The sequence below is a fragment of the Phialemonium atrogriseum genome, assembly GCF_030411735.1.
Source record: "Phialemonium atrogriseum strain 8032-3 unplaced genomic scaffold QBC33scaffold_41, whole genome shotgun sequence".
Classification (NCBI taxonomy): domain Eukaryota; kingdom Fungi; phylum Ascomycota; class Sordariomycetes; order Cephalothecales; family Cephalothecaceae; genus Phialemonium; species Phialemonium atrogriseum.
The window spans coordinates 3,133-131,836 of NW_026848178.1; the positions used below are offsets into that span (position 1 = coordinate 3,133).

Below are 128,704 nucleotides of genomic sequence, written 5' to 3' on the forward strand. Positions count from 1 at the left end.
ATATCTAACCTAGTCTTTGCTATAGTTGTCTTTTATCTGCCTTTACTTAATTGCTGGCACTAACTTGAAATTATTGCCTTTTACTATTAACAGCTTGCTTAATTTGGCTCTTACTTTCCTAACCATCTTGTGCAATATATCTGCCAAATCGTTTGTCTTAATCTTTATCTGCTGGTATGTAATTTGATTTCTAACCTAATCAACTGTCTCTGCTGCTAGCATTGTAAACTAGACTTGCATTTTATATGTGCGTGAATTGAATATCTAATCTATTAGGCCTGGCTTAGACTTGTCTGACATGACTGTTATAAACTGCTTAACCTTTAGCTAGGTGATTTTAAACAACCTAGTTGCTGCTTTTTGCACCTTCTTTGCACTTATTGTCTTCTCTAATGCTGCTATCTTGTCTTGCTGCTTAACTACTAATTAATATATAACTAACATTTGCGCTATCTTAATAACTGCCAAATACTTTAGCGTATAATCTTTTGGCTTGTACTAACTGTTGTCATTGCGCAATCTTAACACTGCTAACCTGCTAATTAATGCGTTTTTGTATAGCATGTGCTTGTATTGATAGTTGAAAAATGCAACTATTGCATTTAAATACAATTAGTTTGCCTAGTCTTTACGCTTTTGCTGCTTTACCTTATCTAATGGCATTATGCTTTCTACTTGCATATGCTTTTCTACTGCCTTGCAAAACTTGTCAAACAAATTACCTTGCTTTTTAGTAAATGCATATAGCAGCTAGTTTCTATTATCCTATTCCTATGTTTGCTGCATGTAACATAACAACTTGCAGTATATCTTTTTGTAATCTGCCTATGTATTCTTTTTTATCTGCTTGTCAAATGGCTTTTTTTGCTTGACGTGTACTTTCTTTTTGTTAATCTTGAATAATATTGCATGCTTGCGCTGCTTTACTACTGCCTCTCTTGCTTGCTTTATCACCTGCTTTATGCTTTCTTATATCTGCTGCAATATTACCTTGTCTTTGCCAATTGGCTTAACTATGCTGTGCAACTAGGCTGGGTTTAAACCTTTTAAATGCGTTAGCTAACTAATGCAGTCTAACTACTTGTTTGGCTTGGCTTTTTTGTTGCCTGCCTTAATCAACTGCCTTTTTGACTTGAATTGCGCTGTCTAGGTTGCATAGATTTGTGTTAGCTGCTTTTCCAATGTCTTTGCACCTACCTTTGCTACTATTGCTAGCTTGCTGCTTTGGCTAACTTTAAACTACCTGCTTGCTATATGCGACTGGAAAAACTGCTAGCAATGCATGCCTGTTGTCTATAGCACTGCCTACTCCTGTTTTGCCTTTTTTACCACATTGCTGCCCTTGACTTATCTGCTTTTCTATCTATGCTTTTTCCTACAATAATCTCTTATTTACTATTTGCCTTGCGTAACAAACCTGCATTTGTTGCATTGCAATCTGTTAGACTTAGGCAGCGCAATGAATAGGATTAGGTTAACTATTGGTAGCAGGAATTGAAATGTCTGCAACTTATCCTAGTTTTGCACAATACCTTTCAATCTCTTTACTGCCTTTACGACTTTTGCTTGCTGCCTTGCATTTATATAATTATGCTTTTTGCATAAATAGGTCTTGGCTTTACCTGCATAACATTTAACCTTGCATTTCGTGCAAATAATAAATAGGTATTTGGGCAAGCGGTTAAATAGCTCTATAATTTCTTGCTAATCTAACAATGTCTTAATGCTTTAAACTATTCTACTTAACCTTGCAATCTCAACCTCTTTCTACTTTTTTGTTTACTTTTATTATGCTACCTTTGCATTAAATAGCTGCTTTGACTAGTTGTTGGTTTTTAACTCTAGTCTGTTGCAATCTTGCTTTAACCTATCCTAACCCTAACGCTTACAATTCTAATATAGCTCTACCTTTTTGCACCTGCTGCTTGGGAAACTAAAAGTTTTATAGCTAGATTCTTTTCAATTTGCTAATTAAAAGTATACTACTTTTGTTTATTTTGGCTAAGAAAAAGTCTTTAGCAGCTACTTTCCTTTTTTTTACAGCAGCTACCTCTTGTCTTTAATTGTAGGTTTGCAATTTGTATAGCGTTTTCTTTAGATAGCTACTACATAGCTTAGCTGTATTTAGGGGTAGGCTTTGACTAACCTATGCTAGCGCATAGGCTAGGTTACAGGCTACTAAGGCTACTTTAAGCTTTGCCTTTACTGTCTATTTACAGCTAGTAGAAACTATCCTTTCTACTCTACCAAGCCTTACGCATCAATTAAAGTCTAATCTTGTAGCAGGCTAGAGGTAGGTTGACATGACAGAAGAGAAGTAAGCTGCCTTAAAGAATTAAAATCTTTAGTAAAGGCTTATGTGACTTGCAAGGTAGATAACTGCTTAGACTTTCTCTTTTTGTGATTCAGTCTGATTTCCTCTGCTTGCAAGAAGCTTATTGTCTAATTCTTGCTTTCCTAGTTTTTATAGAAGTGGCTTGCCTTTCCTAGATATCTAATTAGAGGCTTTAAGTTTTTTGCAATAGCCTATCCTTACAATTCTAGGTCCTTAACAAATACCAAGATGCTTTTCAAGCTTCTTACGCTAAAGAATATAAACCATAGCAATATTATCACTGCTCTAGCCTAAACGCAGACTTTTGCATTATTACTAATCATAGGTTTTTTCTTTACCGCTTTTTAAACTAGAGAGTCTTTCTTTTTAGGTTTCTCTTTTAGGCAATTCTTTCCTGTCTTAACATTCTAGTGCCTTTTTGCGCATACATTAGCCTTCTTAGCAACCAACTAATCAGTTTGTACTAGCTAGTTTTTAGGCTTTAGGATAGGTTGTCTAGTCTAGGCCTTACTAGCCTTTAGCTTTTCTAATCCTCTTATTATAGCTCTTAGCTTTAATCTTTGTCCTTTCTCTCTTTCTAATCCTAGCACTTGTCTAATTATACTCTCTTTCTCAACATGCTACTCTTTTTAGCCAATTAGGTAACTCTAGGTTTATATCATCTTATCCTGTAATCTTCTAGAAAAGGAAAGGGAAAAGGGAAAAGGGTTTCAACGCTACTTTAGCATAATTAGAAGTCTTCTTTGCTTAACGCTTGGTTGCCTTAGCAACACAGAAAGCTAATTGCTTTGCGAAATAAAAAAGCTACTGCTTCTAGAGCATCTTTGTATTCAGTTTGTGACAAAAGAAAGGAGTGTACTGACTAGGAGCCTTCAAGGTTAAGCAGGTGCCCTAGCTTTTCTTATAGTTGCGCAGTCTAATTAGACTGCAGCCTTCTAGTAGGCTTTTTAAATCAATCCTAGATTGCCCTCCAAATATAAAGAGGAAAGACACAAAACTACCTACCTATCTACCTCTCAACATAGTATACTGCTGCTAAAGCATAGGCCTTAACAGCAGTAGCTACGTGATTAGCTAGCAGGCAGATAGAATCGTGCTTCTTTCTTACCTCTAGCGCATGTGACTAGTCAAGTAACCCTAATCAGCCCCAATACATCTTGCGGTAGTGCCTAAATCTAGTCGTGTAAGTAAGGTAGGAAAACGCTAGCAGCGTAATCTATTGAATTGAAAGCGTAAGGAAGGAATAGAATGCAGTAAATCAAGTATTATTGCGTAGAAAGCTTGGAAATAACTAAGGTGTAAAGAGTGCCGCTTGTAAATCTGTGTAAGTCTGCGTAATTGATGATGATCTTACAATTTGAGGCCCTAATCGCGCTCTTATATGGAAGCGCAGAAAATCTGGTCTAAAGCTGACTTATCCTAGCCTGAAGCAGCCTATGCCTTTTCCATTCACCACGTCAATAGTCTTGCAAGCCTTGACACTATTCATATGCCTTTGATAAATATTAACTTAGGCTTTTAAAGTATAACAACTTTATGTAAAAAGTAACGCGCCTTAGTGTTAATTAGTATACTTTTACACATAAGAAGTAAAGTGCCTTTATATTAATAAGCAACCTACCTTGCATAAAAAGTAAAGCATTTTAGTGCTAATTAGCATATTGCGCTAATTAGCATACTGCGCCGATTAGCATAACTATTAACGCGTAAGAAGTAAGGTGCCTTGGTACAAATTAGCATATTGCGCTGATTAGCAAACTGCGCCACTTGTAGCAAGTTGCGGCAAGGTGTGGCAATGCGGCGCAGCAGTGGGTGTAGCTTTGCAACCTGGCAGTGAGGCGCTTTACTTTCAATTGAATCATCTGTGCCGATTCGCATCAATTGAGGTGTGGCTTTGCAACCTAGCGCCTTCCTCTGTGTGTACAAGCCGACTACCCCGCAATTAGCTAACCATTTGAAGCACGGTGAGTAGGGGCTAATCCCCGCAGCAACTCTGCAGGCTAGTAGTCTCTGCGCTACGTCATTTCTCGGTCATCCAGTCGCATCCGACGGACTTTACTTTGGTTCTAACTCGGAAATAAGATCAAAGCTAGTTAAATCTCACAACTATCATTTTCATTCAATACGATAGAAACACATCAATTATTGACGCAACCAAGGCTGCCCTTTACAAAGACCTTGGCTACCAAGCTCTTGGATATGGCTTGGAGAGCATCAGCAAGAATTATCACCACACCCTTGAGATATAGCCCCTCTCAGCAGGCTCAGCCCTTTCTCCGCTTCTCACAATCCTATTCTTCAACGGAATTAACCATGAAGAAAGACTGGAGTTCAGAGCAATACCTTAAATTCAATGCTGAGCGCACCCGCCCGGCCCGAGACCTTCTCTCACAAGTCCAGTTACACTCCCCAAGACGGGTTGTCGACCTAGGATGCGGACCTGGCAACTCCACCGAAGTGCTTGTAGAGCGCTTTCCAGAGGCCGAAGTCTTAGGGGTGGATTCGTCGCCTGACATGATAGCAAAGGCGAAATCCACGCTCCCGCAACTCGAGTTCCTGCTGCAAGATCTGGTCACATACAAGCCAACCGAGGCCGTGGATTTGTTCTTCTGCAACGCCGTGTTGCAGTGGCTCCCACCTGTTCAGAGAATCAGCATCACGACGACTTTAATCCAGTCACAACCCCCAGGCGGCGTATTCGCATTCCAAGTCCCGGATAACCTAGCCGAGCCATCCCATACCTCGATGAGAGCTGTTGCGGAAAGGGAACCGTTCGCCGGACTCCTCCGCGAGCACCAGCCTGTGCGCAGCCAGATCGAAACGCCACAGCAACTGTACGACCAGCTGGGCCCCTACTGTTCCAGCATCAACGTTTGGCAGACGCGGTACCAGCACGTACTCGACAGTCACGAGGAAATTGCCGAGTGGGTCAAGGGCACTGGGTTGCGGCCGTTTGTTGACCCGCTGCCGGAGCGCGAGAGACGGGCTTTCCTTGATCAGTATCTCGGAGAGCTGAAGGCGGTGTATCCCTTGTCGTCTGATGGTAAGGTGCTGTTCCCGTTTCCGCGCCTCTTTGTTGTTGCAGTGCGAAAATGATTCTCGCTGGGTACGCTGGGTATCGTCTTTGTCTTTTTTGTGGTTCTTTACGCTCGACAGAGCTAGCTAGTGATACTGCTGTTGCCTTTAGCTCCGGCGGAGAAAGCAATTTTGAAATGGCTTTTCAGCTGGAGTGCATCAGGTTTATGTCCATAGTCGATAATCTAGAGCAAAGGTCACCACCCGCAAACGAACTATGTGCGACCAAGACGCAAGGTTAAAAGTTCAGAATGTGATTCCGTGTGATTAATTATCCTGTATTTTGCACCACGATAGTTGCTTTCATAGGCAAGCTCATTAATCGCCACGGGGATCTAGAGACCAAGCGGCAATGATTCATGCAAGTACTAACAATCGGCGCCTCATTAAGCTGGCAAAACAGGAGAATTAAAAATAGGTCGAAAGCACATAAAGACAATGCGCGCAGATGATTAAGCACGCGTCATTGACATGCACCAGATAATGCTTGGTCAACTTTCTTCTAAGCCGCACCAGCTCTGGCTCCTGTCTCTCCCAATGATATTACCTACTCTAGGTTTTGCAAGGAATTACCAATTGCATCTATCAATCACAAACCAGTGACTATCATACAAATACATGCCATAGTAATATCTATCACTAATTTAAGTTTGGAAGCACTGGTTGATAATATTCTCAAATGCATCTTAGCATAATTGCTGAGGCATCCTAGGCCTTTGATACTTAAAGTGGCAGCTGCTACTATTGCGCCTATACTTGCATATCTGCCTCCAATTCCCCTGCCTTACACGCAAGGTGCAGAATGTTAATTTGCATCCACTAAAGCATTTACCGCCATCCCCACAACGATACTGTCTGGCGGCACTCAGTCGAATGGCAGTAGCGTAATAGCAAGTCTGTGATTGTAATATCGTGTATCAATAGCGTCACGGAATGCAGGTATTGCAATTGCGGTAACAAGAGACGATACTAAGTTTAATCAACGGCTAGGTCTTGCCACTATTGGAGATCCTGCGCAGGATCTTCGTTGCAGTCACATGAGTGTCGTCTTCTTCTTCCAAACGCCTTATCGCTACTCCACAGTATCCATATTGTTATTGTCACGCCTTTAATTGTTGCCTTCTCTAGAATTGATTCAGTCGTCGCAGCTCTGATCGCTACCTTCCGTGGAATTATCGTGAGGCTAGCGCAGGGGGTCTTGGAGATTATACCACTTCAATAGCGCAAGGATGTGGCAAAGCACGACTCGTCTCTCTTTGCGTGACTGCGCGTTGAACTATCTTGTGCTCTCATATAAACAAACACCTCCATCTCTCTGTCATTGATGATTTCCATTCAGACCATCTTGTCGACAGAGACGACGCATCCGACAAATTCCTCTGCCGTCGAGATAACAGAGCGCTGGAGGAGACAAAAATTATACGCATACTACAAGGAACAAATAACGAGATGGATCGCTTCCTCAGGCCTGTCCTGTCTCTTTTCATGCTCATCGTCATTGACATTACTAATTGATAAGTACTGGGTTGGTGAAGACGACCCAGGGATTGCAGTTGTCAAGCTGATGAAACTATCTCACTCTACCTGCTTTCTCTCACGCTCAGTGTACCCTCTCATGCTCTCCCCTAGTAAACAAGCTGCTCGCGCAAATGGGACCTAGGAAAATCCATCTGCCAACTGCATAAGCTCGCATTCAATTTGCATCAGTAATTAATATGAAACAAGAGGTGTTCCGGGAGGGGAACCCAGCACACATCTAAGGCTAGCACCCTAGTTAGTAGAGATGGCCGCTTCTAGCCGAAAAGCGAGGCGGGGTCATGAAACCCCCTCAGAAACGTCAAACCTTATAAGGAACTCTTGAAAAAAGAGAACACCTTTGCTAGTTACTAGTCATCCCGACACGATAAATTTGACGAGCATATAGTAATTCACTCTCAGTGAAAAAAGGGAACTTCCGATCATGCCTACTGCTTCGCCATCAATCACTTACGATGTCGTCATCGTCGGCGGCGGCCACAACGGACTTACCGCTGCGGCCTACGTCGCTAAAGCGGGCCGATCAGTTGTCGTACTCGAGCGGCTAGAGTCTACGGGAGGGGCTGCCGTAAGCGCCGTCGCGTTTGACGGGCTCGATGCCCGGCTGTCGCGCTACTCGTACCTGGTCAGTCTTATGCCCAGGAAGATCATCGACGATCTCGGCCTCGACCTCGAGCTCGTGCGTCGGCGCTACTCCTCGTACACGCCAGTCCCAGGACACCCCGACGGCGCAGGACTGCTCATCGACCGTCTCGACGAGGCCGCAACGGGTGCGTCCTTCGAGCGCATCAACGCCGCGCGCGACATTGGCGCATTCCAGTCTTTGTACCGCGATACTACCCGGGTAGCGCAGGCGCTATGGCCGACCGTCACGGAGCCGCTTCTCAAGCGCAGCGAGGCCAAATCCCGGCTCGGGGACGACAAACTCTGGGAGAGCATCTTTGAGCGCCCGATTGGCGAGTTCATCGAGGACCGCCTGTCGGACGACCTCGTGCGCGGGGTTGCCGTCACCGACGCCTTAATCGGAACATTCACTACTGCCCACGACGATGCGCTCCACCAGAACCGCTGCTTCCTATATCATATCATTGGTGGCGGCACTGGCGACTGGGACGTGCCTGTCGGCGGCATGGGCAACGTGACCCGCCAGCTCGCCGACGCGGCACGCGCTGCTGGGGCCTGCATCGTCACCGGGGCCGAGGTGACCTCGATCGAGCCCGACGGGACTGTCTGCTATACGAATGCCGACGGACAGCATACTGTCATCGGTGGCCATGTGCTCGCTAACGTCGCGCCATTTGTGCTCCATCGGCTGCTCGGAAAGTTCGACTCCTACTCCGACTCCGACTCCGACTCCGAGTCCCGGCCCGCACCTATACGACCGGAAGGCAGCCAAGTCAAAGTCAACCTGCTTCTGTCGCGTCTACCCAAGCTCCGCGATAGCTCCATCTCTCCCGAGGCCGCGTTCGGCGGAACTTTTCACATCAACGAGCAGTACAGCCAGCTCGCAAAGGCCTACGATGAAGCGCTGCAGGGTCGGATCCCCGAGGTCCTGCCTTGCGAGATCTACTGCCACTCTCTGACCGATCCGTCTATCCTCGGACATGAGCTCGCAGCATCCGGGGCGCACACCATCACCGTCTTTGGTCTGCATGTCCCCGACCGTCTCATCTCGGCCGACAACAACGACGAGCAGCGCGCGCGCCTCCAGCAGGCCGTCATCGACTCTCTGAACTCGGTCCTCGCCGAGCCCATCGAGGACGTGCTGATGACGGACACCGAGGGCCGTCCCTGCATCGAGACCAAGACAACGCTCGACATTGAGCGAGCGCTCAACATGCCCGGCGGTAACATCTTCCACGGACCGCTGTCGTGGCCCTTTGCCGAGGACGACGCCGCGCTTGACACACCGGCGCAGCGCTGGGGCGTGGCTACCGAGCACGGGGAACGTATTCTGCTCTGCGGCTCTGGTGCGGTGCGTGGCGGTGGGGTGAGCGGTATTGCTGGGCATAATGCTGCTATGGCTGTGCTAGAGGCAACTACTCGGTCTTGAGTTACGATTTGCACGCGAAGTAGGCGGCCTTGCAGCTTTTAGGGGCGTTGGAATATCTTGCTGGAAATGGAACAGCTTAGATACATATTACGTACGAATCTTCCGTTGAGCACCTCACGGCATCCGTGACATTCAAGTTTGTGCCATGGATTCCATCAGCCTAGTTCGATGCACATTTCAATGCTAGACACAATTTACCAACTGTTCTGTTCCAGCATCATTTCCCAAGGGACTCCTCGCCACACCCGAGAAAGTAACCGTGAAACTAACCAAGGTTCCTCCTCCACACCTTCAGAGGCATCGGACCCGGCATGAGATTCAAAGCCTCATATCTCTCCTGCTCCCACTCCGGATATGGTAGTGCAAACTCATACCTATGCACCACGCTGGCCAGAAGAACAGTTTGCTCCAGATAGCTTATATTCCGTCCAATGCACCCCCTCGCCCCCGCGCTGAAGCTGATAAAGTACGGCTGGAGGTCCTTCCCCTTGTCGCCCAGCCACCTCTCGGGCACGTACGCCTCGGCGTCGTCAAACACGGCGGGATCCCGGTGCGCCACGTACGCCGATATGGACACGGTCGTATTCCCCGGGATGAAGTCCCCCAGGATCACGGCCCCCTCGGGCGGCGTCTTCCGCGGCAGCCCAAACGTCGTCGGCGGCGACACGCGCAGCGACTCGTCCAGGCAGGCCCGCAGGTACGGCAGGTGCTTGACCTTGTCGTAGGGGGCGACGGTCTCGGCGGGGTCCAGGGCGGCATCGACCTCGGCGCGCAGGCGGGCCATGCACGTCGGGTTCTTGAGGAGCCAATACATGACGTTGTTCATGGCGATGGCCGTCGTGTCAGAGCCGGCGTTCATCATGATAGACACCTCGGCCACGATCTCGCCCCATTCCAGGCCGTGCGGGTTGCCGTCGCGGTCCTCCATCAGGCACTGGAAGAAGTCGGACAGCTTCTCGCCAGCCTCGTAGCGCCGGAGGCGGTTAGTAGCGCGGCGGTAGACGAGGTCGTTCCAGCCGTTGTTGAGGTCCCAGAAGCGCCGGAAGGTCGGCGACAGCAGGCTACTCAGCCTCTTGTTGAAGTTGTACCACTCCCCGGTCCACACAATCACCGACTGGGCCTTTGCAGTCGCGTGCAGGCAGGCGCGGTGGTTGGCTTTGTACACGGTGCCGTCCATTCGCTCGGCCTCGGCCAGATCGTGCCCCTGGTCCAGGAAGCCGAGGCGCTCACTGAGGCCAATGTCTGCGATGGCGTCCAGCGTGAAGAAATTGGTCCAGGCTCGGTAGTCGAAGGTTGTTGTCGGGTCGGCCGAGTCCGGACCGGCAGAGCCGTCAAGGGGGGGTGGTTTAATACAGGCGCGGTCGGCAGCGCGGATGAATCGCTCCGTCTTGTCTGCCACCTTGTATTCCCAGTTCTCGAGATTCTTGAGCGCGTATGCGGCGGAGAGGATCTTGCGCTTGCGGGCATGCTCGGCCCTGTCCACCACGTCGGCGAGATGGAAATGGGTCCCGGACAGGGTCTCGTATAACTCGCCCTTCAGGCATTTCGTTCCATGGCCGTAGATGTCCTTGATGGCGCCGACGGTGCCGTATGAGAGCGAATTCGGCCCCGTGCGAATGACAGGGTGGAGCTTGTGTATTTCGAACAGTGTCTTGGACCGAAACCCTTTCAGTGCCTCTCGGACGAAGACAAGATTCGTGATGCCAGCGAGAGGATGAAGGCAGGGATACCGCCGTAGGCCTTTGGGGTCGCGAAAATAGTCGACAACGGGAATAAGGACCAAGTATGTGACAAGAAAAGCAGTAGTTGCGAGGATTACAAGTAGCGCATACATGTTGGACTGTACGGCTTGTGAGAGAGGAAAATATGCCGCACTTGATGTTCAATTGCTGATGGAAGTGAAATCGCTGGGAGAAAGCCGCCTATTAATTAGATAAGGGGGTCCCGGGAGGGGCGGAGTTGGAGGATAAAAAAGGAACATGCATGGGAGCCAGTTAACCAATTAGTAAGTACTTGCGAAACAAATGAAGTAAATGGAAGAGAGAGCGAGAGGGCATGCAACTCCGCTGCTCTCAGATAGTTGCCATCAATGACTGAAAATTGACATTTCAAGTTGACATATTAGGCAGGAAGTACAGGATTCCCGTATTTAGTTAGATGCTTAGCTAGGGCAACATGAAAGTCTTAGGTGGGTAAAAATTCCAAGATCCAGGGCCCGCGATCGTGCTCGATTAGGCAAGTTTCCCCTTTCGGCCCTCACTCCTATTGGTGGACTGAAGTGGGTAATATTCGCCGCCTAGAATGCGCTGGGCGGGGTTCCTGACGACCAACTCTACACTAGTCGATATTTGGCGCCATGCAACTTGCCTAGTCTAGATGCATCACGACAATGGATCTGCGTCTTCATTCTCGTTGTGGCCTCAGGCAGGCAATCCGCTCCAACTCAGCCATATGAAGTATGAAGGCACGCAAGACCCGGGTTCCTGGGCGACGCAAGGTTGAATGGATCATGAGGTGAGAAAGCGTTTCCGATACCACAGCTTAATAATTATCTCATGTCTCGGATGGACGTCTCAGAGCTTGCACGCCTCGCGGCCCCGGCCTCGATGGCCGATGTTGTTGCCCTCGCCGCAGTGGGACTGGGTTTGGCAACTCACTTGCTCAGAGGCATTGCTTGGGACAAACCCGACCCGTACCATGGAGTCTGGTTCGAGCGGCCGCAGCTGCGAGATGCCGGGGCTGCTCCCCGTCAAAAAGCAACGCGGAACATCGCGCAAAGGCTCGCTGAATTTGTACGCTATTCCCTACTCGGAGCATTTGTCCTCCTCAGCACCTCTTTCCCCTTCCCCGCTAACTTTGTACCCCGCAGAACAAGGACATCGTCATCTTCTGGGGCTCGCAGTCCGGCACGGCAGAGGCGTTCGCCAACAGGTTGGCTCGCGAGTGCCACTTACGCTTCGGCCAGGCCGTCCTGACGGCCGACCTGTCTGATTACGACGTCGACACGATTACGCTTATCCCGGAGTCGAAGCTGGCCATATTTATGCTTTCAACCTTTGGGGAGGGCGACCCGAGCGACAACGCTACTGCCCTGTGGGAATGGCTGCGGAACGATGCCTCGGAAGTGCGCCTGCAGAACCTGCGATACGTCGCGTTTGGCCTCGGCAATAGCAACTACAAGCACTACAACCGAGTCGTGGACGTTGTTGTTGAGGCACTCGATAACGCTGGGGCCCGTCGGCTGATGCCCATAGGCAGGGCGGATGACGCGAATGGCGGCACAGAGGAGGCTTTCATTGCCTGGAAAGACGAGCTCCATTCCTTCCTCGTGGAGAAGCTCGGATTCCAACAGCGTCGCGTCCCATACGAGCCGAGTTTTGCAGTTGTCGAGGACACCTCGCTTTCGCCAATTGATCTACACCATGGCGAACCCGTCAGTCGGCGAAGTGGGATCGCCAAGGCTAGAAACGCATATTCGCCTGTTAAATCCTTGGCCATACAGGAGGTTCGCCACATTGGTGATTCCTCCGAGGCTAGCTGCCTTCACATAGAGCTGGACCTGGTTGAACACCCAGAGCTGCGCTACCAGACCGGCGATCACCTTGCCATCTATCCAATCAACCCGGACGAGGAAATGCAGCTCATCATGGAAGCCGTCGGAATCAGAGCGCGAGCAGATACGCCGCTGCTGATCACTCCCTTGGAGGAGGCAACAAAGGCCACAATCCCCAGTCCGACAACCGCTTTGGCTCTCTTCCGGCATTACCTCGAGATCTGCGCCCCTGTGTCTCGGGATACCATCCGTGAGTTGGCGAACTTCGCGCCCTCCCAAAAGGCCAAGGACTTCCTGAAGTCGCTTGGGGAGGACAAGGAAGCGTATGCATCCTACACTGCCAAAACCCACGTCACCATCGGCCGCCTGCTTTCGCTCGCGGCTCCCAACATAGTCTGGAAGGACCTACCACTCTCCTACCTCGTCGAAACCATCCCGCCCCTCCAGCCACGCTACTACTCCGTGTCATCCTCGAGTTCCGCCACCCCGCGCCGAGCCTCCCTCACCGTCGCCGTAGACAAGACCCAGCTACCCGGCGACCCGTCCAAGGAAATCCCCGGTCTGACGACTCACTACCTCCTCGCCCTCGCCGATTCCATCAACGGCACCACCACCACAAGACAATCCCTGCCCTCCGCCGACAGCCATCGAGTCTTCGCCCACATCCGCAGATCACCCTTCAAGCTCCCATCGCTAGCCAGCAAACCCGTCATCATGATAGCCGCGGGCACGGGCATCGCGCCCTTCCGCGCCTTCGTGCAGGAGCGAGCACGCCTCCGGGCAGTTTCGGGCAAGCCCGTCGGCCGCATGGTGCTGTTCTTCGGGTGTCGCCGCCCCGACGACGGATACCTATACCGCGAGGAGCTGGCGCGCGCGGCGGAGGATGGGATGTTGGAGGTTGTCGTGGCGTTTTCGCGGTCGGGGAGGGGGATGTATGTGCAGGACTGCGTGGCGGAGAAGGGGGAGGAGGTGTGTGGGTTGCTTGGGGAGGGGGCAAATATGTATATTTGCGGGCGGGCGGCGATGGCGAGGGAGGTTGGGAGGGTGGTAGAAGGGTTGATGGGGCGGGTGAATGGGTGGAGTGATGAGGAGGTGCAGAGTTGGAGCCAGTTTGCTAAGAAGCGGAATCAGTGGCTAGAGGATGTCTGGGGATAGGATTCGGTAAACCTGCTAGGACGTCAATTTATCGAATCGTTTTCTTGTTCGCGAGGGGCATTTACAATGTTGTCACGGTGCCCAACAGGTCATACATTGATAAGGAGGTTTTAGGTTGATAATACCGAATTTCAGTCTAATAAATTCCGAGACCTAGGGTTACTTTCTTGTTCCACTTTTTCAACGCTCTACTTGCGACGACGTCGACGCCTGCGATCTGGTGTTCAGCATGTCCGCGATAGACATGCCGGAATGGCTTTCTTCCCAACCCCAAGCCTCCCGCAATCCTACCTGCCTTTGTCATAGGTTAGCCCACCATATCTTCGCACGAGGCGAAGCAGATCTTACGCAGAGCGAGTGGGCCAGCCCATCTGTTTGTCCGTCTTCTCGAGAATCCCGCACAAGGCTTCTTGCTCATGTCGTTCTGTGAAGCGATCGCCTGCCATGGTTATGGCTATGCATGCATTGCTGCCGGATGCCGCCCTATATCAGTAAAAGCACACTCCGCAAGAGTCAAATAAGTGTGCGCGGTAGACTAACACGTAAGCCGGAGCGGTGCGAGGGTTAGACTGTCAACGAAACCCCTGACATGTCAGCACAGTTATCAACCTGCGGTGGGAATGGAGGGGGGGGATCTGGACCTCAGCGATCCCACAGATGACGCGGACCGTCTTCTTGATTTCGTCGTTCATCGTTCTGAACGCCGAGACTTGCCCGGGCCCGAGTTTAGGTATCTCTGGGTTGTGGGCTATGAGGAGGATCCGAGCGAGATGATAATGCTGGAGACCAGTCACCACAGCATCGCTGAGATAGATCTCAGTCGGGAAAATACCATTCGATTCTGGTTCGCTGGCCCATGTGGGCTGGAAGTACCAAGGCTTTTCTCTCCACCATCGATCCTGGTACTCCCGCAGCTCCTTCCAGGCACCGACGCTCCATTCCTCGGAGCCGTAGCAATACCGCAGGCAGTTGGCACAGTGGATGATGATACCGTTCGCGAAGCCGGAGCCATTGTCGTCGGGCTGGATGAGCTTTCCAATGTCCCTGAGCACAAAGTTGGCATGCACGGGGCGCGAGTGCACGAACGCCATGTAGATCTCCTGCCGGAGGGCGACCCAGAACGCGGCCAGGCGCAGCCCGCTGAAGTCGCTCAGCGTCTTCTCCTGGGCCGCCAGGAACACGCGCGTGCCCATGAGGTGGAACTCGGGGCCGGGCGGGGCGACGGGCACGTCCAGCTCCTCGGTGTAGCGAAGGAGAACGATCGCCGTGAGCAGGTTCTCGTCCACGACAGCCGCCGAGCTGGAGAGCGCGGGAATCAGGAGCCGGAGGCAGTCTTGGTGGTACCGGTCCACGACGAGGCCGTCGAAGTCGCCGATCCTGCTCAGGCGCTTAGCCGAGGCTGCTAGCATGGCGTGGAGGAGCAGCGGGCAGGTGGCTGCGCGCTGCGGCACAACCGTGGCAAAGTGTCGCCGGTCTTGGTCGCATAGATCGAGGAGTGGCGCCACGTTTTCGACGTAGTACCGGAGTAGAAACGCCTGTTGGTAGTCCTGGAGTGGCCACTGCGGCGTGTCGAGGTAGATTGATGATCCCGGTCGGTCCGCAGCATGGCGAGGGCTTGTTGCTAACCCGTCGCTATGCAGTTGGATAAAGCTATCTTCGCATGGGAGGCCGAAAAGCACATCCTGGCCTTGCAGAGCTTGGTCTAGCCCTAACCCAAAAGTGTTTGCCGTATCGACACTTCCTGGGCTGAAAATCAGATTGAGCGGTTGCTCCGGCAAGGACGATACATCAGTCCCGGGAGAGGACAGAGCGGCCCCGGAAGTCGAGTCCGGGCTCAAGGCTATCGCATCGCCTAGCTGTCCCACCACCACACTCCTGTCTTCAGTCGTGGGAGCGTTGTCCGGGCCTGATGAAGCAAGCTGTGATGTCTGAGAAGGTGCAGATGGAGAGGGGGACGTGTCGACAGCGGTGCATGAACGTGGGGACGGCAGCTGCCTCCTTGGATAGGCGCTAATACTGACTGTGGCGTTGTCCTCGCCATCACCTGCAGTAGCAAAGCTGCCGGCCCCGGAATCGTTGATGTTGTTAACAATCACCTGCGTCTCGTCGACAAAACTCAAGCTTCGGCTAACCTCCACCCACGGCTGGTTGCGCGCAAAGGTATAGTCTCGCCTAGCGGATTCTGACGCCCTTCTCGGTCGAACGCTGTGACACCACGACGCGACTTTAGCACACGCACTCGACTCGAGTCGGGTAACCTAGGATCGAGGACCAACCTCGGGTTCAGCGTGTGCCGGAAGCGCACGCTATGGCCCCGCACGCACTCAATGCCACCCCTGCGACAGCTAGAACACGACGGTCGGCGGTTATCGCCTAGTTTCGTCAATATTGGATGGTGATCAATCGGCCCGTTCGGGGAGCCACTGCCTGGAACTCACATTTCTGGTGCCTGGCACGATATCAAGTCAGACGACGATGGAATCTGCGCCCCTCTCGTAGAGGTGTCATGGACGTGGACTCGTGGACTTACCTTGCTTTGCAAGCCTAGTGTGTAGCTGTCAGGCCAAAGTTGCTTCATTCGGAAGGGGGAATGGGGACTGGAAACCCACGTTGCAAGGGTTAAAAGGTCTCTGGATTGGTAAGCCCGCGCTGGCGGACGCCTCCTGCATAGCATAGCACCTCTTACGGTTTCATGTAACAAGAGACCGATTGATCTGGTAGCAGTCCGGGAACCGACTGCGATGATGGCTGGGGGTGGAGCCACTATGGGGATGATGAAGCGAGTGACAATAACGGCGGCGGCGACGATTACCTATCTGGCATCAGGTAAAATGAGCAAGAAGCGGGATTTTATTTTAAAGGCGATCAAGAACGGAAAGTCCATGAAAATTGCCTGACGGGGGAGATTGCCGCCTTCAAGCTTGGAAGATAAGGTCGGCCGGGCCATCGGCAATTGCCCCAGTCCCCGCATCATGCAGATCACCACCCCCTCACTTGCCCCCTGCACGCTAGCATAGGCGATGGGAAATAGGGACCCACCCAAACGGTTGTAAAAAAAATCCCTCGCACGAGTTACCTTACTGACTAGTAGATTAAAAGTATTCAATAATAATTTCTAGTGGCCTTCTCTATATGGTTATTAAGGAGTGACCTGGTTGGGTTAGTACGCTGGGTAACTTTTGCGAGGCTTTTTGGTACCACCGCTTGCCGCCGTGCCCAATCCCCGCATCCGACCCGAACTCGTTCCGGGGAAGTCTGGGGTAACGTGAATCCACTGCCATGTCGGATCCGGTCGACCTTTCCACATCCGGTTTAGAAGGGCTTAGTGCCGAGGAATCCCCCCCCCTTCCCCGTGAAAAGCATTATCCCCCTCGCTGCCATTGGCTGTTACAGGCTTGGATCCTCTTTGCGGCCTTCCATCCCCTTGCCATTCTCAATTGGAATCATCCCACATTCCTTAACCCTTGGGTGCCTCCAGACAACTATCACGGACAACGTCATCTCAGGGTCGTGGTCGGATTCTATCTATAATGCGCATATCTCCCCCGGGGAAATGCCGCCTGCCACGTTTCTCACAGCCGCTCAGTCGTCGACTTCATTTTCACTTCACCCCTACCTTATCCACCACAGAAAGAGATATCAAGCTTGACTTTAGCTCATCGCAGCGAGTCTAGCCCAGGTCCAGCATACAATGGCTGTGGACGATCTAAAGAGCGAATCTCGACACCTCGAGAATTCCCTCAGCAATGCTTCCCTCGACCAGCAAACAGTGCTCGAAGACTTGGATGCAATCGAGCAGACCAAGACGGGAAAGTTTCCGTGGCTGATCTCGGCCACCGCAGCCATCGGCGGTATGCTCTTCGGCTACGACACGGGCATCATCTCGGCGGTCCTGATCTACATCGACGATGACCTCGGCCACATGCTGAGCTCGTCCGAGAAGGAGCTCATCACGTCCATCACCTCGGGCGCGGCCTTCTTCGGAGCCATCTTTGCCGGCGCCACCGCCGACCGCTACGGACGCAAGATCGCCATCTACGTGGGCTGCGTGCTCTTCACCGTCGGCGCGATCCTGCAGGCCGCCGCCTTCTCCCTAGCGCAGATGACGGTCGGTCGCCTCGTCGTCGGCTTCGGCGTCGGGTCCGCTGCCATGATTGTTCCCATGTAAGCACAAGACCGACCATGATCCCCCACCGACGCTACGCTGCACACGTCGTTTATTTTGACAAGAGTGCTTGCTGACCTGCCACTCACTCAATCACAGGTACATTGCCGAGGTGTCACCGGCCAAGTACCGCGGCCGCATGATCGGTCTCGACAATATGTCTATCACGGGCGGCCAGCTCCTGAGCTACGGTATCGGGGCCGCGTTCGCCTACGTGCCCGGGGGGTGGAGGTACATGGTGGGCGGCGGCGCTCTCCCCGCGCTGCTCCTCGCGGCGCTGCTCCCCTTCTGCCCCGAGTCCCCGCGGCAGCTGATCTACCACAACCGGCCCGACGAGGCGGCCGCGGTGATCCGGCGCATCTTCCCGCACGGCACGGAGCAGCAGGTCGCCGGCAAGGTGGCGCACATGACCATGCACGTCGAGGACGCCAAGAACACGAACCGCGGCAAGTCGCAGTGGTGGGTGCTCAAGCAGCTGTACGTCGTCCCGGCAAACCTGCGGGCCCTCCTGTCGGCCTGCGGCCTGATGGCCATCTCCCAGCTCGGCGGCTTCAACTCGCTCATGTACTACTCGCCGACGCTCTTCGCGCTCGTGGGCTTCTCCAACCCCGTCGCTGTCGGTACCGTCATTGCGGGGGCAAACTTCCTCTTCACCTGGGTCAACCTCATGCTCGTCGACCGGCTCGGGCGCAGGCGCATCCTCCTGTGCACCGTGCCGTTCATGGCGCTGTTCCTCGTCATCGCGGCCATCGCGTTCCACTGGATTCCCGTGCAGCACGACCTGTCGCTGCAGCAGGGCGCCAAGATCGGGTGGCCGGCCATCCTGGTGCTGGTCAGCATGGTCGTGTACGTGGCCTCCTACTCGTCGGGCATCGGCAACACGGCGTGGCTTAGCAGCGAATTCTTCCCCATGGAGGTGCGCGCCATGGGCACCATGATGCTCACCATGACGTGCTGGGGCTCCAACGTTATTGTTGCGTCGACGTTCTTGACTCAGATGGAGAACACGACCCCGTCGGGCGCATTTGGCTTCTACGCGGCTATCTGCGCCTTTGGCTGGGTGGCCATATACTTGTGTTACCCTGAGGTCAAGGGCATGACGTTGGAGGACATCCGGGAGGTGTTCAACCACGGGTTTGGTGTTAAAAAGGCCAGGGAGATTCAGAGGCGGAGGAAGGAAGTCGCTGTGCACTACGCTGTCGACAAAGTGTGAAGTTGGCTACGGGGCAAGGGTGTTTCAGTATTTCAGTGCGTGGTAGCTCTGTGGAGTGTGAGTGTGCGAGTGTTATTAGATATGTAGATGGAACTAGGTGTTGTAAACATCCCTGTGGAATTATTTCGTCAATCCATTTATCTACCATATGGTGCACTGGCTTCTCCAACAGGTGCATGTTCGTGTATATTATTGAGTACATTTCCTTGCATAGTTAATCCGTAGATTGTAAGCTAATCAGGCAACAGCCCCTCACTATCTACATTCCCAAGATTCTACATGCAGTTGATGCAGAGCATGCTTGAGGCATAGGCCCTTAGGACCGCATTCTGAAAACGCCAAACGTCTCACTGTGATACTGTTGGGATATCCTATGGCGAGACTAGAGGCGAAATCGAGGGGGGATGGTATGATAAGCATTAATTACCCGTTTGAGATGTTCACGCTACTAGCGCATGTACTGTAGTGTACATACATACATCCCCTGGTGGGGCGCGATGCAACGGCGCCCCTATCGACTTTACGTGCGGGCAACATATCCTCATTTGGGCTATGCGCGGGGAGGCATTGTACCCCCAGATTCGGTGCCCCTGCAGCTCTCCCTTACACAGTAGTTATGCGGGGAGAGCCCATTTTAGTGCCAAAAGTAGGCCTAACCTGGGTTAGCCAGATAACGGAAATCTCCGTCTACCTATATTATATAATTGGTCATAGCTCCACTCCCACCAGGCGAGACTTACCTCGTTGAGCCGCCAGACTTGCCTTTCTTAGCGATCTCCACTTCTTCCCCACCATGTCCCGCCACGCGAGTCACATGAAGCCTCTGCAGAGACCGCGCTTATCTCTCAGCAGTACCAATTCGATTGTCACTGGTTAATTCGGAAGGTTTTGCGGCGGGGCCTGGAGTTCTTTCTACGTGTCCGACTCCGCTGAACGTGGGACACCGCTTCTTGTGTGCAACTCCTATCTCGCAGCCGTCGACGCAATCCGCTGGCCCCAATATTATGTACAAGTATAAGACCTGGAAGTTTGGGGGCTCGGGACCTGGCCCCAGACCCAGTAAGGTCTCTCTCTCACTACGTCTCTTGGAGCTCTAATTACCAGACTATTGGCTCTTGTGTCCCACGCAGCGTCGTAACCGGTCTTTGCCACCCCCATCCCCCCTGCCAGTTTACGTCAGTCTCAAAGCTACCTACCCACTGTCACCATGGCTCCACAAAAACTCAAGATCGCCTGTGCCGGCCTCGGACGCATGGGCGCTCGCCATGCCTTGAATCTCCTCAGCCGAACTCCCCGTGCCGAGCTCGTGGCAACGTTCACGCCAGACGCAAAGGAGGTGGACTGGGCTCGTCGCGAGCTTGAGCCGTCGGGCGTCACCATCTACACCAACTATGACGAGATGCTCAAGCACCCAGGACTGCAGGCCGTCCTCATTGCCACCGTGACGACGGCACACGCCGAGGAGGCCATCAAGGCCATCAATGCCGACAAGCATGTGCTGTGCGAGAAGCCGCTGAGCACGAGTGTGGAAGTTGTATGTTCAGCTCCTATTTATGTCACCTCATCCCTCAAGTTTCCGTCCATCTCCACATCACCAACATGTAGTCATTCCGAAATATGTTATTATTCCGTTCCCAAGGCTGACCCGCCCAACAGTCCCAATCCGTCGTCGACGCCGCCAACAGGAAGCCCCACCTCAAAGTCATGTGCGGCTTCTCCCGGCGCTTCGACGCCTCATACAGGGACGCGCACGACCGCATGGAAGCCGGTTCCATCGGGCGCCCCTCGGTGTTCCGGTCGCAGACGTGCGACCGGCTGGACAAGACAGGATTCTTCGTGGCGTACGCCGAGTTCAGCGGCGGCATCTTCGTCGACTGCAACATCCACGACATCGACCTGGCGCTGTGGTTTCTGGGGCAGGACTCGGTGGTCAAAAGCGTCGCCGCCGCGGGGGTGTGCGCCGTGCAGCCCGAGCTGCGCCGGCACGCCGACGTGGACAACGGCGTGGGCGTCGTCGAGTTCTGGGGCGGCAAGCTTGCCTATTTCTACTCGTCGCGCATGATGGCTGCTGGGCAGCACGATATGACGGAGATCGTCGGCACCGAGGGGAAGTTGGTTGTCAATGGCAACCCGACTGGGTCGCTGGTGGAGATGCATGAGCCGACGGGTGTGCGTCGCGAGATCCCGCATGACTACTGGGGTCGCTTCCAGGACGCCTTTGTCACCGAGGCCAACGAGTTTACTGCCGCGTGCCTGGATGGAACTAAGCTGCCGCTCAAGTTGTCGGGCGCTGTGCAGGCCGTCCAGATCGGCCGTGCCTTGCAGGAGAGCTTGAACTCGGGTCAGAAGATCTACTTCGATGAGACTGGGCGCCGTATTGAGCAGGCCAGATTGTAGAGCTAACAAGGCTCCCATGGGTGGATTCAGGCATTTAGGGTTACTGTAATTAGTATCAAGTTGGTGGCCTAGAGGCTCAATAGTACTAGTACTAATGAAATATCAATACGTCCTGTCTGTCTCAATGCTGCTGCCTCTTACTATCTGCCTCTGTAGTGACACTCGGCGTCAAGGGAGCAAGACATCATAGGGGAATGACAGTCACTGATTCAGCCGCGCTGGGGCATGGAGGGTCGTCCCAAATTGGTGTATGCTGGTTTAAGAGTGAGGCCCAAGCTACTTACAGTGATATGGCAGGGGATATCGCTTGTGAGTCGGATGAGGTACTGCATTGATCTCGCAAGATAGAGGCTCCGAGGAAGAGGTGGATTGTATGTGTGTAAGGGCGGAAAGAACATATGCGACTATGTAGATTTGCCGAGGCATACAATCCCAATTCCCGTCATGGCATCTGCCCCAAACATCTACCACTTGATTCGCTTCTCCGGGAAGAACTCGTCAATCAGTTCCAGGTAGTATGGCTACGTCGGAGAGAATCAGGTCAGCTTGGTCCTCGACCGCGGTGCACGCCAGGGACAGGTGAGTTTCACGACGTACCTTCAATTCCTCGACAGACGGCGCATCGTCGCTCTTGCTGTACAAGTCATAGGGGTTGAATGACTTCACAGCCTTTAGCATGGCGTGGTCCCTCTCCGCCATCAACTCCCGATAAGCACCCTCTTTGTGCCATGGATAAAACGAATGATAGCGGATCATGGCCAGAGCCTCTGGCGGCAGAGTCGATTGATCCTTCACCACGTGGTACAGATATTCGTCGTGTCCCCAGCTAAGCATGACATTGTCCAGGCCGCAGCCAGGCGAGTAGATGCCAAACTTGGTGCTATACACAGGATCCTTGGAGTCGGGGTTGCCCTTAAACGTGTCGGGGTAGATGATGCGCTCATCAAACGCACACCCGACCGGAAACGTATCCCCAACCACGTCCCACTGGCCATGGGCGCCGTAGAAGTACATCAGCTTCCCCAGGTCGTGGATCAGCCCCGTGAGTTGCATCCACCTGGGCTGCCCGTCCCTCCTCATGGCCTCGGCCGTCTGCAGCAGGTGCTGGATCTGGCTGAGCTCCGTATCCGGGTCGCTCTCGTCGATGAGCGTGTTCAGCTTCTCAATGGCCTCCCAGATGGACATCTCCTCGCCCTCGCGCGACGCCGAGTGGAATCGCACCCGCGCGCCGAGGTTGAACGCCACCGTCTGCTTCTCGTGCTGCTCCTGGTAGAAGGCCTTGACCCGGTCGCATGCCTCTTCGTACTGCCGGAATGATGTCTTGTCCTTCTCCGAGTCGAACCTGGGTGGGTTTTCGGGAACCAAGCCGCCGGCTTCGAGGGACTGCTCGAGTGTTGCCGCCGCCTTGGCTTTGAGGATGTTGACGGCGTCGAGGGCGTCCGAGGTGGCCTCAAGGGCGGCGCCGTTCTTCTCGTCGTCGGCGTAGGTGGCAATGGGTGCCATTTTGGGCTTCTGGATATGGCGATGGTAGCCTCTGGGAACTCTAATCAAAACAATTGTCTACTGAGGGGATTCACAAGAGGATATCAGAAGGGTGGAAACGGTTAATTGAGCCTTGGTAACGCCTCGAATCTTTTTCTTCTTTAAATACAGACAGTAAATGACCTACATCGCGTCGCGTCAGGCGTCCATCTTGGAAGCTGTATTGTCTACGGGAATACTTACCGGATTGGGTCGCGGATCTGCCCGGGGGGTTTTGGACGGCGGTTGGTGCATTAGCTAGTCTTGGGATAAATGGGCGAATATTGCCTTGTCTAGCGACGGAGCTATCTATCCCATGACGCCATAGGGTTCAGAAACCCTCGGATTGCCGCTCTTGGAGTAGACTATTCTCCCAGAAGAGTAAATGTCGGCCTGTCTTTTCGTGGTGACGCATTACAAGGACTTTGCAAGCTTGGGCTGCGAGATCCGAGGAAATGGGTTATTCTACACCGCATGCGCCCTGGTACTTGGTGCTTGTTAAAATTACCTAGATGGGTGCTATGTTGGTGGCGTTAGGCGACAAGGCAAAACGATAGACACCTATCGGCTTTACGTGGGCAACGTATCCTCATTTGGGTTACATATTGAGGCGTTCTAAACGGGAAAGAAAGTATGGAATCCCCGCCGGGGAATTGTCAAGTACCCCAGATTCCGTTCCTCGGTTATGCAGGAGAAGCCCATTTTACTAGGCTTAACTACATTGGTCTTGGGCCAGATGATCACGTGAGTACCCACTGATACTTCATCGCACTGTTCATTTGTCTGTACCTAGATCCACCCATAATTGATAACCCCCCACCTTTATGTACTGTACTGTGTAGAAGCAGATAAGGACATGTTCCGACATAGGGGCGGGGGAAAAGCGAAATCCCGGTTGTGGCGGGCGAAGTCGCCACGGCGGCTAGTCCTTAGCCGATCCTGGGAAAGAACTATCCCGCAACCTTCAACATCGCGACGATGCTAGATTACGGCAATTATGGGTATTGCGGGGAATTTTAAAGCCTGTGACATTTAATACATGATTTATTATTGCACCGATAGATCTTAGTTGCTCTGATGGGCGCTGTGCTGCTCTTTGAAGTGATCATCTTGGCAACACAGGAACCCAGTATCCACACCAAACAACTAGTAACAGTTAATTGTGCTCAAGCCGTGGTACCAAAAGCCAGGATGGGTTCTTTAACCGACAGCAAAATCACCATAGCCGTCATCGGGTTCGGCATCATCGGCCCACGGCACGCCGACGCGATCCTGCAGAACGACAACCTCGCCCTCGTCGCCATCGTCGACCCCATCCCCCAGCCAGCAGCCTCGAAATACAGCGCAGCCTTCTACCAGTCCATAGACGACCTCCTCGCGTCCCCGCACAAGCCCGACGCAGCCATCGTGTGCACCCCGAACCACACGCATGCCGCAGCCGCCAAGGAGCTCGCAGACGCGGGCGTCCACATGATCATCGAGAAGCCCTTCTCCACCTCCGCGCAGAGCGGCAGGGAGTTAGCAGCGCATTTGGAAGGGGCGCGCGTGAGGGCGGGTGTAAGGACACTGGTGGGCCACCATCGCCGGTTCAACCCGTATGCCGTGGCGACGGCCGAGGCGATAGGATCGGGGTCGCTGGGGAGGATCGTCGGCGTGAACGGGCTGTGGGGTGTTCTCAAACCGATGTCGTATTATGACGCCGAGTGGCGGAGGACGAAGGCCGGCGGGCCTGTCCTGATCAACCTCGTCCACGACGTGGACCTGCTGCATTCCTTCCTCGGCCCCATTGTCCGGGTCCATGCTGAGAAGACGCCTTCGCGGCGGGGTTTTGAGTCCGAGGAGGGCGCGGCCATCATATTCAGGTTCAAGACTGGCGCCGTTGGCACGTTCTTCCTCTGCGATAACGTCGCGACGCCGTTCGGCTGGGAGTTTGGCACTGGGGAAGATCCGCGGTTCCCACTTAGTAGGCAGGACTGCTATCGCATATTCGGGACGGATGCTACGCTGAGTGTTCCGGATATGACGAGGTGGTCGTACGATGGCTGTGCGGTCAAGAGCTGGGAAGGGGAGATGACGTCGCAACGGCTGGAGGTGGACGCTGGGGTGGCGTTTGAGCGGCAGCTGGCGCACTTTGTGGGAGTCATCCGAGACCGGGAGGAGCCAAGGTGCACGCCGGAGGCGGGGTTGGCGGCCCTGATTGTTTGTGAGGCCGTAAAGAAGTCGCTAGAGACAGAAGCGCCTGTAGATATTGAACCATATAGTTTGTAAGCAGGTAATCTCAATCACAGAGTCACTCAACTATTTACAAACAAGTATCGCTAAACAGAACTCCACGATGAATGCTGCTTCCTGGTATGCATAAATGTACAACTTTCCGTTGTGCCGACCTCTTGATCCCCCATTAAGTCTTTTCTGTCCTATCTTTAGTTAGGCATGTCGTTGAGCCGAAGAGATCCGTCGAAAAGGTGTATGGGAACCGCGGTCAGCGGTCATCATGACACACCGGAACGCGGAGGGTCAAGACCAAGCTTGCCATACAGCTCCTTCATTCTAAGCTGTATCAAGTCGGCTGTCTCTGGATCGAGTTCCGACTGGTAGTGCTGCAACACGGCGATGCACATCCGGATATACGGGCTCTCCCGACCGGTGAAGAGCTTGAACTGCGCGGCGGCCTGCTCGGGCAGCAGCAGCAGTCCGTCGACCGTTACCCAGCCCCTGTGGGCTTCGCGGCGCATTTGGCGGATCAGCGGGCTTAGCAGGGGTTCATAACAGGTCTGTGTGAACGCGTGTATGTATTAGCGCACAATATTCAGAAGTGCTGGTTGGGACTCGAGACTTGCATCAATCACAACTCCGCCATTGGGGCTCTTGATCCACTGCGGCGGTATAGTGATACCGGGCTGCGTGCCGTGGATCTCGACGGGGGCGCGAATGCAGCAGACGACCATAGTCGGCTGGGCGTAGCCCTGAGGCCACGGGTGGTCCAGCGACTCAATGACGTGCACCCGTGCTGATCCTACCGACGCCCTCTTGGAGAGGTTCAGCGTGTCGGCGCCGGACTCGTCTGGCACGCCGTTCTGGCCGACAGTCTGGCTGTTGTAATGGTCGGCTAGGGTGTATGCGTTGACGGTTGTGCGGTTGGTCAGGAAAATATGGCGCACTCCGAGTTGCATCATGGCGTATACCGCCGCCCTGGCCATGCCGCCGGCTCCCATGACGAGACCGGTTGTCCTAGAGCTGATAGCGTTGACCGGCGAGAGCCTCTTGGCTATGCATCTGTATATGCCGATCCAATCCGTGTTCTCTCCGTAGAGACCCTTGACGGGACCAGATCTGTTTCTCTGCCGCCAGAACCCGAGCGGGGGAGTGCTGCGCCCTTCCCACTTGCATCTGATGGGGATGAGCGTGTTGACTGCGCCGATCATCCTAGCGTGGTGGGATATGTATCGCGTGTAGGGGAGTACCGACACCTTGTGTCCCTGCGCGATACTGGCGCCGCCGAAGCTATCGTCCGCAATTAAGTCCTCTACTTCTCGAATGGACGCCATGCTCCTGGGCACGAATGTGTGTGGTAGGCCTAGATGTCTAAAGGCCGTCTCGTACATCGGCGGGGATAGACTGGAGGATACGTCGGTCCCGATGATGTATAGATGCATCTTGTTCAGGACAAATGAAGCATAGAGCGCTGTCTGTATATCTTTGAGTGTTAAGAATGAAGCTTGGTTCGACGGGACCGGTCTGCCTCCTGACATGAGGGGCAAAGAGGGAGAGACAGGAGTGAATATCGGATTGAAGCAGCAGGACGTTCGACCCTGAAGCCCAGTATTGTAGGCGATTAGCTCAGGGTGGAGGTACCCAGAAGTTCGGACGTTGTGGGCAAATTGCCGGGCGCCGAGATTGTCCGCCTCTGACTCGGCAACTTGAGTAAGGCGAACAATCCGGCAGCCGAGCGACCTTGCCCGAATATACTTGACCATACGGTCCGCACGGGACCATCCGTCGGGACGAAGAGAAGGGTCGTGATAATGTCCCATGATCTGCGTTGGCCCCCGGGACGCCACGATTTTCCTGATGAAGCTATCATCGCAGGACAGGTCGACCGTGAGGTAGTCCGAGCAGAGACGCAGGCCGTGGCAGAGGAGATCCAGATATATGGCTTCCTGGGTTCCATCGTGCACCGATTCCGGTTCCGGCGAGTGTCTCAGAGGCTCCGGTTTCACAACGTGGTACAGGATCGGCCCCGTAAAGATGCGGCGGACGGCGGTAAAGCCACGGCTGACAATCTCAAAGATGTCAGAAGTGGGGGAAGATCTAGCCCAGTTGTCATCGGCCAGGCTGATTCTGATTTCCACAGCATCAGCCCCATCACACAGCATACCCTCCAGATTTTTAGCATTTTGCAGCTCGGAGGGCGTCAGTGAGAGAGCGCAGGTGAACGGCGTTTGCACTGGGAGGGGATAGTCCTGTTCCATCCCACTGAGAAAACCACGGCGTGGAGTCATCAAAGCGGACCCGAGAAAGCGCAGGAAATCTTGTTCGACACGCTTCAATCTGAGGAAAGAGGATCCAAAGCTGTATGCCGCCGTGGAATCGCTGACGCCGTGGCTGGGAGACTTGCGAGTTATATCGGCTGAGTCCTCGAAGAGATTATAGTACTCGTAGTTGGAGCACGACTGGCTGATCCGATAGCTGGTGTTCCTGGAGCCCTGGAATGCGTCAGCCTCCGGCGGTGGGCTAGTGCCGTTCTCGAGGTTGCCGGCGATGTGGATGACCGGGTGAGATTGCGCAAATTTCCTAATCAGGCGCTGAGAACCCGGGTACGCCACGCAGGTCGTCGGGACGATGATGATATGACCCTTGTCGCTCACCAGCAGCAGCTCTTGGAGGAGCGCCAACTCGCGAGACCTGCACTCGACGGTTCCGTGATCCGCCTCAAAGTCCCGTCTTCGGAGGCCGGTGCGCTGTTGGAAAAAGGCACAAAAGTCGATAAGGCGTCGGCCGAGCGCAGCACAGGCGATCACGGCCAAGGTCGACTTGCCTGTCCTTGCTTCCCCGACAATGACAATCGAGGCCCTGGGATCGAATCTCTCCAGAGTTGGGACGGGGAGATCGAAGTTGGGCGGGCTCCCCATCCCGGTGGTGCTGCCCAGACTCGAGACAGATTCGCACAATATTTCAACCATGGTGTCTCCAAACACGACATCGAGGATTGGCTGGCGTATAGAGCGTCAGTGGCCTAGCTGGCTATAGAACGGGGACAGCAAGAAAAGAGTTCAGATGGTGGTCATGCGATTTCCTTGGAACCAACCGTGGGTCAGACAGCCTAGCCTAGCGCTAAAAAGTATTAAAAAGACGGCGGGAAAAGTCAGAACCCACAATATTTCCGGTTACAAGCACTGGGGGGTGAGAAACCAAAACCTCGCTAAATGAGCACATTTCTGTGCTAGTGTCAAATCTCCCCCGCACGAGGTCCCCAGGCCAGGAACCAGTGGGGGTGACATCACAGCTGGGCCAGCCCAATTTTCCAGCGCTGAGAAACTCTCCCTGCGTCGACAGCCTCACCAGCAGCCATGAGTGACGATGTCGATGCGTCAAGAACCGGCGACGAGTCCCCGCCCCAACTCGGCTCGTCGGCCAAGCGAAAGCGCACTAGCCGAGCCTGCGATCAATGCCGCGGCCGAAAGCACAAATGTGACGGACGGCAACCGACTTGTACACCGTGCTCCATGTCGGACTCGCCATGCAACTACGGTTTAGGCATTAAGAAGCGTGGTCTTCCGACGGGATACGTGCGGTCTCTAGAGCTGTTGTGGGCACTCGTGTTCGCCGTCGTCCCGAACGGAGAAAAGATTGTGTCCGACCTCCTGGCCGACCTTGAGTTCGCTCTCGATTCCGGGGGAAAATTGACATTGGTCAGCAAGTTGGTTGGCGACCCAGAAACTCTGAGGCAGACGTGGGTGAAGAGCCGCATGCAAATAGAGCTGGAACGCCGTTTATCGAGACTGGAGGCGAGTGTCGATGCCAACCCGAATGTCGTGAACAGCTCTGGGGTGGAGAATTCTGCCCTCGATCTGTCTCGGTTTGGTGTCGCCCGGTTCGATCCCATTCGGCGGAGCTCGCCAGACCAAAGTATTCAAGACCCCGAGTCTTCCATGTTGCCTGGTAGGTACCGTCATCCAATATAAGGAACGTAATTTTAACTTTCTCACCACTAAATAGAAATAGCCCCTCGTAATACAACGTCGAATAAGGGGCAACCATTGTCAGAGAACATACAACCACTCGCATTTCCGCCGTATGCTCAGCGCCTCCTCGAAATATATTTTTCCTACACCAACTGCTGGCTGCCCATTGTTGAAAAGCACAAAATGTTCGAGGTTCTTTACTCCTCTCCGAGATCCCTTGCCACCAGCAAGGGGGATGAATGCACACTTTGGGCCATTCTTGCATACTCATCTCTTCAAGAAGCACGAGGACACGTCGATGCCGCACCGATAGACGGGCGGGATGGCGAAGGCACTCACCTGACGCCTCGTCGGATGTACGACCAGGCCAAGAGGTCAATGCCGGACGAGGAGGAGAGTCCAGAACTTGGCCATGGGAAGGCGTTTCTCATACTTGGCCTATATCAGATGTATCGAGGGGCCTTGTCCGCTGCCTGGCGGCTCGTCGGCCGCTCGGTTAGGGCCTCCCTTGAGTTACAAAGGCGACCGCCTATTCCGACAAGCGACACAGACGAAAACCAAACCCGCACTCTCCTTGGCTGCTTCGTGCTTGATACAATCGTGTCAAGCCATCTGGACAAGCCACCCCACCTGAGAAGCACAGATATCCGGCATTTGCCAACACTCGCAGAGACCGGCCCAAACGAGTGGGAGCCCTGGGCTCCGCCGCACAGTCAATGGCTGAACCCCGTGCCCGGTCCACCGGAGCCCATGCGAGGAGTCAGCACATTCAACCTCTTCGTCGACATAATTCGCATTCTAAACGACGTCATGTGGGAGCCAGTGGTGGGATCACCAGACCAGGCTGCCGCAAAACATCTGGCGTCTCTGAGTCATTGGTCCGATCACCTCCCGCACCACTGTGCTCTCCCATGGCTTTTGGATCCGGGTCATTCAGCCGTTCCGACCAGGCTTTCCCCTCAGCTTGTGAACCTTCATCTTGCTTTCAAGACCACATTAGTTCTATTGAGGAAACAACACACCTCACCGACAACACACTGGATGCCCTTCGATCAACGCTTCCCTGGACCTAAGCGTCATTTGATTCTCCGCCTTCTCTCAATCTACGACGAGAAATTTGGCAATCCCGTCACTCCCCCCATCTTCGCCAGCTACAAATCTTTAAGCGACAAGGAAAATGGTTACATACCGTCGGGCTTGAACGCCGAACTCGAAACCCCGGATTCGCACCGAGTAGCACGCCTCCGATTCGGGAGACCTACGCTGGACCCTGCTGTCGACAGCTCGACGGAAGACGCCATGTCAGCAACCCCGGGCGACAGTATTGCAGCTTCACATTCCGAACAGACGTTTCCATTCGGTCTCTCAGAGGGTGTGTCAAGTCTTCTTCTACAGCTTGTCGCAAAAATGCTAAAAGGTTTCAGGCTCTTACGCGGTACCAACAGACATGAGCAGGAGTCAGCATCAACTCTCACTAGAACATGTAGATTTCGGACATGCCGGGGAAGCCTCACACGAGCACCCCGGTGTCATTACGATGGGTGGATTTCCTCTGCCTGATAATAACTTTATTGGGGAGCTGGGCTCCCTGGACGGCATAGAATGGTGAGTCCTAGTTCCAGCGGTTGTTTTATTCGTGAACGTACGGAATTACATAGCACTAACGGTTGGTATAGGGATGCCCAATCATCCGAGTTCATGCAGAATCTGGGCTTCACCGGCTTGATCCCGGACCTTTCTCGTCCCATGGACGCTCCATGAATTATCGCCACGGCGATGAACTCACGGTTTCGCGTAAGAGACGTTACTAAAGAGAGTAAACGCTTCGTACATACCTAGACTTGGTGCCGTAGACTTTGAAGTTTGTACATAATAGTATTGTATCCGGGTTCGGACAAGGTCTGTAAGAGATAGATTACCCCTTCACCGGGACAAGAGCAGAGTTTCCGGGGATTCCTTTTAGACACACCAGAGACAAGATATCATGATCTCAGTACTCAATGGGCCGTGTAGCGATAATCATCTCCATTACCTACCTAGCGCCTGTCTCACGGGTATTAGGACATATGAGCTCCCTAACCGTCTCGATCGGCAGCTCGTCCAATGTCCTCCCCGTCAAGAGGACAACCTGGGCCAGAGCCTGATAGAAGAAGGCCTCATTTCCATACACCACCCCCCACCCTTCCTTGCGCGCCGACACAATCAATGCCGTCTCCAGTCTCGGATGATAACACATGTCGAGCAACACACCCTTAGTCGTCGACCTCCGCAAGAAACACGCGACAATATCCCTAGCCCTGATCTCGTCCTCCGACAGAGGTGCCACATCAGGCACCGTGCCAACAATAACCGTCGCCGGCGGAAGACCTTGCGCCTGCTCGACGGTCCTCACATGCACGCACCGGTCCGCCAGACCCGCCAGTCTGAAATCCCCAATCACGTCCTCGACCTCGCCCGCATCGCGATTCACCAAATACACCTCGCTCGCACCCATCAAGCTGAGCATGGCATACACGGCAGCCCTGCACGCGCCACCGCCTCCTAGCACAACGGCAGGTTTTCCCCTGACTGTGTCCGGGTAGTTATTCAGGATGGCGTCTCGGACACCGATACAGTCCGTGTTGGTGCCTACGTATGTCCTCTTCCCCGTGGTCGGGTCGTCGCGGATGAAGACGGTGTTGATGGCGCGGATGGTTTTGCCGGCGTCGGTGAGCTCGTCGACGTGGTCTATGAAGGTCACCTTGTGGGGCATGGTGATGGATGCGCCGGCGAAGGAGGGGTCGTGCATCCGTGGGAGGAGGTCCCTTGGGTTGGGAGTGTCGAGGAGATGGAATTTCCAGGGGAGGTTGAGGGAGGTGTAGATGGTGTTGTGGAAGCGTGGAGAGAGGGAGTGGGAGATGTGGTGGCCGAGTAAATAGAGGTGGCGGGTGTCGCCGTGGACATCTGTTGTTTCAGCACTGGCCATATCGTCGACGAGATGATGTGCGCTGAGAACCAAGGTCGGTGTCACGAAAGATGCTGGTCGTGTCGTTTCATGAAATGGCATGGGAAATGGCATGGGATCCACGTGACTGCTGAAGAGCATGCCAGATATAATCTAGGTGGATGGGACGTTCGGGATTAATGGGGGGGCCAGCTACAATTCCCATATGCATATTACGTACAAGTCTTGCGTTGAACACCCCACGGCGTGCGTGAAAGCGCCGCTAATATTAAAAGGAATGGAGGGAATGGCGCTAGAGCGCTAAAACACAAAGCCGCGGGATTGAGCTTAGCCGTGGAATTGAGCTTCGCCGCTAGGTGGGGCTGTGGACATACGCTAGGTAGACTATCTTCGTTAGCTTGAGCGATCGAATCTTGGAAGCGTGAGAGGTTATCCATTCCTATTTCGCAGTGTCGAATAACACAGTCGCTAATTACGAAGTCGCCAAATCTCCGGTATCGTTCCGCCCGGTTGTCATTGCCCAGCCCGTTTGACCCCGATATCTACGCATGGCTCCTCCGAGATTCGAGAGAACTAAACCTGTCCTTACTGCACGAAGCCGAAAGACTGGCGCCATCCTTCTTTGTTTACACGGCATCTCGTCTCGATATTAGCATCTCCATCGCAATTCTACAGTCCCAGATATGAGACTTCGTTCGTCCGTTGCCACCGTGTCTCTGGGACGTTCATCCGCCGGGCACACACTCTTCCAGAAGCTCCAACAAGCCGCGAGGTACTCGTTCGAAGGCATCGAGATCTTTGACGAATGCCTCGAATATCATGCCCGGGCTCTTCCCGGAGGTCTGACCGAGGCCAATCTTCTCACGGCCGCAAAACAAACCAGGGCAGAATGCGACAGACTCGGTCTGGACATAGTCTGTCTCCAGCCTTTCAAGCACGCTGATGGTCTCACCTCCGCCGACGAGCGCAAAAAGGTCGTTCAGAAACTTCGATTCTGGTTCAGGATCGCCAAGATACTGGGGACCGACATCATCCAAATACCGACGAACTTCCAAGAACATGGAACGACAGGCGACTTGGACAGAATCACGGCTGACCTAGTCGAGTTTGCTAGGCTCGCAGCCAAGGAAACCCCCGTCATAAGAATTGCCTACGAAGGCGTCTCCTGGGGCAAGCACATCGACACATGGGAGGGCACATGGGAGATCGTGAAGAGGGTCAACATGCCCAATTTAGGGCTCTGCCTGGACACGTTCCACATCGCCAGCAGAGTCTGGGCAGACCCGACTTCCCCAACCGGGAGAAACCCCAGGGGTGACCAAGCCTTGGCGGCTACGTTGGCGAAGATGGCGAGGGAACTAGACGTCGACAAGATATTTTACATCCAAGTCGGCGATGCCGAGATGCTCGATTCTCCGCTAATACCGGGGAATCCGCTCTATATCCCCGGCCAGCCCGAGAGGATGACCTGGTCGCGGAACGCTCGGCTTTTCCCCTTTGAGACCGACAAAGGTGCTTACCTGCCCATACCGATCATTCTCGACGTCATCATCAACGTCCTTGGTTATCGGGGGTGGGCTAGCCTCGAATCTTTCAGTGCGGAGCTGTTTGTGGAAGATGAGTCGTTGCCAGAACGGTACGCCGAGCGGGGCCAGCGAGCGTGGGATATTTTGCAGCAGCTGTATAATTAGATGAGAGAATACGCACGGTCTGGATAGATCTTTTTACGCCATAGAGCAACGTTAGACTAATCTACACATGTTGTTGACAAAACCGGTTTGATGCGAGAGGTTCTATCTAATAATCCCCACTAAAGTAAAAGAAAAAAAAAACAGGGCCAATACCCTGGCTACTAACGCGGTAAAAGTATCTACTAATAATTTACCTAGTAATTTGGCGCATATGGTGTTAAAGAGTGACGTATGCTAGTTGGTGGACGGGGTAACCCTTGCACCTTTCTTTCTATTACCAAACCACTTGGCAGGTAATTAGTAGCCAGTCTAGCTCAAGTTTGGCTCGCCGAAAAGATGTGTCTCGAGGACCCACCTAGCAGGGACACCGTCGTGAAATTTCACACCCGCGGAATTTGATATTACCGCGGCGTGCCTTGTCGGCAGACGTCTGAGCCGACCAGAAGTCACTAACCTTCTGGTGGCAAGGTTTCCATGTTTCCACAGTGGAGAATCCATTCCCCATGGGCTAGCGCACTTAGTCAATGGCGTTTGTCTTCAGGATGTGGACCCGCGGCTTTTTCCAACACCAGCACCCTCTCCTCCAACATGGAGGACATGGCTAGTCTCCAAGCAGAAAACCTCTCCAGGGCCGTCTGCATATGAAGAGGATGATCGCCTTCAGGCCGAGACACTTGAAAGGCTGGCTAGGCGAACCTCAAAACAAACAAGGAAATCCTTTGTTGTTTCCACGTCCGCGAGTGAACTTTAGCAGTCGAGCATAATGGGTTGGAAACTCAAAGACGACGGGGATACACCGCGCGAGGTTTACAACTGGAAGTTATACGCCGCATCCATCTGCGCAGGCTTCGGCGGATCTCTCTTCGGGTAATTGCCCCAAATCTTTCCTTCTTCCCAATACTCAGACCAGGAACAAAGATGCACAAGCTGACTCGAACCACCACCGTAAAGTTACGACAATGCCTTCCTCGGCGGCACACTCGCCCTGCCCGCGTTCCGGGACCAATTCGGCCTGACCAACCTACCGACCAAGGACCTCGACGCCCTCTCCAGCAATATTGTCATCACCTTCCAGGCCGGCTGCTTCATCGCCTGCTTCTTTGCCCTCCCCTGCGCCGAGATCTGGGGGCGGCGCCTCACGCTCGTAGCCGCCTCGCTAATCTTCATCATTGGCGCCGCCATCCAGCTAGTCGGCTCCATCGACACCATGTACGCAGGCCGCTTCCTGACAGGCCTTGGCGTCGGGCCCCTGACCTCCGTGGTACCCCTGTACGTCTCCGAGATCGCCCCGCCCATGCTCCGCGGCCGGTGCATCGGCCTCTTCGAGATCGCCTACCAGCTCGGCGGCCTGCTAGGCTTCTGGATAAGCTACGGCGTCAACCTACACGTCCCGGCCTCCAACCCCATGCAGTGGCGCGTCCCCGTGGCCATCCAGCTACCCCTGATCGGCGTATTCCTTCTGGGCTGCGTCTTCCTGCCCGAGTCGCCCCGCCTTCTCGTCAAGAAGGGCCGCCTCGACAGCGCCCTGGCCATCCTGGCTCGCCTCCGCGGCCTCGACCCTGCGCACGGGTACGTGCAGCGCGAGTTCGCCAACATCCAGGCCGAGGTGCAGCTGGAGCGGTCGGCGATGGGGGTCAGTTCCGACGACTCGCGGTGGACGGTGGTGCGGAAGCTGGCGCGGGACTGCGTCCAGCGGGACATCCTGTACCGCATCTCCATTGGCTGCGTGACGCAGTTCATCGCGCAGATGTCGGGCATCAACGGCATCAACTACTACTCGCCCACCATCTTCAAGTCGCTGGGCATCGTCGGCACCAGCACGGGCCTCTTCGCCACGGGCATCTACGGCGTCGTCAAATCCGTCACCGCCGTGGTGGCCCTGTTCTTCCTGGTCGACCGCCTGGGCCGCAAGACGCTGCTGCTAATCGGCTGCGGCATCATGACTTTCTCGCTGCTGTTCGTCGGCGTGTACATCAAGGTCGCTGGGCCCACAGCCGACGGGAGTGCCGACCGGCAAATCAGTGGTGGCGGCATCGCGGCCTGCGCCTTCATCTACCTATACGTGGTGGGGTACGTGTCCTCCTTCGCCGGCATCCCCTGGATTCTGTCCAGCGAGGCCGTGCCGCTCAACGTGCGCGCCACCAGCGCCACCCTCGGCGCCTCGGTGCAGTGGTTGATGAACTTGGTCATCACCAAGGCGACGCCATTCATGATCTCGAGCATTGGCTGGGGCACTTTCGTCTTCTTCGCCGCCTGGGTCGTCGTTGGAGCTGCGTATGTCTGGTTCTTCGTCCCGGAGACGAAGGGCGTGCCTCTCGAGCACATGGCGGCGGCGTTTGGTCACGAGGACCGCGTCGAGGACCTTATGGTAAGCGACGAGAAGAGGGCACGGGATAGTCTCGCCGTCGAGGAGGTGGATAAGGTGTGAGCGACTTTGGAGTCATCCTGTACTTTATTGAACTGGCAGACGGATGCGTCTGCCAAGCGGCATATCGACTTTCAAGAAGCTCCCCCTACCCTACATCTATTAGCTTTTAGCCCGGAGCTCCATGTAATTACTAAGGTGCTAGAGGTCGTCCTTGTATTCGATACTGTGGTAAGCCTCTGAGAAGTTGCGTTGTGTTCTTGGATCCATGTATAGACGTCACTTGTTAGCTAAGCCACATGATTCGATTACGCGAATATTTGCTTCTTAAATTTCCGTTTAAGCATTTCTTCGCCTCTATCTTTGGCAGCGACAGTACCCGTTGCCGCCACAAATAGGCACCCAGTTTAAACAGCGTGGCAGGTTTGCTCCCTCACAGGAATGCAGTAAGCTGCGCTGTATCATGCCACTAGCGTCGGTAAGAGGAAAGGAGTACTAGCTTTAAATCCCATCACACACAGAACCTCATTTTTCTCTCGCTAAAAACAAAATCAAATATGGCGCAATTCACTTTAGTACTCTGTAACTTGTTCTAACTCCCTGATCTGCGGCCTACCTCTAGGGTCGCTCGCTGCTTGTACCAAATTCTTTCTCAACCAGTGAGCCTGCGCGCGGCTGTGATCAACGGCGAAGGCTGAAGACACGGCAAAGACTCCTGTGAATGGCCATAGGTCCACCTTAGGACGACGTTCCGACTTCCCCGTTTAGCCTCCATTATCCCTACCAGCCGTGTCTCCTTCGCAGATGGTGATTTAATGCTGGACCGTGGGGATCAAAGTCCCCTAGGCGATGATCAACTTCACGTTCGCATCACGTTGTAGCACGACACTCTCCGTCTCTTGCCGAAGCATCGGGGTATTTAACTCGCCGCACTCGCCCAAAACACTCGCCCAAAGGTTGTCGAACGAATCTGCAACTCTACTCGCACCCCCGTCTGACCATATAGTGCAGTCACGATTACTCGTAGACCATCCTTCGCCGTCGACAGGAGGTTGTCTAGAGGTGATCTCTCATGGGACTTTTCAGAGAATAACTCCGTTGCGAGTCTAGGCAGACACAGCGAACCCTCCCTCGACTAATCGGATCGTGTCTTGGTTGAGGTGGATGGCCTTTATATTACCCTGTATACGCGGAAGTGCCATGCTGGCCAATGTTTCATCGCAGAGATCAATGTTGCCTCCACCCGGAGGTCCATCGCCTTTCGTGTCTTCCAGGTACTGACAAGCGCGGGCACATTCTCTGCCCGACAGTCAGGGAGGATGATCTCCACGAAATCGAGGTGGACACCAAAGGGCTCCCACTGTACGCTCCCAGTATTACCATCGTCGGTGCTTATGCTAAGCGTGCTGTTAGGCGCTAGCTGTTTGAGGAGAGAGTTAGTGGGGACGCTGAAGTTAAAAGTAGACGAGTATGCCAGCTTCTTGTACTTGGCTTCTCGTGCCTTGTGGGATCTTCTCGTCCAATAGCGCCCGATGAGAGGGGAAGATGGCACTTGGGGATGCTGCAGAGGTTGTGCCTTGGAGGCCAGACAACCACCACTTCGTCTAGGTGCTGTTGGGCATTATCTCCGGTGCCCAGTGTTTTGAGGGTAGACGAGTCGAGCGGGTGGGGCAGCTTATTGCACATCCAGAACGGGTGAGTCTCTGGTAATCTGTCCACGACGAAGCTCTTGAGACACCAGTATGCGAACTGGGACGAGTTGCGGCCCCTGCCTATATACCTATGTAAGCAGGCGTAGCCGATATTCAACATCCCATCTGTGTTGGAAATGCCAGTATGTCAAGACTACCGCTGCAAAGGACGCAACAGGAGACCCTTAACAGCATCAAGGCGGTCAAGCGGCGGCGGTAAATTGATACCCGCCACTACAACAGCTGTCTAGAAAGTCGCAAAAGCGGACCTACACGTTATCTTTTGACTAAATGGTATGGCCACCCCTATGCGTCCAGGCTAATCTCCATTTTCTAGCCTCGCTAACTGTATCGCAAAGTTCTCCCAGTAAAAGTCCTCCTGCTTCCTTTCGTCGCCCCAAAGGCCGTCACTGCTCCACCCATCCCAGAGGTAGAACGAGTTTGAGCTGTCTAAATGTGTCTCCGATTGATTTGTCCGAACCACCCAGCCAGGCAACCCCCCCCCCCCCCCCCCCCCCCCCCCCCGGGGGGCCCACCTCCTCCTCGCGCAACCTCGCCGCATCGAAGTAATTTGGCGCGGTGAGTAGCGCATAGGCTATCAACCCCATGTCCCCTTGCGCTGGTCAAAACTATCCACATCGCCCCAGTACTCGGCCGAGTTCCGATTGGCACCGCTGACCATCCCGCAGGCCTATGGATCTAAATCCAACTCCCACCGGGACTAGATCAGCATTTGACTCGGGCATGTGTTGCGGAAACGCTCGCGCGCAGGCTGCTAAAGACTCATCTAAGACTCATCAAGCAGGAAAAAGATAGAAGAAGATTATAATCGCGGCCTGGAAGAAGGCCTGCGCTGGGACCGGAAGGTATACTCGACCTGTCATGTAACCAATCTTGATCCCCCGACCAGAGTGGTCAAGAGCCAACTTACGGCGCAAAGGTACTATAACGATTCGACGTAGACCTGCAGGTAGGCCTGGAGAATTCTGGGATACATGTAGACGTAAATTTAGACAAGAGACCGCATATTCCTCAAAGCAGCGTGCAGTGTGGTTGAGTATTTCCTGTAAAGGATAGAAACCTACCTACTTGCTGCCGGATCGTCGGCTGCACGACTGGAATTCGACGTGCCCAGGGTTAATGAAATCGGGTGAGTTTGCTAGGGACTCCAGCGTGGGAGTCATTGATGCAAACGGTATGCTGGTCTTGTTGCAGGATTTGAGCGGGGAGCGGCAACATCGCCTGGAGGCGCGGTTTCTGGACGCGGCTGTCATCCTGGTCAGGGGTACGCTTGAGTTCTCCTTGGTGCCGCGCCGGAGATGGCCCGGTTTGAGCTGAATAATGGCACGGAAGACCGTATCCGAGTTTGTGACGTGGTATAGGGACGCCGGTCCGATGGGATCCTAAAACACTGCACGGCGAACGACAATGTCAACGCGAGGAAGCGGTATCGCAACCATGGCTTTGTGTACGGGGTTGCTGTCTGGCACCGGCACGTTTTTGCGCTGCAGCTGCCTAGTAGTCTGTTGCCTAGTAGTCTGTTCTTAAAGTCTCACTCCGCCGATGGCAAGGCGATAGTCTGGCGTAAGAGGACCTTGGACGCGATATGCGTGCCGTATGCAAGGGTCAGGTTCAGGTCCATCTTGCTCGTCATGGACAGTCTAAACTCCATGTCCGCTTTCCATTTCTTCAGCGGCAGCATTTTCCAGTGCATAATTAAGTCGGAGATCCAGCTCATTCAATCGTGTGGTGAGAATCCTTCCGGGGAGGCTGCCGTTTGAGTGGTCGTGTCGCCTGGGTTGTGGATTCCGTCCCCTGCAGGTGATGTTTGCGATGGCGAGATGAGACGTAATGCGACGGAAGGAAAGTAATGGGGTTGCCGATTCGCCGGCAGGTTTGTCCCAGATTCCGGGATACAGTGTTGTCACCGGGTTCTGCCTCCGCCAGTAAAGCCTGTTACCCGGTAAGTGGCGATAAAATATTATCTAACGTAAGCCTGGTGTTGCAGCCCACAGTGATGGAGCAAAGGCTATCGAGGTTGAAGATATTCCAGAAAACTACTTACGTCATTGAATGCCACGATGATAAAAGCCCAAAGGATTTCCACGCAGATATAGCTTATTGCAGTCGACACAATCTAGCTTCTCAACTCATCCCCTGTTTAACTTGTAAAGTCGGCACGCCTGGCTACATTTTCAAGATTCCGTATTTGTTTCAACGCTAACAGGAATATGGCATGCAGCACGACTTCCAGCTTCGGTTGTTCGAGCGGATCAGCCAACTGCTAGCAGTGTCTTCCTTGGTGGACCATGTGAATCCAAGCATGGACGTGAGAGAAGTAAGTTTCCAAGACAGGTTACAGCTTTGGGTGCTGGCAAGGTTGGTGATCCGACATTCTCATACGGTTCCACCTTTTAACTCTTCCGCACTCCACCGCCATTAACCTGAAAGCCCAAAGACTCCTTGACGGCGACACCCCAAGAAGCAGGATACCCTCCCCCTTCGTCATCGGCCAAATGCCGCGTACCTAGAGTCGGGGTTAGGGTTATCTGCACATGCAATTCGCAATTGCTACGTGGATAAATGCGATACCCACATACACGCGGGGAAGAACCCGTCCTTGACTGTATAGGAAGTATCTCCTCCGCATTATGAACTAGTTTGTAAAGAGGGAGCAGATAAACCTCGCAAATCCTCCCTAACCCTAATGTCTTCTACCTTCCTCTTCTTTGCTTTAGCGTTGCGCTTATCAAAGCCTGGTGATCGCGGCATAGCAACGCGTTTCATTGTCCTAATGATGCTGAACTTCTGGAGTATACGCTGCGTCTCAGGACTATCGTCGTCCTCGCTGTCGGTGTCGATTGGCTTATCCCGTTCAGCAAAGTATGGTTCCCGAAAGCCTGGAGGTGTATGTCCGATCGGGAATGTGTCAGCGACAGGGCCAAATAGGTTCCGTCGCAATTTCTGGTGCCATAGAATGCCATTGAGCTTTTCTTCGAGTATGGCAACGAATTCGTCATCGAAGCCGACCATGTCGTATGAGGCGACGGGGGTCTTTGGAGCGGTAACTAGAAAGGACCCGGCAGTCGAGACGGGGTCTGGGAGAGGCTGCGGAAAGACGAAACGTAAGCGCAAGTCGACGAAAAACCACAGCTAGGGGTCCTTACTCCATGTTCCTTTTCGTACGCTTCGGCTATTAGTTGCAGCCAGCTTTTGTGTCTTGTGGTGGGTGGGAGGATCCCGTCCATTGATGGAGGAGATTTGGTCGAGTCGATTGGACACGCGGTTGGTTTCCTCTCACGATGACTTTGGGTGGTGGTTGAACTGCGACAGGAGGCCGCGCATCTGGCTCACCATCGGCGTTAGCTTTGGCTTGATGTGTTTGTCGGGGGGTCGCGATGCTCCTAGTCGAGATTGGAAGAGAAGAAACAGTTTGAGGGGATGGCGTGGTATTGTTTGATAGACGCGCGCTGTCAACGCCGCGATGCGTGCGGAGGGAGATGACGCGTTTTTTGTTTTGAGTAGTGGTGGACTCCAAGAAAACCCGCCGCCGGATTATGATTTCCCCGCTCCACGTGATGCTATGGAATGCTTTGCCAGCCCAAAGGTGGCGCAGAAGTGGCTGAGCCCGTACAATTAATTGTCAACCATGAAAGCGGGGTAATATTTCGTCTCTACTTCGTTCAGTCTTGCAACAATCATGGCCGACAGCCCAGGAAGCCAGTGCACGAACGAGGATCCCACTGGACCGGACTCAGCCGCATCTCAGGCTACACTGGTTATCACCCCTGCCAATGCCGCCGCTAAATTTGCGTTCTCCGAAGTCTCAGACTGGATCTTGGAACAACCAGGGGTTGAGGAAGAGGGAGGTCAGGGCGAGACACCGACAACAAAAGCACGGGCTCATGCAGCGCAGTTCATGTGGTGCGAGCCAGAGAAGCGGATAGACGCCGATGTTACTAGGTTTCTGCGTCGCAATGCTTTCGGGCAGCTGTCATCCTCGTCGCCCAGCTCTTCAATTAGCGCTCCTCCGCCTGCCCATGACGGAGTCACGACGGCACCAGAGTCTCAAGTTCTGGCCGGCAGCGTCAAATCTATCTGGACTGGATGCTACTTCCTTGACCTCGTCCGCAACCTGCGTGGGTGGGCAGCTGGTCGAGTCCGGCTCCAAGAGCCTAACAACGACTTCGTCATGGCGATGGAAGACTCTCCCCTCTATGGTATGAGACAACGACATGCAATTGTGAAGGTCCATAAGGAAAGCGGTCGCATATATATCCAAAAAGCTTCGTCCCGGTCAGAGGTCGAGATTGACGGCGTGCCGTTGACACTCGGTGGGATCCATCTTCTTAACAACTATTCCACCCGAGTCCGTTTTGGTGAGCTGGCGTATCAGATGGAATACACTCGTTTTGCGCAGACTCCGGCTCACAGCATCAAACTCCGGAGATACATCAACGAAGTATATGGTACAGATCTAAGTATTTCGCGCTTAGCCCTGACTCCAACTCCGTCTCCAGCCAACTCTATCAAGGTTGGCATCTGGGATCTAACCAACGCTGGAACCATCGGCACGGGCGGTGTGGGCCGCGTGAGTATCGGAGTGAATTCTACCGGCAAGGTAGTTGCACTCAAGCGCGTCTCGATATTTGGGAGAGATGCCGAGATTGTACAGCGGCGGACCAGAACGATGGAGTCTCTCACGCGACTCGCAACCTCGGCAGGGGAGGAGCGTATTATGCGCCTCGTTGAAATCATCACTGACGATCATACACGGCGCAATCTCACAACTGATGTGTGGTTCGCCCTCGAACCAGCCGTAGAGGGAACCCTAGCTATTGTAGAGCTTGAAGCAAACACTCTCCAACACAGGTGAGCCACGATCCACAGCCACCTCCACACTCACCTCCCCAGCTCGTCCGCTCTAATCTTATTCATGCCCCAGACTCTCCAAAGTCCAGCATATCACCACCCAAATCCTAGGAGCCCTTGACTTTCTGCATTCCGAAAACTGGATACATGGCGACATCAAATCCGCCAACATCGGCGTGCGAAATTGGAACCACTCCAGCCCATCCATAGTCCTACTCGACATCGACGATGCCATCCACGCACCGACGCGGTTCGTGTCTCCCAACCCGGGCCACGGCGGCACCGTGGGCTGGCTGTCGCCCGAGAGGGAGATGACGGGCTTTACTGCGACCACCGATGTGTGGGCAGTCGGCGTGCTGACGTTCCTACTCTTGTTCGGAGAGCATCCCTGGCAGCAAAGGGTAAATCCCTGGCGTCGGGATGTGCAGGACGAGTCGCAACGGCCGCGGTTTCTCGAGGTGTATGAGCGTGCTGTTGAAAGAGTGAAGGCCTTGGATTATGGAGGTAGGTGATCGGTTATCCCGAGAGCGTGAACAGACTGACCCGTCTGAAGCACTCCGCGTCGCAACCCTACAAATGGTGCGGCACCCGTACGCGCAAGACACGAATCAACGCCAAGAGCGTCCGATGGCTAGAGAGATCCTACTTCTACTTGATGTCGAGGGCGATTCTAGCGATTTACAGGACCAAGATGAACCATCGGCGAAGAGAAACCGTCGAGAATCTTAGACGGAGGTGCGGTCCACTTGCAAGGCACCCTACGTCTAAGTAATGTCCCAGCCTGTTCCGTGGTCTAATTACCTCGTAGCCTACCACGTGAGCGAGATCCTCCAGGAAGGTGAAGATGCGAGTAGGGCATGACTTACCAAATTATATCTAAACTATAGTGATTCTAGAGTCCGATATACCAGTATCTGTGCTGTCGAACTCAGTGACGAGCCATCCAGGGCATTCGTAATAACCCAGTCTCTCAAAATTACCATCCGTAAGGCGACGTAAGATAAGGCCCTTGGACTTCGAAACCTCATTTGCAGCCGAAAGTATCTCCATGCAAAACAGATGTCCCGGATCCCATTGGATATCTGTATCCCAGTAAACATGCATGGTTGGCGATGTCTCATCGTCCGCAGCGTCGTATTCGGTGTTGATGTACGGATAATCTCTCCAAAATAAGGGCCGTAGTTGTGCATCGACGGTCAGAGCACCTGATGCCACGCTGCCGTAGGACCAATTTTGATCGTGTCGTTCCAAGATGCAGTTGATGATTTCCACGCTGGACTCCACAAGGTGCAGGGCAGGGTACAGTATCGAGCCGGGTAAAGACGACCAAGCCCAAGACGGCTTCAGTCTTGTAACTTTTGTCCCGTTCGAAGGGTTTGGCTTAAACCAAAGTAACTGTCGTGCTAAATCTTTCTCCCATAAGCCCGCGCAGTAGCGTCCCATTTTTCCTTTTGTGATTCGATCATAGTTCTGTGCCATGGCACCGATGGCAGGGAGGGAATCGCTTTGTTCCGACAATGATCGGGTGGTGTATTTCTCGACAAACCTCCTCCATTCATCACAGAAATCTTCCATTGCTCGCCGACTGCTGAGAATCTCTGGCAGAGTTAGGACACCTTCGTGATAACTGCCATCGAATACTTCCGAATCAAGATCTTCTGATGTCTTTGAAATGTCGTTACCACCGTCAATCTCCATAGATGTTGGACAAGTCCACCTCACTTGCCTCGAGCCAAACCGGAGAAGTGAAACCGCTTGGACATGTTCCTGCAATGTCCATCCCCTTCTGTCAATAGGTTCTACAACCTCGTCGTCATTGATCGGCCCCTCAGAGAGGATGAAGAATCCTTCCTGCGATCCCTCCATAGTCGGATAGTAAGGGAGTCTGTACACGGTCCTCAATAGATCCGAGATCTTCCGGCGGCGGAGAAACCCTTGGCGACATGATTCAGCCACTGCTGCAGAGAGGACCACCATAGCACCAGCATAGATTGCCGCCATTTTCGGAAGTTCTCGTTTCTTGTCTTCTTCGTCGTCTTGGATGATACATAAAGCATCGATCCATATGTAGGGCAATCCTATAGCTCGTGCTACATAAATAGCCTCTTGGATCGTATTCGGGAGATTGGCGAGGGTGATTCCATGACGAAATTCATCGAGATTCCCTTTCAGTGTTCGGACGTTGTCGTTCTTGTCACCCCAACAGTAGCTGAGTGCGGCGTATGTGTGCTGATCAGAAATATCGGTATCTTGGTTGATGGATGGTAGGATGTCACGAAGAACCACATTTCCACCTCCAATAGGACCAACTTCAACTAGTCGTGCGGGTATTGAGTGAGATGCCTCTATGAGAGACAGTCGTTTCTTTCTCGCTTCGACGCATTGAGGGTGCTTCGTCCAACAGTGTTGCGCCCAGCTTCGAATCCTTTCGAATGTTTCTTGGGACCCAGGATCCGAATTAAGAGGCCGAGGTGGCTTAAATCCCACCGTTTTGTTTCCTATCAGGTATGTAAGTGCGAGTTGTCCAACAGTTAGGCTTTCCCAGGATATTGTAACACACCTTGCAGTTCCAGCACGCATAACTTATCAGCGTTATCCTCGTATGGCACAATCGCTTGCTCGTCCATCTCCCACTCACAGGCAAAGAAAATAAAGTCTGTGCCGTCAACCAGAGCAGTGCTGAACTTCAACGAAAGAGACTCAAGTAATTGAGCTGGTAGCGAGGACGTGAATTGTTGCAAATTCTGTAGCGATGCAAATCGCTCCTTAAAAAGGGAACAACCATCTCGGCTCGCCTGCTCCGCTTCTTCATAGGTGAATCTGCTTTCAGATTCACCGCTCATTCTCCTCCCGATTGAACAGTGTGAACCAGATCCAATGATGATGATCTGAGCGCAATGGGAGCAGGAATGAGGAACCAGCCCACCAAAATGTTCATTGGGGAGCTCCATAATGCGATAGGCAATTGAATGGTGGAAGGGGTTTAATGATACTGAAATGTAGTGACAGATAAGAGAACATGTCTAGGAGAAAGAAAATCTTGGGGAGGATGTCCAACCATTGTGTCCTCAATAGTCGGTTGCTGCCTAATCGTTGCAGCCTAATCGTTGTAGCCTAATTATGGCTGGCCTTCGTTGCTCCCGAGTTTGTTCGATGCTTCTTTGTCACGTGGGATATCGCTGCAGCTCTGCATATTGAACGCAATTTAGAAAGAGCATGTACAGTACAAAGCTCATCCACAGCTGCAGAGCGTGGTACGTCCGCGCGGCCTTGCCCAGGACACTTGCATGACCGCGATCAATGCCAATAAAGTCACTCGAGGTGCCCAACATGATATTTCGAACTTGCATCGGAGAATGGAGAATCTGTGTTAGGCACTTCGATGTTTCGGCCCTCTGAAGTGAGTCTAGCCACCAGCTGTTTCGCTCCTTCTCACAAAGCATTACCGATACCAAACCAAAACGCCAGTAGTGCACAAGAGCATTTACTACAGGCTATATGCTATTAAATCGTGGGTACTTCAGACTTCTAATTTTGGCTAGAAGAGCTGGCTTTAAGGCTTAAATGAGACATTCCCCCCCCCCCCCCAAAACAAGCGCTATCACACGACCGCACTCTGGTTATAGTACAAATCGCACGCATGCGGGTGCTGCAAGCAGTACTTCGGCACCAACGGCGCAGCCTGAACGCCCACCGCGACCAGATACTCCCTAAAGTTAAGGATCCGCTGCGTCATCAGCGTGGTCCGCTTGTTCCCCTGGGCATCCCTATTCCCCGACCAAGCTAGCTCCGCCAACGCCGCGGCGCGCGGCCACATCTTGGACGACACGCACGTGTCGTCGACCTGCTCGGACCACAGCGGCGCGGTGACGCCGATGACGTGGCGGGCCTCGGCCTCGGTCAAGTTGGTGGTGAAGTCGTAGTCGTAGATGCGCTGCCATGTCTTGTAGGGGGCGCACCAGGATCCGCCGGTGCCGCCGAAGTTGAAGCTGGGCGTGTCCGGGTCCGGGTTGGCGTTCTCGTTGTAACGCGGGTCGTTGGTCACGTAGCCGCCGACGCCGCAGTCGAGGTAGAACCAGTCGGACGAGGAGACCACGACGTCGTAGCCCGACGAGGTCAGCTTCTTGATGTTGGCGAGCCCCAGGTTCCAGCTCTGCATCACGACGTCCTTGGGGACGTGGTGGGCGTGCGGGTCGTTGATGGCGACGTCCTCCCACATCATCAGGCGGCGGTTCTTGGGCTTCTGGAAGATGGGCAGGGCATGGTCCATCCAGTACTGGACGAGGTCGTCGTATGTCCGCGACGAGTTGGCCGCGAACCACTCCTGGGTGATGGTGCTGAGGTTGTAGCAGCCTGTCTGCAGCTCGTCGCCCCCGACGTGGAAGAAGTCGTCGGTGAAGAGGCCCGAGAGCTCCTGGTACACCTTCCCGACCACCTCGTAGGTCTTGTCGTTGAGGATCTCCAGCTGACCCGGGTTTGGCTGCACGGCTGTGTGGAGCGGCCAATTGTCGTTGGACCACCACGAGTTCTCGCAGGCGACAATGTCCGGGTCGACCTGCTTCCACCCAGCAGACGAGTGGCCGGGCATGTCAATCTCGGGGATGACGCGAACGCCGCGGGCGCGGGCGTACGCGATGATGTCCCGGACGTCGTCGTGCGAGTACGTCTCGCGCGCCGAGTATGCGTCCTTGGTCATCTCCGGGAAGACCTTCACCTTCAGCGGCCAGGATTGGTCGTCGTCGATGTGCCAGTGCAAGACATTGAGTTTCGCGAGGGCCATGCCATCGATCTGCTCGAAGATCTTCTTCAGGCTGATGAAGTTCCGCCCCGTGTCAATCATGACTCCGCGGTACGGGTAGATGGGCGCGTCCTTGATGGACACGGGCTGCTCGACCATGAGCCCGCCGCGACCATCGGAGATGATAATCTGCTGGAGCGTCGTAAAGGCATGGAGGGCGCCCCAGACGGTCTTGGCAGTGATGTCGATGGCCGGTGAGCTTGCCGTGATGTCTAGCGTGTAGGATTCATCAACGCCGTGCTGAAGATCCGCCTTGTAATCCTTGATGTCAAGTTTTACTTCAATGAGGAGCGGGGAACCGTGGCGTTTCGATTTATTAGTCGACACCTGAGTTGCATTACTGGTAGGACTAGCTGCGGGTGTAGCTGCGGGTGTAGCTGCGGGTGGCTCAGTGGGAAACGGATCGAACGTGGGGATTGGCGCTTCCGTGGCCTGTGGTACCCATTTCAAAGAGGCAATGGTGTTAAACGCCCTGTTCCAGGCGTCGTTGACCAGCTGGTGGTACGGAGCCTGGACGACCAGATACCCAGCGACCTGCTTCGGGCCCGAGGTGCCCCATTTGATGGATACGGGGGCTGGGAGCGGATTGACTTGGACGGCGTCAACGACGCCAGCCAATGCGCACGTGATGGCTGTGACAACCTTGACGACGTTATTGACACGCATCTTCAAGGAATGTTGCCTTAGCTTCGAAGGGGTGGTGGAAAAGGGAGATCGCTGCCACCGATATTAATTTTCGACGTGTCCCGCCACCGAGTTTTAGCCGCACAAGGAGTTTGCCGGTTATTACTTGTGGGGTCAAATTTGGGATGAATGATTTCTCATCTAGGCAATGATGCGCTGAATGTAATCCGTCCCTCATGTAGTATACATACAAAGATATTCCCCGCGTTTTAATTAACGGCCGCCTGTGCCCCAAAAAGGTCTGGCACTAGACATGCAACCTTGCGCATACTAATTGGAGCCGCAACCACTACATTGATATCGCACTGGGCCAAAACCTTCACGATACTCGGGGCTGCGTCGCAGTCGCAACCTAGTCACCCTGTGCTGGATTGAATTGTTAGTAACGTAACGTGAACGTGACCTTCGGGTTACATTATTCTGACCTTCCTAACTTTTTGGAACGTTGCAATACCACCTACCAGTTACGGGCTTGGGTGACATTTCTTACTGGTTGGTGGATTGGGAAAAGCATGGTCATCCCCGCTTTTCAGCAGATCCTCATCTCCTCGATAAATCCCTAACCCCTCCTATCATTTCGTCAGCTGACCAGGTCACTATCGCATTTGAATATCCTCCCACATCCTTTCGCCATCTATCATCTTCTCGTGGCTCAGTAACTTTGGCGCGTCTACCGGAATTCATGATATGAGTTTGGCGTTTGGCTTGGAAAGCAAAACAATGAAAAAGGCAGCATGAGGGTGACATGACAAGCGCTGACGAACATAAAGGGTTTCAACATCGACGTAGAAGACAGCCCTGTAAGTGTTGGCCTCACCGGCGTCAAGCGCATCCTGTCTTTTAGAGGCTGGTCGTTCTTGACCGACTACGACACATTCCCCATCTTCCGCCAGGGCGTAACGTCGGTACAGCGACACCTTTGCCAGCAACGTAGCCGCCTTCATTGTCAACAACGGGCTCGACGGCGTCGACTTCGACTAAGAATACCCTCAACGCCCTCGCTATCCCTAGCATCCCACCTGGAGCCTAGACGACGGTCCAAACTACCTAGCCACGCTAGCCTTCTTGCAGCTTGTGAGAGCCTCCGTCCCAGCCGGCAAGTCTCTCGCCATCGCCGCTCCGCTTCGTCTTGATATCTCAGGGGGATTTTCCCCATCGCATCCATAGCGAACGTGGTCGATTGCATCGTCTACATAACCCATGATCTGCATGGACAGTGGGATTCAAGTAAGTTCTGTTTGTCTCTTTTCCGTCACTTACTTCTGTTCTCCAGATGGCTCAGACACCTGCTTATTCTCTTTCAGCTAGCAACCAGCAATGGATGTCTAGGAGGGAATTGTCCGCGATCCCACGTCAACAAGACGGAGACAGCGGCCGCACCGGCTATGACGATCCACGCCGTCGTGCAAGCCAGCAAAGTCATCGTTGGCATGACACTTGACCGCGCTTGTTTGAGATGACGACACCTAATGGCTATGGTCAAGACTGCACCTACATTGGCAAGAAGCCACTCCCGGTAGATGTATAAGCATAGCCAACTACATCTCCAACTTTGAGATCCGCGGCCTCATCGCCATCACTGGCAATGATTGTGAATCCTGGTATGTTTCCTCCTGCTGCTGCTCGCGGTGTTTTCGTCGCCGAGAGCAAGTGCAGTAACCCCCTCTGGTGACTACTTGGGCCAAACGTGAGGCGGCGCTGCCTAGATAAACATCTATGGGCTCGCACAGCTGTTGCAGCTGCAATTGCTACATTCGGTCAGCATGGCAGACGATTTTACACTCTACGAGAGTTATCTCTCTCCTGATTCGGCCCCTGCTTTGATACAGCGTACAACACAAGCAGCCCAAGAGTCATACACAGGAGTCTAAAAAGTGTCACTGACCGCAACGAACCCATCTTGTGGGCTTGGGAAGTGTAAGTGTCGCATGGAGACACATTGCCTCCCAAGTGCCTTTGAGGCCTGTCGCTAAATATGGACATCTCCGGCGCAGTCCACCGCCCAACAATCAGCCGTCGCTCCTGTCTCGTACAATAACTGGACATTATTATGCGGGAATCTGTCGTCGCCTCTTCCCACCAGAGGAGGGATACGAATAGGGAATCGCCCACGGCAGAACCGCCGAGACTCAGAATGCACGCACAAGCCGGTGGGATTACGCGAACACGACACGCCTTATATGGTCTAATGGGTACAAAGGGGACAAGCTTCTTTCAACGCATTATTTCGTTCTCTCGCTCCAAATTGGCCCACTAGCTGACTCAAGACATGATTGGAGACGAAGAGCCTTGGGGAACTGCAAGTGTCTTGAGAAAGGTCCAACCAGACAGCCCCCTTCAGTCAACCAAGGAGGTACCTGTGTTTGTGGTTGCTAGTGGGAAGCACTGCTCAGACGCGGACATGAGACAGCAGGTCAATCCAGTGGTGAAGGCGGTACATGAGAGAGAGGATTAAGTTCAAGGTCAAGAATATACTAAGACTAAGCCCCACGCCGAGATTAGCGAATGTCAAGGAGTAAGCGCGTTGGGAGGGGAAGTGAAGGCCACGGTGGAGTCGATGGGGGGGTCATACCTGGTGGTCTTGGCGCGGGAGGATACAAACCTGATCATGATATACGGGGAGGAGTTCTGGGGGTGATAAGGAGGGTGAATAACATGGTAGACCTGGTGAATGCATTCAGGCTTGCGTTGCCGGGACAATGTTGATGGAGTTTGGAAATAATTAGGTGCGCTTGACAAGCCCATAACACGAGGTCCTCACGTGATGAATAGCAGTGCCCTTGTTTAAAGAAGAAGGAAGAACTTGTTTTCAATTTCATGCTAGACCTGCTACTCATGGTCGTCATGGTTGTCAATGTATGATGATTGCGGCTCTCAAAGACACCACCTGAAATCTGGTGAATCAGGACCGTCTCTCAACTTCTCGGTCGAAATATCCGTCGCTTTCACCTTGACACCCTGTCTTGCATCCCTTCTCTTGTTATCCCACATCATGTACGCCCCAAACAGACAAGTCAACACAAACCCCATCCCACCAAATGCCGCCGTCGTCGCCAGCGCTGGGATGTACTTGGGCGCATCCTTATTCTGGAAGATGTTGCTACTCACGACACCCATCAAATTCGCAACCGGCACAGCGATGCTAGTCAAGACGACCCTCCGACCCTCGTGCGCGATGTTGTTGTTGTACAGAACATCGAGCAGCACGCTCGGCGCACTGGTTCCCCAGGTCATCATGAAAGACGCAAAGTATGCGGCGTGGAGCTGAGCCTGCACGTCAAGACATGCATACAGCACCATACCCGTGAAAGTGAAGGCAAAGCCGAGCGCCACGAACGGGAAGCGCAGTCTTGTGTAATCGCTTGCAAAGGCCAGGACCAACAACATGACAGCGCCCGACACGTTCGGCGCCACAGTGTACAGGTTCGTCTTCGTCGTGCCGTAGCCGAGCCTCTGGACGATCTGCGGTAGGAACAGCTGGACGGATTGTAGAGGCACACCAAGGCAGATTTCAATTGCCATGATGACCCAACTCGATGGGTGTCTGAATATCTTGAGGGATTCGCGGATGTTGAACTTTTCGTTGACGACCGAGGACGAGTCGATGGCCATGCGATGATATGCCAACTGCCTCTCGGCGGCGTTGAGGAAGCGGGCTTCGGATGCGGAGCGCGGGAGGTACCAGAACGCAAAGACTGAGAAGAGAATGGTGCAGGAGCCTTCGATGACGAAGAGGTAGCGCCAGGGTTCCAGCGACCCCCCCTTGATCTGGAATACACCGAAGGCGAGGAGGCCACCAAATGCGGAGGCGATGCTTTGCGCTGCATAGAATATGGCGAGTCGGCGGGCGAGTTCCCCCCTGCGATAGAACCTTTTTTTGTGATAAAATTAGTTAAAATCTCGTCTCATCTTCAGGGGGGAGACGTGGGTTAGGGGACATACATGGTCTGGTAGTAAATGACGAGCGGAAAGAAGGCCGACTCGCTCATGCCCAAGAACCAACGAATAGTCATGATCCCAGCGAAATTCCTTGTCGCCACTACCAGCAGGGTACAGCATCCAAAGACAAACATCATGCAGGGAAGGACTCGGCTTGGGCCGTACTTCTTGCCCAATATGCCGAGGATAGGGGCTGCAATTCGTTAAGCGAAGAACGCGAAATAAATAGTGATACCCCAGAGCCAGAGCACAGCTTACCAGTGAGAACATAGGGTACAAAAAACACACTCAAGATGATGTTATATTGATCCCCAACGAGACCCAATGACTTTTCCAGTCCAGCAGTCTTGGCATTCCCCAGGTTCGATTTGTCGAGGCTGTTGAAGAGGTACATGATGGCGAGGACAGGGAGCAGGCGCAAGTCGAATTTCCAAACCAGCGCTCGTTCGGCCTTGGGGTCGACCATGAATTGCTCGGCAACCACAAAGTCGTCGAGACTGGAAATCTTGCTGTCGAGAGTCGCCATCTTCTCAGTCGTGTCGAGGTTATCGGCCTTGGATGCCATCACTTCTGCCACCGGCTTCATGTTGTCGCTGACTATGACTAGAAGATAATTTGGACGAGAGTTGGGGAAAGTGTTTCATGAGAACCAAGACTCTGGTCATTTCAGGTTGGTGCCGGGCCGGCCGCGGCGGCATTATCATTTTTGTGTTCACAAGTCAAGCCTTAAGCTACCTTAAAAGGGCGCATACACTGTAGGTGTCGGGTGGCGAAGAGGTAACAAGATAAGAACCCTCCAATCTCGTGCTAAAGTAGATAAGATAAAGGGTGGCAAACGGGTGTATTGGATACTGGAAGGGTGTGATCCTCCATGCCCCACATTTTAGTAATGGCTCCCAATGGTCCTAGACCAACCAATTGCTTTATCGCTGAATATCCTGTACATATCTTCGTCGCTATGTCAGGCTAAGGGACCCTGACTAACGTCGGAGATATCGCGCTTATCTGCCAATCTTTGATAGCTAATGAAGCCCGAGTCTGATTAGCACACACTCACTCCAACCTAAATCCCCACTCCCCATTCATTGGTTGGACATTTTGATACAGCTAGTTTTAGTCATAGATTCTAGAACCCCGGTCTAACCTTCTAGTGCCCGAATTGCTAGAGGATAGATGCCTTTGATAAGAAACACGGTTACAAGGCAAATTCATCTCATTGATAAGTCCTTGCCGGCCGGGAATCCTCCGCATGATAAGGTCATGCGAGTGGCAATATTTCCTCCGCCTTATTCGTTTTGTTTGTGAAGATTTTGCCACTGCTGCCACGGTCCTTACGGTCCTAGTGCGGCGGAAATGGCATCCCAGACGTAGGTCGAACACCCACTTGATCTTGCTGAGTTCTCCGAATGCAGCCTCAAATCCCCGTCTCCGCCGTCTACGTCGTCCAGCCATGCATCGTGCTGCAAGAGCAAGCGAACGTGCACCTCTATCGGCCTGAGGTCCTCGTCATTAAATAAGCTTTTGGCTTCCGAACTTCCGAAGGAGTTTCACGGCAGGCGGCTCCAGCTTCCGCATCACATTGAGAATTGTTTTTACTGCCGCGAGTTGTTTTTCGACCATAGATATGCGGCCCTTCCAGTCAAAGGCCGACAAGCTCCTCGTCTCCAGCTCCGACTCCGGGGTCTTGCCAGAACCGGACCTCCTGGCCTCCTGGCGCACCTCTACTTGCACCTCCTCCCCGTCAACCAGGACGACGACCAAGCTCTGCGGCGCCGGGCGACGGGCCAGAACCCTACCTCGCCGCCGTAAGTCGCTGCTCCAACCCAACTCCGCCACTGCGCAGCTCCTGCACGACCGTCTATCTCGCGCCGCCCACCTGTCGGGCCACGGCCTGATCCTCAAGTGCTACCACCCGGGCGTCAGCCATCTCCACCCGATGGCTGTGCTGCGACTATCTTGGGACGGATCACAGTATTGACACCCACCTAAACCAGCTTGGGAGCCAAAATCGCCAAGACTGCTTCATCACCTTCATCAAAACCTCGGGGTCGTTCATGTGGGACATTGTTTCTCCAAAACGGTATTAGGTGCGTAGGAGGAGACATTGCTGGGGTTCGAGGAGGGCTAAGGGGTTCAAGTTGATCTTTAGCTTAAAGACTACTACCTCGTCGTCTTCCAGAACTTGCACTGCATTTAGAGGCAGCATTGTCTCAACAAGTCGACTCGCAGCCTCCGAACACTAGGTTGATGCTCCAAAGTTAATTCTGTGACGACAAACAGGCCTATTAAACAAGGCGGAAGAGGATTTCGACAGATGTGGGTAGTAATTACCGAACTAGTAGGTGTTATAATGCCACTCATAAGATTCGTTGTCTTCAAAACTCACGCGGCACCATGAGTGTGTCAATGAACCAGAATTGCTTGATGGGCCGGCCCAGAGTCTCAAACCCACTCCTCATTTGACTAGGGAAATACAGGGAAATGTGCGTTTCTGCAAGTACGACGAGCGTGGCTTCAAACTATTGGATTGAAAGATGTCAGGTGCGCAAAAGAGCAATTGACGTGGCTATTCAGCTGATTGCCTTTTTAAGGTCCTATTGGATATGCATGGGGTGGGTCATCTTCCCGCTTGAAAGTGCAGAATTGGGCGTTAATGGGCGTTGAAAAATGCAATGTCTTAACCTATAATGCATCACTTAGCCTTGAGCAGTGACTTGGCGTTTGTCATAGGTAGCTTCTAACAGTAAGACAAGGAATTGACGAAAAATATTAAAATCATGTTGACCCCTCTCCTCAAGTTTCCTATCTCTTAGCCACCTACGATTCCATAACATATTCGAAGATCTTCCAGGTTCCGTCCCTGGTATTAACGCAGTGATGGCTGAGCAACTTGTTCCAAGTACTCAGTTATTGTGCGATGCTCTCCAAATCTTGGGCAACTCGGATGTTGTTGAGCATGCCCAAAAGAAGAGAATCATACTCAGCAAGTTTCCCAAGAAAGATACGACTGAGACATGGGATAAAGGTCAGCGACATTGGACGAGGTACGATGGACCTTCTGTGCGATTTTCCAATTTCTGAAGCCGAAAGGATACTCATTAGACACTTAGTTTTGAACAGGAACATGTGACGGGTCTTAGCGGTCGGGCTACCGTTGCGGCTAAGGGGTTTTATCAGTATGGCAACGGAAAGAGACAGGTTGATATCAAGCCAGGCGATTATTGGGAGCTCCGCTGGGACTACGACCCTGGTAAAGGGTCTCATGTTAATGTGAAAGTGGGAAACAACAAGTTTGCTGTTCTCTACCCGGATGGATCCATCAGCAGGGATCCTAACACAGCACCAGGGGTATATTTTGACGTCCTTCGTGATCAAACATCATTCGTGGGATACAAGAAAGGGATGAATCAGGAGGACCTGGACTATTGCGCCGGGATGCTTGCTGAGTACTATCGCGTCAAGTTTTAACATTTGGACTTGTTGATGAGCTGGCTAAACAGCAACTTCAAATAGACTAGACATTAGAGAAATTGCCTTGAAATATCAAGATGTCATTCACTGATTAGATGAGATCTGTGTTATAGTCCTACGATAATAATTCCGAAAGGGTTGTCTATTTGGGCTTGGGCTGGAAATGATCTAAATCGTCTCCTGGGATTGCAACGGCCCGTCGATAAGTGTTAGATGTTGAATGCTAGGCATTAGATATACAGCCTTTCGAGGCTTAGCCCAACTAGGCAAAGCGAAGCACCACAGCTGTGCCACCGCAGGCTTCTAGGAGTTAATTAAATGTGCAGGCCGTTCGAGGCCTACAGCGATACCAGGATTAAGTTAAATCACCCCCCTTCTAGCCACCCCCACCTTCCAGCCACCCAAAAATTCCACACTGCCATTTCAACCATCACCAAACAAACTTCTATTCCTTGATCAAATTAAGCCTAATTAAGCCTACTTTTTGCAATTATCTTGATTAGTTGACAATAAAGCTATATACCAAAGATAACGTTAATTAGGCCTTGCAGGCTATTGCAAATAGTTAAAGTCTACGCAAGGCTTTTCTAAAATAAAGGGTTCTAAGGACTACTCTTTAGAACCGCCTCAATAGTACTATACCTTGGAAAGATGCATTTTCGAATTACCAAAGGCTCTCACTACTTTAGGAAAGCCACCTAGCTTAATAAGTCCTTACCTAGGCTGCCTTAAGACTTCTACCTTTCTACTTTTAGCTAAAAGAATTTGCAAAGCAAGTCTTGCAAGCCAAAAGAAACTCCTAGCTACTTGGAAAGCATTAGGTTAAGGCTTTTTTATGCAAAAATCTAGCTATCAAGACCTAAAAAAGCAAATCTATCAATTCCAAACATATTAATAAAGCTACAACTAATATAATTAGACATTAGTTTTAATATCTAAAGATTCTAGCTATCTAAGCTATTAAGCTATACAACTAGTATAATATAGACAAATCTAAGATTATAGAAAGCTAGAGATTTAATAGATTAGTCTTAAAAGGCTTTAAAAAAAAGCAATTTGAAAGAAAAAGCCTAGGTTATACGCTTAGATAACTTTTCTAAAGTATATCTTAGCAACTAGTATTGCCTTAGATTCTTTAGTTATATTCAAAGGAAAATCGCTTTAAGCCTAATAGTTTCTATTCAAACTAGCTTCTTATACTACATAGAAGTTCTCCTTTTTCAAAAATGGCTAGATTTCTAATAACGCTGCTATTAAATAGCTTTAAAAGGTCTTTATTTCAAAAACCTAGCCAACAAACCCTTCTAAATACCAGTTACTAGTCTTAGATAGCTATAGCAGTTACAAAACAACCAAGTTTATATAGCTTTGCTTTTAGCATAAGATTTACCTGCTTTTCTTACCTTTATATACCTTTTACATTATGCAACCACTAAATCTTTTAGTATTTAGACCTTTCAAAACAGCTTACTAGAAAGAGCTTGGCTTTCTTGCTTAGTAGGTAGATTCTATAGTAGTAGAAAAGCGGAATTTCCTAGCCTGCTACCAAAAAGCCTGCAAGACTGCTTTGACTAGTCAGAATATCAAGAGTAAGTAGAAAGCTATAAGGTTATAGCTAGTCTCTATAACCAAACCTCTACTTAGCCTACTTTTGCTAGAAAACTCTAACAAAAAAGCCTAAGATCTAGAAAATTCGACTTTTTAGCATGCAATTAGTAGTAAACCTATCCTTTAATAAAACTTAAATACAGCTGCAATAGTATAGTCAACTCCTAGAAAAGCTATAAAGCTTTAAGATTAACTATATCAATTTAGCCACCTAAAGCAACCTACTTTCACACAACAACTACTATTCTAGAAGATCCACAAGGCATTTGACAAAAAAGATATCTAGTTGGCTACTTCTTTACAAAAGGTTGAATCACTAAAGGCTTAGCTTGAAGCTGCATAGCCTAGGAAGAAGAAGAAGGTTAAATTAAGCCCAAATTCAAAGTTTGCCAACATTAAGGCAATCTAGAAGGCTTAATTAGAGGCTGGTCATATTAAGGATAGTCTAGATGAATTTAGCAAGCCTGAATTACCTAGTAAGTCAGGCAGTTGTATTGTAGTAAAATCAAGGAAGGTAGAAAGTCAGGTTGAATAAAGTAGTAGTGGTGGTATAAGTCGGATTTTTAGGTGGCCAGAAGGTGGGGGTGACCGGAAGGGGGGTGATTTAACTTAACCGAAGGGTTTACGTCTAGAGGACAGTGACTAGCAGCAAGACTCGGCGACATGACGACGCAAGCGAAGTAGAATTGAAGAAGGTAAAGGGAAAATCCAAACAGACAGAAAGCTATAACTTCCAATCTTCAATCCGCTAGAGGTTTTTTGGCCATGAGCTTTCAAAGTCCTTTCACACCAACCTTGAGAAAGAACGCATCCTCGTCGATATTCCTTCGGATCTCCCCAGTCTGCAACTCATCCACATCCCATTCGGACCATACAAAGCGGCCATGAAGGAACTTGGCTTCCGGTGACGCTGCCCACACCGCAAATTGGCCGGAGAGATCAGCTGGGGCACTGTCGTCAGCATCAGTCCGGTGATCGCACGGTGGAAAGACTCACGGTTATTCCAGTGGAAGTCATCTTGGGTATACCCAGCATCCCTCGCAGCTTGCGTTAAATTGGGCCCGGGGTTGAAAATCAGGATCTGCATCGTCTCTGGAGGCACGTCTTTGGCTATTTGTTGTAGGACGGCTACGCCGCCATTCTTGGTCAGGCCGTAGCCCGGCTGCTGAGATGCTGCATTCCAGTCGTGAATTGCATGCGTCGAGACATGGACAAGATACTGGGGACTTGGATTAGCTAACCTGTAAACGGTGCTCGAGGTCGAGACGTTGGTCGTCATTTTCAGAGCGGGATTATAGTCTCGCAGAGGCACGTACCTTGGGGCCCTTTGCACCTGCGCCTTGTTGCTTGTGGAATCTCTCGGCAAAGTCCAACTGTGCACGAACATTCATAGCGTAGTCTTCCCAAATTCCTTTGGTGCCTCGGTCCAGAATCGTCTGCTGCGTCGAAACAGTTGCTGCATTCAGGACGAGTACGTCAACAGCTATTCCTTCGTTGCCTAAGTCTTCCCAAAGGCGCTGGGCTTCGCTAGGATTGGCCATATTGCATGACCGTCCACTGACGTGCGTTTTAGCATCCTGCGTCACGAACTGGCTGAGGCTGGAGAGGGCGGTGTCTATGCGTTCTTGTCGGCGCCCTATGATGATGACCTTGGTGGCCGAGGCTTGGATAAATGCCTTTGCAATGGCAAGGCCGATGCCATCGGAGCCTCCGGTGATTAGGACCGTCTTGCCAGCCTGAGACAATTGTGGTCGGAGCGGAGATATGGACTCGTATGGCTCCTTGTGGGACTTTTTCGTGAATGTGTACGGTGAAGCCATGATTAACGGCTGTGCTGGACTGCTCCTAGGTGGGAATGAATGAGGTAATTAGATGTTCGTGGGACATCAATTGACTGAATACGTTCCCTTTATATACCGCTCGAGACACTTGCATCCTCGAGGCTAGACACGCTCTCGGCAGCATAGGCGGGACCCGCACCTACATCTCCCGCAATTCCGCCGATTCCCGCCCAATGATTGGATTTCAAACCGGAGCGGGGCATCTGTGGGTTTCCGCTGCGGGTTTTGGCGGAAAACTTTCCGCAACTTCCATTGGTCGAGCCTATTGCTAATCACTCACAATTCCCCTCTTTCCCCTTTCCTTGGCTCATCTCCAACGTCAATGACCGGAGGAAAGCAGGTCCACGCCCGCAACATGGCACCCGATAGAAGGCCCCCCACGAGCTGGCGACGGAAGGCATGTTCCGAATGTACAAGATCCAAGAGGCAATGCAACAAACAAACCCCAGCATGTCGGCGGTGCAGGGAACGAGGTACGGTGTGCGAATATCCATTCGTTAGGCGCATATGTGCACCGCTCGAGAGCACTCTACCAGATACTTTGTCTTCAGAAAGCGCTCTGTTAGGTTTCCAAGCATTTCCGGACCTCGACGTCGACGCCGACGTCACTGACTTCGGGTTGGAACTGAACCCGCTCCCGCCTCTGGATTGGCTCTGCACCGACCAGATGCAGCTGCCGACGAACACTGGAAATGCGCTCTCGGCCACCACGGCAGGCGATGCTGAATACGATTGGTTCCAATGTCCGGACTCCTGGACTGTCGAGCATGAGCAGCCCGGACGGCAACAAGACTTTCTCGACGATTCATTCTTAATGCGATTCGTCAGTGACGTCCAGCGATGGCTCCAGCAATGGGCATCAGACGGGCACAATCCATTCATCCACCACCAGCTCTACCGCCAGCGACTGCCACGGTCCATCCAGGACGCATACACGGCACTGACAGCCTATCTCGCCAAGAATCCCAAAAACGAGGACTTGACCTTCCGCATCATCGAGGACCGCGTTGCGCAGCTCCTGCAAGACCAGCCCCCGAACAGTCTTCCATCCTCACTCGACATCTTGGAGCATCTCGCGCGCGTCCAGGCCCTCCTGGTCTACCAGGTCATCCGACTATTCGACGGCAACATCCGCCTGCGAGCGCAAGCCGAGCAGCACAGCCCCGTGCTCTCCCGATGGGTGGGTCAGCTCTGGGAGCGTGCCGCTGGCGGCAACCGAGTCCAGGGCATGTCGACCACGCCGCCCGAAAACGACGCCGTGTTGCGCAGCTGGAGGACGTGGATAACATCGGAGAGCGTGCGCCGCACCTGGCTGACGGTGAAGATCCTCCTGTCGGTGTACGACACCCTGAAGCTGGGCTGGAGCGAGTGCCCCGGCGGCCTGTTCTTCACCGCGCGAGAGGGGATATGGAGCGCATCGACTGCGTATGCGTGGTCCAAGGCCTGTCGCGACGGTGGACCGCTCTTCTTGCAGAGCATGCGGTTGGATGGTCTCTTCGGCTACGCGAAACCGTCGGAGGTGGGCGAGTTCGGGCGCGCCGTCTTGTCGATATGCTTTGGGTCTGAGAAGGTGGACCGGTGGGTCAATGAAGGTGCCGAAACTAGCCCCGCTGGAGTTTTAGATGCGCTAGCGTTCCTCGGCGGTGGGGAATAGAGTGCTCCTTCACCTGCGCCGACGACGACTCGGAGATCTGCGGCGCTGGTTGACGCACCAACGTGTGGGTTCTCCCATTCCGTCTCCAGAGTCCATCGGCAACTTCGACTACGTTGGCTGCTACACCACCGACGACGGCAAACAGCGGTCGCTGACTGGCAGCGTTCTGTACGGTCCTGACCTCACCCTGGAGGTCTATGCCGCCTACTGCAGCTCGCATGCGTATTTCGTCGTCGAATTCGCGTCTCAGTGCTGCTGCGGGACTGAGCTCAAGACATCTGCCGAAGAGCGCCCACAAAGTGAATGGACGCTGCGGTGCGGTGGCAAACACGACTACGTCTGTGGCGATGCGGACCGGCTCCACGTCTTCTGCAACAATGATAAGCAGGGCGAGGGTTGCGACCTGCCCGCGGATATATCCCGCTTCGGTTACAAGTCGTGCTAGACAGACGAGGGGGACGCGCGATCGCTGACGAGGGCCGAGTACCGGAGCGAAGACATGACGGTGGAGAGTTGCGCAACCTTCTACGAGGACTTCAACTACTCCGGTGTCAAGCACTTGCGCGAGCGCTACTGCGGCAACGAGCTCGGCGGCGTGGCCACGCCCGAGGACGACTGCAGTGAGCTCTGTATGGGTGATGCGGAGGAGTGGTGTGGTGCCCCCAACCGGCTCAACGTCTACGTCGCCGACGCTGCCCCGACGTTGTCGGAGGCATCGTCAGCACCGGTGTCAAGTGTTCTCGTCCCGATATCCCCCGCTGTTATCACGTCGCCGACCACCGAGGATGACACGGCTGCGCCGAGCTTGGACCCAGCGCCTCCCTCCCCCCCCCCTAAACCCCCTCCACCACTCTCCAAATCCTCAACCTTCCCTTCTGCTCCTGTTACAACCTCGGCTCCAGCCACACTGCAGCCATCGGCACCTCCTTCGCCCTCCACTTCCACGCTCCCGATGCCGTAGTCAAGCCAAACAAGGACCTGGGCTCGCCGGCGATCAGGGAACATATTTTACGTACATGATATTACGTTTGCTAAATGGTAGCGTAAATAGCTTGTAAGGATTGTATCTAAACAAGAAGTTTTTTATTCTGTGTCAACTTCTGCAAATGTAATACAGTTACTTTGTATCCTTTAATTATTAGTTCTATTCTCTCCATAATGAGTATAATCGTGTCAAGGACGTGTAGTGCAACTGGTACACCAACAAACTTGACGACAAAGAAGAAGAGAAACTTATTCCCTAGCCCGAGGCGTGCGTTACCGATTCTCGAGCAGAACTGCTACACTTTCTTTTTCTCTACAGTTGGCACCTTATCCTTCCCAAGCCATCCCATCAAATATGCGACCTTGACAGCAAACGCAACCAGCAGCCCAAACATCTGTACCTTCAGCGCTGGTCTCCAGCTCCCCAAAGTCGAGGAATCTCTCCCAACCCATCACCCAGACAGCCGCACCCCAGTGAGATATGTCGCCTAGCGCCATCGCGGCGACGGTAAGGTGGATAATCTTTGGTTACGCGGCTAAACCACATGACAAGGGCGATCAGGCCGGCGACGAGCAGCATCATGTTGCCCAACTCGATGAATGCGAGCTGCACCGTGGCGGCGACGTCGTGGGCAGGACGTAGGAGAGCAGCGCGGTCGCGTGTTTTGCCGGGTCGACGATGTAGCCCTAAGCCTAGGGTAACCATTATTGGCTCGATAACGGAGAAGAAAACGCGGGGAACATGCAACTCCAGGAAGGCGTTGGAGGTTAATATATGTGGCAATACGACTGTGGACGCTGTTACGCATGCATACAGACGTGGAGGAGCTATGAAAGCATGACATTTTGATTCCTAGATTGTTCTAGTCCGTGGCAATTTGTTACGTCCTCTCCAAAGAGAAAACCTGCTTTATTCCTGCTGGATTTCTTCTATACGGCCAGGCGGATGTTTAACTAGGGAGCAACCCCAATGTCCGCCTTTGCAATTGCATGCCCTATCTAAGCAGCGCTGCTATTTGTATCACCCTTTTTCTCGGTCCCAGACCTCCTGTAGTAGACAATACCCCCCAGCGCCAAGACGGCCGCCGCGATAATCATATTCGTCCCTAAAATTAGGCAAGCAGTCAGCTTAAGATGTAACTGAGCCCGGGTGATGTGGCAGTAAACTCAACTGTTTGACGGCATGTTGGGCATTTCCGGCTTGCCTGTCTGCTCAGACATCAACAGTCTTTTTTGAGTCGCGGCAGGTCCGTGGGAGCTTTGAGGGGGGCGGAGCATTGTCGTTCTGCCGAGTATGCCCACGCGTGCCCCCGATATCATTCCGGACCTCGTCGCAGCGATGCCGAACCTCGAGAGCATCTTGGTAGTCAATAGGAGAAAGTTGCGAAACTGCAAAGGGCTTCCACTGGCTTCCACTCGGGCTAATCAGACCAAAGTGGCGTAGGGGATTGTTTTTGAAATATCTTTGATGAAGCGCTTAGTAGGAAATTCCAATGTTCTGCTGGGAATTTGTGTTCCTTTGGCCTTTTTACCTCCACAGAGATGCGTATCTCCCAGTCGTTGAGATGACGCCATTTTTCGTGCAATGTGACGTAGTGTGCATTCGTTCAACGTCATCATTCGCTATCGATGCCCTTGGGAATCTTCATCATTATATCAGCATCCTGGATTGCAGTGGGGGATTTATCGAGGCAGAATTATGGCTTGAGTGTAGTTATGCTTGTCCCTGCGGTGCTGTATTAATGATGCAGTTGCGGCCCAGTATTTGAAACCAATAGTATTTCCAATTATTCAATCAGACAACCCTATCAACCGCAGTCCCACAAATCCCGCCAGAGAGGCAATAGGGATAGAAACCAGTGCCCTAAATGTGTAAGACCAAAGTTATGGTGGGCTTGTGGAGCAGGTACTTACTCGAACCACTTCCCATTCGCCCAGAAGACGTAGGTGTCGATCGCGCAAAGGAACATGGAGCTTAAGATGAGCGTGCCCATCTCCCGGTTTCTGCCGGCTCTGCCTAGTACGAAGATGGCGAGACCGATGCTCAGGTCGCGGCCGCCGATGAAACCCATGACGCCAGGCACGTCGGCCTTTGCATACTCGAGCAACGAGCGGAATCCGAGCGTTTCGGCTGTTAGCGACGGAAACAAGATTGCACTGGCGCCGAGGGTGGCGTAGGTTGCTGCCACACATAGCCCCAACGTATTCCATGTCGACGCATTTGTGGGAGACATGGTTACAATATTATCAGAGCGGATAGTATGCCTGTCAGGCTTCTGAGGTGGGCTTGAAAGAATTGAAAAGAGGGAGGTTTGTTTATGTCGGAACCGCCGGATTTGTTTTAAGCAAATGACGGCAAGATAATTGCTCCGAGACCCGGTCAGATCTCGGCGGGCGCAGCTTTTATTGCCGACGATTGCCCCCGATGGAACGATGGACATGTATTCGTACGCATAATGGCATGTAATTACATCAATTGCGTTGATCTTACTAACACAGTTCGCATTCCAAAGCTCGGCGCCTTGGCGAGTTCTTATTAAACTGGTTGATGGAGCATTTCCTCAAGGCCAACGGCTATGCCAAAGTGGGGTATTCGACTGAGAGGACTGCTCTTCCCCTTCTCTTCTCAACATAATATAACGTAACCCTCAAAATCTTTCCAGCCAGCCTTCTTGCTCATCGCTCGCTCTAAAGATGGAGCATTCCTGGAAATATATCCCTAATTGAGACGTTGCCGATGTATTGACCTTGCTTTGTCGAGGTGGCAGCCGAAATCACGTAATTAATGGCGAGAACTGCTGGTAATTGGAAGCGGAGTATGGAGATGTATGGATAAGTAGTTAGAGTCATTGATCCGGTAGTGACAGCCGAAGAGGTCTGATACCTGGTTTCCGTCTCTAATGATGTTGCTCAGGGAGTCACCAGCGATAACCCTGGCTGTAAGAGACTCATGCTAAAGACAGGTTCTTAACTTCCTTGACTAGAACAATACATCGGGTCACAGAGGGCTGCACTGTCATAACACCTTGCATGCCCGGGCGTCTTCTGCCATTGCCACCAACCACCTTTGAGCCTGTTCTGCTTAATGCTGCCCGCACAAGCAACAAGTACAGCATAACCATGCCCCAACCTCTTCGCGTGATGGCCAGTCGTATCCAAGAATACCCAAATCAGTGGGCGAATCGGAAATCCAGCCTCTTGTTACCCTGGTCCTTGGTTGTCCTGAGGTAGTGATCCTTCTCTTCCGAGCTCATTGCGCTCCAGAGACGATCGCGTGTCTTGTTGCGGTGCATATAGTAGCACTTGACAAAGACAGTCATGAGTATGTTCCATCCGACAATGCCAAGAAGAACTTTATTCCCCCGTCTATACAAAGGTGCATCATCCGCGCGGTAAATCTGCCGTGAAACATTATTAGCACGACGCTCGCAAGGTCTCTTCGATGAGCCATGGAGATGTTGAACAAGGCGACTTACGTTGGAGGCAATGACATTAGATGCTTGACAAATCATGTTATATAATGCACTGCCTATGGTTCTTGTGCGTACAGAACCGGCGTTGCGCGATGTAAGACTGACTGTTAAAATATATTAGTTGCACAATCTCACAGGACTCGTGACAGGTTTAGTTGAGTTTGCTCACCATTGATTGAATGGATATAAGGGAAACCGATCATCAGCACCGTGATCCCATACCAGCTCCAGGGGCTTGAACCCGTCGGAAGCAGTTCCAACGCAAGGAGTAGTACCAGACACCAGAATGAATAGAAGAGGACAATGATCTGTCGGTTATTAATCTTTTCCGAGTACCAAGTCCAGAACACCAGCTGGACCAGGAAAAGAGCGTATGCTGGAATCGTCAAGAGATTGGTCTGGAAAGTGTCAAAACCAACCGCTTTCAAGTTTAGGGTGAGATATGCAGCAGGCGGGCTCGTCGGCATGAGCAAAGTGAGGCTTATCGCATAGAGCGGCCAAAGATCGTAATCCGTGAGGGAAGCCCAGAGCAACTTTGGTCCCATACCCTGGCGGTTGTGCATTCCTCCCTGCGTGAGAAATTGTTAGCCATATTCATCTGAGGACTCCTGCTGTGATGGGGACAGTGAGCCTCACCTTGCCTGGGTCGTCACGCAAAACTCGGTTGACCATAATGACCTCTTCACGCTCAGTGAACCAACCATCTTTGCCTCGAAACCAACTCGCTGTCTGTGTTGGACTGGGAGGCAGATAGAACCAGGAAAGCACCCCAATAATCGCCGTCAACACTCCCTCGAGGACAAACAACCACCTCCAGCCTTCCCAGCCGCCGACATCACGCATGTGGAGGATTCCGTAGGCAAGGAAAGCGGCAATGATATAGGTGAAGTGCGAGGAGCAATAGAACCACGCCACCCGCATTGGTAGTTCCCTGTTGGTGTAGAAATATGACAGATAGAGAAGAGCATCGGGGATGAAGCCACCCTCAACCAGACCCAGTAACGCACGGATGGTGTAGAAGCTCTTCTCGCCCGAAATGAGGCCCTGACAAATGCCGATGACGCTCCACGTAACCATCTGAATGGGGATCCAGACGTCTGGGCCGAGTTTCTTTGAGATCATTTGCGACGGTACTTCAGCCGACAAGAAGCAAAGGTAGAATATCGTCTGACCATAGTTGTACTGGTTTGTCGACAAACCGACATCCTTCAACATGCCGTCGCTCAGAGCCTGGGAGATGTTGCCACGATCAAGCTGCAGAGCAAAGAACATGAGGCAGACCCAAGAGGCGATTCGGTAATCGAGCTGGAAAAGTGGCAATTGAATTAGTGCATTGGCTAAACACGGCGTTTGCAATTGCTGGCACAAGACTTACCCTGCGAATCAGTCTTTTCTCCTCCTTTTCGGTCCATTCCGCCGTTGGGTCATATCTGTGTTTGCCTTCGTACGCTACAATTGGCTCGTACAACTCTGTCGAGCCACCAGCGGCGAACGCATCACCGGTAACATAGTTGTTGCGTCTGATGGATGGAAGCTCAAGGACCGAGTCTGGAGGGGACGCCTTCGACTCGGCCGCCGAGTGGATAGGCTCTTGCTTCTCTGACATTGTCGACGCGTCTGCAGATCAACTCTGGCTTGAAAGACACAATAATTGGTGATGGTTTGAACTTCAATTTTCATTTGCCAATTTACACCAAGACTGCCGCAAAGCTTGTCGAAAAGTTTGTTCCTTTTAACACTATCTTGACCACGTTACTCCTTACCTCGAATCCCATACGTGCAACGGGACAAGAATGATGTGACATCGACATTGTCTAGACGTGCGCATGGCATAAGATGGCGCAATGGAGAGGGGTTGTGAATATCTATATCTGATGGACATCTATCCATGCCCTGCCCGCCTTATTTGTTGCTGGTGGGCTTCCACTAGAGTGGGGTTGGACAAGACATCTCCGGACCTCCTGGACAAGACATCTCCGGAACTCCGGTGAGTAACGGCCGATATCGCCGGCATTTTATAGCGGCGGGTAGCCACCCCACGTACCGTGTCGGAGACAGAAGAAGCACGACATGCTCGGGTGGGGCCTCAGGAAAGCCGGAAAGAGGCTTCCGGGCTTTTTACCGTGGTTGTTGAGGATCTGGAAGAAGACAAGGCCTGCATAACGATTACGACATGATGCAACGAAAGGGGAAGTGGCCAGCGATACCCGACTATGGCCACCGTGACAGCGAACAAATCAGCTTCTTGTATTACTACTCTATGCAAGCTGCTGACAATATCTGACGGAATCTGCATTAGGATTGTCCACGTGGACATAGTGGTTATACGCGGTAGGCGCGGTGAGCACAATACCTGTTTGTGAAGAGCAGGTTGGGAGCAATGGCGGTTCAGGAATGAGCAGGTTGGATGGCGACATGCCGACTTCCGATACTCATCGCCACACAAACTGTTGGCTTGGCACATGGGGTTCCCTCATTGTGGATGATACCCCTGTATACACCTATCTTCCTTGGGATGTTAAATGTTATTTTTGCACGGGGGTCTCTACTTCTGGTTCAGCTGGTGACCGTAGGAAGTAGCGGTGTAACCTCCACCCTTGGTAAGATGGTTATTGCCCCGCGGAGATGTATATTGATTGCGGCATAGTCCAAGTGGCGTAGGAGAATACCAAACAAAATCCCTGTACTCTATCAGGACCAGCCCTTCTCTCGTCCCTGGTAATTCTAACCGCTTCCCCAATTTCATGTTCTACACAGCCCTGCTTGGCGCTTTTCGCCGACCTCGGTAAGGTAACTATATTTGGGATCCCGCCCGGTCTACCCACTAGCTCGGGTTTGATCCTACCCACTGGCTCGGGTTCCCCCCTCCTCTTTTCTGTCCCACATACTATGTACAGCCAGGCTGTCCTCACTCTTTGGATCTACTGGTTCTCGTTAAATCCGTCCTATGCGCGGTCAGAAGCTGAACTCGGCTAAGCTAATTGTCAAACGCGATAGAACAGCATGCTCTTGATCCCCGACCTTGGTTTCATGGTAGTTTTGGTTGGATGTTGCGACTAGCAGAATGTAATGGTATTGCGTGAGCATGTTGAAATGACAGTTGCCAAAACTGACAAACAAGGAGAAAGTGTAAAAGAGCCTCTCTCTGCCCATGACTATGCCTCTCCACGTGGGCCAAAAGAGTGGGTAGTCCCTGTCTGTGTATTCCTGTGGCGTCGACAACCATAAAGATTCGCCGCAATGGGGCATTGGATCTGCCCGTTGGGTCTTGGAGCAGTACCTCTCTTTGGATTAACCCAATGTCTCTTTCTCGGAGGCACGCCAAATGTGTACTTTGGACCCCTCTCAAGTTGTAATGTACTCTCTAGAAATGGTTGAATCAGACAGTGGCGCTCCTTACTCTGCCGCAGAAAAGGATGAGAGGTGCCGTTGTCTCACTCGTAGAGAGGAATGAAGATGACAGACTACCCGTAGTAGTTGTCGCGTTCAGCATGCAAGACGAAGATAACATGTAGTCCCTCAGACCAAGGAAGCGCGTTAAACTATGCCGCCGTGCCTTGTTCAGCTTTATTAGTTCATTTACTCTCGCGAATGCTCCACTCCTTAAATATTGCTTTTTTTTATATTGAAGAGATAAAACCTGTTACTAAAAATTGATTTGAGGTTACTCTTTCTAGCTGCAGTTGTATCCCATTTTCCAGGCTCCTGAGTTTCCATGTTTGCCACACTTTGCACCAACGATCTGGACTCAGAGGAGAACAGGAATCGTCCGTCGAATCTATTATTCGAGAGCAATACTCCCTCTAGTTCTGGCTTTGAATGGGCAGAGACAAGAAGGTTTGCTGGACGTGAATGCACCATTACCTGTCGAGGTGGACAACTAGCGAACGTCAAGATTATTGTAATGTTCTTGACAGCGATGGGGATACACGTCGTTTCGTACATTTGTGACGTGCATTCGTTGAGAAACATTGGTTTGGGTGTTGGTTGATTATTGATAGTATGTCCGGCATGGGCGGTAGCCTCAGAGGTGCCACGTGACTGCACCAGAGCCTTGGGGTTCACATTTCCTACTGCACATCCGCACATATATACTGGACTAAGAGCTTATTCTTTCACGTACGACCATACCCAGTGGAGAACTCGGGATCCCGTCCGCTCTCCCATAGATAAGCCACTGAGGGCCGGATCAGTAGTTGGGTCGGTGACGACCAGCGAATCCCCGGTGTTGTACGTTTTTTTTTTTTTGCTTCTCGTCTTATTACTTTTTGGATCTCCTGTCTTTTGTGGTCTTGTTTCTTATTTTCAGTTTGATACGTTATCTTTCATGGGATTGTCAAGGTAGGGGTGGTAAATCGAGGTGGTAATTATTTGTCTCCTCGGTTGCAATTTAGGTACCTCCTAGCACAACGTCTGACGACATTATCGTGTTGCAAATCTCAAATCTTCTCATCATAAACAACCTGTGCTTGATTTCCAAGATTATGTGACGGGCATCTAGACAGAGATATAGAATGATACCCTCCTGATACTAAGCAACAGAGCTAGGACGAAGAAATACATCGCTGATCCACTTCTGGAAAGGCCGCTCTATCTAGCGCGCAAGCTTGCGCAACACAGCAACAATAGTAAACAAGCCGGCAATGCTTCCTGTATCGCCAACAGACATCTCAGTCAGGATATCCTGTCGATAGCTGTTAGTCTGGTAAAAGTAGACGAGAAAGTTGGCAGAGGCACTCACAATCGAATCACCCGATCAACAGCAAACGACAACTTCCACTCATGCTCCACAATCAGCAACAGCGGAAGAGTAATGACCTTAGAGGGGCCACCTCCTGTCGTTGTCATCGTCGTCGTCAATGCAATAACCCCTCCTCCTCCCTCGCTCCCCCTCGCCCTCGCCCGACCAGGAAATCCCCCATCCTCTGATGCCACGCCGCCGTCCACACAGCCAGCTGCGCGCGCCCTTCCTCCACCAACCCGCTCGTCGTCTTGGTCTCGGCGCTGAGAGCGACAGGCGCGTACCTTAGCGCCACATACGTAGCAGTCTAGTTAACCATGTCCATCCCAGGCGGGTGGCCCGTGACAGCGGCGCGGATCGCGGCCTCCACGTCGTCGCGCGGGGTCAGCGTGAAGGCGAAGTCGACGCGCTTGGAGTCGGCCGCTAGGACTTCCTTGGTGCGCTGCCGCCACAAGGGGATGATGGCCTTGGAGACGGACACGGAGGTTACAGGCTCGATCTTGATGTGGGATGGGAGGGCTAGCTGGAAGAGCGGGCCGTGGACGAGGACGTTCCATGCGGATTCGTGCCGGTTCAGCCGTCTGCAGTTGTCAGCGACGGTTTTGAGGTGGACAAGGGCGTCAAGTTCGGCGATGTGTACCAAGAAAGGCAGGGTGGCGTCTTGTCTCTGCTGACGACGTTCTTCATATGAGGGAAGATTTGGCGCATCGCCATCGTCACCGTCATTGTCATTCTCGTTGTCTTCGTCACCACCGCGGTCTCCCGCATCCCGTACATTATTCTTCCGTCCAAGGTTCTGCTCCTGCTATGCTTGTGGAGTCTGGCTGTGACGAGTCTGCATGCTCTTCTTCTCTTCCCATGTCATATCCTGGAACCAATGATCTGGTAGCCTGCGCTTTGCGACACACTCGATATCCTCGCGAATCGTGGGAGGCATGAAGTGCTGGTGGTTGACGGTGATATTGTAAATGCTTCGGTACAGCATTTGTATGTCGGCAGGCAGTTGTTTGCTCGCGTTCTCTGCTAGGGCGGGAATTCGAATGGGCTTTTTGAGTCGGTCGAGACTGTTGGTGGTTTTCACCGGGCTTGTCGAACGCCGGGACTTGTCGAACGCCGGGACTTGTCGGTCGTGCTTGTTGTGGTCCCACTCGGTGTCGAAGACCGTCTAGTCGAAGGGGATGATGGTCTTAGGACGGGCGGCTGGATTCGAAAAGCAAGAGCACCCTGAGATTGGCGATCGGATGTTGGTGTCTTGTCCATGTTTTCCATCATTGTCTCATCATTGATACCGACAAAAGGGTCATCCAGGCCATCGTAAGGGTAGTTCGGTCGCTCTCTCTTCCCCGGTGATTCCCGACCGGCAACGTAGTAACTTGATCTCGATGACGGAGACGAGGTTGGCATAGGAGTGGCTGCGGAATGGAAGTCGGTAGGCCAGAAAACGGCTTCTGGAGGTGCAACTGCGGGTGCGACAGAGGGTGCGGCTGCGACAATGTTGTGGAGCCAATCCTCAATATATAAAGAGAGTGCAGTCTCTTCTGAAAACATTTGTAGCCAGACACTGGAAGATTTTAAGGCGCTGACATTGTCTGGCAACATTTCGTTTCTGCCCTTGTTATTCGGTTTGTTTTTGCGTTTGTTTTGCTTTTTTTTGTTCTAATTAGAGGCTTGTCGCCGAGCGACAGTCTCGTTTTCCGCGCACTTCTACTCAGGGGGAAATTAAACAATCCCCGACCTTCCCGCGTGCCCTACTTTACGCTGGGCCTGGGAGCGTCAGGGAAGTGTAAAGTATTTCGGCTTCAAAGGGGTGTATTCGGCTTTAAAATCGGGGCCGCCAGGCTGAGGGAAACCTTCGAGCAAGTGCGCAATCCCACCAAAACAAACAAGATCCATTCTGTTCAGTGACTATTGAGAAATGGAGAAAGCCAATTGAGGGGAATCGATTGGTGATGATTGCATTCTAGTATGACAATTTCCCGCCAAGCTGACTTGTCCCGTCAAGCTGACTTGACTTTGTCGACAATGACGAGCCCAACCATGAACCGCAAGCCCTCCTTACCCGTTATCGAGCCAAACGAGCCACCATAGCGGAGGAATAAGGTTGGCGCTAAAGCAAGATACGTTTTTAGAGCCGCGGGATTAGACCACAGGCACAGCCCTTGGCAAAGGGCCAGAGCTGCTTGTTTAAATAGTCAAGGTAGTCTATTGTTGCTGATGGAGCTGAGATACCAAAGAGCTGTCGGGCTGGATATTTGCGGCTTTGATCGTACCATGGCCATCATGCTTGGCGTACAACAGGAATAGACATGCACTGCCTCAAGTAACAGACTGCGCCCACCGACTCTACGTGACCCTCCTTGTCCCGGGTTTTAATGCACCACAAATCCCTGCCTAACACATCCCAAGTCCTGCCTCCGCTTCACCAGCGTCGCAATTCTAGCAGGATAGCTCCGCAGGGCTCTTTACGTTTGGGTTTACAGCGCGCTGGGACATGCACTAGGTTCTCTTAAATGGGCAAGATGGACACGTCCTTCTTGTCGTATCTGACAGGTCAGGCATCCCACGTGGTTACAGCATGCGTAAGGCTGTCGAGCCCGTGTGACCATGATCGAGAAGCTTAAAGGCATACACTCCTGGTCTAGAAAGTTCCGGCTTTATCAGAACATGCAGCGATAGAGGCACATGCATATCCTCATAAGAAAGTGGTGACTCTCGACGGCTGAACGAGCTCTACAGGGGAAAAAACGCAATGCTCCAAAATGCTGCCAAGAAAGGGGAGAGGGTGGGTCACGAGGCACAAAGCCACTCTCCTCTGCACTTGCAAAAACGCGCCGACAGGACGGGTCCTTGCTGTCTGCTTGGATGACGACAAGGACGTCACCATAAGCGTCGAAGACAACAACGGCGCGGAGCAGGAGCGCATAAGCAACCCCGCGAGACGTATTTGGGGCCGCCTTCAGCACTGACAAGACGCGACCGCCTCAGTTTGACCCTCGCTACATCTGCACAATCCCGCCTTCAAAGCCCCTCCACGGGTTCATACAGGCATGATGCACGATAGGTTAAGTCCAATTCAACGCGAGTCTCTTCCGACATGCAGTCCGCAGCATTAAACACTCCAAATTTCGTCACGTAGACAAATTAAGTTTTAAATATACGAACGTTGACTCTCCCGTTAGACGTCGAAGAAGGTAGGTCATGGTCTAGACTATCATCGGCTTTCTCGGTCCCACAGCCGGTCTTCCCGGTTGCCACGGAATCCTGAAGATTTCGATAGGTGAAGATCTTTGCACTAGAAGGCGAAGACGGTCCACATGCCAGCCTACACAAAAGGGGTCCACTAAGCAACCTTCGTAGCGACAGATATGGCTATTATTGGATGAAAACAGCAGCAGCTATATCGCCAAATATTTAATAGTCTGTCGATTCCCTCGGCTAACCAAACCACCAGTTTGACAAAGAAACCACTCATCCTTGGGGTGTCAACGCCCCCCCCCCCCGCAGCCAGACCATATTTCATTACGCACTTAACAGGTAAACTAATCGTGAGCTTGGGGTTCAAGAAAATTCCTTGGTATTTATTTTACCTGTAGTAGGGAATATATTACATTCCAAGAAGAAGCAAAAACCTGTCTCAAAAAACTACCCTTTCTCTCTATCCCTGCAAGGGCGCGCATTTATGGCAGTACCAAGATGGGCCATAATACCCAAGTTCCGCCTTGCGAGTAGCGCCACGCCAAGGCTGATCAAAGAAGTCAGAAAGTATTCATTAAAAAGTTGATAGGATATCGAATTGACAAGTGCTTACATCACCAGTGTTGTAGTTCTGAACCGCAGCCGCAACCTTGTCACAGTTTGGGACTTCGACCCCAAAGTGGTCTGGCAAGTAAGAAGGGCGATTCGAGAATTGCTCTGCCGCACGACGGTGGACCATCTCGTCGCAGAGATCCCACCGTACAAAATGGGATTCTGTACGCTGGCAATCTCGAAGTGGGTGGCCAGGAGGGCCCTTGCCGGGGTGGAATTTGCAGAACTGGATTGTGCAAGCGCACCGCTCGACATAGAAGATGAGTTTGCACATTTTGAGCAAAAGGATTTCGGGAGCAAAGGATTGTGCGAGCGCAGATTTTTGTAGGCGGAGGTCTTTGTAGGCGAAAGCCAAGTAGGGAAATCGAGAAAGTAAAGAGTGCTCTGTGATGAGTTGAGAGGTGAGGTTAAAGGAGTTGAAGAATAAAGCGTGGGGAGAGCAGGTTTTATACTAGAGACAGAGGTTGAGAGGGGTTAAAAACGTGTTAGTGAGTACCAACCTGTAGCTACAAATATCGTGTGCGAATCACTTCCGTGTGGATATCGTGTCTGAATGACACTCGTTTCCGACTCACAGCCGTGTGCGAATCGCATTTTGTGTGTGAACATATTTATTCGTCTGCAAATCTGCAAATCACACCCCATCTCTAAATCACACCTATGTAATTACACCTGTGTATCGATTACACTTGTTGGATCACACCTGTCATAATCATACTAGAGTTTGAATGACCAACTATTGTAAATTAACCAGCGCCGAGCCAGCATGGCCACTGAGTCATGCTATTTCTAGTCAGACTAGCTAAGTCAGCGCGTATTCCAGTAGAAACAGGTGACTAGCAGGTTTCGCGTAGTAGGCCTCAGTACTGATAGCAATACTAGATGCGGCGTGCTAAAGTCATATGGTATGATTGTAACCCTCCGTATCTTCGTGGTTATCCACGCAAGATTGATGTTGGGATTGATGGCAATGTGTGACACGTTGTTGATTATTATCTACTCCTGGAATTTTCTGACACAGAATGTCACGGTCACCTTCCTGCCCTTGGACGCCCCCTCGCCTATGCCCTCGTGTAAACCCTCTCCCTCATCGAGAACACCCTCGACATCAGATTAAGCAAAGTCGAGTCTTCTACAGGGTCTCTCCTGGCACTAGCATGCGCCCTTTCAATATGATAGAGTTCGTCATCCTCTTAGCCACGCTCTGCCTAGGATTCACTATCGTGATAGTATTTGTAGTTACTCTTAACCACGTCTATCTCGTAAGTACATCATCCCCACCTCCATGTTCTTGTCACCATTCGCAACCTGTATCGCAACCCCATTGTCAAACACATGCAGCTTCCCATCCGCATGCATCAAGTCGACCGTCAGCTGCTTCAGGCGCATGGTTCTAAAGTCGCCAACACCACCCCATCACTGGGTGTTGGCTCCAGAGCCAGTTCGAGCCTGGTTGGCATCAATGTCCATGATCTTCTGTAGATAAACAACAGCTTCTTAGCTATGATCAGACACACCATCCTGTCGATATCAACGATTTACACCTCCACCTCCTTGACTAAGTTTGGTGACAAACTCAGCCTCAGTTCCCAGACCAAAGTCGACAAGAACAGCCCCTCACACGGGTGAGTAAAGAGTGTTCGCAGGTTTCACGCCATTGTGTAGGATCCCGCGGTTGCGGATGAAACACAAACGCCCGCCATGTCTGCGAGAATCCGCTCCGCGTCGTCGGCATCATCGGTAAAGAACCCTGCCGAGTCTCGCCACTGTAGGACCTTGTCTAGAGACGGGGCGTTAACATTCTCTAGGTAGAAGCTCAAAAAGCGGGCGTTGGCTGAGTGGAGACGCACACAAGAAATCTGTAGTGAGCCGTGTTAGAATGTTGTGACCAAACATCCAACAAGACGTAGTTCTTGTCCTCTTGGCAATGATATCAAGAAAACCTAAATACAAATCGAGGAATAGGGCAGCCGCTAAGACCCAGCAGGCTATTTTGACAACAAGAAGTGACTCACACTCTGCGAGAGCCAGGAATGTATTTGAGTCTTGCAAAGGCACATCTCTACAGTCAGGATGAGTTGGTTCCTTATGCCCTAATGTCTACCGGTTCGTCCTTCATTGCTGAATGAGAGGCGGTATAGACAAGGGAGCGCCCAGTCAAAGCAATGTACTCAGCCCAGGTTACACAATAGTCCTCTCCATTGGCGCCAAAGACCTGCGCTGTCTAGCCACTCGTAACTTACAAGCGGATGGTTGATGTTTTCGATAAGTGGAGACAACTGCAGAGATTGGAAGATAACTGTGGCCCGGTTGTTGCAATTCTATCCCCTCGGGCGCTTGACCGACTCCGCCGTCTTGATAGGCTCCTGGGACAAGTCTTGACGTCGTCGCTTAGACTTAGGGTTATCGCTTGTCTGTTTGATGCTCCGTCGGCTACGACAACCTCCTTGTCTTGAATGTTGACAAACCGCCGCGACATAACCCGGAAATCCATGTCTATGACAGGTGATTGGTTATCGGCAAATGTCCGCCAGCTCCTAGGTCGACCAACGTCCAACACAGTGGGCCGAGGAGCTGCTGCGACCCACCATCCCCGTCCGTAAGACGCTAGAGGTATATCAAGACCCTCGTGGAGCGATTGGCAAGCAGCAATGAGTCCTTTCCGGGATCAAAGTAGAGTTTGCACTCAGAAATAGCTCCCGAAAGTGCGGACGGTGCAGTGATATCGTAGCCAATATGTTCAGCTGTCTAGGTAATTAATTACAAGGACTTCAATGTCCACATTATCAGGAGACCCAGAAAGATGAACCTACGTGAAACCGTCAGGCTTCTCGATATCCCTCATGTTGTTGCCGTCGCTACTTGTCTGCTCAATCACTGGCACCAGCCTGATTTGAAAGGCTTGGAGATATCCTCGGGGGGCGGTTGGGTTTAAAATGATGCGCGCCAGTGGCGAAGTCTGGTCGCTGCAGGACAGGGAGGCATTTAACCACGACGTGTACGACATTAGCAACACCTCCAGCTCTCTCGCTGAATTCGGCAGCCGACTAGCCACGCGGCGAGACGACGCCTCACCCAGTTGCGCGACTGCTAGAGTTCGACAGCCCAACAGCTCTGCGCGCAACCAGATCTTATCTCAGATACCGACGGCGTTAGCCTAGGCACCTTCATGCACCTCTCGCGGACCTTCGCCTTCGACGCCCTTGTCCGACATTTCGCAACTCTCCTCCACTCACACCCTGCGTCCATCGACACCCACAAGCCCAAACAAGAGACTCCACAAACCTCAAAGACCAGCGCTCAATCTCTGCCACTGTCACCGCCTAGTTTCACTCTGGGAGCTCAGAAGGATACACAAAGGAAACCTACACGAGAGAGAGTTGGAACTGGAACATACATGGACAATGCAGAGGACTCTGGTCTGTCACAATGTCTATTCTTGGGTATACAGTCGCTGGCGGAGCCTTGGGAAAACATAAATACACCGCTAGGTACTGCCAAGCGCACACGGAGATCAGCGGCGAAGAAAAGACAAGTCCCCTCAAGAGCTTCCAACAGGCCCTTAATTGGACGACACCAAGACAACCGTTCTAGGAGCCCTCAAGACAAGACATCAAGTATCGAAAATGGAGACCGTATCGGGAAATCGAATTTCTAATCGCTCGGGCCTGTCAGAAGATCCCGTCGCCTCGTATTAACTCTACAAGAACATTGCCTCAACGACACCAAGGACACGTTGAAACCCGCGACGGGATCAATCCCATGAACGCCTTTGTGGGGGTGGGGTTGTCTATACAAGAAGGAGGAAGTCGGAGCGGCAAATCCATCAACCCTATAGCATAGAGTCCGGCCAGATTACGGGGTTGTAAGCCGAGAACTCATGGAACGTGGCTCTGGGGGTGTCTTGAATGATGCTCTCGATACTGCCGATACTGCCGATACTGCCGATACTGTCGATACTGTCGATACTGACTGTCGATACGGACTGCCGATACTACTGCCGATATACTGCCGATACTGTCGTTACTGACGCACATGACAACTGGACGATAGATAGTTGGGGGAAGTCAAGCCCCCGTGATAAGACCTCCAGACCCTGTTGAGATCCGGTTCGCGGAACACAGCGTTATTCAGTATTCCCACCAGGCCAGTGCTTAGCTGTATCTTATCTTAGCTCTTACTATACACGTCTCTCCTCCTAGTCTTGCTGCTGTCTCGAGAATGTTGGAGCTATCTAGATCCTTCTGCCATTCCGCCAGAGCATAACAGCAGCCGGCAACTCGCAAAGTAATCGCATAGTACTCCATTTTGAAGACTTCCACAGCAAGTGAGTAAGCCCCAGCCGTGTTCCTGCCGTAAGCTTCCCGGACCAAAGCCGTGGGCTATCATCGGAGGGTCGCCTACCGGAACAGTCACGAGGGTGGTTTGCTAGGACTCGATCTGCTTAGCTCCTCCTTGAGCACGAGTGTCTATGGTGACAGCCACTGGGTTTGAGTAGTCTAGGGCGTCGAAAAGTCTAACTGAACACTTCTGGGTACCGTCAAGACAACTCAACTCCCACTCTTAACAACCCCCATTCCCAAAATGTCTCGCTTAGAAGCAGGCCAGAACCCTTCTTTCGACCAACGGGTAAGCCTCGAAACACAAGCAAGAACCTTATAAACGCCCAAAACAGTTTCTGTCGAACCTACCAAAATGCTAGATAACAAAACCGGCTGCTCAACACCCTCCTCCCTAACCATAACAACAAAGTGGCAAAAGTGACCCATGATAATAATCCCCGGCAAGAACCCAATGCCTCCGCTCGAGCCATTAGGGTCAGCAGTGCTAGCCAGTCTCCGCAGGTGTGCGGCCTGCCACGTCCCCATCTGCAGGACAGCCCTGTCCCAGTTATCGGTGCCCTTCTTGGTTTCGACAGACACGGCGACAGGCAGGTCTACCAGGGGCGAGTAGTTTGTGTGGATGATGGACACGTCTGGGCGCCCGCTGGAGCTGGTCGATGCGGCGGGCTGCTTCAGCGTCGTTGTCGTCAGGTGGGCCGAGGGTCTGGTCGATGTGCATGCAGAAGTCGACCATCTTGGAGAGGGCGTTGCGGGGGCGGTATTCTGGGAAGATGCGTGCGGTGGTGCTTTAAAGGAGAACGGTGTTAGCATGAGCCCCTTACAAAGGGAGATTTTGCAAAAAGGGATCCAAACGTCAGGTTCTTACCAAGACATAAAGTCAACCACCCCACGTTCTCCCTGGGGTTGACATGAAGCAAGAAAGATAGTATTGAGCACCGATGCGTTCCAGGACGCCTCCTCCTCGTGTCGTAGCTCGCAGCGGTTTGCCCGCTCTACGATTCAACGGGCTTTGCGGAGGGTGAGTCGGGGGAGGTAGGCGGAGTCGGAAAATACGAAGGGGAGGAGGAGCTCGTCGACTTCGCCGCTGGGCTCGATGGCGGGCTGGAGTTTCCCGCGATGCTCAGCATCGGGACGAATCAGGCACACAAAATAACATCATGGTGACGTTACGTTAATAATACCTTTAGCTCCGCGGAAATGACACCGACATTATACGTGTAGAACCTTATGTCTTTAACCAGACGATCCAAAGCCCCAGCCAAGGGCCGCTCGAGGAGTTTACCGACGCGGAACCCATCGTCGTGAAGCTTCATGGCCGACAGCTGCTTTGTCGGTGAAGATGTTCCTGACCTTTCGGAGAAGAGGTCGGAGTTGGACGAGGACGCATCGCTGCGGAGCCGAGGCGCGCTGCCGTAAAGTGAGGGAGCGCGGGGTGTTTCGTCATTGTCCGCATCGTCGCCACGGTTGTTATTATTGTTGTTCTCCTTGGCTAGGCGACGCCGTTTGTTAGCTGTCGTTGCGTCAACTTGTGATATGGAGCGGCAAATGGGAGGTGTCGACTGAGAGGGCAATGGTGATAGCGATGACAGATGGCACTTGCGGTGTTGGGAATGTTTAGGAGGTGTCAGCTAGGCTGGAGATGCCGACAAGACTGGCTTGTCAACAGCGTGCTCAATTGAAGAGATCCAGGAGAGGATAGCGACTTGAGAGGGATTCATTAAGTATCATCGGTGGTGCTGAGAGATGCTAGCGATGTGCAAAGAGAGTACACCTATGGTTGTGGTAAACATAAACATGCCGCATTGTGTTTTCTTATGTCTGTGCACGTCTAGAGCCTCGCTGCCAATCAGTGGGGGTTGGTAAGGGGGCTGTACTGTTGCTGGGGCGATGAGATTAGTTATGAAGTAGAATTTATGGCGGGGGGAATTTTACTCTTCTTTTTGTTTCTTTTTGAGTTTAGCAGCTTGGAACTGTGGATACTGTTCCCTTCGATGCCCTGACGATCTCCCGAGCTTTTTTTTTTTTTTGAACTTCTCATTTGTATGGCACGACGGCTAGTTACGCGTGTAAATAAAATATTTCTGCCTAGGTCTAGTTATCGAAAAGCTGCAAGCTGTGAACGCATCTGGGCAACGACAAATGCAACAAGGCTCAACATGTGTTCCCGGGAGTATAGAGAGTACCGGCCAAAGAAGTGTATCTGCAGCATTGATGTCTCCATTATCAAATCATCTGCAGGTACCACAGGAGCATCAGGATTTCTGATGTAAAGAAGATAGTCTTGGTGGCACACGCCGATAAAAAGCCAGGACTCATCCTGTGTCTGGACAATGGTGGGCAAATAGACAGGGAGGTTGGATCTAAGGTCTTGTGTGTTAACTACATCGATTATTTAACTTTGGATGAAGCTATAGGGACAATTGGGGGTTAGGATAAGAGGAAGGAAGGGTGGATAAAAGGTGGAAGAGAGGGACAGGATACCTCTGACATTGTCCAAGGAGCTCCTCTAATCTTGTGTACGCCCACGCCGCCAACTCGGCTGTAACCTGGCGAAGCAATGCGTCCTGAACATCAGAAGAAGTGCGAGTGTAGGCAACTGGCTTGACCTCGTACAGAAAGAGACGCCGGACTTGATTGGGATCCCCATTATTGCTCTCGCCGGCGCGGGATGGTAGGTTGTACATGTACCCGTCGACATGGGCACGATACGATCCGGTGGCCATCTGCCGTTTTGGGCTGGGTCCGAACACAAAGCAAGTCTGCTCCGACACAGAGGCAAAGCTCGGTCGGACTGAGTGAGGGTGGAGCTCCAGGGCGACGCCGTTGAGAAAGTTGATCAGGAAGTTGACAGTGATTGCTTCGGATCGAGTGCGTGGATGGATCCCAGCTGGCTGGGCTTCCTCGTCGTCGTCGTCAAGATGAAGTGACTCGAGCATTTTTAACGAACCCTGTTGTGTTTCCCCCACCTGTCGACGAACTGCCTTGATCTGGTCGCTGGGCGAGGGTGGATCGCCTGGAAACCCATAGAGGAATGGGAATGGGCTGGTCGTGTGATCGAGGTGAGGGGTGCTAGGATCGGCATTCTGGGAGGATGGATTATGACCGAACTTTGGTTGGCGAATTCTCGGCAGTGACTGTGAAGTAGCAATGACTGGAGGCTTGGGGGCAGGAAAATCCCGGATCTGCTGAAAGTCCACCCATGCTGTGCTAAATGCTCCAAGGTGGCTTGTTACGGTCTGACCAGGGCCTAGCTGAATATCAGTGGACGTCTTATCCCCACTCCGCTGCATCCAGTCGATGAGGTTGTGGAGACCTGAGAATGGTGAGGCAGAACCGGACCCAGTTGGCAGTTTCTCTCGGGCACGTCTTGGGGCCTGATTAACCAGAGGAAGTGCCTTGTAGACTGGTGTGCTTGGAGAGTCCGGAGCCCAAGGCTGAACAGGGCTGTCTAGAGACAGTGATAACATTGCAGCGACCTCGTCCAGCACGTCGTTGTGGAGAAGGCCGGCGGTTTGTTGAAGGAAAAATGACAATTCATCTGGTCTATGCTTCAGAAATATGGGGCGGAGGAAAAGCCATGCGTGAACAGGCATCTTTGATGCTGAGAAGAGTTGCTGTCGATCGATGCTGCCTAGCCTAGAGTGGGAAAGGTCGTATCGTCGGATAAGATCATGCCAGTCTTCAATACTTTGTCGAACCGTTTCCATGGTTTTTAGCTGCTGGTACTAGATACCGTCTCTTGACAATCTGCAAGTTTAAGAGTTATGGATGCGTCGTTTTGGTCACAAGACGGAGGGGAAAGTCAGAGAGGTAAGTAGGTATTGATGCCTTATCGGATTCTCGAGCCCAATGCCTGACTAAAGTGGCCTAATCACGTGATAATGTATTCCGTACCCAGCTAGTCGCCTAATATGGCCTAGCGTTAACTTTGGATCCATTTGCACGTGTTCAAGTTGGATCAAAACTTGTTCCGTGGCTAAAGCGCAACTACGTGACGCCAAGAAAACCTAAAACCAACCGCTACCAAAACAACAAACAACAAATAACAAATGTAACAACAAATGTCGGGATAACCCCGCCGCAACATTGCGCGCAATGACAAACATGGATGACACCCCGGCTATTGATAATGGAGAACTACTTCGCCGAATTTTCTTCACGCTGCGAGACATGCACAACAGCCTCCCAAATCTCCAGCCAGACCACGTCCTGCCCAGCACTGAGCACATCGACTTTTGCGTCCAGAAAGACCAACCTAATACCAGCGCTGAGCCCAGTAATTGTCATAATGCCATCCAAGGTCTCCTCTCAGGCTCAATCTTCCTCCAATATCAGGACCACACTGCGCTAGAGTGGGCTCTTAAATTCGAGGGCATCGCGTCCTCTCAACCTGTGCAGCGATTCGCGCCAAGATTTCGCCTACGATAGTACGTTCTCTCCCCTTCGTCTCCCAACAACTTCTAACCTCAAATGGGCATAGCCTTGACCCAAACGACAAAGCAGAGTGGTTTCTATCCCTACCAAGCGACAATAACCGTCGATGGACTGCATTGGCAATGCTAGAACAGCCAGGCTGCGACAGCCAACTGTTCGTTCCAGGCGGCTGTCTTACTGCCGACTTCACGAAATCATCTCCGCCACCAGGGAGATTCTTCTGGAGCGAGTTTGTCTGCGCGATGACTACCATCCAACGACTCCTATATAACGACTACTGGGACGCGATGGCGTCTCATCAGACCATCTCGGTACATGCTCCCCTTCGTTTATAACTGCAGGTGGATTGACAGTTACCCTGTTTAGGTTTTTATCATCACCTTTACCGCAACTACCGCACGGGTCCTTCAAGCAACTGCCACGTCAACGTCAAGCATCTCATTCGCAATTTGCGGCACAATCGACTTGCCCAAGGTACAGACCATCACTGACTTATCGCAAGCCATGGCCCGGCTTATCTCATGGGCTACACCCTGTGGCGACCCAGATTCAGGGGGCGGGAAGAGTGGCAGCAGTGATAGGCTTGACTCGCAGCCGCTTAAGATACCCAAGTCGAGATCAGAGCAGAAGGACGCAAGCCGGAATGACAATGGATCGAGAACAAGTGCTACTCGAATTGCATCCGACTACAGCGAGCACGTTGAGTGGGACGACGGCGCGTCGAAAAAGAGAAGTGTATCAGGACTGACTCAGTCTCCATCTCCAACGTCATCGTCGGGGCTAGAAAGTGGTTAATGTACAAGTCTTGTCGGCTTTGAGAAACTCCTGCACCCTCGTGGACCGCAATTTCACATGCCGTGTGTATGTCTCTGACATAGCGCGATACAGTTGACAATTGTTATCCTGTCCTTTCTTATTATCGTCTAGGTTATCAACTGCTGTTTCAGGTTGGCCTGTCTTGTGTTGACCACGCCTGGCCTTCCCACGCGATCTCTGTTATGGGCTCTCGAGTATTTCTCTCCTCAGCTCGGTCTTCATAGCCACAGCCATTATCTGACATTGTTGCTTCCACGCCGATTCACCGTCGTTGCCGAATGCCGTGTGCCAAATAGAGCACCCTCCCTCTCAACACCTCCCGTTCAACACCAATGATGATGCTGATGGTGGGCGGGGGTGGCTGGTTCTAATTCTCAAACATTCGACCTGCTTCGACGATCCTCAGCAGCTGGCTTCACCATGTCTGTGAATACATCCTTACCGATAGCCATTATCGTCGTCTCATTCACCCACCAACAGCTTCCAAAAACCCTAGAGACTGCAGGAATGTGCATGTTAGGCGTGGACTATAGGTATGAGAAACCGGTCGTTAAGAATTAAACACACTAACCTGCGGCATCCTCGGTGGATCCGTGAGTCAATTCTCGTGTGCGCTCTGATATGTGACATGGATTATGCGGTTTCGTTATCGGTGATATTGAGGATATCAACTAATTGCCGGTGAGCTGCTGAGGACCTTTAGGTGTTGGTTGATTGCTGCTAGCAGGAGGCGCGAAAAGCGGACTGGTATGTCGCAGCGGTGCGCTAGATACTCTGGGATCACTTTGTGAGGTAGGGGTTTTGTTATCTCCAGAACACCGCCTATCTAGAGCTACATTTGCCAAGGCCTGCCTTTAGTAAGACGATACTGACGATACTGATTGCCGATATTGACGATATTGACGATACTGACGATACTGTGGGGACTGTCGATACTGTCGATACTGTCGATACTGTCGATACTGTCGATACTGTCGATACTGTCGATACTGTCGATACTGTCGATACTGTCGATACTGTCGGCACTGTCGACACTACTGACACTGTGGATATTGTCGATACTGTTGATACGGTCGATACTAACAGTCGATACTGATAGTCCTGATGGTACCGCCAATATTAATGATACCCGCCGGTATTGTCGGTACTACCAGTACCGCCGATGCTGCCGGTACTGCCGATACTAAGAGGCCGAGTCAATACAGCTAATACCTCTTCGATAGCCTTGGGAAGGGCGGCCTAGGAAAACCGCGAAGGTGATACAAGCGCCATCCCCAAAACCAAAGCACCTCGTGGGGATGGCCCGGAGGGGGAAGCTAACTAAAAGTCGGAGATTACGGTGCTGACGGCTGAAAGGGCGAAGATGGTGGCGCGGAGCTGGCCGATGATGCCGGCCTTGTTAACAGTGACCGAGGACGTCGTCGAGGAAGAGCCTAAGCTGGATCCGGTGGGCTTGGGAGGGAAGCCCCGGTTCCAGGCCCGGGTTTGTTGCTATATAGGAGTTACCTGCCGCAAACTTGTTCACGGGCCTCGCTTGCTTCTTCGGACTTGGCTTGCTGACATTAACAGCACCTAGCTACCGCTACGCGTGGATCCCAGTCGATGACGGCCGGGTCACTGCGCGGACAAAGGTCGTTATCATCAGCGCGTATGCGAAGTGTTTGGGCCTCGCGGAGCAGATGGTGTGGATATGGCGCGCCTGCGAAAATCTGTGAGCAATCTTAAAAGCCTTGACGATTGATTTGTGGATGTTGATCCAGATGACGCTGGTCGGCGGGCCTAGAACCATGGCGGTCCTGGTGGTGTTAACTGTCAGAACATTGACGAGTTCCGTTTTGGACATGTGAAAACCATCGTCATCCTCAGCACAAAGGCTGGAGGGGACAGAGGAGCCGGGGCATATTCTGGCGCCAATGTATTACTGCGGGTGACAGCAACAACGCCCGTACTAGTCTCTCTGTTCAAGACGCCGATGGAAGGGATAACAGCAGCTAAATGGTCAAGATAGTTGTATTTGACAGTGTCAAGACAGCCAGCGGCGTAAATATATTCAACACCTTGAACGTCTTGGTTGGGAGCCTTGCCGTGCCAGAGATTGTACTACGTAACAAAGACCATGGATATCGCCCTGGCAGCTGACTATAATCTCAGACCATAGGTCTAACGTAGAACCAAGGTTTGGTCCATATCTGCAGCAGAACATTTACTTTACTGTCCTGATCTTCCCCACTGTCTTGCCTAGTGGAAAGAATTCGCCGATGACTTCCCACAAATGGGTTGGCGGCCACAGGGATGGTCTACATTGCCGCCTCTTGAGCATTTCTAGTTGCAAAGGGAAGGTTATCTAATACTAGTCACATACCCAAATCGGAGAGACAAGAATCACTTTTCTAACTCTACTTATCTACTAGTTTCTCTCCTTCCAAAAGATCCTTGTGAAGACACTTCTGTGGCGACTCGCAAAGCCCATACCCATCCGCATCCCCTGACACCTCTAGGCTACATATAGCAGGCGTGTCATCCCCAACTTCTTGGCAACCCCGTGAAGAGGAAACTGTGGTGAAAGGATTATCAAGACCAGGAGGCGAGTCCTGTGCGTAATCCCAACTGCGTTTCCGCCGGCGTCCACGACTCTTCATTTCCTCAATAGATGCATCATTGGCTAGATCGTCCACCCACTCTCCCTCGTCTTCCTCCTCCTCCAGGTCTCTATCATCTTCTGACATGTCAAAACCGTCCCAGTCCGTGCCCCGATTAGCAACCTGGCCAGTTTGCCATTTCCGAGGGCTGACGCTCTAGCTGCGTGTAAAGGCCTCGAACATAGAGCTTCTAGCCCGTATCTGAGACGGACGCAGTCTATTGGTAATTGCCTTCCCAGTCTCCAGGTCGAAAAGGAGCACGGCGTACTCCTGCGTGCCGCTGAAGAATGGGAAGATCTCGTCCGTGAAGATAGACCAGGCAAAACGGGCCAGGAGAAGCTTCACTGAGACGCCGCTGAGTGGATGGAGGATGCGGTTGTGGTAGAGACTGACTAGCTCGACTGAGCCATGAGGGGGAAGGACATGCGTGACGAGGTGGGGAGGTGTATCGTCGTCTGGCTTTTTGGGAGCGAAGGTGAACCGCCGCTGGTCAAAAAGGTGGTGGATATCTTTGCGTAGAAGTAGAAGATTGTTCTCGTCGTTGATTGGGAAAGCGTCATAGGCAAGGCAACAGTATCTCTTTATGTCGTTCGGGTTGAACCAGTGGCCAGCTGCGAGTGGCACAAGATGCGCAGCTTCGGTTGCATCAACGTACCCGCTCATTCGACATGTCTTGTTTCGAAACATGGCAGCTGGCTTATGTTTCAATATTGGAGGCGCTGCGAAGTGAGGTATGGTCAAGTCGGACCAAAGATGAGGAATCTCGTCGTGTGGAAATCGCCAGTGGTCGAAGGAGGGAATGACGGGATATTTTTCTAAGATAGGTTCGTGCAGGTTTTCTCGGAAAACAATCAGAGGAAAAGTGAGAGCATAGAGCCTACCATTGGGTTCATAACCTTTAAGACGGAAATAAAATACCCGGCCGCGCAGGACCCCATTGGCAGGACGGGAAACATGCGAGACTGCGTGACTGTTGACCTTCACAGCGAAGGATATATCGCGCCATGTATTTCCAGTGACAATGCAGCATGCCAGCAATGCGATATCGTAGTCAACACCGTCATCGCCATCAACGGCGCTGAGGCACAGCAGGTCTGGCGCAGAATCTGGGTAGGCGGGGTGCCGGAACTTGATACGAGGAACGTCTGTCGCGATCGCGGCTGACGATGTTGGCGGGGCACACGGCGGAAGAATAACCATGAGGGCGTGCAAGATACAATTGTGGGAACAAATAGTAAATGTGTGGATGATTTGCTGGGAAAGGGGCTGGTAATAATGTCGATAACCAAGACGACGGCGAGGGGTGTTGTTTGTTTTGACATCCGCAAACTTAAGCGCCCCTCACCCCTTAAATTGTTTCTGTCACGTGTTTAGCTGCTCTCCCCCAGGTTGCCATTCATATAGCAAGTTCTCCCTCTTTTGGTCCCTTCAGCTTCCTTCGGCTCACGCCTTCCTATCTATAGAAAAGTGTGCCATACATTGGACTGTCAAAAAGCGAAATAAAATCTTTGACACGTCCATGGTATGTTAGCTTGACTAGGGTCCTTTCCAGCAGGCGTTGGATTCGGCATTCTGAATGTCCATGCTCGGTCCTTGATATGATCGTATCCTACGGAGTGGCGTAGCTCGCGATGTTCCTAGCCGCGCTCTCCGGCAGGGCCGGGCTGATAAGCGTGCCACGGCGGCCAGTCTAATGATGAGATCATCGCTGCGCTGGCCGATATTCTCCAGCGTCATGTAGCAGGCTCCCTGGATGGCTATTAGTCCGGCATCGGTGCGCAACTTCATCCCGCCATTCGGCCGCTGATTTGGATTCGTCTGAGGAAAGGTTTGTCAATGCTATACAGAGTGACGGGCTGCAGTATGCTGCCGTAGCAGTCAAGCATTGAGCCATATAGGCTGCGCTCTGGATGACATCCAAGCGCACAACCTTGACTCTGTCCGTTAGTATCGGCAGTATACGCAGTACCGTCGACTATCATAGGTATCGCGGTACCATTAGTACCGTCAGTATTGACAGTCAGTATCGGCAGTCAGTATAGGCAGTACTGCAGTAACGACAGTACCGGCAAGTATCATCATACTACCAAGACTGTCAGTATCGACAATCAGTATCAACAATCAGTATCGGCAATCAGCATTGATAGTCCGTATTGATAGTCAGTATCGTCAGTACTAGCAGTTAGTATCGGCAGTTAGTATCGGCAGCTAGTATGGTCAATCAGTATTGTTAGTATTGACAGTCAGTATCGTCAGTATTGTCAGAGGATTCTCAGTATCGGCAGGATTCTTAGTGCCAGCAGTGCCAACTCTATTCTCAGTACCAACCGTACCGGCAGGATTCTCACTATCGGCGGTACCATCAAAACCCTCAGTACCGACAGTCAGTATCGTCAGTATCGTCAGTATCGTCAGTATCGTCAGTTAGTATCGACAGTCAGTATCGACAGTCAGTATCGACAGTTCCGACAGTATCGTCTTATTCAAGGTAGGCCTTAGCTTTTTGGATATGTGCTCCTTGACGAAATAAGTCTTTAAGGTCCTCCTCATACTGATGGTACGCCTCCATCTTGGTCTCGACTATCTTAGCAGCATCTTCGGACCGAAACCTAGATAATAACTCTTTCTCCCTAAACAAGAGACGAGGCGTAAACCTGGGACAGATATGTTGGGTAACGCGGGTCTCTATAGCACTTGTGGACCGAATATTTCGCCCGAACCAGACGCCGCCTGACTTCCAAGTCTCGCGCATGATTTGCGTTAACGAGAGGCTGTGCTCCATTACAACCTTGCGCTCTTCATCTTCAAAAATATCCATAAACTCTTCTTGAACCTTCTCAAACTCAGCAAGTTTCTTTCCTTCCATCTCGTCGATAGAGCATCCTATCAGCCAGTATGGCACTGCCAGGTTCTCAACTAGTAAGGCGCATACCCTCTCTAGGTTCACAAGTCTAGTGTAACGGGCTAGGGCCTGTTTGGGTCCAATCTGGCAGCTGGCGGCTTTCTAGCAGCTGCCAGATAACTCAAACCCACGCACTTGCGAAGCTAACAGTAGCGCAGTGCATGCACCTACGCACGCACTTCTTCCCTTCGTTTGGCAGAGTTTTCCTTCCCCCTTTTCTCTTCCTTTTCTCTTAGTCAAAGTAGACAGTAGTCTAGGCTACAATTCGATTTACCTTGCGACTTGTCAAGCCTCTCGCATCTAGTGATATTCCAGTCATTGTCGACAAAGATGTTGCTAGCATGAAGGTCGGTAAGTTAGATAAAGTAAGGTCCATTCCATTGATCCTGTCAGATGTAATGATACGCACGGGCACAGAGTAGCACCTTGGCAGCCATCTCGGCATGACGATCTTTCTTGTCGAAGATGGCGTTGGGTGACTAAGGAAGCGTTGGTCATAGAAGCAAAAGAGGTCGTTAACGAAAGGCTCAGTAGATAGATACATGTCGTTCCTCTGCATAGTCCTTGGCATGCCGTCGTTTTCGAGAAGCATGGTAGTGCAATTAAGTGGCCGGTTTGTCAGCGTGATGGTACCGTCGTCGTGAAGCAGAACAAAGCAATCCGCAGCTAGGGAACGCAGGCCGGGGAGAGTATCAGTCGAGCATACTGAAAGACATGGCCTACTTCCCTCTCCGGCCCAGCACCAACCCTTCGGCGGCTTCTGTGCCACTGTCAACAATGACGACGACGACGACTACCACGACCCCCGCAAGGAACAAATCGAGAAGCCGGAGCCCGACGAAGCGGGCTAAGAACCCTGCAGATCTCCAGCTCTCTGCGCTTCCGGTACAATATGTGACGAGCCAGGACATCAGCAAAATGCCTGATGATGTGCAGTCGCTCATCGACAACGTGTATGGCATCGTCTCCGTAGCGGGGTCATCCCGGATCATCCCAAGCGCGGTGAAGGAGCATGTCATAGCTATAGACCGAAGTCTCCTAGGTTTCAACTTCCAACATCACCGAACAGGACGACAGGCTACGCGACAAGGAGACGCTTTTTCGGGAGATGCACGATATCATCGCCATCCACCAATGGACGTTTGCATACACTAGGAACAAATGTCCGAGGCCGTGTGGAACGAGCAAGTCCACAGCCGCCTGCTCGAAGTCGGGCTCCAGCCTTTCCCTTCGCAGCTGGACTATTACAACATCACGGCCGCCGACATCCACCCGGACTTCCTGTCGCGGGATGCGACGCAAACAACCTCGTTGCAAGGCAAGCGCGTGAACTACGCTATCGTTCTCGACAACGAGGCGACTCGCCAGCATTGCGTCGAGCTCCTCCGCGAGAAAACATTAAGCATATGCTCCTCCATCAACCACACAGAGCAGTCGTCGCTCCACTTCCGGCAGCTGGCAGTCAGCATCGAGACCTAGACGCCAGACGGAGAGGAGGGGGATGCGAAGATTCAGCTTTTGATATGGGTTGCTGAGCACGCCATGCGACTACATACCTTGCTTGCCGCTAGCCAAGCAGCCGGGGATGAAGAGAGTGGTGGTGGGATGGCTGAGTTGACTACGCTGGATATCCTCTTGCCTGTGGTGTTTGTGTCTGGGCTGTCCTGGGACTTGTTTCTTGCCTGGGATTGCGGTTCGCATATCCAAATCATTTATTTCTTGCTCATTGGTGATTCCCGGACGCTTTTGGGTTGCTATAAGATCGTCGAGTTTGTGCGGGCAATGGAACGATGGTCTCTTGGCACGCTTAAGCCTTGGCTTTGGAGGGAGGTTTTTGGTATTGTGGATGAAGAAGTATAAGATCATTATGGTTTTGGTTTCCAAGCTATACTAGTATTGACTATTGCCTATCTAAGAAAATCCTAGACGGTGACTGTGTTAACTGCTTCCAGCCTTGTCAACTGTAGGCTTTTAGGCAATGTAAAGCTCTGATCAACCAGACCATGGACTTATTGCCTAGCCATCAAACTGCATTGTCCTGCCCCGAGAATGGCCTGTGGGACAGTTGTGTTCCCGCTGTAGAGAATCAGCCGACCCACCTGTCGTCAAGAGAATGAGGAGAGTTATAGCCACGTGCGGCAGGAGTATGGGAAGGTATACGGTGCTCTGGAACCACTCTGCTTCAAGCTGGCCCCCCACACATGGGGTCCCGAGTGGGGGGCCAACGGCCTGCGGCGAACACCCAGCATCGTCGACCTTGCGGTTGGGGGGCCTAGTATTAGGATCGCCATGACTTGAGGGTAGAGTGCACGCTTGCTTGACCATCCTCTCCGGCTGCCTTTGACACTACGCGTTTGATTGCTCTACTCTGATAACATGCCCGGAGGGATGCACAACAGGTTGTGATAGACGGGTGAGGAGCACTAGACGTTAAATGCAAACTACGTAGTGACAAATTGAGGTGCTAAGAATCTCAACGAGGGACCTAGTATGAATATCGACCTAAATTAAATTGTATCAGCTTCTTTCCGGTTGAGACCTTCGTTGTGTCGCACACTTGAAGGTTATGAAAAGGTGCTGAGAACCTGCTTGGAGATTTCGAAACTGACTATACTATTGCCTGCCTACCTTGCAAGTCGATTGATTTTAACGCTAGGATGATTTCTCGAAGACTTTAACAAAGACCTAAGCATTCTGATCAGGCTGAGTCGCATGGTACTACTCTTCTACCAATTGGACCCTTGCATCGTATCTGATACTTCATATGTTAAGGAGTTTAGGTTGGAGACCTTACACTACTAATTACTACTAAGATAGTCAATTTCCCAACACCAAATCGGTTATCTGAAGATTCTGAGAGGACTTGAGCAATCAGAGCAAACCGAGTCGCTTGGTATTACTATTTTCCCGGTATAGTCCCTGCGTCGCACTGCACACTTGATGCTTTCCAGTGCCGGCTTTGGTTGCAGAACCCCTGAGGATTACCACACCAGCATGCTATAAAACGGAAATGAATGTTACTTGGAAGATGCCCTAGAGCAGTAGACTAGGGACATTGAATGGCGTTTCTGAAAGTCAACTGGTTAAGTCGTAATTGCCGAGTGTGTCTCATGCTAAGCCCCCCCCCCTAAAATTTAAACAAATACATAAGGCGCACGACCACACAAGCGTCCTCACATAAAAAGGGTACTCGGAGATTGAATTTGAGCAGTAGATAGAGACGGTTCAGTGGAATTTTCAAAATTTTAGTGGTTAAGTTGTAATTGCAGAGTGTGTCTCCTGTTTACCATATCTCTCCCCCTTGCTTTCTCCCCTCGGGACATTACCATACCAGCATCCCCAAGGACACAATGGGTACTCGGAGGATGCTCTGGAAAAGCAGAAAAAGACTGTCCCATGGTGTTTCCAAAAGTCTATTAGTTAATTCGTGATTGCAACGTGTGTCTCATGCCCCCCCCTTTTTGCCTGCCTGGGCAACTCGATCATATCGCTACATTAGATGCATTTTCCAAAGATGCCAACACAGACTTCGAGTATTTCCATTGATTTGACATGATTGCTGCTATTTTTATTTCGGTAACAACCTTACAGGCAAGGGAGAAGCTAGTGAGATGTGTCTCCAAGGACCATACGGTTGCCAATCAAAGCATATGCTGTAACAGAATATTCTGACAGGGTCATGGATAGTCGAAAGCGGTAAGATGCGTCTGTAAGAACCGGGACGAGAAGGAGGCCAGAAGACCCAGAGGTTCCCCTGTTGACGAACCTGGTGAAACAAACGGTTGGTTTGCCTTACTTGACCAGGCCAGCTGAACGTTCCTTGCCCCGCAGGGCAGGACCGTACTCATTACTAAGGGCCTTCCAATAGGGGACCGCGTTTGCGTTGATTACTCCAAGCCACTTTATGTCGGGGTCTCAGCCACCAGGCTTTCCCGGACCCCGAACGTGGGGTGCCGGAGATTCTATTAGCCCGGGCCTTCCTTCCTTCGGGGCGTAACACCCCCACGCGAGCACGTGCTCGCATGCACCGTTGAAATCGGGCAGCCATGGACGGCCCGATTGAAATTTCCCCTCTTTTCCTCTTTAGCTTCCAAGTAAACTGAGCTGTATTTGGTCTCAAGTGGTTAAACCAAGCCCCTTCCATGCCTTTCACAGGCGCAGCAAGCATGGACTACCTGAGCCAGCTGCCTAACGAGCTGTTGTTGGGCATCGGGCGACATCTCGATTCTGGTTGGGATATCAGTTCCCTCAGTCGCTTAAATCGGCATTTCCACTGGTTGTTTTTCGACTATCTGTTTGGCTTCTGCTTCAAGCAACGGTCGTCTGCGAGATATCTTTGCAACGAAGACTATCTTCTCCGCCTATTTTCTCATGCTTTGCGGCATGACTCGGCCAACATCATTCAGTGGCTCATGTTCAGAACCGACGAGCTGAATGTTAGGGGGTATGTAAGTCGTCTGTTAGCTTTACGTCGGCTGATTCGGTCCCTATAGATATATTCCAACGAAGTATACATCCTGGATGGACAGTATCTTGCTCAGCGGCGTTACCTTCCTCCACTTTGCTCTGTTGGCGGACGCCCCTCAAGTCGCAGCACATTTGATGAAGCATGGAGCCAATATGGACCAAAGTCTGGGAGACTACCCAGACCTCACGCCCCTCTGTTTGACTATTAGTCAATCCCAGACAAGCAGCCAAAGAGACCTTGACTCCGCTCTCCGTATTGCGTCCAGCTACGCTCTGCCAAGAACAACGCGCTTTCTGTTAGCCAGGGGGGCCGATGCCAATGCGATGAATTATGGCATTGCTGCCCTCCATGCTGCATTGGTGCGAAGACTGCCGTGGCAAATGTTCGAGAGAGTGAGCCAGTACTACATACCCCACACCAAGATGTCCAGGTTCCTGCAACATGGAGCTGAGGATACCGAGGTGATTTGGTGGTCGATGATCATGCAAACAGTCTCAGAGCTGCTGAAATTTGGGGCACAAGTTCAGCTTCGAACTACCACATCAAGAATCCATAAGTGTAGCCATAGATGCTGGCGCTCTCTGGACTGTGATCATCGCGGCCAGACAGCTCTTCACATGGCGTGTGCTAGTGGCATCAAGGAAGTGGTGTTTCTTTTGTTTAAGAGTGGAGCCGATCCTTCACTTCCCAACGACGATGGATACACTCCGCTTTACTACGCCTTGGTTCAGGAACACGGAGACATCGCGCAGGCCCTCCTAGACCGGACTTCCTACATTACGAATCCCATCGTTTTCTTGCCTCACCAAACAACAGCTCTTCACGTTGCTTGTCGATATGCCTTCCCACGGATGGTGGATGCCTTGCTGAAAGGAGGGGCAGACACTAATGTCTTAGACATAAACGGAAGAACGCCACTCATCGAGGTTCTAGGACAGACCCAGCTGGGGCGTGAGAAGGATGTCATTACAACCCTGAGGCACCTTGACAAGTTCGAGGCAGATCCAAACATCACATCAAATGCCCCGTCGCCTTGGCAGCTTGCAGAGAGACACCCATTCAAGCAAGTTCGAGAAATGTTTACGTGGACTGAGGATCAGGTCATACACATGGCGGCGAGCTGCTATATATCATCCAGCGTCCAAGTGGAGGAAACCTTGGAGAACAGATTCCGGCACAATCCGAAAGCGGGAACGAAACTGGGTTCTGCTAAGTAACGCGTTATTCCAACACCAGAGAAGCAAACAGGGCCAGTACTAATGTTTTATGCCAGCAGACATTGTTCAAGCCACTTTAACTTTGACGGCGGCCCTACTCTCGGCATACCCACTTCCAAACCCACAACCAGCAGTAGTGTCTGGACTCCTGAAAAGGCGCAACACCTCGCAAAAAGCTTGGCCGCCAGCTCGCCACGTGTTGCACATACGGCTCCACCACCCTTTCCTCCCCTGAAATCACACGAGACAACCCGCGATCGGAGTCGTACCACGAACTCAGATTGGTTGCAAGCCGGACAATCGGAATCGGAGCGGCCTTCATCGAAGACAGCTTCTCCCAATCAAGCACCACCTTTCTGCCAGGTGTTGTCGCCCGTCAACAGCTCGGTTGATCCAGCAGCTTCGAACTTCTGGGCTGCACTCCCCAAGCAAACCGAGGAAGTATCAAGGACAGACAACGCGAAGACGGAGGAGTCGAGAAAGAGCAGTGCTCATGGAAGGAGGAAATGGAAGCACCTGCAGCTATGATTGTCGGCAAGGCTTACGTTCAAGGTTAAGGGGGTTGGGGAGTTTCACAGTTGAGATTGTATGTACTTTATTCACTCCCTACGCCTTCACTTTAATGGATCACACCGCCGGCGTTTCCTTTCCTTACGTTATTGAAAAGAGCTCATGACAGCGAGACGCATTGGGCTGATCAGGAGGACCTGATCAGTCACGTGTGCTAAAGAGGTCAAGATAGTGGTGGGAAAATTGTCCATTGGGGTGGGGAATGTACCATTCTCTCTCAAAGAGGGGAACAGTTGAGTTGCCAGAGGATGATCCAATGTAACAGCCATTGTAGGCAAGATGCTAATGGTTATCAATAATTTACAGGTGCTGAGTAAGACGTTGGTGCTGCCCACTCTGTAGCATAGACAAACCTGGTTTAGGACGTAAATCTAAATGGACCTCTCTTTTCAGCTAGCAGCTAATGCCCGCTCAACCAGGTCCCCGGATTTCAGCTGGGTCCATTAAGGGGTATCGCCAACTCCTCGGTAACTCAGGTGGGGGAGGAGGGGAGGACGGGAGGAGGGGAGAGCGGGAGAGGGGAAGGAGGGGAAGGTGGAAGGACAGGAGAGGGGAAGGAGGGGAAGGAGAGAAAGGGGGAGGAGCGGAAGAGGGGAAGGAGAGAAGGAGGGGGGAGTGGGGCAAACAGAGCCTCTGCAGAGGACAGGGAGGGTGACTAAGGCCTAATTAAGTACTGCATGATCTAGACATACTTGAGTAATCCCACGATGACGCTAAAGCTTCTCCGCCTTGGGCAATCCCCGCTTTCGTTTTTGGTCGAGGCTCTGAAACTCAACTGCTACAAGTACAATCACTTTGGCCGTTCCTGCACTGAATTATAAGGGCCATGACACTGCACAGGTCTTGGTAATGGCAGCTTACGTGATAGAGTATGTATTGTAGTAGCAGAAAGTCCCAGATGCAGATGTGAAGGCTGCTTACATACCCCTCAAAATCGTATGCAGAAGCGCAATCAAGCCTACACAAGGTTGTTAGAGGACGGCCGCCACCAGTCCGACGAGGATATTAGGTCACAGAACCGAACCGTCGGCCCAGCGAGTGAGCTTGGGAGGTCCGAAAGTGCTGGCTGCGGTCTCCCTAGCTGACTCGGCTCCACGGACGGAAGGTAATTATGGCAAGAGAGCTGGTCACGGGGATGCCGCTGTTGCAGATCCCCTCGCCGACGTCTGCCTCGCACCCGTAGGCGGCGGCGGTGTCAATTGATGTGTCGGTAGCCCGGGTCGCAGGCCATGCAAGACGGCGCGAGCGCGGCGGCCAGCATCGTCGGCGGCGGCTTCGAAGATGCCTGAACTGCCGATCTCCCGACAAATCGAACCAAACCCCACACACCCATCCCTAATAAGTGGCCCCAGCTTGCTTAGCGCCGCACTCTCGGCCCACTTCCCCGCAGTCTTGTCCTATCTTGCGTTGGCCTAGTGAATCTCCCCACATCTAGTTCCACTGAAACCCCGCACTAGCGTCTTCAGTAGTCCCAGGATCAGACTAGCACATGTAATCCCTGTAAGATAATCCCAGACAGGGCAGCACTAGATGTGGGGGAGCCTCTGCCCGGCAGTTGTTGAGAAGCACTGCAGTGAAACAGGGGCAATGTTTGGTTCTATAGAAAACAACCCATTATCTCCATCTCATTCGATTGATTACCTCGCTTTTTGTGCACAGGCTCCTGTTTGCCAGAGACTCGCTCCCTCCCTCCTCAACCTTCTCCTGACCGTCCTCACCGTCGGTCCCGACCTCACCTTTACTAGGCTTACAATCGCAATCATGGGGTTTCTCGGCATTCTCGAAGACAAGAAACTCCCGCATGTCCCGGGAACAGTCATCCTCAACGAAGAGGCTGCGAAATCCGAGAATCTCACTTCCGGCCTGAAGCATGGCACTGGAAAGGATGCGCATATCGTCCTGGCGCCGCAGCCGAGCGACGACCCGAACGACCCACTGAACTGGTCCCAGACCAAGAAATTCATCAACATCTTCATCATCGGGCTCGGCGCGATCCTCAACGCGGCAACCATGGGCCCATTGCTGAATGCTGGCATGTTTGACATCTCTCAGGAGTTCAACGTCCCCATCGGCAACATCACCTTGATATCGGGCTACCAGCTCCTCGTCGTCGCATGCTCAGGCCCCATCGTCTCTGCCTGCTCGCGGAAATGGGGCAAGCGTCCTTGCTTCATCATCTCGACAGCGTTTGCCATCCTTGGTACCATCGTCGGCTCTGCATTGCCTACCTATAATGGTCTTCTCGCCTCCCGCATCATTCAAGGAGGCTCCACTAGCGCCTACGAGTCTCTCATCGTCGCTGCTGTCGGAGACTTGTACTTTGTTCATCAGCGTGGTATCTACATGTCGGGGATTCAGTTCATTCTTGGCGGGGTTTCCAACTTCACGTCGATTATCTGCGGCGTGATCACTACAAATCTGGGATGGAGATACCTGTTCCACATCCTCATCGCTTTCGTTGGGGCACAGTTCATCCTCCTCATCCTCTTCTGCCCCGAGACCAGCTATATCCGAGACCGGCGATACAACACCGATGAAATAGCCAATGACAACCTCGAAGATCTGGCTGCCGGAGAAAAGGGAAACAAACAGGGATCGCAAATCGAAGAGGCAGGGAACACGACAGACACCACCACCACCAACAGGCCCATCCCAGCTCCCAAGACCTTCGTGCAGCAGATGGCCATCTTCACAGGTACCTATTCGGACGAAAACATGCTGCAGCTCATCCTCGCCCCGTTCGCAGTCTGCACCAACCTGGCTGTCCTCTGGGTTGTCATCGTCTCGGGAACCATCACAGCCGCATACATTGTGCAGGCGTACGTGCTGGCCCAGATCTTCTCCCTGCCGCCCTACAACCTCCAGGCCGCGGGCATCGGCTACCTCTCTCTGGGCCCCTTCATCGGCAGCGTCATCGCCTCCATTCTCCTCGGCTTTGTCCTGGATCCCACCATCCGGTGGGCGACGACCCGGAACAAGGGCGTCTACGAGCCCGAGTACCGCCTGCTCCCCATGGTCGGGTCACTTCTCGCCGGCGCCGCGCTCATGGCCTTTGGCGTCATGTGCGAGAGGGGGATCAGCTACTACGCCACGGCGACGGTGCACGGCATCGTCTTGTTCGGGGTCATCTTTGCGACCATTTCCACGGCGGCGTATGCGCTGGACGCGTATCGGGACATGAGTAGCGAGATCTTCATCGCGGGCATGATGTTCAAGAACATCCTGTTCTACGCCTTCAGCTACTTCACCAACGACTGGACGGCGCGTGCTGGGTCGGCCGAGGTCTTCTATGTCTTTGGGGGGGTGAGCCTTTTCTTGACTCTCACTACGCCTGTTGTTTTCATATTCGGCAAGCGGTACCGCAGCATGTGGCACCGTCACAACCTGCTGGAGAAGTTCAATATCAGGACACATGCTGAATAGCTACACTATGTATATGCTGAGATTTAATAATTAATTAATTCCGAGCGCATTGCTATTTTTAAACTCACATAACCTGGTTAATTACTCCACATCTTGGCGTCTCCTCGAATATGTGGGGGAAACGAAACAAGAATCCTTCCCCACATGCAGCAAAAAATGGGAGGTGTGGCTGGACAGCCACTTCTCCCAAGACAGTGAATGGCTCTGACCGTGGGCGAAGTCGGGAACAGCTTCATAGTAATTACATCCCAACGACCAAAGGACCCACTACATAGGAAAACAGCTCTACCGATCCCTGGAAGTCATAAGAGATCATCCTCTTTATACCGCATGACAGCCCACAGCCCACCGGCAATTACCGTTGAATCCCAGCACTATCTCGAGAGTACCAAGTGATCGCGGCAATGGTCACCGACCCGACATAATCACGAATAGTCAGTCGCTCGACAGCATCTCGACCAGATTCGGATCCAGAAAGTGCATTTTCCAGGCGACTCGACGACCAGCAAAGCGCTGGCGGCAAGTTTCCGGGAGCGCCTGGGCTAAGCTTGCTCAATGTGTGTGTGCTCTTCGCCAATCCATCTCCCCCAGCGGATGCTTGCCTTTAGGGAACAGCACCTATCCCGCCGCTTGTCGGTGCCCGCGGATGGGTCTGGCCTGTGCGCCCGGGGCTCTTTTGCTATTCCGGATCGGGATGACTATGTCGGCTGGTGTGTTGACCAGGCGCACGGTGACGGCCTAGCAGGTTATGGGCAGTTTCTATGTCAGCTTTATTTGTGTCTATTTGTGGAGAAGATCATGGGACTGATGCTTATTAGCGCCCGCCATGCTAACCATGGAGATGATGCAGAACCTGGCTTTCAGAGTCTCGGGGCATAGCTTAAGCTGATTGATGCTACAGGACACGAAATCCACGTGGGGCCAGAGGAGAGGTGCCAGGAAGTTGTTCTGGGCTTCCTTGGGAAGGATTGAGAAATAGTAGTTAATGAATAAGAGGCTTAACCCCTTGATAGCATCGCCGGCGTTGCTATTCGAGAGCATGCCAATACTCTTCTGCATCGTCTGTGCTGGGACAAGAGTTGCATTGTTAGGATGGCATTGGTCGTGGCGCAAGTGTTGATCATGGTGGAGAGCTATTCCGATAGTGTCAAAACACACCCCGCAGAGCCGCGCACTATGGAGGGAGGCGGAGGGGAGGAGGCCTGATCGCGTGACGGCCGGGGATTCCCATTGCCATTCAAAAGAATCTGCAATTTTAGTCGCGGGTGGTGTTGTCTACTCTGGTGTCTAGCTACTGCGTGGCGCTTTGGTGTCGGCATTCTCGCCTGACGTGGCGTCTCTCGTATCTGACCTGGTGATATAGCAGTGCTGGTGCTTGTGCCGGGATTTCGTCGGGACCCCCACTGGGAATTACCATACCAGCATGCTCTAAACAAGAAACGGAAGTTACTCGGAAGATGCCCTAGGGTAGTAGATTAGGGACACCGAATGGGATTGCCATTCTATCGCCACGTGAATAATACCCGCAGACGCCGGCGAGTGGGGACTTAGCGGGAGATGACTCGGTTGCGTGAGCCCTATCAGATTCATCGCTAGCTTAAGGAGCGGGATGATTTGCTGCTATGCTGATTTACATGGAGTACACTGAGTTCCCTCTGCCTTCAAGTATCTTACTTATATCCTGCTTTGGGATCGAAGAAATGCCCCGAGGAGTCTGCGGCTGAGTGGAAGGACAGGTCCTCAGGTTGACGCGATTCTCGAAGCGCTATGGGTTCCAGTCCACGGCAATATCGCAGCGAAGAGAAGGCAGCTCTTGCTACTCGCTGGTGTGACCCACTTGGTTGCGTTTTTGGAACCAGGCGACAAAGGAGGCGACGAACTATAAGATGGTACAAGAAGGATGCCTTGTGTCTAGTTAGCACTCGCTTTATATCCCACGCCTGTTAAGCAGTTGGTATACTTTGGTGATCATCTTAAGCGATGGGAGAATACTCATAACAATCGTTTATCAGCATTGATACTAATGCACTTTACAAACTACTCTCCATCCCCGTCCACATTCACTTCAAGGCTATGTTTCTAACGCCTGGCAAAACTAAACCATTGCCGCGACAGGATACTACATGGAGATTATGCGAGTGATCAAGCAATGTCAAGACCTAATGGCGCGGGCTAACCAAGCATTCCCATGTCTAACACACAGACAACAAGGAAGACAGCTCTCGACAAGATCCTTGTTTCTGACCAACATCTCTTCGATGGGCTCAGCGATACCGCTCATCAAACAATCCTGTCCTCCCAGCAGGGGCAAAGCAGGAACCAAATGTCCCAGGCCCCAATGCCAATGGCTCCGGTTGCAAGGATTCCCAGTGCTGGGCCCGGCGATTCTGCTTGCTGGTGCCTGCGATTGCGCTAGCGACGTTTCGGGTACCAGACCCTGTGTTGTCCACGGGGCACAGGCCAGGGTTGTTGCCTGCGTTGCTGGAGGAGTGGGCGCGGTATTGGAAGCGCCAACGGTCCCGGCGATGGCACCGACAATGGCCCCAGAGAGGTTTCCGGCATCGGGTTGGAGATTGGCCCGGCCCCGCCGGCGGCAGCATCTGGGGCATTCTGACTACCCCTGACGGCACCGTCGTTGACTTTGGCAGCAAGATCACCAAGCCAGCCCTCGGGGATGCAGGCCTCGCGGACCTCGTCGGACCACACGATACAGGCGCACCTCCTGTCAACGCCAAACGACTTCTGGGCAATGCTGTCGGACACTAGCCTGTCGAGCAAGTGCTCGAGGCTCGAGACGATGCGGCGGCGGATAGCCTCCCACTCCTTCCGCTCCAGCGCCGCAACGGCGATGTTCATAACCTTGGCGAGGACGGTCAGCTCCTTAGATCCGGGATAGTACCTCCTCCTCGGCGGCCGCCTGGCCAAGCGGTCGCGGTCGCGGTGGTGGCGCGGGTGCGGATGCGGATTGGCGGGCTGTTGAAATTGGCCATGTTGCTGATAATGGATTCCTCTACTGCGACTGCTGAGAGCTTGATTATTAGCTTCTCCGAGGCCCGGGTGCTGAGGCAGGGTTGCCCAGTAAGAAACTTACGCCAAAGACAGGCTTGGGGAAGACAATGGAATTTCTTATTCTGAGTACGTTGCAAACGACACTCCTTATTTAAAGACGGGCGAGGGCTCTAAACCTTAAGCAACATTTGGGCAGACAGCATCTTCAGTACGCCTTGTTCTCGAGAGGCAGATGTCCACCTCCGAACCGGGCGATGCGCTGGATCCTCTGAAAAAGGGAAAGGTTGGCCGTCCCGCCTCTTTTTGTCATAGTCTGTCGCATCTGTACCAGGTCTTGTTGTATCCAGCGAACAGGCCGCTCTAGCATATCCAGAGCGTCCGGACGTTTCACGGGACTCGAGGACAGTGTCTGGCTTGTGCGACTTGTGTGACTTGTGCTTGAGGAGATAGTCGGGGCGCGAATGGATGAGGTATGGCCTCTGATGCGAAGCTGGGTGGAGAAGAGGGTCGCAACATCTTTCGACAGAGATTGTTGTGGAGTGACTCGTAAATGGGTCGTTGTTGCTTTCCGCCTTGAGGCTCAAGGTGTTTGCATATTTCCTTCCTTGGCTTCTCCGAGGTGGCTAGGGTCGAGAACCGGATCGCTTTGCGAGGCAGCTTTATCCGTCACCTTCACCGCGAAGACCTCGGCGTCGCGCACAGGGGTTAGGCTCGATCGAACAACTTTGCGTTTTTGCAGACTCCTCCGCACGCTATCGTCATGTTGTTCTTCGCCTTGACTACGGTTGCTTGATTCCGGGGGAATTATGAGTTGGAAACTTGGGGATGCTCACTAGCTCGCTGCGCAACCCTTGCGATGGCTTCGTGGTCACATGTCGTCGTCAGGATTAGGCTGATTGAACATCAGCTACCCAAGCGGTAATACATGCAGAATCAAGTCCCATCTGTAATGGAGATATTGAGAGGAAGAGTGGTAGTCGCGATGCGAAAGCTTTGAAAAGAAGTTGCAGGTGATAATTAATTAGGGACTTGTTTTGGACAGCGCTGTTGTTGAGACTTTTTAGCAGGGTCAAACACCATGCTGCCTTTCAATTGGTTGCCTTATCTCAAGACATCCCTGCTGGAGGTAGCGACACAATACCAACACAAATAGCCAAGGCGATGTACAAGGAATTATCTACGGGGACTGCAGCGCAAGAGGTCACTCACAGCTGCGGGGTGATTAGCAAAAGTCTGTCTGTTGTAGAAATTCCTGCCATGGTAGGGTACAGCACTTTCTTCACACGCTTCTTTTTGATAATTAATTACAGACGCAGATAAAAAAAGAAGAGAGTGAAACAGACGCAGTGAGTATTATGCAAACTTCTTGCAGGAGTTAGTTGTTTACGAATAGCCGCGATTAGATTCGTGTTTCGTTTAACGTTGTGAGAACAAAGGAATTGTTATGAAACAATTGCCCTCTTCTGGAGACAATGGCAGTTGCATTCTTTGTAACCTCCAGCGACTACAATTGTACTCTTTGTAATGCACAACGACAACAAAGGCATTGTGCTCTTCTTTCACGCACAACAAGGTTTTGACAGGAACAATGTCTTCGATGCTCCCCTCATTTGCAAACAGTTTTGAGAAACATCGGGGTATAAATATGGGTTGCTCCTTCCCTCAATGGAATCTCATCCAGACCCTCATCCCTCATCGAGACCGACAACACTTAGAGCCATCATCATGAGCCTTGCAACAGCAACCCCCGCCAACCCAGACCTGGGGACCACGGTTGCGGCGCCGCCAAAGCCAACCGGCCACCCTTCTCCGGAGAAGGCTGCCCGAGACGAGAACACGAGCTTCAAGATCGCAGTGGCTATCCTAGCCACTACCCTCGGCCTCTTCATCTTCTTCATGGTCTTTTGGCCATGCATCCGACGCCGCCAAGGCCGAAAGCCAGCCGACGTCGAGCAAGGCATCGAGATGAGCAGGCAAGCAACCACTCGTCGCTCCCCGCCCCGCCAGCACCCCGGTCCTCAGGCGGCACCCGGACCAAGGCAGAATAACGTCCCGGAACAGCCTCGCATGGCATACAGAATTTCGCCTCGCAGGATGAACTGGGGCGAGGGCTCCGACAACCGCAGGGCTCCGCCGGCTTGGACGCAGCAGGTCAGGCGCGTGCCGGCCCAAGAGAACAGTCGCAGCCACGCGAACGGGGCTCCCTCCGCGCCAACGGACCGAATCGTCCATGAGCGTCCTGGTACCGCAGAAACCGGTGCCACCTATGTGCCGGGCTCAAACGACCACCCGGGATACTTCGAGGTCGATCTCGGACAACAGATTCAGACTGAGGTCTCGCCGGTCAGCACCATGGTCTCTCCGATTCGCACCGTCTCACCGATTAGTCCGCCGATTCCGACTTCCAGCAAGTCTCGACGGCAGCGACGTGAGGAGCGTTGGGAGAAGCCGCGCCCGAAGGGTTATGACGCTGACACTGGTGAGTATTTTTACTAGGGGAATGTGTCCTAGAGGCGCAAGGCCATGAGATTTGTCGCTGCAAACAGGAGAAGAATTGGAGGTGAGGAATTTACAGGAGAGGTACAGTATCATTGGCTTTGATTTTCCTATTGCATTGGTGGTTGTCTAGACTGGCTTTCTTTTTTTAACTTTCATTCCAAGGCCCAAGACTCAGGTAGTTTTGGATCTGACAGAGTCTGTTCGGAAAGCAAATAGAAAAGGGTGGGAAAAAAAAGGGATGATTACGCGCAACATAGGACAGCATAGAAACAGGTGGTTTCTTGGCAGGTAGAGAGAGGAAGACATAGGAGGAATGGAAAGCTGCCGAATACAACTCACAGTCGAGTTCTGTTTTCCTTTCAGATCAAGTTCCAATGCAGTGAATAAGAGGGAGAAGCAACTTTGATTATGTGATTGTGATGTCCTGTCATAATTACTAATTACCTCACCGTTAACTGAAAATAACTTACCATTACGATCCTCTTTCCAGGTAGATTCACCAGGAAACTGTTCACGCGGGAAGGAAGAGACACGTAGGGAGAGATAACAACAATATAACCACGTAAAAGGACAAGCAACTTAGAGGCAGACGATTCAACAATGGGTAATTGCCTAGTTAGGAGTAATTATATCCAGAAGGTATGATTCTAATAAGCTTAGACTCTAGATTCGGAGCTGGGATGCGGGGCATTCTAACCCAATTTCTGTCCAGCCTTGAATCTGGCTGGTACACGGGCCGTTATGTCCTGATTTCTCATGTGATCATGAGGCTCCATCTCGTCCCTCCTCTCGCTTCTCTTGCGACGTGTCGTCAGGCCCTATTCTCGGACCATCCTTTGGTCGCTGTTTTGGGAGGCCACTTCTCTTGTACGGAATCTGTTGGAGGCTTCCTCAATATCAAGTCACTGTCTTTAATATGTCTTTGCTGGTAGTGGTTTCCCGAGATTTTGCATTGCATTTAGGCCTATTGGGTCTCGGACGAGCTTCTTCGTACTGTCTGTGCTCTATCACAGCCGCGGGACGACCCAGCGAAGCCCCACAAACGCCACCCGCATTGAGCAGCCACAAATGGCGGGGCGGTTGGCCTAAGGCAGCAAAGAACAGAAATAAATCTATCCGTTCCGACAATCCACCACACGCGACTTCGGCAGCTCACTTTCCATCTTAATTTCGATACAGAAGCCCAGGAAAACATCTTATCTACTAATAACGTGATCTATCTTGGCACTGTACCAAAATAGCCATCACCCGAGACAGCTCGACAAGACGCGTCCCGTCGCTGCGTTAGCAGCCGCGTGATACCCCGCGCTATTTTCAGAGAAAACACAAGATCGTAAAGACGGCAGGGCGTGAAAAGAGCAGATCCTAGCAGAAGGAATACAGTCCAAGCAAGACTATCCACATCGCAAAGCGCCGTATCGAGTCGAGCTCACGTTGCAAACAACATCAAACCGCCAGACAATCCGCTGTCCAAGAAAACATTCGCCATCCGACCGGCGGTCTCCACGCAGCAATGAGACTACTAGATTGCGGCGATGATGGCAAGATTAGCCTCAGTGAGACCTTATTCAACGACAAAATCCCCCCATACGCAATACTATCCCATACATGGAGCGCAGACAACACCGAAGAGGTCACCTTCAAAGATATGGAAGGTGATACCGGCAAGGGCAAGGCAGGCTATGGAAAGATCAAATTCTGTGCAGAACAGGCAGGGCGTGATGGCTTGCGATACATTTGGGTTGACACCTGCTGTATCGACAAATCGAACAAGGCGGAGCTCGATGAGGCGATAAATTCCATGTTTCGATGGTACCGCAATGCCTCTCGATGCTATGCATACCTGTCAGATGTTTCCATCACCGGCGCTCTGCCAAAAAATGCCCAACCTGACCTCTCGTGGGACCTGGCCTTTCGAGCGAGTCGGTGGTTTACCAGGGGCTGGACGCTCCAAGAGCTTCTTGCGCCATCTTCGGTCGGATTCTTCACGCAGGAAGGCACACGACTGGGCGATAAGAGATCCCTCGAACAGCATATTCACGAGATAACAGGGATACCAACTCCTGCGCTTCAAGGAACCCCACTTTCTCAGTTTAGTGTCGATGAGCGATTCTCATGGACAGAGACACGCCTAACCACGCGCGCGGAAGATATGGTGTACTGTCTCTTAGGGGTTTTCGGTGTCTTTATACCGCTGATCTACGGCGAAGGGGTGGAAAATGCAATGCGGCGGCTAAAAAAGGAGATCGACGATACTCCGAAACGCCAAGGTATATCTAGCGGTCTCGGGTTGTCACCTATGTCTTGAACATCTTTCGCTAAAAACGGCTAGAATGGCTCCGAAAGCTATTCGCTTGTCCATACAGAGATCGCAAGGATCTAAATCCGCCACGAGTAGCAGGGACATGCGAGTGGTTCACGAACCATCCGCTCTTCCTACAATGGTGGGAGAGCAATGCAGCTAGCCTGCTTTGGGTATCTGCTGACCCGGGCTGCGGAAAATCGGTGCTGGCTAAGTTCCTGGCAGACGAGGTGCTACCCAGCACGACTACGAGAACAACCTGCTACTTCTTCTTCAAGGACAACTTCGAAGACCAGAGATCTTCAACAACCGCTCTCTGCTGTATTTTGCGTCAGATATTCATTCAGCATCCCTCTTCTTTCTCCGACCAAATCCTCAAACAGTTTGATCAAGATGGAGAGAAACGATTAGCGTCCTTCCACGACCTCTGGGATATGCTTATTTCCGTCGCAACTGGCCACAAGGGGGGTGAGATTGTCTGCATCCTTGATGCCCTAGACGAATGCGAGGTTTCAGGACGGCATCAGTTTCTCGAGGCTGTCAGCAAATTCTACTCAGGAACAGCGACGACTCGGCCTGCATTGAAGTTTCTCTTGACTAGCCGGCCCTACCTGGATATCAAGAGAGGATTATATCCTCTAGAACGCGAATTGCCGATGATCCACCTAAGTGGGGAGACCCAAGAGGAGGTAGATAAGATTTCTCGCGAGATCGACTTGGTCGTAGGAAGCAGCGTGGCGGATGTTGGTGGAAGGCTCGGGCTTCTCCAAGAAGAGCGCGACGTTCTTCGAGAGGAACTTACGCTGGCTCCGAATCGCACCTACCTCTGGGTGCATCTCATCCTCGACATCATAACCGGCAGCATTATCGACGGGTCAGAAGATATTCGGACGATAGTGAAGACGATCCCGAAAACGGTTGATGCAGCATACGACAGGATCTTGTCAAAGAGTCCAGATGTTGGGCACGCCAGGAAGCTCCTCCATATCGTCGTCGCAGCAGCGAGGCCTCTTACTCTGCAGGAGATGGCCTTGGCTTTGGCGATGCAGCCCCATCATCGATCCTTCGGCGATCTCAAGCTAGGGCCAGAAGACCGTATCCGCCATAACATCAGGCAATGCTGTGGGCTTTTTGTAGTGGTGGTTGACTCAAGGATCTACTTGCTTCATCAAACTGCCCGCGAGTTTTTGGTTCCCCCGCTATTGTCGTCGCCCTTGGCAACTCCTAGCCCTACCAGCTCGACGCTACAGTGGAAGTATTCGCTTCATTCCGAAGAATCTCATCGCATCCTTGCCGAAATCTGCATTTGTCGGCTCTCCTTATCGGACTTTAACCTTCGGAGCCTTCAGGCAACTGGGGAACCAGATCAGTACATCGATGATCGCACGTTTCTGCGTTATTCAGCGCAGTACTGGGCCGATCACTTCCGCGAAGGTGGCTGGAATGGCGGAGACTGGGCGATCAAGAAAGCTGTAGCTTATTGCCACCCGCATATACAGGCTTCCCAGGCATGGTTTGAGGTATTTCGAATAGTGGTAACAAGGGCTGTGCCGGGGGAGGCTGTGCCGGAGGGATTTTCGTCGCTTTTGGTCGCTGCCTATTTTGGGCTTAGCAAGGTGGTGGATCGGCTACCCAAGGAAGTGTTTGCGGATCTGAACTTGAAGGACAGTCGACATGGGAAGTCGGCCCTTTCTTGGGCCGCCGGCAACGGCCACCTGGCGGTAGTACAGCAGCTTCTCTCGGCTGGGGCCAATGTCAACGCGAGGGACGGATTTGGTTCGACGGCGCTTCACAACGCCGCCGGTAAAGGCCACGACATGGTAGTGCAGCAGCTTCTGGCGGCCGGAGCTGATGCCAACGCGAAAGAAAAGTACGCCTGGAAAGAGCCCCGAGCCGGCACCGATGCAGACGAGAGGTACAATGGTTGGACAGCGCTTCACTTGGCTGCCATGAGAGGCCATCAGGCGGTGGTGCAGCAGCTTCTCTCAGCCGGGGTCGATGTCAACGCCAAGGATGATATCGGTTGTACAACGCTTCACTGGGCCGCCAACTGTGGCCACGATGCGGTGGTGCAGCAGCTTCTCGAGGCCAATGCTGATGCAGATGCAACGGATAGTCGGGAGGGAAGATCGGCTCTCTCTTTAGCTGCCGTTAACGGCCACTGTATCATAGTGCAGCAGCTTCTCGCGGCCGGAGCCAATGTTAACGCAAGGAATAATAACGGCTGGACCGTGCTTCACTGGGCGGCCATGGGCGGCCATGAGGTAGTGCTGCAGCAGCTTCTTGCGGCCGGGGCGGATGCAGAAGGGAAGGACAACGACGGTCGGAAGCCACTCGACTTGGCCGCCAAGTATGGTACGTATTTTTGACTGCCTGTCTGGCCTGCCAGGAACTTGAGACTACCTCTGTTTCCATTGTAAATAATAATTTTAACTGGCTCCCCACTAGGACGATGGCAAGGATTGCCGGAAGCTTGACTAGATGCACCCCTTCAGAATCTGCCCTACTCGGTCGAGCATAGATTGCTCGTCAAATAGCTCGGATCAGCAGCTCAAGTGTTGGAAAATAGAGGTTCAGGTTAGGGTTGAAGGTCCGCCAAAGGCGGGGTTGCCGGACCATGTATTTAAGAATTCGGTGGAATCAGCGACGGACAGAGCCACACGAACTGAAATTGGCACCTTCTGGGACATCCTTTTCCAACTGTATTTGATATCAGTATCCCGCATTTCTAGCGTCAAAACTGGAGAATGAATTCATCGTATAGGCAAACCGTATGGTTATGGGTCTCGCATACGACGGACGAGGAACGCTCCCCTGCGCTGCGGCGCACGTCCAATGACACGTCTGAGAGAGCCTGATAGGTGTTGCTGGCACGTTTTCACGGTTGTGAGCGACAAATAGTGCCCCAAGCCTCTCGAGCAATGCCATGTCCTACTAGACACACCTGTCAGCCGACCCAGCTCGTGTTGCAGCCGCCAGAACAAGTCCGCCGCGTGCCCTCAAAAAAAAAACGCCTTGATGGAGAGTTATGCAAGGCAGAATGGAGTGTTCCCCTCTCTCTCGCACGCCGATCTCGGCTTTTTCGGCTGTTTTTTTGAGGCCGAGAGAGGTGGGGATTTTGTGGATCACTCACTGATCAGCATGAAACTGTTTCTCTCCGCGCGTTTGCTTGCTGATCCCTCGCAACGCGACCAATTGAACACGGTTATGTTACATAAGATCTGCAAACATCACAGACCCCGACTTTGTCGCACAAAAAATGTGAATACCTACATAGTACTATGGTAAGGCTTGGCTACCTTGGCTCGCTTGGCTACATAGATAGATCTATGAGAAGTACGGCGTTGGGACAACTAGCTTCGGTAGTGGGAAATAACACGGCATTTGCCACAAAAATTCAGCCTTGTTCGTTGTTGGCATTCCCAAGACCCGCATTTCCATGCAGATGACGCTTCCTTCCTTCGCACTACCTTCGCACTAGCCGGGGAATAAAATATTCTCCACTTCTCTCCCGAGAGAACCGGCCAGCCGGCATGCAAATTATTGGGCCCCATGCGGCATGACGTTTCCGGCGACGCTGGTGCGTAGGAAACTTGGCCACTAGTGCTGATGTATTGCGCAAACTGACGGCCACATCCGCCGGAAGAAGCATGGCTCCCCACTTCCGGGCACATAGGCTGACAGGGTTCCCGCCTTTTGAACCAGCTTAGCAAGCTTAGGAAGGTACACCTCCACCAGAGTAATAAACGTTAGTTTGAGACGTCAACGCCACGAGCTCCACTTAAGAGTAAGCAGTATCTATTCGCTAGGTTTGTAAAATGAAGGTCTTAGGCTAACATTAATTACCCTGGGTGGAGGCGTAGGTTAGGTTGTTCGAATTGGAGACGTCTCGTCTCGTATTGTCGGGATGGCAGAGCACGCGGGGAATAATTGGGGCGTTTCTTCTGGAGGAGGAGGAAGGCTTCTGGCCCGGCTTTTATATCCAGCCCATCCCTCTGGTCGCCCAGCCCAGAACATCACCTACCATAAAGGACGACGACGAGATTTTTGCCACCCATGATGGAGAAGCCGAATCACGATCACGATCAAGATCAGGGGTCACCAGACACCCAAAAAGTCGAGGACGTGCAGCAGCCCCGGCACGTCTCCCTAGCGAACAGCGACGTTGAGCAGCTCTCAGCCGTGTTCGAGAACCCGCTCGCCGGCAAGACGCGGGAGGAGCTCCTCGCGGATGTCGAGGCCTTCTGCCAGCAGTGGGAGCTGATGGACCACATCTCCGACTTCCGCAAGGGCGCTCTAGTGGCGCAGAACCCGCGCGACTACGCCGACCTGCCCGAGCTCTCCGCGGCCGACAAGGAGGTCATCGAGCGCGAGCACACGCACCGCTGGTCCCAGCCCTTCACGCTGTACTGGCTGTGCATCATGTGCTCGCTCGCCGCGGCCGTGCAGGGCATGGACGAGACGGTCAACAACGGCGCGCAGGCGCTGTACCTCAAGGACCTGGATATCGCGGGGCCCGGGGTCACGCGCTTCTCCAAGAGCATGCAGGAGAGCCTTACCGGCTTGGTCGTGGGCGCCCCTTACCTGTGCTGCGCCCTCATCGGCTGCTGGTTGAACGAGCCGCTCAATAAAGTGCTGGGTCGCCGGGGCACCATCTTCGTCTCGTGCTTCGTGGCCGCCGTGGCGTCCATCTGGGAGGGCGTCGCGAACAGCTGGGTAAACTTGTTCATCGCGAGGTTCGTCCTCGGGTTCGGAATCGGGCCAAAGTCCTCCACTGTGCCCGTCTACGCCGCCGAGTGTACTCCGGCCCCGATTCGGGGTGCGTTGGTCATGCGTGAGTTTTCCTTTGCTCAACGGTGAACAAAGCGGGTAGCTAAACGGTGCGCGGACAGAATGGCAAATGTGGACTGCTTTTGGTATTATGCTTGGTAACATCATGGGAGTGTAAGGCTGCATTTTCTCATTATTTTCTCGGCAATTTGGGCCATTCGCTGACAACGATGTAGTTGCTTCGGGCCCGCCACCGGCATTGACCCCAGCTTGGGCTGGCGTCTGATGCTCGGAAGCACTGTGGTGCTCCCGCTGATTGTCTGCGCGCAGGTTTATTATTGCCCAGAATCCCCCAGGTAAGCCAATTCTCAACCCCCCAAGCCCGAGCCCACGCAGTCCTGTGGAAGCATCTGTTTCTAACGTCCCTTGTCACAGATGGTATATACAACACAACAAGGTCGCCAAGGCGTTCCACTCCTTCCAGCGGCTTCGGTTTTCCAACATCCAGGCGGCACGCGACTGCTACTACACATACGTCGGCGTCGAGCTTGAGCGCGAGATCAACAAGGGGAAGAACCTCTTCACGCAGTTCTTCGAGCTCTTCAGCGTGCCTCGAAACCGGAGAGCGACCCTGGCCACATGGATCGTCATGTTCGGCCAGCAGTTCTGCGGGGTGAACATCATCGCCTACTACAGCACCACCATCTTCATCGAGTCGGGCTACTCGACCAACTCGGCCCTCCTAGCCTCCATGGGCACCGGCATCCTGAACTGGGTGTTCGCCATCCCCGCCCTCTTCACAATCGACCGCTGGGGCCGCCGCAACCTCCTGCTCTTCACCTTCCCCTTCCTGGCCATCTTCCTCCTCTGGACGGGCATGTCCTTCTTCGCCACGGGCAACCGCACCAAGGTCGCCATGGTCACGACGGGCATGTACCTCTTCGAGGTGTTCTATTCCCCCGGCGAGGGCCCCGTCCCCTTCACCTACAGCGCCGAGGCGTTTCCCGTGCACATCCGCGACGTGGGCATGTCGTGGGCGACCGCCACCACGTGGTGCTTCAACTTCATCATCTCCTTCACCTGGCCGCGCATGCTGACCGTGTTCAAGCCGCAGGGCGGCTTTGGCTGGTACGCCGCCTGGTGCGTCATTTTGTGGTTCCTGATCCTGCTGTTCGTGCCCGAGACGAAGGCCCTTACCCTTGAGGAGCTCGACCAGGTCTTCAGTGTCAGTACTAGGAAGCACATGGCTTACCAGATAAGGAATGCTGTCTGGCACTTTAGGACGTGGGTCCTCCGCCAGAAGCTGGAGCCGCTGCCGCCATTCTACCGCCACTCTCAGAAGATGAGCGAGGCTTGAGGGGGTTGGCTGTATTGCTGGTTTTGGAGATGCTACTGGGATGTCGGTTTGTCATTATACTTGGGGTAGACAGAGAGGATGTTTACTGTGCGACTAGGATCCAGGGAGTGGCGGCGATGGTGAAGGAACAGATTAATTATGGCACTGATGTGGCGCGACTTCACGCCATGATGGGAGGACCTAGGGGCTGCGCAAAGATGTTGGCCGAGGGCTGAGTGCATCGAGGAGGTTATGCGAAGGAATCAATGCCATTCTAGGTATTAACGCAACTGTGAAAAGGGGCTTGGATGGACCTTGTCTGCACATCGGAACGCAGCAGGTAAAGGATGCGGTTCTAAATTCGAAGCACCGCCAACAAAGGTCTAGTATATTGACGTTGTGATTCTTAGACGCGCGCAAGCTAAAACCCAACTGTCGTCATCTCCCTTAAGGCTTGAACAGAGGCTCCCCCCCCCCCCCTCGGTGACCTACGGAACTCTCAACTACAAGGGAACAATCTGCCTTCCTGGACTTCATTCTGCCCTGCACAAACTGTAGGCTGCCGCATACTAGCCGGTGGACGGAGAGATTGATGGAAGGCGTACGGCTAGGGTGAACATTCCTCTAGCTTCCCTTGGACAGTGAAATTGTCCTTCCGATTAATATAAGTGAGCATTGTTGATTTACCTTGCTGTCAAATGCACACTTCACAGCGACATGCTCACTTCCTCCCCTCCTCCGCTCGCGTCCTTCGCTCCTCTACTGCCTCTGTTCCCCCTTCTCCGCTTACCCAGTGTCCGCCTCTCTCCTCCTCTTTGCTCAGCACTTGCTGCTCGTGAAATCTCGATAAACCAAGGCCCTCGTGCATTCCATCCGCATCCTTCCGCTTTCGTCGTAGATATTAAGCGCAATGAACGCAAGATGGGGCTCGGCTCTGGATGTCTCTTTCTGCCGAGTGTGGCCATTATCGCAGTAGTTCACGGCGGTCTAGCGGCTTCTTGCCACTAGGCATACTGGCCAACAGTGGTGTCTTTGGGGGTGCAGTGATTCCAGTCATTTTCAAAGCGGCATTGGAGTCTTTTGGGTCTAGCTGGGCATTTAGAGTCATGACACTTGTTGCCCTTACAATATTATTTTTATCCTTCGTGCTCTAGCCTCGATCGGACCTAGTAGGACGGCGCATGTTGCGCGCCATGCTAGATTTGAGTGTCGTTGGCAATAGGAAGTCCGTCTTTATCAACCTGGTTCTCTCTCTTCTTCAGCTTCACGAGTCGTTACATTCCGTTCCATTACGTCGTCTCTCATATGCCAAACAGTATCTTTACGTCTCAACCACCCTCACCTTTGGCATCCTCTATGTCATAAGCACAGGGTCGATCTTTGGACGAAGCTTTCTGGGAGTTGTCGGGAATAACTTCGGCTCTGTTAACAACCTGGCGTTCGTCATGTTCTTGCGGTATAATCCCCGTTTGCTGGTCGGGATCTTCATCTTTGGTGTTTCATATGGCTTGTTTGCTTCTAATGTTAGCATTTGTCGAGCTGTGGCCTGACATAGGCGAATCAGGGACTGGGTTTGGCTTGTACTATAGCTTGACGAGCTTTGGGATTTTGGTAGGAAACCCTGCTACCAGGTATCCTCATGTCACGCATGAATATCAAGCTCCCCAGATCTGCCTAGGAACTTTATAATGATTAAGCTTGTGTCGATTTGCTGATATGTAAGGCCTTGCGTAATCTGTACATGTGAGCGTGCCTAGACTCTGTAGGGATGAGGTGGCAATGACACAAACTCAGATGTAGCTTGGATATCGTGGTGCTGGAAGCAGCACACTAGTCCCGGCCGTTTCTGGCGAACTTCGAATCTTCCGATTCACGAACACCCACGTGTAAGATACCACCAATTTAGCTTCGCGGACGGATAATGAATCACTTTGACTTAGAGTTTCGCACATCGCGCTACGCACTTTGCTTAGAAGGTACCTGAATTTGGTGGTTCAAGAGAAAATCCTATCCTGTGAATACACTTTTGCCCTCCAAAAGTGCCAAGGTGCAGCCATATGACGCTCTATTACTAAGGAAAATAGTGATACCAATCTCGTTAATCTCTGTAGCGCCAGTGTGGGTGTTTTTGATAGAGGCTTTCGAGCATTCCTGGATCCCTTTCGCCGATACACGATATTAATAGATCGATGGCAGTGTCCGAGAAGAGTAACTCGACAGCTTCCTTATTCTCATCCAGTGCCGCCGCCAAGAGCGGTCGCAAGTTCCACTCGCCTCCTAGTGGCATCTTAGCCCCCTTTTCAACAAGAAATTCGCTAATGGATGTATGACCATTCACGATAGCCCACAATAGCGGCGTCCCATCCCACTTGTCTTTAGAATCCGGATAAGTTTGGCCATCGGGAAGCAACAGCTTGGCAACGGCTTTGCGTCCTGTAGCTGCCGCGAATGATAGCGGTGTCAAGCCGAATTTGTCTGTCGTGCTCGGGTCGCATCCCTCCTTCAGGAACAACTCGACAATGTTGTCATGTCCTTGCACAGACGCCCATGATAACACCGTCGTCCTCTCCTCATCGCCCTTGGCTTCCAACCGAACTCCCTTCGCGAGGAGCAGCTTCACCACCTCCAAGTGCCCATTCGCCGTCGCTAACCACAGTGGTGTCCGATCCCACTGGTTTTTAGACTCTGGATCTACCCTCTTATCGGCAAGCAGTATTTGGACAATAGTATCGTGTCCCGACTGGGCTGCCCACGACAATGGGGTCATGCCGCCGTCGTCGTAAGAATCCGGATTGACTCGGTAGTCGGCAAGAAGTAACTTGACAATCGTATCATAGCCATTTCCAGCGGCATATGATAGTGGCGTCCGATTATCAAAATCTATAACATCCGGGTACGCGCCATTTTCAAGAAGGAGTTTGACGATAGTCTCATGCCCCTGCTTTGCTGCAACCCCCAACGCCGCTTGATAATAAAAATTCTTCCGGTTGGGGTCGGCGCCGTTCTCAAGCAGGAGCTTGACGACTCTCTCATGCCCTTGGTAAGCAGCCCACGACAGCGGTGTGTCTTCGAACCGGGAGCTAGCATCAGTGTCGACAGCCTTTTCAAGCAGGAGCTTGACAACCGCTTCATGCCCGCGGTAAGCCGCAGCTCCTAGTGGGGACTCGCCGTCCTCATCTTTCTGGTCCGGGTCAACGTCCTTCTCGAGCAACATCTTCACGATCGTCTCGTTTCCCTGGCGAGCAGCCCAGAAAAGTGGTGTCCGGCCAAATCCATCTTTCAAGTTGGCTCCAGCACCCTTGCAGAGCAGGATTTCGAGGACTGCTTCGTGGCCCTCTTCAGCGGCCCACAATAGTGGTGTACGATTGTAAGTGTCTTTCAAATCTGGACCAGAGCCTCGCTCCAACAGGGCATTTGCTACTTCCTCGAGGTTGAAATAAGCAGCTAGATGTAACCCTGTTATACGTTTCGGAACACTTTGGCTGTAATTTGAATGCACTCGGTGCCCAACCGCGAGCAATGCCTGGCTCAATGCATCAACCTTGGCCTGGTTCTCGAGAAGGTCAGTGACTTCCTCCCCAAGGGTCCAAGCCGACTGAGCATGACGTCCCCAATATCTTGCAGCATAACCGTAAAGATTGTTCGAGTGTAGTCGCTCCTCAAACTCATCGTCTGTCTGACAAAAGCCACTTTCGAACTCGCTGAATGAGAGATATGCAATGCAGGTCTGCGTAATATCGTTCTCCGCATTTGGGAACCAATGGCTTTTCGTTCGCTCGAGGTATTCTTGCGTTGTGTAGTGGACCAGCCGGATGACGCCACTTGCTCCGTCTTCGTCGACCGTGACTAATCCTGCACACACCGAGACCATGTCTTGAACCTCCGGAAGGTTATCTTCATCAAGCTCTGGTTCACCGACTTCCACCGCAAGGGCATGCTGGAGTTCTGACGTCGTCAGCGGTCGCTTGGCGCACGTAATCCATGCCAGAACTTTCTTAGCAAGGTCCTGCCGCCCCTGTGTCTGCCTGTTGATTCTCTCCATTGCCTGGGCATAGGCCTGAGCTAGTACTTCGAGCTTCTCGTCCTCGCGTGACGCTGTGCTTTGTTTCTGGAACTGCTCCAAAGCCCTTTTCATAGCCTTTGGCGTGAGCTTGTCCTCAAGCGAGTCAAGGTAGATTTGTGCCAGGAGAAACCTACAAACAGTCAGTAACAACACCTCCCCTAGACATCAACCTAAAGACTTACATCCCATCGACTGCCTCTGAGATCTTGATTTTGATCTCTTCTTGGAGCTGTTGGTTCCGCTCGACAAATGATGGCAGCTGACTCATGTGCCCTTGAAGATATCGCTTCACGTCGTCATCGCTCGCACGAATTTCCACCGACATGCCCAGACTAAACTTGGCAGTGATCTCTGGAATAGATCTCGACGTCGCGAAGATATTTGCTCCACACATGGTCTGGAGGGCAAATATCTCTGAAAGGAATATCGAGCGGCAGTTATCAGATGTGCTGCATTCGTCAAGTGCGTCAATGATAATCAGAACTCTCGAGTACATGGCAGCCACAGATTGGAGGGTTCCTGAAATCTTGTCGGATGGTGGTCGGGTCCGCTGATCCTTGTAGGCATTGTAGAGGGACTTCACGCACTCTGGCAGAGATGGCTGGCCTTGAGCCAGCTGCTTTAGCAAATTTGCTAGGAGTTCTTCAGCCTTCTGCTCGTCTTGCCGTCGAAAGTTGCAATAGACATATGCAATGCCGATGCTCTTGTCAGTTCCAAAGCGAGTAGCAAGCTCGTCGACGACAATCGATGCGAGAATCGTCTTTCCGGCGCCCGGAATGCCTGAGCAGAAGAGCGTCTGCTTCTCGGTCTCCACCCATGCCTTAAACTCCACTGAGTCCAGGAGCCATTGGCCGGTTCCTTTCTGTCGCTGATTGATGAATCCGCTTTGTTGCATAGCGTAGTTGATTGGCGTCAACCAATCGAGAATAGCCAGCCTTTCTTCAAGGAGTCCTCGATCGTCATGGCGACGATGAAGCCTATCTAAGCCATCGTGAAGGGAGGTTTGCGAGGTCTGAAGGAGCACCAGATTATCTTCGAGTGCTTGCGAACTTCTCTCGATCGCCTGGGTCAACTTCGTAAGCAGCCTCATATACTCGTTCGAAGTCCTCTTGATTTCCTGCATCAGTTTCCGGGAGTTATTGGACAAAGCCAGCCCCAACAGAGACTTTTCACGCTCAATCGCGGCAAAGATCTCCTTTATCTCCTGCGCGTTGAATGGCCATCTCAGAGCTGCGAATGCTCTCCCTAGACCCTCTCGAGGCTGGAGCTTGGCCTCAACCTTGCGCAAGATAACCCGCAGACGGCCCAGCGGTCCCTCAGGGCTCTCGAGGGCTTTGATTGTCTCCAACCACGCCTTGCCCTCTTCCGAATCATCTGCTTCATCTTTGAGTTGTTGGAGGATGTTTTCGCATGCTCGCAGCTCCTCGCGAAGGCGTTTTCTCTCTTTCGTCGCACCGGCGGCCGAGTTTATGTATTTGACAACCTTAGCGGACAGTTCGAGAACGGATATGACGCTTGCGGTTATGCTGAGGGGATCCATTTCGGCGAGGATAGGAGTCTTGGACGGTCAAGGGGCTCGCACCTGTGAAATCAGAAGTGTTAGCATCCATCGAACAGCGGCCTCGTAGACAGCATACATACCGAACTTGCCAGTAGACTGGCACGCGAATCTGGGCTGGACCTGGGCGGACAAGGTCGACAGCCGTGATGGAGTCGCTGCCAGTCCTTGCTTCTCAGTAGCTCAGCTCGACATTGTCATTGTCACAAGTGTCAGGCTCACAAGAGAGCCTCGCAATCCAGCTTGTTAGGCAAAATTGCGGGGTAGGCTGCACAGCCGCAACTGCCACAGCCACAACTGCGCAAAACGTGGAACCACCTCTACCTACCTAAGCTACAAGGAGGTTCGGGGCGGAACAAGGTTGGTCCGCTAATTAGTGTGCGAGACAAAAACGACAGTCTCCACGTGATAATGCACGTGAGCCCCAACCAGTGTCTCCGCGCACACCGGAAGCACGCAGCGTTTAGCATAAGTCAAGTTCAACCAAGTCAGCCCTCTCACTTGACTTGGCCCTTATCCAACTCGCCTTACTTGGATATTTCCCAACTTGACTTGGTTACTTGCAAGTAAGGCATTACTAAGTACACCATGCTATATGGAAGCTCTACCACGTGATAGCTTAGCATATGGCAGATCACGTGACTCCGCGGGCGCCGCACCACCCCAATGCCCACGCCGCGTTACATGGGGGACGTCGTACCGCTATCCTGCAGAGCCTCGGTGGAAAAGCAGGGCCTCGGCGGAATAGGCAAGACTTAGCTAGCGATAGCATACGTCGAACTCCAGGGATTAGATGGCAGTGAAACAGAGCTTTGCTCGCGCGGCAGAAAGGATACCCTACAACATCCACCGTTAGTACATATCCAGAATGCATTGGAAGACCGGGATCTTGACTAGACAGTGCAGGTAGTTAGTCGATAGCTTGATGAGCATAGAAATGACCGTTGGCTTCTTATTTACGGAATTACAACAATTTGGACGACCTTAAGCTGGCTAATGCGGGAGATGTGACCTCACGAGGTGAGCTAGACGAGGAATCTACGAGCAAGCCAGAGATAGTATCCAAGACCTTCAACATCTAACGTTACTTCCCTTCCACCTTTTACGAAGCCATTATTGTAACACACAATAGTCTCCAGTATATATTAGCCAGCGTATTATCTTGATGCCCTTCTTGCGGAACTTCGGGCCGCTTGTCGGGCTGGTGTCCGCTATTGGCTCTGTGGTCGAATTTCGGTGCCTGGTGTCTAGTTTTGGCCCCTGATTTTCTATGAGCTATAAACCTGCATAGAAACAAAGCTCGCCCACAGGCCCAGATTCACCCTTTCTGCCTAGTCTCGTTTTACCGCTCATCATACATGTCGCGCGCAGGTATATGTTGCGGCCCTTGGGGGCAATTTTCTTCTCCTGCTCTTTCTCAGCTGGCAACGTTTTGTCAGACTCTTGTCTGTGCCCTCCAGCATCTCCTATTTAGGTTTTATTACATACGCGTGATTAACAGTCCGACACTAGATGCGCCTATCAAGCACAACAGCAGGGTCTAATGACACAGCTCTGTGTTCCAGGTTGCAATTTTGACGCAAGTGAAGTTACCATTGCGTAAGAGCTCTGTAGCTAAAAGGGTATCGAGGCTGGACCACCAGCTAATAAACCCCAACGCCATGAAAAAACAATACACTATCATACACGCCTTCCCCCAACCATCACGTCCCAGCAATTCTAATATCCGTGATATCCCCCTTCGAAAACTCCTTGATATCGCGAAAGACGTCCTCGATAGGCGTCACAAAGCAATACCCATCCGAGCCAGCCTGCTGGGGCGTCTGTCCCGTAAACACCACCCCCAGCGCCCTGCCCCTCTTGTCAAAAACCACTGCCCCCGAGTCCCCAATATCAGCAAACCGCACGTCCGAATTGACGTTGGCGTTACACCGGCCGATGAAGACATACTCCTCCGAGAAACCCCTGCCCACATACCTATCCTCCGCAACCGAGCAGTCATTCTTCACCTTGCTAAACACGCCCACCGTAGCCCCCGTACTCGCCCCAACCTTGTACACCAGGTCCTCCGGCGTCAGCTCCCCAAGCGATCCCTCCCCCTCAGGCGGAGGAGCCCTCAACGTCTTCCCAAAAGTCGCCACCAGCGGCATCAACTCCAGCGCCGTCTTGCCCTTCCAGGCCCTCTCATCCGGCAGGACATTCCCTCCGACCCGGTTCCCCAACGGCTCCACCAGCGCCCAATCCAGGCGGTGGTTCGTCGTCGGCGTGCGCCGGTTGTATCCGGAGCCGGCATACACGGTGCCGAACTTGTTCATCCCCCGATCGAAGAAGGCGAGCTTGGTGGCCAGCTCGGCGTCCAGGCCGGCGAGCCAGGCGAGCGTGGCCTCGTCGTCGTCATCCGAGTTCTGGCCCTGGGCTTTGCGGGCGGCGCGCAGGCCTTCGATGGCGAAGTTGTGCTTTGCGCGGGCGGGGTGTTCGATCGGGGCGCGGGTGGCCGCGGTGGAGGGGGTGATGCCTTTGAGGTCGGCGTTCCAGAGGTCGGTGCCTTTTCTGGGGGGCTTGAGTTTGGATCTCGTGCCGCTGCTGGTGGTGGTAGGAGTGGCGGCCTTGGGCTTGGTGCCGAGTTCGAAGCCTTTGATGGTGGGTCGGACGATATGGTAGTTTGTTAGGGCCATGGTCGTCCAGGTTGGGTATCGCTTCGACTTGATCCCCAGGTAACAACCCAGGGTTCCGGTGGTGGGGCAGCATTTCCGGTTGTCGTCCCGGAGGATATACTGGGCGGCGCAGATGTCTTCGCCGAGGTTGACCTTCTCCTCGTATCGCCGCCTAATGTCGAAGTTGAAGCGCTGCTCCCTGTCCTTCCTCTCGTAGTCGTCAAGGTCTAACGCGACCAGGGGGAAGGCGAAACGGTTCATGGCGTTGTGTTCGATGTGAAAGTGGAGGTCATGCCTCAGCGTGTTGAGATATGCTTGGATCCGGTCCACCAGCACAGCCCAACCCTCTTCGTTTGACTCGTAGTCGACAGAGACGTAGACCGTCTTGGGGTTTTCCGTATGGTGTGGATCGTATCCAAGTCGGAAGAGACAGATGGCCGTGATGTGTGAGGATGTCGCCGGGGCACTCTCCAGCATCTCGCGCACTCTCGTCTTGATCATAGGCCAGTCTCGCTCTAAGCCAGGGAGCGTCTTGTCGTTGGGCACTGGGGAGAGGTACTTGCGCATGGTCAACTCCGGCGCGACCATCTCGACATGGACGGAGATGTGGCTGAGCTGAGTGTTCTTTGCAATCTCGGAATCGACGTATTCCTTGACTGCCAGGACAATCCGTGGCCAGACGTATCGGGCGCTGTCGGACCAGTCGGCGACAATGAAGATAATGGGCCGGGCATTGGATTTGGATGATTCACCATGGATGGTGCGGGAAGTGAGCTCGACTTTGCGATACAGGATGTTGTTCCTCGATAGAACCTCTCGCGCTTTCTCCACGAATCTGTCCCCAAAGTACTTGTCGAGAGTGGCGCAAACGTCGTCCCACGTGCATTTCAGCGGGAGAGGGTGGAGAGTAGGTGCGCCGACGCGGAACTTGAGAATGGAGACTCTGGGCGGCACAGAGCCATTGATGATGGGGCCGAGAGGATACGGCATAGTGAAAAAGGGTAGTTTGATGCGCGGGAAGACAACTTGGCGTCTCGCACCGACGTGGGCATCTGTCGTAGTTTGGTTGTCGAGGAGATAAAAATTGTTGGGAGCAAGTGAGTCAAGTAGAGAAAATAGAGTTCCGGAAGCTGTCTTCTGACTGATAACGTAAGCGCTGTGTTCCTGTTGCGAATTACGGATCCGTAGATAACCTGCAATTATGTAAGGCATCAGAAGCGGCCCAATTTTGGCACCGGTCAATTCAATAGTTCCCACCGCCTTTTTCTGCCGGCAGAATTTGTTCAAGTACCTATGCATCTCCCCAGGTTCAGCCACCCTGTCCACGAGGCAATTATCGCGTACCTTGGATTCGACAGCATTGTGAACCAGAAGTGAGGAGCGCCTGCTATCAGATAGATGGCGCATATCTTGGTCATGGATGCGGCGATGCAGATCGAGACGGTGGTCATGAATACCCAGCCCCATATCACTGTCGCCAATTGCCTGTTGGCAAGGGTGATGTATGACGTTGTTGACAAAGCTAAGGGCACACTATGATGGCTACCAATCTGAGGTAATTATGGTGGATCAATGCTAAGTTCCAGCTAATATACCATCGAAACAACTCGTACTACCTACAACCTCAAGTATGACATAATCGTGGCACTGGAATAAACAGAGCAGCTATGGCTAACAAACCACCATGGATGCTGGACATATTAGGCTTGGAGAAGGAAGATTGAAGATATGAAGTTGACAAGCTACATTGTTAGCAGCGCTGAATGGTAAGCATTGATAGCAAAATGATTACGAAGCGCTAGAAAATGATTTCAGTCATGGACTGTTGCGTGAAAATTTAATTGCTCTCTCGACCTTGGACGCCGCTTAAGGGGGCCTCGACTGCTCGTCCGCCACCCCTCCTCCCTTTCCCTTTTGGTACTGGGCCGCTTGCTTGACCTTCTCATGCATGCCCGGGCGTGTTCGTAAACCACATTACCACCCTTTCTCAGAGTGGCTTTCATGGCTATCCCTGGGGGCCTGGGGGCAATACGAGGAGCCCGAGTGGGGAAGTCGAAGGCCGCTCACCACTTCGCGTGTATGGTACTGTACGGTACTGTACAAGCATGGAAAGTCACTGCGACGATCTAGACCAATGTGCAAATATTAGATAATTGTCTCTCATGAACAGTTTCTATTCCTAACTCTATAGTCTGCTTCCTTGTTCTCTTGACACTTGTATCTTTACCTCTCCTGGTTTCCTTCTGCCATTCCCTCCCCTTTGTCTCCCATTATGGTCATGTCTTCCCCATCGCTAGCGTTAACGTCTGGTCCCTCTTTTCATCCACATCGCAACCGATTAAACAGTTCAATCAGCCTCGATAGCCCACATTCCGCGGCAAAATTACAGAGTCCTATGCCTACCCACCGGGTAACCTAAACCAGGACAAATGGTGCCTCTTCCCTCCTCTTAAACTGTTTGCCAGCCTGATTCAGTGATTTGTCCCATGCCAACTTTTCTATACGTACCCGGTCTGTTATATACCAATCTCAAGAAGAGCATTCCATATAGCAATTCCCCGTGGCTCACCCCCTCCAAAAGCGTGTCAAGCGCATATCCATATGCAAGGTTAACTCTAACCGCGTCAACATCGTTCTGGGCATTCCTCAGCTCCGGTTCGTTGCACGAGACGTACAGCGCATGCACCGGTTCGTGGAAGGATTCCGCAGTAGTCCCTTCCTTAAAGCAGCCCCATCCAATCATCTCCTGCCCGTATTCGTCTCCTGACGAGTCCGTCCCGCGCTGTGAACAGATGGGGTTATACGCTGCCAGCTGGGTTGTTGGCGCTCGATCCCAGACACATATCCATTCCTGGAGATAGCGAGTAAAGCTTTCCTAGGACTGTGTGCTCTCCATGGGATGCTTGTATACGGGAGTCATGTGTCTGCCGAGCGTGAGTTCTTTCACATTCTCGACCTGGTTGTCTTTCGGAACACGGAGGATCCTCTTCTCGGGCAGGGCTGAAATCATGACTGAATAGGAGTCTCTTGCCGAAAGCTCTAGTTCTTGTTCATTCACGGCTTTGGAGAACTCGTCTTACCCGATGCTTTGTCCAGTAATCCCTATGGCATGACGCCATGCTTCCTTTTTCACCCCGATCAACAGTATTTTGTCGTATCTCACTGGTTCGGCAATTTCTGCTGTTGCTTCCGTGGCATAGCCGTGGAGAGCAAACTTTGGATTAGTTATGGACGATTTCAAGGCCATCCAGGACCATGAAGGTGCCGACACCTCGCCATATTCCACGTTGCCTGCGGTCTTCTTCCGCCACAAGAGCTGCTTCGTGAGATCCCATATGCCGTAGGGGTACTCGGGCGTCACCCGATAGGCGACGGGTCTGTTGAAGTCGGAACCATGAACCCAGCATTACGTTGGCCCGCATTGCCAAATTCCAAAGAGAATGGCACTCGTCGCGTGCCTTGTCCCGCAGTGCATCTGAGTATACTTGCATGTGTCTCTTGATGGCGGTCAACTTGTCTGTCTGCCTGTCAGTTTGGAATCAGAGTAAGTTTCCGCGCTCTTCAGCCTTTCGGGAAAGATTGAAAAGTCTTGCTCCGATACTGAAGACACCAATATACCCCCCTGCGTAAGTCCCGATCTCGCGTATATTGGGACCATGCCCGTGATGCCCGTGTATTCCCACTGGTCTTCGCGCCTGATCAACTTTACTGGCATGCGTTTGTTCAACCCTAGTTCCTGGCCGTGACAGTGGCACAGCTGCCATCTTCACCCCGGACCAGGTTGCTTGTCCGGCACCAGAAATAGAAGCTATCTTTGGTGATGTACAGTATGCGACGCGATAGGATTCGCTTCTGGAGAACCCAGGTTCTTTGATGCCACTCGGCTCTAAGCACCGACATTTCGAATATCATGTCTGGGCGTGCGTAGAATTATCCGGTGCGTTTGCCCTCGGTGTCGTAATAGGGTTTGGTGATAATGCTCCCGCTCTTGCTTATTGTCGACCATGAATGGCAACTATTCTTTACATGCGACTAAGAAAACCGTGTGGTAAGTCCCCTTATGAACCTTTCCCACTAGTATCCATGGTGTTGATCTAGTACAGATGATCGCGTCGTGATTGGCGATACAGGAAGCTCCTCGGGTTGTATTTCGTCGTCGATGTTCTCGTGGGGTTGATGACTGGATGGACACCTCTTTTGGCCAGTGAACCACTAGTGTCTTTGTTTGGTTCGATGTAGGGATAGAGGATTGAACGTTTGATGTGCATCTAGGGTACCATTGTGAAGATGACTGAGGATTGTATCCGCCACCTCGTTAGCCCCGTACTGTACGTACGTATTATTGTACGGAATAATTATAACCTGCAGCTGTAGCAGGAAATGTTACTAAAAGAGAAACTATGATTGCCTCCTATTACTGGCGCCCTCTTGCCATCTGAGTTGCTTGGCGGCTGGAGGGAATCGCCTTCGTTTTTGGATGGCTAGATGGGCTGATAGACTTGACTAGCCTCTGATAAACCGATTGGGGAACTCCGTAGCTCTGTGACCTTGACGTGGTTGGCATCTGGCAGCAGGCTTTGTATACTCAACCGCCTTCCAAACCAGTCTATTTCCTCCCCCTTCCCCGCCCTTTAGAACTGGCAACAGTTCAGGCAGAGCCATCCGTATCTGCCAAAGATAGAGGCATCCCCATGACTAGGACTCTCAAGGCAGAACAAATCGACTCAGACATATGTATGACGGGACATCTCGACGACTACCATAGTCAAAGCTAACGCGGAGAAGTCTCTCAACTTGCTGTACCCCCCATCGATGTACAAAATCGACTCACGCCAAATCCTATGCTCCTTCTTCGACCGAAGTAGAGCACAGCATCCGATTATTAGCTTCGGGGAAGTGGGTCAACAGCTTAACCCTCTTCCGCACCACATCCATCTTTGCGTCTGACAAGTCGCCATCATCGACCCTCTTTGTCGACTGCTTCTACCGCGCTGCGGAGATGACCGACAAGATCTGCAATCGGCACTGTAAGAATCTGGACGGTCAGGCCAATCTCGCCTTCATAGTGATGCCACTACCATCTTCGGAGTTGTGGATGGGACCTTGCATATCGCCGATTAGATGCCAGTGCCAAGCAAAACCTCACCACCAACTCGCCGGTCAAGGCGGCTGCTGGCTTCATCTCTGTAGTGTTGGGCGAACAGTATACGCCTATTCCAAGGCCCATGCTCGCCGGCAGTCTAACTCAGACGACTGCGACATCATACCGCAGCATCTGCTGCCTCGCAGAAGAGACTCTTTGCCATCCGCGTCCAAACTCATTGACACCCGAGCCGTAGGCATGGAGATAGGGCCATGGATCCCAACTCTCATTGGATTTGGAACTGGTCTTAATGTATCATACTTGCGCTTATTCCACCTCCCTTTGTGCTTCCCTTCAGCCGACGATAACCCCGGCCAGTTAAGATGGAGATAAGGCAAGACCAGCGTCATAAGAGCCTTGCAGTGGCGAGCCTACCGGGAACTTTGGTAAATTTAAACGGGAACTCTACAATGTCGATCTAGCAATTCCGAGGAATCCCTTTCAATTGGGTTTTCCCCGCACTTTGCCAGGGCCTGGAGCAAATTCCTAAACATGTGGTTCCCGGTTTAATCTATTTGTAACATCTTTGCTGTCACTAAAATTTAGCGAGGCGTGCCTTAGCTGCGTTTTTATATTATTTTCATTTTTTAGGCGGAGGCACTTAAGATATTCGGGTCAGATCCATATATGACGCTGATCTGCACCCCTCCACCTATCCCTAACTGCCATGGGACAGCGAAAAGTGCTGCCTGTCAGACACTATTCAGTACTACTTCTGGGTAGATCCGATCTCCCCCCATCGAATGTTGGAAAAGACGACGTGAGTATCAGAGTGTTGAGATTGGATGTTGGCCGGGGTGCCTTGTCCGCTCTGGCAGGGTCCATTGTTGCCAGAGTCAAGCCAAGCCATCTGCTGCGCCGCGTCGTTCCAGATGCTCATTGCCAGTACCACTGTGAGGTCCAGAGTCAGCAAATGATAACCATTTGAAAGACAAACCGCAAGCTCCTAGTGTTGGCTTGCAAGGAGGCTGTTCCGCGGTACACCCTCTTTTTGCAAACACAGATGGGGAAGGTCGGAAAATTCAAGGACAGTTGAGTAGAGTCACTTACTTCCACGCCCCAGAGCATCACCCATGCCAGCCAGACCACCAGTGGCGCCCCCACCACAGCTGTTAATCGATCCACCGTCAATCTGCTGGCCGTTCTGGATGTACTTGCGCGTAATCTGCGACAGACTCCCCCCATTGGCCTGGAACTGCGTAACAACCGTAAACGGCCTGCTCGTATCGACCGTCCCGCCCGGAGCCCAGAAGTTTCGCTGCCCGCTCGCGTACGGGTTATACCCGCACCCGCCCTTATCGCACGAGTTCCCATTGCACGGATGCGGCGTCATAGCCGTGGCCATGGAATTCGCCTCAAGAATATCCATCTCATTGCAGCAATACCCCTGGCACTGGGCGTCGCAGTACCCGTCTCCGGCCTCGGCACTGCCGCCGCCGTCGGCCTTCATCTCGGACAGGTAGAAGGCGCCGTTCTCGCCGCACGGCAGCGCCGACATGTCGACGTCGACGGACAGCTCGGCGTTGAGCAGCGACATCAGCACGTACTTGCCGTCGTCGCCCAGGAGGTAGATGCGCGGGGAGGCAGGGTTGCCTTGCACGTAGTGGTACATGGTTAGGGAGTCGCCCGAGGTGGTGACGCCCATGGCGGCATAGTCGGCGGCGGTCCGAGAGCCGGCGGCGCCCTGTGCAAACTTGGAGACCTTGTCGAGCACGACGGACGTGTTCTGTTCCTCGCAGCCGCCCGAGTTGGTGCATTTCCAGGTTGTTAGAGGGGGGTGTTCCTCGGCGGATTGTACGAGGGTCACACCTGCCAGCAGCAAAGCTGCTAGGCTGATGAGGGGGGTTTTGAAAGCCATGCTTTTGGAGTTGCTTAAAGCGTCGGGAGTCTTATGAGACAGTAGGACAGGGTAGAATTGGAAAGAAAGTTTCACATTGTGTCCATCCGTTTGTTTGCCTGGCTTTTATCGATCTCCACCTCCGATATAGGCAACACATCCCCGCGTTGCTGATCATATTTCGCTTTATTTAAGCGTCAAGTTGCTCGGGTTGTGTCCCGGCCCGCCAGCCCGGAACAATCCATTTCGGGCAACTCGGGGCATGGTGTGCGGGGAAATCGTACTTTAATACCTGGTTGAGAATAACAGTTAATCAATTCTACCTTTCCCGCCATTAGGCGTCATATACCACATAACCGTCAGGTAGCGGCATATAAACGTAGTCCCTGCTGCGGAGTTGTGCACACCAGGAATTCTCAGGCAGGGAGGCACCACACTTAGACACATACTTAGACACATTGGATGTCGGCTGTGCACCCCAATTGAACAGGCACATGTTTTGCATAGGCTGTAACGGACCCATTCCCATTGGAAGGTGTAAGTTCCCGCCGACCAAGGAGCAGGCGACGTCACACAGAGCTGGACCCTATGATTTGGATACTCTCACTAATAGTAAAGCTGGGTTCGACGCAATTGGCTAATTATATGGTAGCGGGGCGGCGGCGTGTAGTTGCGCGCGTACCCGCCCACGCGACTTCGAACATGAGCACCGCCGTCAGAATCAGCATGTCGAAGTGGTTGATGGTCATCTCCGCGCAGAACCACATGCTTCCTTGGGGGGCTAAGCGAAGGGATTGTCGCAACTTATCATAGCCTTCATGGACCATCATGGGATTGTTCCCGGCCCCCTCCAGGTTTGAGTCGCCGATGAAAGGGAAACCTTCCGGCTCGTCGAGGCGCGGCATGCGCACCACGGACTTATAGCCGAAGCCCAGGCGCACACCTGACATGGCGGCGAACTCGAGGTGAC

The 128,704-nt window shown here is 52.5% G+C and overlaps 43 protein-coding genes across 43 annotated transcripts in view; 20 read left to right on the forward strand and 23 right to left on the reverse strand.

The window, feature by feature from the left end:
- The first annotated feature begins 4,442 nt into the window (after positions 1 to 4,442).
- On the forward strand, positions 4,443 to 5,622 carry QBC33DRAFT_551870 (S-adenosyl-L-methionine-dependent methyltransferase). The gene has a single exon (XM_060429239.1). It carries the CDS (start codon positions 4,535 to 4,537, stop codon positions 5,429 to 5,431), a length of 897 nt encoding a protein of 298 aa, XP_060278633.1. The 5' UTR covers positions 4,443 to 4,534; the 3' UTR covers positions 5,432 to 5,622.
- Positions 5,623 to 7,261: 1,639 nt separating this feature from the next.
- Positions 7,262 to 9,160, forward strand: QBC33DRAFT_574183 (phytoene dehydrogenase). The gene has a single exon (XM_060430739.1). The coding sequence runs from the start codon at positions 7,371 to 7,373 to the stop codon at positions 8,997 to 8,999; it is 1,629 nt and encodes a 542-aa protein (XP_060278634.1). The 5' UTR covers positions 7,262 to 7,370; the 3' UTR covers positions 9,000 to 9,160.
- Positions 9,161 to 9,264: 104 nt separating this feature from the next.
- QBC33DRAFT_501064 (cytochrome P450) lies at positions 9,265 to 10,879 on the reverse strand (the record flags this gene model as incomplete). The annotated part of the gene is made up of 1 exon (XM_060425696.1): positions 9,265 to 10,879. Exon 1 carries the CDS (start codon positions 10,831 to 10,833, stop codon positions 9,265 to 9,267), a length of 1,569 nt encoding a protein of 522 aa, XP_060278635.1. The 5' UTR covers positions 10,834 to 10,879.
- A 633-nt stretch (positions 10,880 to 11,512) lies between these two features.
- On the forward strand, positions 11,513 to 13,707 carry QBC33DRAFT_601515 (uncharacterized protein; the record flags this gene model as incomplete). The annotated part of the gene is made up of 3 exons (XM_060432110.1): positions 11,513 to 11,791; positions 11,869 to 13,521; positions 13,651 to 13,707. The coding sequence occupies exons 1-3, from the start codon at positions 11,555 to 11,557 to the stop codon at positions 13,705 to 13,707; spliced, it is 1,947 nt and encodes a 648-aa protein (XP_060278636.1). The 5' UTR covers positions 11,513 to 11,554.
- Positions 13,708 to 13,863: 156 nt separating this feature from the next.
- Positions 13,864 to 16,376, reverse strand: QBC33DRAFT_601518 (uncharacterized protein; the record flags this gene model as incomplete). The annotated part of the gene is made up of 8 exons (XM_060432111.1): positions 13,864 to 14,002; positions 14,056 to 14,190; positions 14,248 to 14,276; positions 14,349 to 15,912; positions 15,984 to 16,080; positions 16,146 to 16,156; positions 16,238 to 16,251; positions 16,317 to 16,376. 8 exons carry the CDS (start codon positions 16,374 to 16,376, stop codon positions 13,888 to 13,890), a joined length of 2,025 nt encoding a protein of 674 aa, XP_060278637.1. The 3' UTR covers positions 13,864 to 13,887.
- A 1,022-nt stretch (positions 16,377 to 17,398) lies between these two features.
- On the forward strand, positions 17,399 to 19,085 carry QBC33DRAFT_614302 (putative ITR1-inositol permease; the record flags this gene model as incomplete). The annotated part of the gene is made up of 2 exons (XM_060432585.1): positions 17,399 to 17,871; positions 17,972 to 19,085. 2 exons carry the CDS (start codon positions 17,399 to 17,401, stop codon positions 19,083 to 19,085), a joined length of 1,587 nt encoding a protein of 528 aa, XP_060278638.1.
- Positions 19,086 to 19,993: 908 nt separating this feature from the next.
- On the forward strand, positions 19,994 to 21,521 carry QBC33DRAFT_501075 (NAD(P)-binding protein). The gene is made up of 2 exons (XM_060425697.1): positions 19,994 to 20,619; positions 20,742 to 21,521. Exons 1-2 carry the CDS (start codon positions 20,293 to 20,295, stop codon positions 21,480 to 21,482), a joined length of 1,068 nt encoding a protein of 355 aa, XP_060278639.1. The 5' UTR covers positions 19,994 to 20,292; the 3' UTR covers positions 21,483 to 21,521.
- A 311-nt stretch (positions 21,522 to 21,832) lies between these two features.
- Positions 21,833 to 23,077, reverse strand: QBC33DRAFT_481406 (uncharacterized protein). The gene is made up of 2 exons (XM_060425352.1): positions 22,080 to 23,077; positions 21,833 to 22,003 (listed from the first exon to the last, which is right to left on the reverse strand). Exons 1-2 carry the CDS (start codon positions 22,983 to 22,985, stop codon positions 21,947 to 21,949), a joined length of 963 nt encoding a protein of 320 aa, XP_060278640.1. The 5' UTR covers positions 22,986 to 23,077; the 3' UTR covers positions 21,833 to 21,946.
- A 1,117-nt stretch (positions 23,078 to 24,194) lies between these two features.
- Positions 24,195 to 25,271, forward strand: QBC33DRAFT_461352 (NAD(P)-binding protein; the record flags this gene model as incomplete). Its single annotated transcript, XM_060425025.1, has 1 exon — positions 24,195 to 25,271. One exon carries the CDS (start codon positions 24,195 to 24,197, stop codon positions 25,269 to 25,271), a length of 1,077 nt encoding a protein of 358 aa, XP_060278641.1.
- On the reverse strand, positions 25,183 to 28,304 carry QBC33DRAFT_551880 (putative quinate pathway repressor protein QutR). The gene is made up of 2 exons (XM_060429240.1): positions 25,844 to 28,304; positions 25,183 to 25,777 (listed from the first exon to the last, which is right to left on the reverse strand). The coding sequence occupies exons 1-2, from the start codon at positions 28,184 to 28,186 to the stop codon at positions 25,496 to 25,498; spliced, it is 2,625 nt and encodes an 874-aa protein (XP_060278642.1). The 5' UTR covers positions 28,187 to 28,304; the 3' UTR covers positions 25,183 to 25,495.
- A 185-nt stretch (positions 28,305 to 28,489) lies between these two features.
- On the forward strand, positions 28,490 to 30,901 carry QBC33DRAFT_623652 (uncharacterized protein; the record flags this gene model as incomplete). Its single annotated transcript, XM_060432907.1, has 4 exons — positions 28,490 to 29,165; positions 29,223 to 30,560; positions 30,613 to 30,793; positions 30,865 to 30,901. Coding segments are annotated over exons 1-4 (2,148 nt in total), but the record flags the coding sequence as incomplete, so codon positions are not given.
- Positions 30,902 to 31,220: 319 nt separating this feature from the next.
- Positions 31,221 to 32,213, reverse strand: QBC33DRAFT_623653 (NAD(P)-binding protein; the record flags this gene model as incomplete). The annotated part of the gene is made up of 1 exon (XM_060432908.1): positions 31,221 to 32,213. The coding sequence occupies exon 1, from the start codon at positions 32,151 to 32,153 to the stop codon at positions 31,221 to 31,223; it is 933 nt and encodes a 310-aa protein (XP_060278644.1). The 5' UTR covers positions 32,154 to 32,213.
- A 355-nt stretch (positions 32,214 to 32,568) lies between these two features.
- QBC33DRAFT_623654 (xylose isomerase-like protein) lies at positions 32,569 to 33,846 on the forward strand. The gene has a single exon (XM_060432909.1). The coding sequence runs from the start codon at positions 32,816 to 32,818 to the stop codon at positions 33,821 to 33,823; it is 1,008 nt and encodes a 335-aa protein (XP_060278645.1). The 5' UTR covers positions 32,569 to 32,815; the 3' UTR covers positions 33,824 to 33,846.
- A 551-nt stretch (positions 33,847 to 34,397) lies between these two features.
- Positions 34,398 to 36,956, forward strand: QBC33DRAFT_601540 (general substrate transporter; the record flags this gene model as incomplete). Its single annotated transcript, XM_060432112.1, has 3 exons — positions 34,398 to 34,690; positions 34,775 to 36,191; positions 36,882 to 36,956. The coding sequence occupies exons 1-3, from the start codon at positions 34,587 to 34,589 to the stop codon at positions 36,954 to 36,956; spliced, it is 1,596 nt and encodes a 531-aa protein (XP_060278646.1). The 5' UTR covers positions 34,398 to 34,586.
- A 403-nt stretch (positions 36,957 to 37,359) lies between these two features.
- Positions 37,360 to 38,849, reverse strand: QBC33DRAFT_623656 (uncharacterized protein; the record flags this gene model as incomplete). The annotated part of the gene is made up of 4 exons (XM_060432910.1): positions 38,416 to 38,849; positions 38,227 to 38,339; positions 37,785 to 37,968; positions 37,360 to 37,608 (listed from the first exon to the last, which is right to left on the reverse strand). Exons 1-4 carry the CDS (start codon positions 38,485 to 38,487, stop codon positions 37,360 to 37,362), a joined length of 618 nt encoding a protein of 205 aa, XP_060278647.1. The 5' UTR covers positions 38,488 to 38,849.
- Positions 38,850 to 40,315: 1,466 nt separating this feature from the next.
- QBC33DRAFT_282571 (uncharacterized protein) lies at positions 40,316 to 41,395 on the reverse strand. Its single transcript, XM_060423263.1, has 2 exons — positions 41,047 to 41,395; positions 40,316 to 40,987 (listed from the first exon to the last, which is right to left on the reverse strand). Exons 1-2 carry the CDS (start codon positions 41,125 to 41,127, stop codon positions 40,529 to 40,531), a joined length of 540 nt encoding a protein of 179 aa, XP_060278648.1. The 5' UTR covers positions 41,128 to 41,395; the 3' UTR covers positions 40,316 to 40,528.
- A 161-nt stretch (positions 41,396 to 41,556) lies between these two features.
- Positions 41,557 to 43,710, forward strand: QBC33DRAFT_551887 (kinase-like domain-containing protein). Its single transcript, XM_060429241.1, has 3 exons — positions 41,557 to 42,751; positions 42,825 to 43,255; positions 43,305 to 43,710. The coding sequence occupies exons 1-3, from the start codon at positions 41,580 to 41,582 to the stop codon at positions 43,478 to 43,480; spliced, it is 1,779 nt and encodes a 592-aa protein (XP_060278649.1). The 5' UTR covers positions 41,557 to 41,579; the 3' UTR covers positions 43,481 to 43,710.
- QBC33DRAFT_282599 (heterokaryon incompatibility protein-domain-containing protein) lies at positions 43,526 to 45,822 on the reverse strand. Its single transcript, XM_060423264.1, has 3 exons — positions 45,312 to 45,822; positions 43,618 to 45,249; positions 43,526 to 43,560 (listed from the first exon to the last, which is right to left on the reverse strand). Exons 1-2 carry the CDS (start codon positions 45,700 to 45,702, stop codon positions 43,628 to 43,630), a joined length of 2,013 nt encoding a protein of 670 aa, XP_060278650.1. The 5' UTR covers positions 45,703 to 45,822; the 3' UTR covers positions 43,526 to 43,560; positions 43,618 to 43,627.
- Positions 45,823 to 46,144: 322 nt separating this feature from the next.
- On the reverse strand, positions 46,145 to 49,065 carry QBC33DRAFT_614311 (glycoside hydrolase superfamily; the record flags this gene model as incomplete). The annotated part of the gene is made up of 2 exons (XM_060432586.1): positions 46,145 to 48,266; positions 49,051 to 49,065. The coding sequence occupies 2 exons, from the start codon at positions 49,063 to 49,065 to the stop codon at positions 46,353 to 46,355; spliced, it is 1,929 nt and encodes a 642-aa protein (XP_060278651.1). The 3' UTR covers positions 46,145 to 46,352.
- Positions 49,066 to 49,289: 224 nt separating this feature from the next.
- Positions 49,290 to 50,132, reverse strand: QBC33DRAFT_519522 (uncharacterized protein; the record flags this gene model as incomplete). Its single annotated transcript, XM_060426294.1, has 4 exons — positions 49,290 to 49,369; positions 49,494 to 49,519; positions 49,729 to 49,947; positions 50,068 to 50,132. 4 exons carry the CDS (start codon positions 50,130 to 50,132, stop codon positions 49,290 to 49,292), a joined length of 390 nt encoding a protein of 129 aa, XP_060278652.1.
- An 880-nt stretch (positions 50,133 to 51,012) lies between these two features.
- On the reverse strand, positions 51,013 to 52,931 carry QBC33DRAFT_551896 (MFS general substrate transporter). The gene is made up of 3 exons (XM_060429242.1): positions 52,431 to 52,931; positions 52,176 to 52,365; positions 51,013 to 52,104 (listed from the first exon to the last, which is right to left on the reverse strand). Exons 1-3 carry the CDS (start codon positions 52,756 to 52,758, stop codon positions 51,108 to 51,110), a joined length of 1,515 nt encoding a protein of 504 aa, XP_060278653.1. The 5' UTR covers positions 52,759 to 52,931; the 3' UTR covers positions 51,013 to 51,107.
- A 2,072-nt stretch (positions 52,932 to 55,003) lies between these two features.
- QBC33DRAFT_623662 (uncharacterized protein) lies at positions 55,004 to 55,699 on the forward strand. Its single transcript, XM_060432911.1, has 2 exons — positions 55,004 to 55,216; positions 55,283 to 55,699. Exons 1-2 carry the CDS (start codon positions 55,050 to 55,052, stop codon positions 55,638 to 55,640), a joined length of 525 nt encoding a protein of 174 aa, XP_060278654.1. The 5' UTR covers positions 55,004 to 55,049; the 3' UTR covers positions 55,641 to 55,699.
- A 3,316-nt stretch (positions 55,700 to 59,015) lies between these two features.
- On the forward strand, positions 59,016 to 60,746 carry QBC33DRAFT_581723 (uncharacterized protein; the record flags this gene model as incomplete). The annotated part of the gene is made up of 2 exons (XM_060431282.1): positions 59,016 to 59,056; positions 59,477 to 60,746. The coding sequence occupies 2 exons, from the start codon at positions 59,016 to 59,018 to the stop codon at positions 60,744 to 60,746; spliced, it is 1,311 nt and encodes a 436-aa protein (XP_060278655.1).
- A 2,696-nt stretch (positions 60,747 to 63,442) lies between these two features.
- On the reverse strand, positions 63,443 to 64,383 carry QBC33DRAFT_551907 (uncharacterized protein). The gene has a single exon (XM_060429243.1). The coding sequence runs from the start codon at positions 64,169 to 64,171 to the stop codon at positions 63,641 to 63,643; it is 531 nt and encodes a 176-aa protein (XP_060278656.1). The 5' UTR covers positions 64,172 to 64,383; the 3' UTR covers positions 63,443 to 63,640.
- Positions 64,384 to 64,900: 517 nt separating this feature from the next.
- QBC33DRAFT_461409 (major facilitator superfamily domain-containing protein) lies at positions 64,901 to 66,809 on the reverse strand (the record flags this gene model as incomplete). Its single annotated transcript, XM_060425030.1, has 5 exons — positions 64,901 to 65,128; positions 65,207 to 65,307; positions 65,373 to 65,772; positions 65,840 to 66,508; positions 66,579 to 66,809. The coding sequence occupies 5 exons, from the start codon at positions 66,807 to 66,809 to the stop codon at positions 64,901 to 64,903; spliced, it is 1,629 nt and encodes a 542-aa protein (XP_060278657.1).
- A 3,442-nt stretch (positions 66,810 to 70,251) lies between these two features.
- QBC33DRAFT_519530 (uncharacterized protein) lies at positions 70,252 to 71,257 on the reverse strand (the record flags this gene model as incomplete). Its single annotated transcript, XM_060426295.1, has 3 exons — positions 70,252 to 70,703; positions 70,776 to 71,109; positions 71,234 to 71,257. The coding sequence occupies 3 exons, from the start codon at positions 71,255 to 71,257 to the stop codon at positions 70,252 to 70,254; spliced, it is 810 nt and encodes a 269-aa protein (XP_060278658.1).
- A 7,087-nt stretch (positions 71,258 to 78,344) lies between these two features.
- QBC33DRAFT_601560 (uncharacterized protein) lies at positions 78,345 to 79,897 on the reverse strand (the record flags this gene model as incomplete). Its single annotated transcript, XM_060432113.1, has 4 exons — positions 78,345 to 78,386; positions 78,443 to 78,797; positions 79,265 to 79,583; positions 79,864 to 79,897. 4 exons carry the CDS (start codon positions 79,895 to 79,897, stop codon positions 78,345 to 78,347), a joined length of 750 nt encoding a protein of 249 aa, XP_060278659.1.
- Positions 79,898 to 80,155: 258 nt separating this feature from the next.
- Positions 80,156 to 81,362, reverse strand: QBC33DRAFT_551910 (uncharacterized protein). Its single transcript, XM_060429244.1, has 2 exons — positions 80,576 to 81,362; positions 80,156 to 80,454 (listed from the first exon to the last, which is right to left on the reverse strand). The coding sequence occupies exons 1-2, from the start codon at positions 81,028 to 81,030 to the stop codon at positions 80,190 to 80,192; spliced, it is 720 nt and encodes a 239-aa protein (XP_060278660.1). The 5' UTR covers positions 81,031 to 81,362; the 3' UTR covers positions 80,156 to 80,189.
- Positions 81,363 to 82,096: 734 nt separating this feature from the next.
- QBC33DRAFT_551912 (uncharacterized protein) lies at positions 82,097 to 83,572 on the forward strand. Its single transcript, XM_060429245.1, has 3 exons — positions 82,097 to 82,521; positions 82,575 to 82,839; positions 82,895 to 83,572. The coding sequence occupies exons 1-3, from the start codon at positions 82,190 to 82,192 to the stop codon at positions 83,321 to 83,323; spliced, it is 1,026 nt and encodes a 341-aa protein (XP_060278661.1). The 5' UTR covers positions 82,097 to 82,189; the 3' UTR covers positions 83,324 to 83,572.
- A 192-nt stretch (positions 83,573 to 83,764) lies between these two features.
- QBC33DRAFT_519535 (uncharacterized protein) lies at positions 83,765 to 85,059 on the forward strand (the record flags this gene model as incomplete). Its single annotated transcript, XM_060426296.1, has 5 exons — positions 83,765 to 83,877; positions 84,048 to 84,091; positions 84,175 to 84,416; positions 84,678 to 84,831; positions 84,914 to 85,059. 5 exons carry the CDS (start codon positions 83,765 to 83,767, stop codon positions 85,057 to 85,059), a joined length of 699 nt encoding a protein of 232 aa, XP_060278662.1.
- A 1,080-nt stretch (positions 85,060 to 86,139) lies between these two features.
- On the reverse strand, positions 86,140 to 87,183 carry QBC33DRAFT_461377 (uncharacterized protein; the record flags this gene model as incomplete). The annotated part of the gene is made up of 2 exons (XM_060425028.1): positions 86,140 to 86,798; positions 86,865 to 87,183. The coding sequence occupies 2 exons, from the start codon at positions 87,181 to 87,183 to the stop codon at positions 86,140 to 86,142; spliced, it is 978 nt and encodes a 325-aa protein (XP_060278663.1).
- Positions 87,184 to 89,599: 2,416 nt separating this feature from the next.
- QBC33DRAFT_519537 (uncharacterized protein) lies at positions 89,600 to 90,364 on the forward strand (the record flags this gene model as incomplete). The annotated part of the gene is made up of 2 exons (XM_060426297.1): positions 89,600 to 89,899; positions 90,041 to 90,364. The coding sequence occupies 2 exons, from the start codon at positions 89,600 to 89,602 to the stop codon at positions 90,362 to 90,364; spliced, it is 624 nt and encodes a 207-aa protein (XP_060278664.1).
- A 2,687-nt stretch (positions 90,365 to 93,051) lies between these two features.
- Positions 93,052 to 94,435, forward strand: QBC33DRAFT_481433 (ankyrin repeat-containing domain protein; the record flags this gene model as incomplete). Its single annotated transcript, XM_060425353.1, has 2 exons — positions 93,052 to 93,321; positions 93,395 to 94,435. Coding segments are annotated over 2 exons (1,311 nt in total), but the record flags the coding sequence as incomplete, so codon positions are not given.
- A 2,466-nt stretch (positions 94,436 to 96,901) lies between these two features.
- QBC33DRAFT_601567 (major facilitator superfamily domain-containing protein) lies at positions 96,902 to 98,563 on the forward strand (the record flags this gene model as incomplete). Its single annotated transcript, XM_060432114.1, has 1 exon — positions 96,902 to 98,563. One exon carries the CDS (start codon positions 96,902 to 96,904, stop codon positions 98,561 to 98,563), a length of 1,662 nt encoding a protein of 553 aa, XP_060278666.1.
- Positions 98,564 to 100,975: 2,412 nt separating this feature from the next.
- Positions 100,976 to 101,882, reverse strand: QBC33DRAFT_519540 (uncharacterized protein; the record flags this gene model as incomplete). The annotated part of the gene is made up of 3 exons (XM_060426298.1): positions 100,976 to 101,536; positions 101,655 to 101,688; positions 101,785 to 101,882. 3 exons carry the CDS (start codon positions 101,880 to 101,882, stop codon positions 100,976 to 100,978), a joined length of 693 nt encoding a protein of 230 aa, XP_060278667.1.
- A 1,415-nt stretch (positions 101,883 to 103,297) lies between these two features.
- Positions 103,298 to 104,608, forward strand: QBC33DRAFT_519541 (uncharacterized protein; the record flags this gene model as incomplete). Its single annotated transcript, XM_060426299.1, has 2 exons — positions 103,298 to 104,051; positions 104,562 to 104,608. The coding sequence occupies 2 exons, from the start codon at positions 103,298 to 103,300 to the stop codon at positions 104,606 to 104,608; spliced, it is 801 nt and encodes a 266-aa protein (XP_060278668.1).
- A 598-nt stretch (positions 104,609 to 105,206) lies between these two features.
- QBC33DRAFT_551916 (uncharacterized protein) lies at positions 105,207 to 109,075 on the forward strand. Its single transcript, XM_060429246.1, has 3 exons — positions 105,207 to 106,341; positions 106,404 to 108,728; positions 108,822 to 109,075. Exons 1-3 carry the CDS (start codon positions 105,585 to 105,587, stop codon positions 108,848 to 108,850), a joined length of 3,111 nt encoding a protein of 1,036 aa, XP_060278669.1. The 5' UTR covers positions 105,207 to 105,584; the 3' UTR covers positions 108,851 to 109,075.
- A 1,089-nt stretch (positions 109,076 to 110,164) lies between these two features.
- On the forward strand, positions 110,165 to 112,920 carry QBC33DRAFT_551921 (uncharacterized protein). The gene is made up of 4 exons (XM_060429247.1): positions 110,165 to 111,207; positions 111,266 to 111,317; positions 111,380 to 111,499; positions 111,579 to 112,920. Exons 1-4 carry the CDS (start codon positions 110,430 to 110,432, stop codon positions 112,498 to 112,500), a joined length of 1,872 nt encoding a protein of 623 aa, XP_060278670.1. The 5' UTR covers positions 110,165 to 110,429; the 3' UTR covers positions 112,501 to 112,920.
- A 1,591-nt stretch (positions 112,921 to 114,511) lies between these two features.
- On the reverse strand, positions 114,512 to 118,323 carry QBC33DRAFT_481443 (ankyrin repeat-containing domain protein). Its single transcript, XM_060425354.1, has 3 exons — positions 118,184 to 118,323; positions 116,725 to 118,124; positions 114,512 to 116,672 (listed from the first exon to the last, which is right to left on the reverse strand). The coding sequence occupies exons 2-3, from the start codon at positions 118,080 to 118,082 to the stop codon at positions 114,578 to 114,580; spliced, it is 3,453 nt and encodes a 1,150-aa protein (XP_060278671.1). The 5' UTR covers positions 118,083 to 118,124; positions 118,184 to 118,323; the 3' UTR covers positions 114,512 to 114,577.
- A 1,429-nt stretch (positions 118,324 to 119,752) lies between these two features.
- Positions 119,753 to 121,829, reverse strand: QBC33DRAFT_551924 (uncharacterized protein). Its single transcript, XM_060429248.1, has one exon. The coding sequence runs from the start codon at positions 121,742 to 121,744 to the stop codon at positions 119,804 to 119,806; it is 1,941 nt and encodes a 646-aa protein (XP_060278672.1). The 5' UTR covers positions 121,745 to 121,829; the 3' UTR covers positions 119,753 to 119,803.
- Positions 121,830 to 126,606: 4,777 nt separating this feature from the next.
- On the reverse strand, positions 126,607 to 127,755 carry QBC33DRAFT_563783 (glycoside hydrolase family 7 protein; the record flags this gene model as incomplete). The annotated part of the gene is made up of 2 exons (XM_060430307.1): positions 126,607 to 126,788; positions 126,948 to 127,755. The coding sequence occupies 2 exons, from the start codon at positions 127,753 to 127,755 to the stop codon at positions 126,607 to 126,609; spliced, it is 990 nt and encodes a 329-aa protein (XP_060278673.1).
- Positions 127,756 to 128,324: 569 nt separating this feature from the next.
- On the reverse strand, positions 128,325 to 128,643 carry QBC33DRAFT_551925 (uncharacterized protein). Its single transcript, XM_060429249.1, has one exon. The coding sequence runs from the start codon at positions 128,637 to 128,639 to the stop codon at positions 128,376 to 128,378; it is 264 nt and encodes an 87-aa protein (XP_060278674.1). The 5' UTR covers positions 128,640 to 128,643; the 3' UTR covers positions 128,325 to 128,375.
- Positions 128,644 to 128,663: 20 nt separating this feature from the next.
- QBC33DRAFT_574209 (uncharacterized protein) overlaps positions 128,664 to 128,704 on the reverse strand; it is a gene marked incomplete at its 5' end in the record, with an annotated part of 529 nt that continues 488 nt past the window's right edge. Inside the window, one exon of the mRNA XM_060430741.1 lies at positions 128,664 to 128,704. This exon is cut by the window's right edge and continues 251 nt beyond it.

Excerpts from the sequence above, each read along its gene's own strand:
- QBC33DRAFT_551870 (XM_060429239.1), top strand. The coding sequence starts at position 4,535 with ATGGCTTGGAGAGCATCAGCAAGAATTATCACCACACCCTTGAGATAT.
- QBC33DRAFT_574183 (XM_060430739.1), top strand. The coding sequence starts at position 7,371 with ATGCCTACTGCTTCGCCATCAATCACTTACGATGTCGTCATCGTCGGC.
- QBC33DRAFT_501075 (XM_060425697.1), top strand. The coding sequence starts at position 20,293 with ATGGCTCCACAAAAACTCAAGATCGCCTGTGCCGGCCTCGGACGCATG. Across the intron at positions 20,620-20,741 it reads TGAGCACGAGTGTGGAAGTT|TCCCAATCCGTCGTCGACGC; the intron begins GTATGTTCAGCT and ends CCCGCCCAACAG.
- QBC33DRAFT_481406 (XM_060425352.1), bottom strand. The coding sequence starts at position 22,985 with ATGGCACCCATTGCCACCTACGCCGACGACGAGAAGAACGGCGCCGCC. Across the intron at positions 22,004-22,079 it reads CGTCTGTCGAGGAATTGAAG|CCATACTACCTGGAACTGAT; the intron begins GTACGTCGTGAA and ends TCTCCGACGTAG.
- QBC33DRAFT_551880 (XM_060429240.1), bottom strand. The coding sequence starts at position 28,186 with ATGGTTGAAATATTGTGCGAATCTGTCTCGAGTCTGGGCAGCACCACC. Across the intron at positions 25,778-25,843 it reads ATGGCGGAGTTGTGATTGAT|ACCTGTTATGAACCCCTGCT; the intron begins GCAAGTCTCGAG and ends GCGTTCACACAG.
- QBC33DRAFT_623654 (XM_060432909.1), top strand. The coding sequence starts at position 32,816 with ATGAGACTTCGTTCGTCCGTTGCCACCGTGTCTCTGGGACGTTCATCC.
- QBC33DRAFT_282571 (XM_060423263.1), bottom strand. The coding sequence starts at position 41,127 with ATGGACGGGATCCTCCCACCCACCACAAGACACAAAAGCTGGCTGCAA. Across the intron at positions 40,988-41,046 it reads CGTACGAAAAGGAACATGGA|CCTCTCCCAGACCCCGTCTC; the intron begins GTAAGGACCCCT and ends GTCTTTCCGCAG.
- QBC33DRAFT_551887 (XM_060429241.1), top strand. The coding sequence starts at position 41,580 with ATGGCCGACAGCCCAGGAAGCCAGTGCACGAACGAGGATCCCACTGGA. Across the intron at positions 42,752-42,824 it reads GCAAACACTCTCCAACACAG|ACTCTCCAAAGTCCAGCATA; the intron begins GTGAGCCACGAT and ends TTCATGCCCCAG. Across the intron at positions 43,256-43,304 it reads GAAGGCCTTGGATTATGGAG|CACTCCGCGTCGCAACCCTA; the intron begins GTAGGTGATCGG and ends ACCCGTCTGAAG.
- QBC33DRAFT_282599 (XM_060423264.1), bottom strand. The coding sequence starts at position 45,702 with ATGGAGCTCCCCAATGAACATTTTGGTGGGCTGGTTCCTCATTCCTGC. Across the intron at positions 45,250-45,311 it reads ATGCGTGCTGGAACTGCAAG|GAAACAAAACGGTGGGATTT; the intron begins GTGTGTTACAAT and ends CATACCTGATAG.
- QBC33DRAFT_551896 (XM_060429242.1), bottom strand. The coding sequence starts at position 52,758 with ATGAAGCCGGTGGCAGAAGTGATGGCATCCAAGGCCGATAACCTCGAC. Across the intron at positions 52,366-52,430 it reads TGTACCCTATGTTCTCACTG|CCCCTATCCTCGGCATATTG; the intron begins GTAAGCTGTGCT and ends AACGAATTGCAG. Across the intron at positions 52,105-52,175 it reads GTCATTTACTACCAGACCAT|GTTCTATCGCAGGGGGGAAC; the intron begins GTATGTCCCCTA and ends TCACAAAAAAAG.
- QBC33DRAFT_623662 (XM_060432911.1), top strand. The coding sequence starts at position 55,050 with ATGGCTGAGCAACTTGTTCCAAGTACTCAGTTATTGTGCGATGCTCTC. Across the intron at positions 55,217-55,282 it reads GGTCAGCGACATTGGACGAG|TTTTGAACAGGAACATGTGA; the intron begins GTACGATGGACC and ends TTAGACACTTAG.
- QBC33DRAFT_551907 (XM_060429243.1), bottom strand. The coding sequence starts at position 64,171 with ATGTCCATCGTTCCATCGGGGGCAATCGTCGGCAATAAAAGCTGCGCC.
- QBC33DRAFT_551910 (XM_060429244.1), bottom strand. The coding sequence starts at position 81,030 with ATGCTCGAGTCACTTCATCTTGACGACGACGACGAGGAAGCCCAGCCA. Across the intron at positions 80,455-80,575 it reads CTCCTTGGACAATGTCAGAG|ATCCAACCTCCCTGTCTATT; the intron begins GTATCCTGTCCC and ends ACAAGACCTTAG.
- QBC33DRAFT_551912 (XM_060429245.1), top strand. The coding sequence starts at position 82,190 with ATGACAAACATGGATGACACCCCGGCTATTGATAATGGAGAACTACTT. Across the intron at positions 82,522-82,574 it reads CCAAGATTTCGCCTACGATA|CCTTGACCCAAACGACAAAG; the intron begins GTACGTTCTCTC and ends AAATGGGCATAG. Across the intron at positions 82,840-82,894 it reads CGTCTCATCAGACCATCTCG|GTTTTTATCATCACCTTTAC; the intron begins GTACATGCTCCC and ends TACCCTGTTTAG.
- QBC33DRAFT_551916 (XM_060429246.1), top strand. The coding sequence starts at position 105,585 with ATGAGACTACTAGATTGCGGCGATGATGGCAAGATTAGCCTCAGTGAG. Across the intron at positions 106,342-106,403 it reads CGATACTCCGAAACGCCAAG|AATGGCTCCGAAAGCTATTC; the intron begins GTATATCTAGCG and ends AAAAACGGCTAG. Across the intron at positions 108,729-108,821 it reads CGACTTGGCCGCCAAGTATG|GACGATGGCAAGGATTGCCG; the intron begins GTACGTATTTTT and ends GCTCCCCACTAG.
- QBC33DRAFT_551921 (XM_060429247.1), top strand. The coding sequence starts at position 110,430 with ATGATGGAGAAGCCGAATCACGATCACGATCAAGATCAGGGGTCACCA. Across the intron at positions 111,208-111,265 it reads TCGGGGTGCGTTGGTCATGC|AATGGCAAATGTGGACTGCT; the intron begins GTGAGTTTTCCT and ends GTGCGCGGACAG. Across the intron at positions 111,318-111,379 it reads CTTGGTAACATCATGGGAGT|TTGCTTCGGGCCCGCCACCG; the intron begins GTAAGGCTGCAT and ends ACAACGATGTAG.
- QBC33DRAFT_481443 (XM_060425354.1), bottom strand. The coding sequence starts at position 118,082 with ATGGATCCCCTCAGCATAACCGCAAGCGTCATATCCGTTCTCGAACTG. Across the intron at positions 116,673-116,724 it reads TCAGAGGCAGTCGATGGGAT|GTTTCTCCTGGCACAAATCT; the intron begins GTAAGTCTTTAG and ends GACTGTTTGTAG.
- QBC33DRAFT_551924 (XM_060429248.1), bottom strand. The coding sequence starts at position 121,744 with ATGCCGTATCCTCTCGGCCCCATCATCAATGGCTCTGTGCCGCCCAGA.
- QBC33DRAFT_551925 (XM_060429249.1), bottom strand. The coding sequence starts at position 128,639 with ATGCCGCGCCTCGACGAGCCGGAAGGTTTCCCTTTCATCGGCGACTCA.